Source organism: Polistes fuscatus, unplaced genomic scaffold (assembly GCF_010416935.1).
Source record: "Polistes fuscatus isolate 324 unplaced genomic scaffold, CU_Pfus_HIC Scaffold1, whole genome shotgun sequence".
Lineage (NCBI taxonomy): Eukaryota > Metazoa > Arthropoda > Insecta > Hymenoptera > Vespidae > Polistes > Polistes fuscatus.
The window spans coordinates 18896444-19040622 of NW_025112997.1; the positions used below are offsets into that span (position 1 = coordinate 18896444).

General features: G+C 33.9%; 1 protein-coding gene and 1 long non-coding RNA gene across 3 annotated transcripts in view; both read left to right on the forward strand.

The window, feature by feature from the left end:
• Positions 1-2990: 2990 nt before the first annotated feature.
• LOC122514635 lies at positions 2991-88602 on the forward strand. Of its 2 annotated transcripts, none has more exons than XR_006303096.1 (3): positions 2991-3598; positions 6491-6728; positions 88520-88602. It is a non-coding gene; the product is annotated as an uncharacterized LOC122514635 (long non-coding RNA). The 2 variants fall into 2 exon arrangements; XR_006303098.1 differs by having other exon boundaries at positions 88515-88529.
• A 37151-nt stretch (positions 88603-125753) lies between these two features.
• LOC122517578 (transcription factor AP-2-alpha-like) overlaps positions 125754-144179 on the forward strand; it is a 103440-nt gene continuing 85014 nt past the window's right edge. Inside the window, exon 1 of the mRNA XM_043636088.1 lies at positions 125754-126041. Coding sequence (XP_043492023.1) covers positions 125754-126041 — 288 coding nt within the window. The remainder of the gene's footprint in view (positions 126042-144179) is intronic.

Here is a 144179-nt window from a genome sequence, read left to right on the forward strand (position 1 = left end):
TATATGCAATTTAACTGGTAATTTCGAACTTACATCGGCTTAACTTTGGTGGTGGGGGATGAGGAGGGGAAGGGGGGAGGGGAGGGGTATCGGGGTTGCGGGGATGAAGGAAGGTAGGTAATGATGTAGTAGTTAAATTGCATCACACAAGCGAGTTACCGCGTTATAACGTGACGTGCCCTGGAACAAAGTAGATTACGATGGATTTCTTGGCTGGCAACTTCACTGTTAACCGAGTAAAGAGCTTAGCTTACGAACCGAGTAATAATATTTTTGAATAAGATGAGAGAGAGAGAGAGATTGAACGTTGGTTATCGGGAAGTATTTTAGCCCCTTGTACTTTATCACCTAAAAAATATCAATTATGATTGGTCTAATACACTTTATACGAATTGAATGAACGTTTAGAGGATTTATCAAGTTCATTAAAGAAATGGAATACCTTACAACAAATAATAGTTTCAATGTATATAGTTATTTAAGTTTTTAAATGATCGAAGAAAGAAGAAAAGTATCCTGACGATAATAAACGATAGAAAATAATTGACTGTAACTTTCTATTATTATCGTATAAGATCGAGATATTTCTCGATGGTAAATCAGAACACGAGTTAACCGTTGGATACTGAAATACATCGAGAATTATTCCCCGTTCCTATTTTGTACTCTTTTAGAATCGTTTTCTAAGGAGAATAAGGAGAAGAATAAGAAGAAGAATTGAAAAAAAAAGCAGATTGCGAGAGTCTATCCATTTTCGATGCACGTTGCAATCGCAGTTCAGGATATCGGATATTCTTGGTAGATCTTGTACCACGAGGAACGACGACGACGACTCGTTTATAGAACTCACCTACTCCTTCCTTCATTTCTCGACCCTAAGCCGACCCTAAGCGTATCGGCCCGCCTCGTTAATTGTGCAACGCGAGGGTGGGGTGGGGTTGGGTTGGGGTGAGGTGGGTGGGGATGAGGGAGGGATAAGGAGGGGGGGTTCGTCGTTTGTCCGTCTTCCCATTCTCGCTGTTTCTTACTCCTTCCATTTCTTACTCGTTGTCCTGATCAGTGATTCACGAAGCAACATGGATGATACCCCGAAGGATCGTTTTGGCTTTTTCTCGGGCGTTAATATAACACCGGTGCTTCCTGCTTCTCGATTGAGTCACGATTTAACATAGGCGTGGTACGTTGTATATTTTCTGCTAAGAAAATGGATGCTTCGATCTCTCTCTCTTTCTCTTTCTCATTCTCTCTTTCCCTTTCTCTTTCTCTTTTCCAGTCTCTTTTGCTTGAATACTTTCGATCGAAGAGGATGTTACAAGCGTGATGGCTGCCACAAGTCAATGTCGGCTATGAAAGTTTCTGGTAATGGTACGCGATCGATTCGATCGTCAACCGAAAGGGTTGCAGTTTCGGCATCGGGGATGATTAAAGCGAACGGGGGTTGGTTTGTTGACAAATTAGTCGATACAGCTTCACTCTGCTAGTCGATATATATATTAGTTGGTAGTAAAACTAGTTATTAAATTACAGTTTCTTTTAAAATATTCCAATAAAAGATCATCTTTAAGATTGTCAATAAATTTAATAAGATAATAAATCGAATAGATGATAAAGTAAAAACAAAAACAAAAGCAAAATAGAATTCGATAAATGACGACAAAGTTCGAACGAGAAGCAGCTTTTTTCGAAGATTGATGAGAAAACCTGAGATACTCCGATGAGTTCCCAAAAGAGTTTTGGAAGAAAATGAAAGCGTTCGAAGGAGAAGGATAATAAAGAAGATAAAAAGAAAGGGGGGGGGGATATAAAGCTGGCGCGAAAAGCGGGTGAAACGAGAACGGGTGTGGAAAACAGAAGCGTACTCGTGTCTTGGCACGTCCCTAACGGATGAATGCTGGTACTGGTGCTGGTGCTGGTTCTGGTGATGCCTTGCTCCACCCTTTGCCTTCTTCTTCTTCTTGTTAGTCTTCATCTTGGATCTTTCTTTGGGAAAGTGGAGAAGGGGCAAATAGAATGAAGGAATGGTGAAACGACGTCGACGTTGGACGAGGACGAGGACGAGGACGAGGACGAGGACATAGACGATGACGGGTGGTGGGTAGTTACCGTGGTGGCGCGTTTTACTCAACGTCCTCTCCTACGTTACCCCTACCTATGTCTCGATTGGATCGGTCGAGAAGAGAAGAGAGGAGAGGAGAGGAGAGAGGGGAACATCGATTGGTCATGCGCAGAGGATGTCGTTTCAGTGAGAGGGGTGAGGTGGGGTTTGGGGTGGGGTGCTTTCAAGAAGGGGAGCTAGCTATTCGCTCGCTCGTGTGTATAAGTTTATCTATGGGTATGTACAATGTAGATGTATGCGTAAGTTTCTATCTATATGTATACACCTGTGCATATATACACATATATGTACAGGTAAATATGTATCAGGGGTGTGTACTTATATACACATACTCGTACGTATGGTTCTATGCATGTCCCCTCTCGTACATATATATGTATATGTATATAACTATGCATATATGTGTGTATTCGTTGTAGCATGGTCGCATTAGGTTGGGTTTGGTCTCTCGTCTCCTCCTAGCGTTCACAGCACCTATCCCTTTCTAACGGTGGCAGGCAGGCGCTTGCTTGGCCAAGGCACGCAGAAAGGGCATGCAGAGGAACTACGGACGCGCAGGGTCGGTCGCGCTGCCGACTGGAGGCGGAGGCACCACACCCCCGACGGGGGGACGCGCATAGTCGCGCAGATGAGCCCGTTGCTGCTGCTGGTGGTGGTGGTGGTGGAGGTGGAGGTGGTGGTGGTCGTGGCGACGACGTCGACAACGACAACGCAACCCAACGACGACGACTACGACGGTGACTACTACTACTACTACTACTACTACTACCACTAGTTAGAAGACGAAGAAGAGAAGGAGGAGGAGGTAAAAGGGGGAGGAGGATGAGAGGGGAAAGCGTCGCGGCGCCTCTCTTGCCTCGAGCGCAGTGCGACGTCGCGACGCGCCACGTGCGGTGCTACATACACCAACGGGAAGAGATACGACCTATGAAATTCGTTTCTTCCTTCCTCTTCTTCTTCCTCTTCTTCTTCTTCTTCTTCTTGTCCTTCTTCTTCTTCTTCTTCTATTTCTACTACTCGTTCTTCCTTTTCTTTCTTATCCTATCGTTTGTCTTCTTCATCTTCATTTACGTCTCTCAGTTTTATGTACATTTTCTATCAGTTGTTTCCTATCCTAGTGTCCATCAGAGTCAATTTGTTATAATGACGAATTTTTGTTTACATTGACAGTGAATAAGACGTTTTCTTTTCGTTTCTCTCTTTCTCTCTTTCTTTCTCTCTTTCTCTCTCGTTGAAAACTAGAGTTTCTCGCGTCAAATTCATTCGTCGAGGGAAATAAAACAACAGAAGACGAGAGTGTGCTACTACTACTATCTAACCGTGTTAAAGGACGAGAAAATAACTTGAAGAAAAAACCAAAACAAAAACTATAACAAAAAGACGAGCCGAGGAATCGGGGGGACTGGTGGGTGGTGGGTGTTGGGTGGTGGTGTTGGGTGGCTTTCAAATCTACTCTATGAGAAGGGAAAGGCTTGAAGAGAGGTTCGTAAACAAAATAAAAAGAGTCAAAGATAAAAAGAGAGAGAGAGAGAACAGACAAACGGACAGATAAACAGGTATTGAAAACAAAAAGTAAGACGAACGATTGAATTTTGAATCAATCGGCAATGAAATTTGTCGAAGATATTGGGTTAAGAGGATACTCGCTTACGTTTCTCTCTCTCTCACTCTCTCTCACTCTCTCTCTCTCGCGTGCGCGCGCGCGCGCATTCTAGTGTGCACGTCTTCTTCTTTTTCTCTCACAATCAGCCACAGAACAGCCACCGCGCGTCGTGAATGTGCAAGCGCACGAACCAGCTAAACGCATCGCATTGCATCGGTTTCCCTGCATCTTTTTTGCTTCTTTTTTTTGTTGTTGTTACCTTTTACCACCTGGTCGAGAGAGCAAGAAAGTGAGAGAGAAAGAAGGTTTCTTGTTTTCACTTTGTTCTCATTTTGTCCGTCGGTCGAATAGGGTTTTAATTTCAACTAAACTTCATCGGAAACGCACACGTTCGTTGCACCTAAACGAAACCATACTCTCTCTCTCTCTCTCTCTCTCTCGTTGTTGTTCGATTCTTTCGACGATTTTTTTTCTTACCGATGGTGAAAACTTATACACGTTTTACACACGCTTGTACACTTATACGCGCGTGCATCGATTTATCGTTGTTTATTTGAAAATTGATTCTCGTGAATATTTTATTTTTCTTTTTTTTCTTTTTTTTTTTTTTACGAGAGAAGAAGAAAGAACACGAGTGTTGTTACGAAGGTGAGTCGAAATTAAATATCGCGTACGTGTTTTTAAATATCCAAATATCGAATACGTGAATATTCGAGACTCCATATTTATTTTTTCATACATTTTATGTGACTAGAGTGTGTCTGTGTGTGTGTGTGGGAGATAAGTGACAAACTAACGTGAGATTAACACATCTCATTTCTATAGTGAATTTATGAAAGTACTCGGTGCGAAGAAGTATTACGAAATTGTTTTCTTTTTCCATTCGTTTCTGCACGAGTTTATGTTTGCGCGTGTGTTTGTTTTGATTTATTTACATTTGTATTATTACAAGAGTAATGATACTTTACTACTTCATTGTTTAAAACGAAAATGATTTATAATGATAATGTAAATTCAGCGTCGTGTCAAATTTCATAGACTACGTTTAATTGTGTCGAGAATTTGTTTATGTGTGATAATAACAAGATGTAAAGAACAAAATCCTTCAAATTTGTATTAATCGGAGTAATAGTTGATAGTTAAATTGTTATTGTTTCTTTTTTTTTTCTTAATATATCATCGTAATTAAAAATGTTTGATAACAAGTATGAAAAGACAAAATTGAATTAAATTTCTTGTCAATTTTTGTTCAAATCTACAAGCGACGTATAGAACAGTTTCAAATATTAATCCTAATAAAAATGATTTTTACGACATCGGAAATCATAGTTTTCAATTGAATAATCTTTCTTCTTCGTATACTTATAAATCATAATAAATCACAAAGATTCGTGGTACTTCGAAAAACGCGTTCAAAGGAAGCACATTAATTAAAGCACCGCCATGTTGTCGTACAATTTCTTGATATAATCAAATCTTCACTTTACGAAACAACAATTTAAAACTAAAAAACTGATATAAAACAATTCTAAAAAATAAAACTACAAAATATGTTTCGATAACGAACAGCGAGGTTAGAAAAAATCGTAGAATATATTTTTCTTCCATTCGTCCCGCGTAATTGAAAAAGAAAAAAGAAAAAAAAAAGAAAAATGGCGCGCGATATAATCGAACGACGCTGGATGGTGGTGGTGGTGGTGGCGGAAGGGGGGGGTCTTGAAATTTTTAAAGAAGTTTTTTTCTTTTTATTTCAAATTTCTCGGATATAACGTTTAGAAAAATAATATTTATATTAATAAATATATATTTCGAATGAATATTTAAATAATTATATTTCGAAAAAAAAAAAAGAAAAAGAGTGAAATTGGTATGGAAACAAAAAAAAACAAGAAATAAATAAGAAAACGGTTATAATAATAATCGTGACGTATAGTTTAAGGGGTGTGGGTGTGTTCCATTTCTTCGTTCATCTCGTGGGTATCTTTTCGTTTTGTGAAAGTGTTTGGAATTAAAGAACGGGCCGCGTGTAGCACCTCTGGGAGCCGTATTTAACTTTGCTTAACTAAGTTCTGGATCCGTTGACGCGACGCCCGAGGGATTCGGGACGACGACGACGACGACGACGACGACGACGACGACGACGACGAAGATTCACCTTTTTTCTTTTTTCTCGTCTTCTTCTTTTCCCTCAGCTCTCCTCGTCATCGTTCATCAACGCTACCATCACTCATTCTTTTACTTTATTTTACTTTATTTTCCTTTAAAACGTCTTATCTCTTTCTTCATTTTTGGCGAATTTGTTCCTTCCCCCCCGCCCCGTCCCCCTTTCTCCTCCCACCCCCCGTCATTTTCTGTACCCATCCGTCGTTTACGGATCGCAAAATTTGTTCCTCCAAAAAAAGCTTTTCCCTCGAATTCAATTTCGTTTTCTATCACGATTGCGTTTCTTCATCTCTTTCTTTTGTCCACCTCATCGTACGACGTTATTTTTTCTTACTTTTTCAAAATTAAACACGTAAAACTTATAATATATTATCCGTACATCTACTTATGGTTTATTTTTGATAATTTAAAGGGAAACACGTTGACTCGTTTGTCATCGATCGAGAAATTCTCGATGTTTTTTTTTGTTTGTTTTAATTAAATTATTTATCCGAATAAATCTTCATATATAATTATTAAATATATTAAAATATATATATATATTATATTGTATTATTTGTGTTCAAATTAGAACAGATAATAAAAGATTGAATTTTCAAATGTTTCAGAACAATAAAGAACGATCGGAGAATACCGACGGAAAATGTCGCTAGTCGATGGTCTCAGGACGTGAGTGAGAAGTTGATTATTAAAATATAAAGTGTCGATAAGCCGGTTGATAAACCTTCCTCACCCCAAAAACCCAATAAAAAGAAGAAGAAGAACAACAACACGTCAACTATTAACAATACGGAGGAGGATTTCAACAATATGTCTTACCTGGCTTTGGACTCCAACGCATGGCAGGTAAGTTTTCAAAAAACATTCTCTCTCTCTCTCTCTCTCTCATCATAATTATTATATTATATTCGTTTAAGTGTGTATTGGACGATAAATTAAATCCATATATACCAAAGGTGGGATTAAAACAATAAGAAAAAAAAATCTAGTTAAAAGTTATAATATCGATCGAGAGCATAATCGATGATCGAAACTTTAATCGAATCGTCTAGAATAATCTTGGATCGAAAACTATAATCGTTCCCTTATTCGAGAGCATAGCCCGGAGACCCCTTAGCATCGGACTATAACTTATTTCTCAGCTTCAAGGATGGCAAGGTGAATCTCTCTCTCTCTCTCTCTCTCTCTTGCTTTCTTTCTTTCTCTCTCTTGGGTTAGAGCATTATTACACGGTTTTCACCGAGAAGATATTGAAGAGCCGACGCCACGTTAAACGTATTATCTCCCCGTGAATACATCCGGAACATCCAGATTCGCTTCTGTCGGATGTCGCATGAATATTTATACGATGAATATTGAGAGCAACTACTACTACTACTACTACTACTATTACTACTATTAAACGCGAGTCGTGAGAATTTCATTTTCCTTTGCGAGCCAGTTGCTACTATCATCTTACCCATTATGAGTATTCAAATATTTGAGCTTCATACGTTTTCCGATATGGCGCCCAGAATTGCATAAAGGAGAGGTTATGTTATAACACGAATCTCGTGTACGTTTATGATGAATTGATGTTATATCGTAAACGATTGATTATATAGTTTCGTGACAAATTTATTTAGTGATTATCAATCGTTTTAATTGATTTTAAAGATATTCTTTACAATTATACTATTGTAATAATAAGAAAAAAACTAAGCTGAATATTATTCGATATTAATTAATAAATGAAATAATTTTATACACTGGGTATAGGTTGGGTATATAAATTATTTTATATGATATTTTACAAGTACGTACAAGACATCATCCGACGTTTTCTTCTATATAAAACCGTTTCCTCTTCCGATGATCTTGAATCTTGTAAGAACACTCGGGGCGAAACACGTGATACCGTTAGACGGATAGAAACGGTTTATCTAGGAATTTTCTCTTTTTCTCGTAAATATATACATAAACATATATACACACTATATATATATATTTACTTATATATAATTAAATGTGAATCGTTATACGATTTATAAAGTATAGAAAATTAGATAAAAAAGATAAAAAGACCAGGCAAGAGCATTGAATAATATACACATTGAATATATATACTTATATGTGTAATTAAATGTGAGAATCGTTACAGAATTTATAAAATAAAGAAAATTAGATAAAAAGAAAAATAGGAAAGATCATTGGATACTATACATATTGAATATATATATTATAATAACTTATATATAATTAAATGTGAATCGTTATAGAATTTATAAAATAAAGAAAATTAGATAAAAAGAAAACTAGGCAAAAACATTGGATAATATACATATTAAATATATATATTTGCTTATATGTAATTAAATGTGAATCGTTATAGAATGTATAAAGAAAAGAAAATTAGATAAAAAAAGATAAAAAGATCAGGCAAGAGCATTGAATACTTTTATATATATATTTTTTTTGTCTTTTTCTTTCGATTATCATCACTTCTTTTAAACTATCTTCTTCCGCGATCGAAGGACGAACGAACGAACGAGGAGACTTCTTCTCCGCCTTCGTAAGACGAACGGACCAACCGCTTGTCCGATACGGATCAACCTTCTCTCCACCCATCTCCCTTCTTGTTTTTCATCCTTTTTTTTCTTTTTTCTTGTCCTTTTTCTTTTTTTTTTTCTTTTAGCTAATACGCCGCACCGAGGTTTGCAGTCATTATCGGGGCTAAATTAGTGACGGTCAATCCGCGTTCCAGCGTTCCGCATGCGAGAGAGATGCGAGGAACGAGTTTACGTGATTACGCGTGCGTAACATTGAAAAAGAGTCGAAGGGAAGGTTAGGTAATGCACGCACGCGATCACGAAAGCTTCTCTCACCAACCAACAACGTTGCTTCGTTTCTTTAAACCTTTCCATATTCTACTAACATTAGTCTTTGTTCTTATTTACATAGTTAACCCTTTGAGTTAGCGAACTTTACTTAATCATTTCAATCTTTAAGATACCAAATGATTTTTTTCTACTAATGCAAATTCATTTGAATAAAATAAAAGTTAGAAAAAACAGATGGAAAGAAGGAATTCTCAAACTAAAGGAAGGTAGAAAAAATTGATAGACGCATATATGCGTCCTGAAATCCAACCAACAACGTTGGTTCGTTTCTTTAAGCCTTTCCATATTCTACTAACATTAGTCTTTGTTCTTATTTACATAGTTAACCCTTTGAGTTAGCGAACTTTACTTAATCATTTCAATCTTTAAGATACCAAATGATTTTTTTCTACTAATGCAAATTCATTTGAATAAAATAAAAGTTAGAAAAAACAGATGGAAAGAAGGAATTCTCAAACTAAAGGAAAGGTAGAAAAAATTGATAGACGCATATATGCGTCCTGTAATCCAGTCAACAACGTTGGTTCGTTTCTTTAAGCCTTTCCATATTCTACTAACATTAGTCTTTGTTCTTATTTACATAGTTAACCCTTTGAGTTAGCGAACTTTACTTAATCATTTCAATCTTTAAGATACCAAATGATATTTTTCTACTAATGCAAATTCATTTGAATAAAATAAAAGTTAGAAAAAACAGATGGAAAGAAGGAATTCTCAAACTAAAGGAAGGTAGAAAAAATTGATAGACGCATATATGCGTCCTGAAATCCACACCGAATTGCTTTCGTTTGACTCATATATGAGTTCGTAATATTCAAAGGGATAAAAGATAATCCGGGTTAGGATTTTACACTTTTTGAGGTTATACTTCTTTTGGCGCGTTTGGGAAAATGTGATGGGAGAGATTTTTTTCCGAACAACACCATGAAGTTTGTTGGTATTTAACGACGCGCGGCAAAGTGATTTCAAATTTACGGCATGAAGTTGTCTTCTCTTCTTCTTCCTCTTTTTTTTTTCTCAAGCGGGTCACCCATCCAAGTACTAATCGTACTCAACGCTGCTTTACTTAAATGATCGAGCGGGAATTAGTGCTATCACAGCGCCATCTCCCTAATATTTAGCGGGGACTGATATCTATATTTTGATATTTTCTTTTTCTTCTTTTTTATTCTTTCTTATATATATGTAATTATTATTATTTTTTTCTTTTAAGTTATTTTTTTTCCTTGAAGTTTTTTTTTGAAGTTATTTTTGAGGTTATAGAGGTTATATTATATATTATGAGGTACATAAGTACGCACACCAGCTTTTTTTTTTATCAATTCTCATCTATCAAAGTTAGGATAGATGGAAACAGAAATAAAAAACGATCCCTTTAGAGAGTTTTATTACGATTTGCAGGATTTTTCTTGTTTTCTTTTCTTTTTCTTACAAAACGTTCGTTCCGAAGTATTAACGCAAACGTGGATGAAGATACGTATTTCTCGAGAAAGAAAAGAAAAAAAAATGCAAACTATCAAGAGAGAAATACTAGAAAGCTATTTTCTCCTCCTCAGCAGCAGCAGTAGAAGCAGCAGCAACAGCAGCATACCGTTCGATCAATTACTATGTCGTCTCAATGCGTAGCGAAGCGAACAGGAGAAACATTACTCTGTCAGTGAAACAAATTAACCGTGAGTCTTGTGTAAGGGAGAGAGGAGTGGGTGGGCGGGTTGGCTTGTCCGTTAAATCGTTGTAGAAACTACTAACCTAGCTTGCTCGTTGTTTTTGTTGGATAAAAAAAAAGAAAGCAAGAAAAAGGGAAACAAAACCAAAGAAAGAAAAATATAAGCAAAAAAAGAAGGCTAAAGTGGGCCAAGTAATCTGAGTTACGCGTTCGACACAGTATGTCGCAGTATCGAAAAAAAAAAGAAAAACTATATTTTCAGTCCCCCGTTAAAATACTCTCTCGGTGTGGTGTTGTTCAGTCCCGGAAATCACATAGGCACGGACAGGAAATGTAAAAGGTCGAGCACAACGTTGGGATAACGGAAACGAGTTTAGGTAGGCTCCTATTGGATTATGCCTGTTACCGAGTTCCTCTCTAGTTTTACCTATGCCGTTGCCAAAGGAAAACCGACTTACCCCTACCACTCTCATCTATCCTACGTTGGTAGTAACGTTCCAACGTGTACTTGCCTCGAATAACTTCGCCATGACTAAAACCTGATTTAACTAACTCGCTTCGCTACAACATTGTCTTTACCGAGTGACAACACGCGTGTCACTGGAATGAATTTCTTTCCTCGTTTGTTCTAAAATTTTACGAATAATACGCGAACGAACAAACAAAACAAAAAATAATATTATTTTTCTTACAATTGGTTCTCACGTTAAAATTGACTCAACGTTTTCATATTCATTAGAAAAAAAAATTCTATCAACGTACGATCCCCAATATTCTTCTAATATTATACATACTTTATATTTTTCCTATCCGAATGTTTTCGATTAATCGACAATTCCCGTAGAGAATCGTAATCGTTGAGAAAATCTTTTCGTGTATTATATTATCCAACACATATACAGTTTTTGTATTTGTATCATTTCTCAACGATCGAATCAGACCAGCCGCAAAAGGAATAAGCTTTAGTTTAGTAAAACGAAGTACGACGAAGAAGGGGGGTCGAGGGTAGGAACAGGGGGGAAGATTAAATGGAAAGGGATAAGAGAAAGAGAGAGAGAGAGAGAGAGTTATACAGGGTGTAACCGGATGAAATGGCAAAGTATTTGCACATTTTCCAATAAAGTATGATCTAGTCGCGTGGCAAAGCCGAGTAGCTGGTCGTGTCTCTTCTCGTTTGAAATAACAAAGGGGCTTTGGTTATACCACGAGTAGTAGTATATGCTCGAGAATTAATACTTTGCTCCCACGCGGCCAAAATTCTACGACGACGACGACGACGACGACGACGACGAGGAGGAGGAGGAGGAAGAGGAAAAAGAGAATCCTCTTCGTGTCACCGTGAATATACAAAGCTACGAGAAAACATCGAGGGGGGTAATGGTAGGGGGTTTGAGGTTGGTGGTTGGGGGTTGGGGGTTGGGGGGTTGGGGAGAGGGGTGTACGAACACAACGAGCTCGTTCGTCTATATTTCATCGGTGGTTGGTGTGCGCACGCGTGCACGCGTGTTGTGTGAACCCCCCCCCACCCCCCTCTTGACGTATCCAGCACAGCTTTCGTGTTCATTGCTTATTTGTCTTCTTCGAGAGTCTCTCGACTTTTTCCTTCTCTTTCTTTCTTTCTCTCTCTTTCTCTTTTTTCTTCTTCTTCTTTTTTATATAGTCTCGTATATGTATTATCGAAAAGAACATTTTTGAATGTTGGAGAGACAGTTCAAATATAAACTTCGATTCCGATAGTCGTTAAATTGTAAAAATGAATTTATTTGATCGTTTTTAGATTCAATTTTTTCTTTTGAATTTATTTTATACCACGCAACAGGGGGGAAGGAGGGAATTTTGATCGAATTTATTTATTTGTAAATAGAGTCATTTTCTATTTTATTTAAAAAAAAAAAAAATAAGGGGAAGTATTAAATTTTGATTAATTTAACGTAAGCGCGAATACGAGCTCGATTATTTTACACGAACGTTTTTAAATGTATAGAACGAGTTTGATTTTATCTGCACGATTAACATATTACATTTTATAGAAAACTTTAAAAAAAAAATTGAGTATAAAATATGTAATTTTCTATACCTATAAACACAAGACATTCGTGTTACTTGTCGTAACTTCATTTAATATACGATTTCATTTATTTTAATGACATTCGAAATACAAACGTAAAAAAATGATCATCGCACGACTGAGCAATCGTAATACAAAGTTGTATCCAACTGTAACAACCTAATTCGTATTTAAGAATAAAATTCAATCAAAAAATAATCAATTTATAATATATATCAAAGCAATAATACCATTATTATATATATAATTATTATTTATATTATATTATAAATTATTATAATATATATGTGCCCATAATTATAAAAGTTATCTAAGTAAGTCAAAATTTACAAAAAAAAATCAGTTTATCATTTATTTCACATCGCATTATTTTAAACTAAATTAATTCAATATTATTTTCACACTATATATTGTCAAAAAAGAATCGTTAGATAGTGTTTGTTATTTTAATATTATATAGAATTCATTTAATGTTCAAATGTAATTTTTTAAATATCTGGAAACAAGAGACATATGACTTAAACAAGTTTCATAATTATGAACACACACACACATATATATATATATAAACAATAATACAATTAATCATTTAACGTTTCTTTTTTCATTTTAATTGAAATAAAACTACACATTTGGTTGTGTTACATCCGACAACGACTACGGGATCGATTCGAAGTCAAAATATCAGGCCAGGCAGAGCGCATGCTGCAAACGCGGGTTTTAAATTGGGGAAAATATTTGCCGATTTTGTTTTTCTTTCTTTCTTTCTTTTTTTTTTTTTTTTATTGTCGCAACGATTAGTCGTCGAATTCGTAGGGAAAATATTTACAACGGCTAGTTTGACCAACGATAGAAACGAATGTTATTTTCACTCTCTTGTACGTTAACGTATCAGTCCGTCATCATTTTTAAACGGCGTGCTTAATGCATGATTCACTGTACGCTGTTTTGCATGGGTCGGCTCCGAACAGTTGGTGGCTACATCAAAAAAAGAAAACCCTATGTTCTACTTCAAAGTGTCCGCGGGTTTTTTCGATCTCTTCCTACGACAACGTGAATCGACAACGGGTTCGTTTGCACAGTATATAAAAGAGTAATGGGGAGGAAAAAAGATAGAAAGTTAGTGAGAGTGTAATAGAGAGAGAGAGTAAGAGTGAGAGAGAGAGAGAAACGAAAGTGAGGAAGGGTGAACGAAAAATAAATGATACCCGAATTAGCGTAATCGCGTGATGGTTTTTGCAAGAGGGAGATGTTACGATTACTGAACCACCATCAACAGAAAGAGAGAGAGAGAGAGAGAGTGGTACGTGAAGCAACGAGTAACGAAAGGAAAAGGAGACAGGAGGGAGTGAGGAAGGTGGTGCGGGAGACGGGGGACGAGGGGGTGAGGGGGTGTAAGCAGAGGGTAGCAGTCGTCGCATTGCCGGGGACGACAAATTGCATTTCGATTTCATTTTGGTTGGAAATGTTCCCGAGCCGGGATCAAGGAGTTCTCTGGCAGTGTTACGAACCTCCAAACGTTTCGAGCGTATAATCGAACTTTTTGTCTTTTTGCATCACTCGAACTGTTGTTTCGAATATAAATATAACCTCTGCGTATTTACAAAATTGTTTTTCTCCCCCGATGTGAAAGCAATTTTGTCGTTGTTGTTACCGTTGTTATTGTTGTTACTGTTGTTGTTGTTGTTAGTTATAATTTATTTTATTAACAATGTGTTCTATGTATTATATATTGTCATTGTTCAAAGAAATTAGATTAGATTTTAAGGTTATGATAGATTAATATTTTATATTATAAATAACTTTTTTGACAATTCATCGAAGTGAGATGATAACGATATTAGATAAAAATATATTGATGTGCTCGTAATTATGAAATTATAAGTCATCTTTCTTGTTTTGAGATATTTAAAGAATTATATTTGAACACTGAATTAATTCCATATAATATTGAAATAACAATCACAATTAATCGGTTTATTTTTGACAATATCGTGAAAATAACATCGAATTAATTTAATTGAAAATATGTTACTGTTGTTTGTTGTTGTTGTTAGTTATAATTATATTTATTAACAATGTGTTCTATGTATTATATATTGTCATTGTTCAGAGAGATTAGATTAGATTTTAAGGTTATGATAGATTAATATTTTATATATTATAAAATAACTTTTTTGACAATTCATCGAAGTGAGATGATAACGATATTAGATCAAAACATATTGATGTGCTCGTAATTATGAAAATGGTTATAAGTCATCTTTCTTGTTTTGAGATATTTAAAGAATTATATTTGAACACTGAATAAATTCCATATAATATTGAAATAACAATCACAATTAATCGGTTTATTTTTGACAATATCGTGAAAATAACATCGAATTAATTTAATTGAAAATATGTTGTTACTGTTGTTATTGTTGTTGTTGTTAGTTATAATTTATTTTATTAACAATGTGTTCTATGTATTATATATTGTCATTGTTCAGAGAGATTAGATTAGATTTTAAGGTTATGATAGATTAATATTTTATATATTATAAAATAACTTTTTTGACAATTCATCGAAGTGAGATGATAACGATATTAGATAAAAATATATTGACGTGCTCGTAATTATGAAAATGGTTTAATTGTTTCGAGATATTTATAAGTAATATTTGAACACAGAATAAATTCCATATAATATTGAAATAACAATCACAATTAATCGGTTTATTTTTGACAATATCGTGAAAATAACATCGAATTAATTTAATTGAAAATATGTTACTGTTGTTACTGTTGTTGTTGTTGTTAGTTATAATTATATTTTATTAACAATGTGTTCTATGTATTATATATTGTCATTGTTCAGAGAGATTAGATTAGATTTTAAGGTTATGATAGATTAATATTTATATATTATAAAATAACTTTTTTGACAATTCATCGAAGTGAGATGATAACGATATTAGATCAAAACATATTGATGTGCTCGTAATTATGAAATTATAAGTCATCTTTCTTGTTTCGAGATAATTAAAGAATTATATTTGAACACTGAATAAATTCCATATAATATTGAAATAACAATCACAATTAATCGGTTTATTTTTGACAATATCGTGAAAATAACATCGAATTAATTTAATTGAAAATAACGTGACATGAAATAACCTATAAACTCATAAATTTTGACTTAGACCAGTTATACGAATTAGAAAGAGGATTAAAAATAATAATAACAATAAAATAATAAAAATAATAAGAATAATGTTAAAGTCAGGTAAAATGAGAATAAAAAAGACTGAAGCAGCACTTCGTGCTTTAGAAAACACTGTTGATTCCAGACTCGCGTGACTAGTGGCCCTTTCCTTGCGTAAAGCCCGACGCGCGCGTGTTTGAGCAATTTGCGATATCCAGATTGGTTACATCGTGAGCGTGCGAGTTGAACGAGCAAGCGGTGGTTACGAGAGAGAAAGAGAGAGAGAAAGAGAAAGAGAAAGAGAGAGGAGAGTGGCTTTAAATAAAGTATAGATCGTTGATGTTTGGCCGAGCATGAGGATAGCGACGGAGTCTTTTACGATACACTATGAAAACGTTGGTTAATCCAGTGACAATGAGTAAAGAGAGAGAAAGAGAGAGAGAAAGAGGAAGGGAGAGGAAGGGTGGGAGGAAGAATGAGCAAGTTCTATTGTCACGCCCCTTTGGATACAAAGGGTGCCGAGTACTTTGTCCATACGAACGAGTAGTGAGCTTTGGTACCAACCGTGTCGAGCGACACATTCTTGCATAATGTAGAAGATAAATTCGAGTGGTTAGTACCACTACAGTCGTCGTTTTGTCATTCACGATGTTACTACTACCACCATCACACGCAACATTCACGCGTTAAGTATTATTTTTTTTTGACCAGAGACCAATTGCTGCTACCTATCCCCTCTTTATGGAATGATTAATATTCTTTATATTTAAAAGAGACAATTTAATCGAGTGTTTAAATAATTAATACGTTATTTGAAATTGTTATAGCTTTTTTTAAATGTCATATGTTATAGGAAAGTATTTAACTATTATTTTTTGACTAGAGAAATTGTTACTACCTACCCCCTTTTTGTTATGATTAATATTTTTTATATTTAAAAGATACAATTTAATCGAGTGATCAAATAATTAATACCTTGAAATTGCATAGCTTCTTTTAAATGTTATATGTTATTTATATATTATAGGAAAGGATTCAACTATTATTTTTTGACCAGAGAAATTGTTACAACCTACCCCCTTTTTGTAATGATTAATATTCTTTATATTTAAAAGATACAATTTAATCGAGTGATCAAATAATTAATACGTTGAAATTGCATAGCTTCTTTTAAATGTCATATATATATATATATCATAGGTGAAAGGATTCATAGGTATTTGAAAAAATCAATAAATTTCTATAACTCCCCTTTTTCTCCTTACGATATTATTTTTCTTCCGAAGCCTTTTACGAACATTTTGCAATGTGCAAAAAGCTCTTATTCGACGATAATAATTTTTTCTCTACCGTTTTCATTTGGCACGGCCGTCAGACGAGACGGTTCGTGATCAGTCAAGCAACGTTGGCTTATGTTTTAGTCTTTAACCCGTTCTGTGCTTTCAGTAATTAAGACTTGAGCATAAAAAAAAAAAAGAAAAAAGAAAAGAGATAGAAAGAGAGAGAGAGAGAGACAGCATGGCGGGATGGTGGAAGCAACGTAGTAGGAGGAAGAAGAAAAGAAGGAGGAGACTAAGGAGAGGGATGCAGACGGTTGGAACGGTGAAACGCGAGGAGTAGGAGGTGGGAGAGGGGTGGTGGCGGTGGGTTAGGAGAAGGGTAAGGGGTTGGTTGGTTGGAGTATACGATGACACGGTCCTTTGTTCTGCCCTTTTGCGGAAGACACCGTAGCGAGTAGCATTTGCGAGCACAAAGAGAAATAATGACTAGTCCAGTGTTCAACTAATATTTGCTTCCAACTTTTTCCGGAGATTTTTCTCTAGGAGCAAAATGTTTCCTTTTGTTAGCAACGAGAGTCGAGAGACACGACGCGGACACGACGTTGACGACTATGGCCCGGTTAGGTTTGTCAGAAAAGTGCTGCTTGCTTCGTTGCTGCTGCTGCTTCTGTTTCTGCTTCTGTTTCTGCTACTGTTGCTTCGTTTTTCTTCCCATGCTTGGCTCACAGTTTCAAAAACTACTTCGGTTCGTCTGCTTTTTTCTCTTTGAAAAGAACCAAGCCTACAAATTGTCGGCGTTGTTTTGTCATCTGTGTGTTACACGGACATTTCGTTTCGACGACTCACGTTGGCACCGACGCGTTGGTCTTTCGTTTGCTCAAATCTCCTACTTTTTTTCTTTTCTCTTTTTTTTGTTGTTTACTTTTCCCTACGAAGTTTGTCTTTTCACTCGTTCCTTTTTGCTTTTTCTTTTTTTCTTTTTTTCTTTTTTTCGTTTAATCGTTGGAAAATAGATATAAACTGGTAAACTCTCCTACGTATACGATTTCCCTTCTAATGGAAAAATTCGTGAACCGTGTTCCGGTAGAAAATAGAAGGGAGAGGGTGGTCATCGTGTTCACCCTATCTAACTCGATGCTCCAGCTTTTTTAAGAGTGGGTAAGACCCATGGTCGATTGCTTTACTAGTGGTAGTAAATAGTACTACTACTACTACTACTACTATTAGAACTAGTAGTAGTAGTAGTACTTGATCGCAACAGGGACGGTGGGTGATGGTGAAATCGAGTTAGTCAAATTAACCATGAAATAGACTCCCTCCGCCCTAGTGTCTGTCTATCTCGTCCGTCGGTGGTGTCGTTCGCATCGTTCCGTGACCACTAACCAAAGCTAACTAGTCCCGTAGGGCCGTTTAGTTTGCTCGTTCGAAGGGTGTGGGTGGAACGGCTCAAGGAATATTACAATAATAATAATAATAATAAAAAAAGAAAACATAAATTGTTTATACTTGCATTGACATTTTCCAATAATTTTTTTTCATTATTAGTTTCTTCATTACGAGATACAAGGAATATTAATAGTAATTTATAATAATAAGTTAAGTATAGCCTTAAAAGTACATTAAAATGATTGGAAAAGCAAAACATGGGATGTGGGGAGGGGGGGGGGCAGGTGAAATTACCCGATTAAAAATCGAGTGTCGTTGTTGGATAAAATTCTGCCTACGCGTTTTGCTTGGACCAAGATGAACGTCCGGTGCCCGGTGATTCATGGGTACGATGATCCCATTGACAAATAAGAAGGACGTGGGGCCCAGCCTTTTTCTCATTAGCGGCACTTTGAACTAACCCGCCCACGTTATGACAAACTAGATTAATTTTCTGTCCAAAAGGTACCGCCCTTCTCGATCGTTTATTACGAAATTTTAACTGTCAGAGACTGCTTTATCGTGTTCGTCCCGTGTTCTCTGTTACTACGAAGATTGCCATTTTATTCGACCGATGTAAAAAACTAAGCTGTATAATCAGCGAGCATAATCTCATTTTTTGTCAAGCCTTTTTTACCTCCACCTCCTCCTTCCCCCTCCCCGCCCCCCGATCTTGCCATCCCCGGTTGAAATTAACTTCGCGCGATCCCTTTTGTTTTAACGGAAAAAAGAAATAGAAGAAGAAGAAGAAGAAGAAGAAGAAAAAATAATAATAAATTTGACGATTCTCGTAGCCGCGGTGTCGTAAACTCACCGTTACTGTCGTCGAAATAAATGAAATAATATTCCGCGCGATTGATAAATATTCGTACGACGAAAAATCGAGATAAATCTATGTAAAAGATCGTTACACCTGGAATATAACGAATTGATTTGTATAATGCAAAATGAAGAATTACCGTAATCGATGTTTAAACGAGAAAACATCGAAAAAAAAAAAAAAAAGGGTAGGACAAATGGATCATCGCGTTTTCTAAGTAAAAATCGAGGATCGGTGGTTTTAAAAATATTCAAAGATGGGAGCGATGGTTGGTCTCCGCGTAGAAGGGGTTTATAACTCACGTCAGGCAGGTAATTAGCCGCTTTTGCCCAGCTGTAATGGACCAGCTAAGGCACTAAGCGAGACCCTTAACTTATTTAAATGAACTGGTAACCCATGTCCATGTCCAACGCGAGGCCAGACGCGAGGCAATATAGAAAAACCATTTATAAGGGCACTATTCCGGATGCCTAAACAACCTTTTTCTCTTCGTTTTGCTATACTTTGGACTCGGCACGACCGTCAGGCGAACTATTTTTTCGTGCGCCGACAGGTACGCGCCAACAGGTACGCGCCAACAGGTACGCGTTATATCGGACGGACCCCGGTCAGCTGTTGTTTCCTTTTGTTCCTATGCTATTTGAAATTTTTTTAATGACCTTACGACGCGACGCTACAAGCAATATAATATAACGTCCAAGATTTATCGAATAAATTGGGCAAAGAAGCCGCGTAACATCCTTCCTACCATTTGTTTTCCTCATCTTTCCGTTCATTACATTTTTACCTTATTTCTCATTTTCTCGCTTATCTTTTTTATTTATCCACCATGCATTCGCGTTTCCGACAATACGATCATCAGTGTACCAACCCTCTCCCCCTCCCCACATCCGCCCCCTCTTTTTTGCTTTCTTTTTTAGCGAATTGTTCTCAAATAATAATACCGGTTTTAAATCCGAGGAAGCAACCACCACCAACATTGATTTGTTTTTCGATGGAATTTAGGGACGACGCCGCGTCTACGAGAACGAATATTGATTTTATGCCCGGCTGTAAAAGTGTGATTTGAATTTTGATTGCGGCCTGGCAGAGATCGCGTAACAGGATAGTGCACGCTTTGCCAGACGCACAAGGGCACTTCAAGCGACGCTTAGTCGACTAGAAAATCGAAGGAATATACGTTTTAAAGTACCGTAACTCGGTAGGAGACCTCCTGACCGATTACTATGCGTACCAATCGAACGTGAACAAAAAATAATTTATATATGTGCCCATAATTATGAAAGTGGTCTAATTGTAAGTCAAATAAGTCAAAATTAAAAAAAAAATCGGTTTATCAGTTATTTCACACTACATTATTTGAAACTAAATTAATTCAATGTAATTTTCACAATATTGTCAAAAATGAACAGTTAGTGTTCATTTTTATCACAGAAACAAGAAATATATGACTTAGACCACTTTCTAATTATGGGCACATTACTATGCCTACCAATCGAACATGAACAAAAAATAATTTATATATATGTGCCCATAATTATGAAAGTGGTCTAATTGTAAGTCAAAATTAAAAAAAAAATCAGTTTATCAGTTATTTCACACCACATTATTTGAAACTAAATTAATTCAATATAATTTTCACAATATTGTCAAAAATGAACAGTTAGTGTTCATTTTCATCACAGAAACAAGAAATATATGACTTAGACCACTTTCTAATTATGGGCACATTACTATGCCTACCAATCGAACATGAACAAAACATAATTTATATATATGTGCCCATAATTATGAAACTGGTCTAATTGTAAGTCAAAATTAAAAAAAAAATCAGTTTATCAGTTATTTCACACCACATTATTTGAAACTAAATGAATTCAATGTAATTTTCACAATATTATCAAAAATGAACAGTTAGTGTTCATTTTCATCACAGAAACAAGAAATAAATGACTTAGACCAGTTTCATAATTATGGACACATGTGTTATTTAAAAAAAAAAACATTAATTAACTTCCTTTATTTATTTCCTACAATTGTCATCAAAATACGATTTATCTTTTTCTATTTACCGTTCCCCGTACTGTTCTTATGAGAAAGAGAGAGAAAGAAAGAAAAGAAAAAAGCAAGAAAAATATTTACGAAATCGTGGGCGTGCGCCGCCTAGACGAGAATCGTTTTCTAGTTCGATTAGAATCTTAAAAGGAGGAGAATAATTCGATAATGATACGAGAGACCAGTAGAGAGATTTCATCGTAGAAGCATGCTAATACCGCTTTTGTCGTAAGTCCCCTACCTTCCTTCCTCCCCCCCTTCTCCACTACTCCCCTCTTTGCCCCACCGAAATGACTATAATTTGCGAGCACTTAAAAATAGGTATTAAAATATTATCATAGACCGTTTCCACGTAATATACCCCGTCGCACAAAAGACCGTACGGCTTTTGTGTCAAGCTAGTCACTTTGTAGTAATAATAATAATAATAATAATAATATGAATATTAATAATAATAACACACTCCTTTTAGAAGTTTCAACTTTTAATAATCCGTCTCATATTTTTTCATTAGTATTAAATTGTTCTTTTTTTTTTCTAATCAAATAATATCCTAATTATTGTATTTATGAGTTAAAGATAATGAACTAACATTTATGATTTTTATCTTACGGAATGTTAATCACTTAAATTTACGGACTGAACTAATTTGACTTATTATACATGTTTTTTTTATCAAATTTAAATATTATTTTGTAAACATATAGGTATGTTGATTTTTAATACCGTAAATATTAATTCCTCCCACTTCATCATTCGAACAATGTTCATAAGTTTTTGAAAATGTGAAAAAATAAAATAACTATATAAATTTAATGTTAAATAAGATTAAATATAATTAATATATATCGTTGTGTGTGGAATATTGTCGTGAATCTAATATATGACGATTAAAAAAACTGTATTATATTATTAACACTAGATTTACCATACCAGTCAAAATGACTGGTCTTGCAATTTCAATTTAAAATTCTTACTGCACGTAACATTTTTTTTCCGTAATGATATCGTAACTTTCGTAGCTATAACTAAAGAATCAGTTTTATGAACTTTATACTATGTTATACATATATTCGTAAGAAATATATTTTTTGCTATTTTGCTATTTTTACCTCGCCAAGCACATTTTTTTAAAGACCAGTCATTTTAACTGGTTTTGGTAGAAATATTTTGTTCATTATTTTTCTAATGACTTACAAACATTGTTAAATGAAGGGATGATTGAATAAAGGGGTAGAAATTAATATTTACATATATTTAATTAAGTAATTAAAAACCAATATATATATTATTACAAAATAATATTTAAATTATATATATATATATATATATATATATATATATATGGTAAACAAATTTTTGTAATGAGTCAAATCAGCTCAGTCGGTAAATCTATTCTTAAAAACGTGATAATATTCGCGTTAACAATTTTCCTAAATAATTAAACGTAACGGAATTCGAGTAAAAATAAACGATGGAAACCATTGGAAGGAAAAAGTTATTAAAAAACAAAGCGAGAGGGGGAAAAAAAAGAGATACACATACAGATAACGTATCAACGTATTGGTAAGTAAATCGAACTCGTGTGTGACGCGTAAGGCGTCTCGATGCAATATCGTTAAGCAAACGAACGGCCGGTGAACGAAGCTCGGTCATTAATGTGGATATTCGTTCGTCCTCGTATATACGCGCATCCTTCTATCTTTATTTTGTTATTTTATTTTTCGTAAAAGGTCCACCAGGAACACCTATCTCTCTCTCTCTCTCTCTTATTCTCTTCTTCTTTCGTTCTCTTAACATCTCGTGGCTCCAATTAGTTCTGAACGTCGGGTTCATCCGACTTGTCCGTCCGTCCGTCCGTCCGTCCATCCGTCCACCGTGTCCGTGTCCGTCCGTCCGTCCGTTCCTTCGTTCCTCGAGCCGTCCACACACGATACTGTTTGCACCGTTCCTTCTTTCTTTCTTTCTTTCTTTCTTTCTGTTCGTTCGTTCGTTGGCTCAGCTTGTTCGTATCCCTCAGCTTCATTAAGAAACGGTAATGCGTTTTGTTTCTCTTCTATACGGTCTCTCTCTTTCTCTTCTTCTTCTTCTTCTTCTACAAACCCCCCAACCCCCACCCACCCTTTTTCAAACGTAGGGGGAGAGAGAGACTCTTTTAATAATCCCGCAGCACGTTCTGAGATTTATTATTTTCGGACTACGTTGCCCGGATAAGTCCATATGGCTGACGCTCTCTCTTCTCTCTCTCTCTCTCTCTCTCTCTCATCTTCTACGAGTCAGCAAAGATTTCTTCCCTTTTTTTTTCCTCTCAACTTCCTCCGACTTCCAACGCCGTCTCTCCTTCGGGCTGACTCTACCACCTTCCACTCGTTCCGCGAACTTCTGTACAGGGTGACCTAATAATGTAGAAAATTCTAACGTGCGACGTTTTCTTAACGTTTCGAATAATCCCCCGTGAAACCCAGGGGAAACGCAGTGTATTCTTCGTTCATTTCAACATTAGATTTATGGATATTCAGGATTTAAATGAGAGAAAGAAAACTGATTTGCGAGTGAGTTTTATAAATCTGTCTTATTATATATTTTCAAACACGATGGTAACCCATAATCTGGAATGTATTTACTAAGTTTGGGTAATGTTTGTTAAAATAATCACACCCCACGTGTTTTTCGAATATATTTAACAAATGTTAAATTACTGTTGGTTAAGTTCGTTAGTTGAGAGAAGAAATGGAAATAAATAGGTGAATAATTGCATCGATGGGGTTTAGTCGTCGTTGGTCTAGCAGCCAAGGGGGGTTTCGATCAAGGGGAAAAAAAAAAGAAAGTGAGATAGCATCCTACCTATAACTATCTCTATCTATCTCTCTCTCTCTCTCTTTTCCTTTGGTTATAATTCTTAGTGGGACGTATAGCTATAAGCATATTCCTCCAGTCTTTTGATTTAACGAGGTGTGGTGTCGGTTATACTATAAACGTTACATCGGGGCCCCTATAAACCAAACGGGCGAGTCGGTAAATTAGGAACCGAAAGCTCTCGCAGGAAGCCCCCTAAAAATACAATTAACGAGTCGTTTAACGGATATACCTGCGTGGCGCACTATTTTTCGTTAGGATGGCATCCGTACAAAACGAAATAAGTAAATGAACGAATGCGTTAGCCAATCTCCGCGAATAATTCTACATCGTGTCCCAGTTTATGTTTCATTTTATACGTAAAATTCCCGAGAGAATTCCCCCAACCCAGCCCCCGCCCCCTGTCCACATCCGTCGATGCGCGAATTTTCATCAATCTTTCTCTTAACGAGATTTCTATATATATATTTATTTATTATTTTAAGTATGTTAAATCGTTTGTAATCTATAAGATTAATCGTAATACGATTTCCGTTCGTTCGTTCTCGCATTTCCTACAATGTGGGGGAAAAAAAAAACACATAAACGCACCAAATACATCACGCGACTTATCTACAGTTATTTATCAAGCATTATTTTTTCTTAAAAACCATCCAAGAAGTTTACAGTAAATGCGTTTGATATGCGAAATAAAATTTGTATCGGTATGTGTGTGTGTGTGTGTGTGTTTACTTGTACGTATGTACGAGATGCTCTTACGCCAGGCATCGATATAACACGGTCATGCGTCAATGTTCAAGGTGCTGCTACATCGGTGCCTTTTCACCGAGAAAAACATTTATTAAAACAGCTATAAAATATTGTTGTATAGCAACCTGTGGTGATATATAACCAGAACCCAACGATACTTACCACCGCGTTGGTAAACGAGGATTTATCGCGTCGCTTGATGAAACAAAAACTTATGTATACTTCTTATATACTTATCTTATTTCTTTTTTTTTTTTGTTATTTTCATTTTGATTTTTCTTTTGTCACGAATACGTTTCAATTATAGGAAATGGTTGCTCTCCTACGAATTCGTATCAAATGATAATGTAATATCTGGGTTCTTTTTGTATCGTTTTTTAATTTTTCTTCTTTTTTTTTATATATATTCGTAGATCGCAACAGTCATAATTGTTCCGTTGAATTTCTCGAACCGTAACAATTGTTTTTCCAAACGAACGACATTCGGAGATAGAATAATTTATATCTCTCTCGACTCCGTGTTTAAAAATATTGTGTCTACAGTTTGCAGGTAGTGGTTTACTACGATAATCCATGATAAATAAATCATCCCGTTGAATCTTCAGCTTAATGAGTTTTTAGTGGCGAGTTTCAGCAACGTGATTCATTTGGTTTTTTAATCAATTCATTAACGCCCCGCGCGCGCGTATCTATCCGTAACCTTTTTCCATTTTATACGCTACCGCGGCCGCTATCGCTAAACCAGTTCCCGATATTCGTCTAAATTATGTTTCTATTTAAATATCTCCGGAAAAGAAAAACAAACGAAACAATAAGAAAATTTCAACAACCCTGTCCAGTGATTAAACATCCGATTTTGGTTTCATCGTCATCTACGAATTAGAAACAATAGCAAAATTTCATATATTCGTATAATAATATATTTCATATAATAATTTCATATATTCAATAAGAAAATTTCAAGCAACGTATATCCTGTCCAATGGTTAAACATCCGATTTTGGTTTCATCGTCATCTACGAATTAGAAACAATAGCAAAATTTCATATATTCGTATAATAATATATTTCATATAATAATTTCATATATTCAATAAGAAAATTTCAAGTCAACGTATATCCTGTCCAATGGTTAAACATCCGATTTTGGTTTCATCGTCATCTACGAATTAGAAACAATAGCAAAATTTCATATATTCAATAAGAAAATTTCAAGCAACGTATATCCTGTCCAATGGTTAAACATCCGATTTTGGTTTCATCGTCATCTACGAATTAGAAACAATAGCAAAATTTCATATATTCAATAAGAAATTTTCAAGCAACGTATATCCTGTTCAATGGTTAAACATTTGATTTTGGTTTCATCGTCATCTACGAATTAGAAACAAATTCACGTTAATTACCGTTAGAATATTTTTCATTCTTCGATATTAAATGTCATAGCAGCCAATTATACGAAATAAACGTATCGACATTCCTGAATGTGTTGGGTAGGGATAGGGGTTGGGGTAGGAGTAAAGGGGGGGGGATTATTCGTACAAAAGTATATTTGCGATTCGAAAGGATTTCTTTCTATTGAGTGAGAGCACATCCGTCATGCGTTAATAAAAAGGATAAAGAGAGAAAAAGAGAGAAAGGTAGAGATAAAATAAGAGAGAGAGAACGATAAAGAGGGGCAAAGGTGTCGGTGTTGAAGCCCTGCGGGATACGACCCCCGTGGCGAACACACGACTTCTGAAAGAGCCTCCGTTTGGGAATCGCGCTTCCTCCTTCGGCGAAGTCAACCAACCTGTCGGCCCTTAATTCGAGAAGGCTAGCGAAATTGATGAGGAACGCGTCCGTGTTAAACAGATACGACGCCATGTGACAAATCTTAAGAAGGGGGTTGGGTTAAAAGTTGGGTCTAACAAATCGGAATTATGTCAATATTAAATATATATTTTATTTTATAATTATAAATTTATAATTATAAAATATCAATTAAATTATATATAATAATTATATATATATATTATCAGATTTTTATTATTATTATTGTATAATATATTTACTTATTATATTTAATATATATTTATTTATATATTTTATTTATTATTATATTTTTTTTTATTATTATTCAGATTTTTATATAATACGAATAATAATTGTTTGTGCTACTGGTATATAAAACTATTAACTAATCAAATTTATACTAATACCTCTATTAAATGTTCCCCTGCGTACAAATAAAAAATATTATTAATTTATTTAAAATATATGATAATCGGTGTAAACACATGGAGTATCATTATCATTTTTATTGATAAAAGTTACGAATTAGGGGTATTAAAGTAGCGAAGAAAAGGCGCGAACTCGACGAAAGACGGATCTATTAAGGGTTCCAGGTTACATTTGGCCGCACGTTGGTTGGGCCTTACGTTGTTGGTTGGGCCGTACGCTGGGCGCTACGGTGCCGGCATTAGACCTGTAATTAACCGGTAGCTCTTTCACTCGCGAGAGCGTAACTCCGACCGTTTAACGATTTGTTTTTATTGGCCGCTTATTGGTTATTTTTGAAGGGGCCCACGGTAACCCTCAAGGCAAACAACGCCTTCAGTGGTTTTCTTCTACTGTAGAATAACCAACCGAAATCCGAAATCTCGGTCAAACGCGTGAGAACCATTATCCTCGTTAAATGTAACCTAACGATTCGAAAATAATCATCGACAACATTGTGGATAGGAAAATCTGATCGTTTGATCGAACCCGTGACCGATAATTAAACGATTCAACAACGTACTTTCACACAGTAGTAGCCCACGAATTAAACCAATCCTGACGATGTTTGTCGTCGAGTTAGCGCGAAAACGCAATAGTTTTGCTCTTTGTTTAATTTTCGGCTTGAATTTAAACCGATGAGAAGAGCCGGATGTCGCATCAGCCCGTCCCCACCCACCATTTTCACAGGGATAAATGCAATTAAACGTATATATATAACATACGTATATAGTCACACGTTTAGTATCTTGGTGCTAGACCGTTGAAATATAATAATGCATTTTATGATATAATGTAACAATTATTTTATTAATAATACGATACCCGATGAGAGAAAAAGGGGGAACGATAGGAACGAGAAACGGTATTTAATGGAAAATTTGTCAACATTTTCGATACGATATATTTTTGAAATACCATAGCATAAGTTTCCTACACAACAAGTATCCTAACATTTATATTTTCACCCTTATTCGATATATCGAGGGTTATATATCGTTAATGAAATCATCCCTAAGTAAACGCGCGTGCAATGTAATATCAAATGAAATGTAAAATGTTATAGTTTTGGAAAATACGTCCCTTCGTAAGTGTCAGGTTCGTTAGGACGCTTAACGCTTTTCAACCGGAACCTCCTCGAGCACTTTCTTCGAGTAACAAAAGTTTTTGGGGGCTTACAGTATCATGATTTTAGCTTTGCACGTGCCCGAGGAGTGTGTTTTGTTTGTTAAGCGAACGAAGCAAGGGAAAAGGGTAGCATAGTTGTTTATCGAACGGTGCTATTAAACGAGCTTCACCACTCGTACCAAACTGGAGTACTTCTTCTAGAGAGTTAGAGTACTTCTCGTTGAATCAAGACTATACAAGTGGTCTCTCGATTACGTATCGTTTCCTCTTTTGATAGCACGAGTAGTTTTACTTCTTGTTTTTGCTTCTTTTTTTATTAATTAATCGAGCATATTATTTCTATCAACTTGTTACTTGTATTATTTTTTTTGTTTAACATTTTTATTAATATTCCCATATATTATCTAAAATTGTATATTTAATATCACAAATTTGATCACATATTATGAAACATATATATAATATCATATACATTTTTAATTTCTTAACACTTTTTTATTTTATTTCCAACACTTTACTATACTTTATATTTGATTATTACGAATATTAATTTCTATCTTATCTCATAATAAATTCTATGGTTATTAACGTTAACCATATCAAATTCAGTTCTTAATAATCGCATGAGATTTCCTTCGAGCGATTCATTCAAAAGTACTTTTAGTAGTGACTACGTTAAAAGAAAAAAAAGTGAATAAGAATAAGAATAAGAAGAAGAACGAAGAGGAAGGGAGGAGGGAGGTGGAAGAGGTGGATCTGCTGGAAGCGTCAAAATCGGACTTTTAAAGAGCGAAAAGTATGTTCTTGCGAGCGCCAACACCGCATTGACGCACTATAGCTTTCGGGGTTTAAGATTATACGCAATTAGCACTCTAACTACCGCCCAGCCCAAATTGGATTATTTTTTTCAGAGAATGTTTCAATCAACCCGTCAACGTCCCCCTGAGCGATATCGAAAGATTCGACCCTGCAATTACTTTGCTAATTAAATCAAGATCGTCTTCTGAGCCACACAGCTGTCCCGTCGTCATCGTCGTCTTCTACGTAGAACGATGAGTATCGAGAAGCTTGTTTACAAGCATCAAAAACAAAAAGGGGGATATCTAACTAGCCGATAATTTGCGTTCCACTTTCATGAAAATCAGGCATCGTTCGATCACTTCAATGTTTTCTTCTTTTCTTTCTTCGTATCATTTGGAAAGAAATATTGAAAATTTCTGAACCGTTTCAATCATCGTTCCGTCAAAATCATCATTAATATTAACCTCCTTTTTTCTATTCATAGAAAACAAACTGTTAATCGTATTTCTCGTTTTTCCACACCGCATATGGTATCTGTGCTCCGATACTCGGACGAGACTCGTATTTCTCTTCTATTTGGTTTTTTTTTTTTATGCGAACCAAACCGATTTGCGAAATGTATTCCGCCCTTTTTCTTTTTTTTCCTAGGTCCTTCGCGTCCCTCACGAGCCAAAGTTTCTATTTTACTACGGTTGTCGTGTCTCTCGTTCTATTTGATCTCGTTCCAACCAACCAACCAGCAACACGTAGGATCGTTGAGAATTCCTTCTACGAAGAAACCCAAAACTGATGGTTAATTATATTCGACCAGCAACTGAACTTGGCTGGGAGAATGAAAGAAAAAGAGAGAGAGAGAGAAGCACGAAGGGTCTTTTTTAGTTTGCGGCACGCGCTGCCACGTGGCATTGTTGCGGACCACGTGAAAAGGAAACGAGCAACCAGCGGCTCGTGTTGAATCAGTGTGTTACCGATACAGATATACATTTTCTCTCTCTCTCTCTCTTTTTACTTCAGTATAACAGTACACATACGTATACACATATAAAGCACATAGGTCTTTGGTGTTACGTGCAGGGAGATCCTTTTTATGGTTGGAGAAGGCAACCATTATCGCCTCCCGAGAGATTGAATAATAAAATAGTTCTTTCCATTAACGTTTTGTATAAAGAAAATCATTTTTATTTTACTTTCTTCCTACCGGCAACAAATGACCAACTAGTTGTTGTTGTTTTTTTTCTTTCTTACTCTCGACGCACCCCATCCCCCCCCATCCCCATTAGAATTTTAGTAGACGCAAAGCGGGATTTTCTTTTGAGCCCGAAATCCAACGCGCGAAAAAGTGCTTTTCTACGAATGCAAAATGCAATCAAAACGCGTGGGATTTAGGACAGGTGTAAGCGTGCTGTGGACAATTAACATGAATTATGGTAAATGCTCGTGGTTCGTTCGTAAAAGGATTCACGGGAGCGTACTACTAGTGACGCTCGAGTGTTAGAGATATATGTGTGTGTATGTGTGTGTGTGTATGCACGTACGAAAGCACACTAGATTGCCTCGCGGCACGAATATTTTGGTCCGTGTTTTTGCTCATGATCTCTCCTCGCGTGCCCGCAGGTGCACCTCTAACTCCGCCGGCGGAGAGAGAGATATTCGATCGACTCGTAAATTTGGTTTCAACTTGATAGTAAACCACCACCACCACCACCACCACCAACCCCCCTCCGCCACCCCATTCTTGTCCGATCGCGGAGACAGTTTTCGAGTAGGGGTCGTTTCCTTTTGTCACTTTAATCGTCCCTCCGTTCATTTGTTAAAATAATTATATTATTCTTTCTCGACGATGATTGGTCATAGATAATATTATGCAATTTTACGTAATTGCCTTTCCAAAAAGAAAAATAAAAGAGATTAACTATCGGCATACTAAAATTCACGAACGTTTCATTTTCATTCGTTCGTTCGTTTCGTTGTTAAAAGATGTTTCGGATTATCGTCCAAGTGGTGGGGGTGGGGGGGAGGTGGGGAAAAATACAAAACAAAACAAGAAATAAAAGGAAAACGATTCGATAAATGCGAGTTAGGTTAAATTACGAGAAGTCAGTCACGAAGCAAGCAACCAAGCAAGCAACCAAGCAACCAAGCACCCAGCAGCACCAGCAGCAAGGAGGAGAAGTAGTCGGAGTAATTTACTCTCTGAATAACGCTCTTTCGAACTTGATTGGCCGCAGGTGTCAAGTGCAATCGCTTCGAGGAAGTACTACTGTATATCTCTTCCGATCTGATAAACCGGCCCTGTCACTCCCTTGATATTCATGCTACGACTTCTCTATAGTTGAAACGATAATTAAAGCTCGTAGTCGTTGTTGCTCTTCAACCGTCGACCATCCACGTTGCTGCATCTACCCAACCCAACCCCCCACCCAACCCCCCACTCAACCCCCCACCCCACCCCACACTTTCGCGAATATTTCTTCATCTAGTTTCTGCATTAAAAACTGTGAGCCAAGATGCACGAAACTCGTTCTTATATTTATTTTTGTATTTTTTTTCATCGCCCACCTACCTTTCCCCCCACCTTTCCACCCACACTTTTCGTCTATCTTTCTCTCGGTAAACGCATAACAACAACGGATCGGGAATAAAAGTGATTGAAATTCTACGTAGGAGCGAATCGAACTGCAACGTTCACTGCAATGCACTATTTTTCGAAACGTTGTTGCATCGTGGAATTTTAATTATTATTATTATTATTATTATTATTCGGTTATATCTTCTTAATTAAAATTGAGATTTATCTCGTATATTTCTAATCGACGCGAGCTTTTTCTTTTTTTTTTTAATCGTAGAAGAAAAATAAGGGAAAATAAGTTTTCACGATGAGAATGGAAAAGCAATGGTTACGTGGAAAAGGCAAAAGAAAAAAAAAAGAAAAAAAAAAGAACAAACTCTTCGTTTTCACGCTTAAAATCGTAAAGTCACGCTCGTACGCACATAGGAAAAAAAGCAGCTACGTAAAATGCTGTACTTTCTCTACCCTATCCTGGTCGATAGATTTTATTTGAAATGGTACTACCATGGAATATACTCTTTTTATTTCAGCCGTGCCAACCGCACGAGATAAACCAATATCAAAGTACGCGAAAAGTGAAGTTTTCGTCAAACGAAGAATCAATGTTTTGAGCCTTTGAGGGACAGAACGTTTGACGGATGAAAAATCACTCGGAACGTTCACCTGTCGAAGTTTCGGCCATTGAGTTGGCAAAATGCAGCTGACAAAATAATTAGTTTCCTGGATTCGTTTCTACCGAAAGAGGAGAAGAAGGATATTCGTTTGACCGAATTGCGTGTCCGCGGTATTACGAAACAAAATTGATCTCTCGGTTTTTAAAATGAAAATAATAACGAACTTCGTCACTTTTTCTTTTTCTTTGAAGTTTTTTTTTGAGGTTTTTTTTTTTGTCAATCCAAAGACGATAACGGAAAAATTCTATTCGCCGGATAATAATCGTCGATAATTTTGTTATACAAATTTGAATATGATATAAGTACATACGCGTGTCAATGATTTTTCTTAACGTTCGAAATACAAGCAACACGTAAGATACGATTACCAACGTATTACACGCGATTGTGACAACTCGTGACACATTACCAATCTTCGGCATACCTTTCAAACACTTTTATGACATATTTCTGACAACGTATCCGATATTAAATATCCTATAACGTGCCTGTTACAGGTTTTTCAGACGATTTACAAAATTCCAAAGATTTTCTTCCCTTCGTAATGATGTAATAGGTATGTTCGTATTAATAAAAAGAAAAAAAACAAACAATTCAAGCTGATAATTCACTTATTAAATTGCTCGCAATTGATAAATTCAATTTCTTTTATGAAACACACACACACATACACACATATACGAAAAGAATTGAACGGTCGGATCAAGGAAGAGAATAAAACACGAACGGAGGATTAATAAATATCGAGGATGAAAGTAGAGCCCAGTAATTTTTTTGTTGTTCCCTTTTATATAAAAGGTATTATGTATGCACTCGAGAAATTCTCCGAATCTTATCGGGGCCGATCACTTATGCCCATAAAAAGATAGAAAATGGTGTTTACGTCGTTGACTCGAGGGTGGTTTCTCGAGGTTGGATACAGAGCTGATAGCTCCGGGCTGATAGATGTTGGCTAATTATGTGCTCGAGAAGTCCTGGGCTTCGTTGCTTCGTTCGGAGGAAAAAGGAACCCTCACGAGGAGTTATCTTCTTCGTTGGGCTCGTTGTGTTCTATCTTTCGCGACCACCCATTGACAATCAAATTTCTTCCTGACCCCACGCACCAAGAGACAATAACACACCATAATCCTTGATTATTATTACTTTTCTACAATTTCACTAGTCAGAGTGTTAATACAATAATTAATATTATTACGAAACTTGTCCTGCCATTGTTCCAACAAATTCCACGTTTTGATTTTATAATTTTACACGTGTTACGATCATATCAATTTTTATCCTAATACGCATTGTTATGGGTATTGGGATACGCATTAATGGATAATAATAAATATAAACGATTCATTTCTACGAGATGTATTTTACTATAATATAACAAATTTCGGTAGATCATTGAATACAACGTATCACGAAGGGTACCAATATGTATACGCGTGTATAGAATGTGATCACGATACTCGAAAGTCTCGACGGTGGTGGAGGCGTATGTTTCTTCTTTCTTTCGTCCATCCGTCCGTCCGTCCGTCCAACCGTCCGTCCAACCGTCCGTCCAACCATCCGTCCGTTCGTTCTTTCGTTCTTTCGTTCGTTCGTTCGTTCGTTCGTTCCTGCGTTCGTTCGTTCGTTCGGTGGTACTGGCCCTGTAATTGGGCCCAAACTCTTAGCTCCGCTCGACCGACCAAAGATTATACACCCGCATGTCCCGAGGGCCCGGAGCCAAACGTTCTTGTGTGATATATTATGCTGCAGATACCTGTATCTGATTCAGGAGGTGAAGCCGGCGTAAACGGAGTAAACATTTTTTGTCGATAGCAAGTTCAAAGTATATGTGTTTCACGGGACCCCGTTGAATTCGCGCCGATCCATCCTAGATCGATCGATCGATCGAACGAACACGATCGAACGATCGAGAAATAACACAGTTTGCTGCTCGTGATCTATACCGGAATGATTTATTTATTCTTTTCTATTTTTCTTTTTTTTACATTTTAAAGGATTAAGATCATTGTTCGTTTATACAAAATTGTTTTAGCGAGCAAGTATGAGGAAAAAATGCATGCCTCTTGTTGAATTCCGTTTCCTTTGTCCCCCCCCTTCCTCGCTTCAGTCTCTTTTTCGGCATAGCAAAATAATTCAAGGATGATGACGATGACGACGATGAAAAAGAAAAAGAAGCTTTCTTTCGTGCCGCGTTTACTTTCAATCGACCCGACTATCGGCGATCGGTAAGTTGCTGCTATCGCTTCAACTTCATCGAAAAGAGAAAAAGAGAAATAGAGAGAGAGAGAGAGAGAGAGAGTGGAAAAAAAACATAAAAGATCGCAAAACCGTTTCGTCCCCACGCACACACACACACACACACACACACACGTTCGAACGTCAGCTAAGAGCGATTCGTGACTCCGACATCTGCGCGCGCGGACCCCAATTACGTTCCTGGATCTTTTGTATTCGTGTTAACCCGACGCAATTATAAATTCCTTTGTTCTTGCGTAAAGTATTCTCTCCACCTCCTCCACCTCCTCCTCCTTTTCCTCCTTCTCCTCCTCGGGTCGTGTCTCGCGAGTGGTATAAAGAAAGGGCCACCGTCGGCACCTACCGTTTAACTTTTGCGATGACACCCTTTGTGCCTTATAAAACACACGCGCATGTACCTATAATTAATGTGATCTTGCATTATACTATTTTCTTTTTTTTTCTCCCTTTTTTATGGTTTTCAACGAGACGAGACCAGACGAGACGTTCGTTTATACGTCGAACGAATACACGCGTCTGCATTGCAATTGCAATGAAACTTTATCGGAAAGATTATCGACGATTGGTGAACGAGTAACACGTATGTATTTTATTCGCCATTTTAAAGATGTAGATACTTTTTCTTTCTCTCTCTCTCTCTCTTTTTCTCTCGAGTACATACTTTGTCTTTTCGTGCCTGATACATCGATGCTCGTAAAACAGCCTTAAATTTGTATTCCCTTCGATCAAAGAGTATATCTCTCTCGGTGGTTACACCACCATCATGAATTCTATAGAGTTACACAAAAGTGTACAGGGAGTTGCATAAAAGATTTGTGTTTTTCGAAATAATATTTCAATTTTTTCATCATCACCGTCAATCTCATAACATAAATAAATATTATAAATACAACAGTCCCCTATCTTTTTTTTTTGTATCCCCCATATCTTCTTATAACAAATAGAATTCTCGGTGTGGTAAGTTTATTTTTGTAAAGGAAAACAAAACATACGACTCCAAAGAACATTTCGAGAATAAAAATCCTGAAATCGATATATAAATAAAGTGCGTTCATAGTAAAGATTTGATACCGTGCAATGTCAAAAAGGATTCGAAAAATAGCCGAGAGGTTAGAAATCAGCAAGAACATTTAGAGGTTAGAAACCAGCAAGAACATTTAGAGGTTAGAAGCAAGAACATTTCCAGATACCCGTCGTCCAGTCGTCGGTAAACGTTCTCCATTGTCTCACATGACCCTGTCATTAGGAGCACGGGTTCATGAAAGAAGCGGTATACTACGTATATCTGGCTGGAAGGTGCGTTCGCATAGGCACAACGTCGGTCTTTCATTACGTTCGGGGTCTTTCAATGCCAGGGTGTTATATATCTGTTGCAAGCTGCTATATCTATGGTCCAGAGAATGTAACAGAGAGAGAGAGAAAGAGATAGAAAGAGAGAGAGATACCAAAGTACACCACCATCTCTCGCGTCGGCACGAAACGCGGGCTCTCGGAAGAGCAGAGAAAACAAAAAAATATCGGCCGAGCGGGGTGGTGGTGGGCGGGGGCGGTGGTTCGGGGGCAGGGGGTACAGAAGAAGAAGAAGAAGAAGAAGCAGCTTTGCTCTCGCGCGCGCAATCGTTGGGATGTAGCCACGCCCGTGGCGGATTCCTCATACGTAACTCGTGCGGTGGCTCGACCTACCAGACCCCGTTCTCCTTCTCCTACGCTGCATCGCCGTCTAAGATTACTGGCACGATGCTTTTATTGCAATTGAATCCCCAGCCCTTCTCCTCCTCCTCCTCCTCCTTTTTCTCCTCTTTTTCTTCTTCTTCTTCTTCTCCTCCCTCTTTCTTTTACCATTTTGTACCACCTTTCGTTTATTCCTCCTACACCACCACCATCACCATCACTACCACCACCACCACCACCATCATCATCATCATCATCATCATCATCATCATCATCATCACACCACCACTCTTCTTCTTCTTCTTCTTCTTCTTCTTTTCCACCACTGTGTCCCCGTAACTCTTCTTATGAAATATTTTAACCGACCATATACATATACCACCTTTTGCTCTTCTTCTTCTTCTTCCTCTTCCTCTTCCTCCCCCCGCGTCCCTAGTTGACTATGTGGCTTTTATATTACGAGTTTCGTTTTCTTTCCCCCTCTCTCTCTTTCCCCCTCCACCTTTTTCTTATATATCACTCGCGCGCAAGGAGCGGACCCGCGGCTCATTAAAACGATGCCTTCTTCTTGATCCCCTAATTACAAGATGGCGGGTGCGGCTACATGGCGTCCGAGCGGATCTTACGCAGCTCCACCAGAGGGGGGCTCTTCTGCACACGCATATTTCTCTCTCTCTCTCTCTCACTCTCTCTGTTTAAAACCGATCTCTCTCAGTCAACTCTTCGCAAAACACTCGCTATCATCCTTTTCACCATTCTTTTTTTTCTTTTTTCTTTTCTTCTTACCGGTATCGGCCGGTGTGTGCAACAACACGGCATCGAAGTGCATCTACCTAGTCATTATTTCTCGCGAGAGAAAGAGAGAGAGAGAGAGAGAGGGAGAGAGATGGATAAAACACCGTCGTGCCGATGCAATGGCGTTCGATCGTTGCGTGGAAACGCGTTCGCGAAAGCTTTTTGAGAAAGAGAGAGAGAAAAGGGAAGAGAGAGAGGGAGAGAGAGAGAATCCTCCTATTTATCGAAGTTTATGGCGTGTAAAGAGATGCCACGATTTTCTTGTAATTTGATCTCTTCTTTTACCAAGACCAAGATTTACGTATCTTTTTACGAGACTTCTTCCAACAATCGATCTCTCTCTCTCTTTCTCTTTCTCTTTCTCATTCGGTTACGTTTTATTTCTTTAGCTCTCTTATCGTTAGAATATTTTTTAAAAAAGAATAATTCGTTACTCTCCTTTCGCTAATGGCGTCGTTTCGTAAAGAAACAAACGACGATTTTCTTTCCTCCTCTCTCTCTCCGTTTTTTTTCGTCAGTTCGCGATTTTATTTGTCAGTTCATTCAGAAAAATTGACGCAGGGGTAGGGGAACTTTGAAAACTCGGAATAAAGTGTTACAAACGTTTTGTTACCTAATTGAGTTGGATTGCTTTTGAAACTAATCGGCCAAGGCAAGTAATATGGTTCAAACGTTGCATCCTTTTTCTATCTGACATTTGAACTTTCGCGAACTGTGTTGAGTGAAAGTATTACTTTGGTATACCGGACGCCCAATAGTCTTTAACTAAGATCAAAGATATTATTGTTTTTTTCTTCTTCTTTGTGGTTCGGTAAATTTACATCCCTTGTCCCCCCCTCCCCCGCCCCAACCCCTTGTCACGAAAATTCTCTTTAATTTCTCACGATTATCCTACGAAGGATAGACGAAATTTTTTTAATAGCATCGAGAGAAAGAAAAACAAAAATATCTATATTTATATCGTTTAAACGTTTATATATTGAGAGAAATATATATCTGAATCTAGTTTATTTATATATAACGATATAAAAGTTGAATAGTTGTTGTTCTCGATAGAAAATCAGGAATGAGGGATATTGCTAAAAGGGTTTCGCGTGTGTTGGGTATGCAGGCTATCCGTGTTTTCCTAGCGGAAGAGTGAAATGAATAATGATGAGACAAGAGTGCTCTAATATGTATACGCAGAGGCATACATATGTATGAATGCATGAATGCATATTTAACGGATTTTCGGGCGCATAACGGGACGGGAATTATACTGCGTTGCGTTCTATAGTAGATATGTTATGCAAGTAATTTATATATAAACAGGGTGCGCGCGCGTACCTTTTTTTCATAGTTAATAATCAAATATATTATATTTATTTCGAATAAAATAATGTCGATCGGACAAAACAAAAATAAAAAATAAAAAAGTAACATTCATTGATAATCGATCAAGAACAAATTTGTAATGGGGGATACCGCGAAAGTAAAAAAAGGGGACAAGAAAAGTAAACGATCTCGGGAAAAAATTTTGTTACGTGCAAAAAAACAGTCGATTACAAGTTGACGATTATTAATTTGACAAGGAAACGTTGACAGTTTCCAACGACTGTCAGTTGTCAGTCGTCGCGACTTCAGTTGTCCTATTGGTTTCTAACTCGACTGTTGACCCACCTCCCACAACCCTGTCTCTCGGACAATGGTAAAAGAGAGGTGGCCCCGTTAAGGGAGAGAAGGCGGTCCGGTCCGCAGGTCCCGCAGGTTGTGAGCATTGTTTCCAAGCGAGTTCGCCCGAAGGGCGCGGGCTTCTTCAGGTTGCTGGCGTCCTACCGAGCGGCCCACGCCAAGACTGCCGCTCATCGACGTTCCGACAGCCCCGGGACTCGCAAGAACTCTCCTCTTCAGAGAGATCCTCCCTGTATCTTACCTCCCTCCCTCTTCCTCCTTCTTCTTCTCCACTTCTTCTTCATCTTCATCCTCTTCTTCTTCATCATCATCTTCGCGAATCCTCCCTCTACTCGTTCGTCTCACCTTCACCTCCGAAGAGAGGGTCCAGCATCCATCCCTCTGGCGAACCGAGAACAAGAAGAACAAGAAGAAGAAGAAGAAGAGTCTGCTTCACCGATCTTCTCCCTTTCTTTCCGTTTGCGTGGCGTGGGTGTGCGTGCCTTCACTTTGCCCGGTAATCGTATGTAAATCGTATAGCAGATCTCTCCCGTCGTGGTCGCGCGACCGCCTGGATGAAGAAGGAGTCCCTCACCCTTTCTCTCTCTCTCTCTCTCTCTCTACATCTATCTCTATCTCTCTCTCTCACTCACTCTGTATAGAATCTGCCGCGAAATGGACCGTGCAGCTCCTTACCCCGCGGCAGATACGGAGGATAGCCGCGTGCGTTGCTCATAAACAAATTATCCGGACCCAAGGGTCGAAGGTCTATTGAACCGAGGCGATCCGTTCTCCGTTCTCATTTACATAGTTAGCCCTGAAGCTGCAGATGCCCTCTCTCTCTCTCTCTCTTCATCCTTCTCCTCCTCTACCTCCACCACCTTCTCTTCTCTTCTCTTCTCCTCTTTCTTCTCATCTTCCTTCGGCTCTTCTTACTCCTCACGTAGCGTAACCTTCTAACCATCCATCCGAAGACATCAAGCAAGCAACCCTTGCAACTTCCTAGAGCTACTACCACTACTACCATTACCTCATCCTATTCTATTTAATCAACCATCCACCTTGATAAAATTTCACCATCGATCGCGCAGAAAGCAGCCCATTCTCGCGCAATAATTCGGGCCCCGATAGACTGAAAAAGGAATCCCTCCCTTTCATCCTGAAAGATTTCTCTCTAAGGAAAAAGAGTAAGTACGGGAGGGTTGGGGATGAGGAGGGGGATACTGGACGAAAGTTACCGTTTGTTTCGTTTTGTCGGGTTGCCTTGCTCCGAATAATCTCGGTGCCCCATAGCGTTACTCTCGAGTTGAGAATGAGAGAGAAAGAAAATGAAGGATCGTAGTACGAGCAATCGCGAGAGGGTTGCTTCGAGGAAGGAGAAGTAAGGGGGCCTATTTTTTCTCGAAACACTGGAAAAAGAAAGAGATAGAAGAAGAAGAAGAAGAGGCGTTGGCTGGCAGGTTGAATCGTCGAGAGAGAGAGAGAGAGAGAGAGATAGGTGGTTGGAGGGACTTCGACGAAGGCGAGGAAGGCAGAGGGTGGGGGCACGGAAGCGGCGGTGGGGCTGTCAAGGCATCGCGTCGGTGGGAAGGGGGGGCCGGTGAAGAGAAAGGAGAGAGGGAGGGGGAGTCTTGAGGCCCCCTCTCGCAAGCCGCCCCCGCCACCCGCCGCATGATTGCTTCCCCGAGGCAGGCATCGCGTGTCAGGCCCCTCTTACACACCACCTCTCTCCCCTCCCCTCCGCTCCCGCTTCTTCTCCGCTGCTTACCTGCTTGCTTGCTTGCCTTCTTGCTTGCTTTCTTGCTTTTGCTTTTGCTTGCTTGCTTGCTTGCTTGCTTGGGTTCCCTCTCCCTTTACTCGTTCATGACTCGACGGGCCCAACACGTATCCGCCGCCCGCACAGTTCAAGTCCCGTCGACACAGCCGACTCTGCCCGCCTAAGACTTCGTCGATGCACCTTTTGCCATCGTTTTGCTTTGCACAGAAGAAGAATCAAGTACTTGGCGACCTGGTGAAGAATAAAGGAGGATCTATCTTCTCTCTCTCTCTCTTTGGTGAAATATACTTTTAAACGATATTTCCATTTAGTTTTTTGGAAATGATTTTTCATAATTAATCGTATTATTCGTATATTCCTTTTTATATCTTTGATATGTTATAATATAACCTATGATTTATATAAATAATATATATTTATTACACAAATCGAAAGGTGATAATTGCTAAGCGTAACATTTGATTCCTAAGGCAATGCAAATTACTGATATCCCTCCCTGTAGGTAATTATAACGAAGGTGTATCTACCTATGTATAATACATCTTACATCCGAGAGAAAAGAAAGATAAATAAAAGAAATGCTGAACCTCGGGGAGATGGGCACGGGGGATAGATATATTATCGAATCATATGTGTAAGAATTCTTTTTAGTAACCGGAAGTTAAGAGAATGATGGGATTAAATACAATAAATATACTTTTTTTTTTTTTTGCGATAAACAAAATAACGTTTATTTATTCTCGAAATAAATGTCTTTGAGTAGTTCGATTAGATATTTCTTAGCTTATTCCTCGAAATCGGGCACCAATTGGAGAACGACGAGGCATCTCTAGTACTATTTTTGGGGTCGTAGGAAGTTAATAGTCCAGAGGCATATAATTGGGCCTAGACGAACGAACCCACCTGTTACCGTGAGTTAGTCACGGCACTGAAATCGTGGCTTTCGTATCTTTCTCCTAGCTTCGTGGTTATTACGAAACTTCGTCGTCCCAGACGTCGTCCGAGGAAATAATTTTCCACTAGGTTTCGCGTTGCCTGTAATTTTCCAATTTCGCTTTTGTCGATAATTCTCTAATAGTCCACCCTCGATCTTCCGTCGTCAAGCTGGCACCGAGGATAATAATCGTCAAATTTGTCCACATTACTCGCTCAATTCTGATTGTCGTCTTTGTCGTCGTCGTCGTTAATATTTCATGGAATTTGGTCCTTGGATTCCTGACAAACACACGTACGAATATTCGGACGGTGTCAAGTTTAATAACAAAAAACTGTCCCCCTCGTTTTAACAGACAGTTTGCTAGCAAAAGTAGAACCACTTTTCTAATTTCTTGAATATCACCTTTGGCAAAGTTATTTCAACGATTTCGGAATAACCGGTTACATGGGATATATCCTATGTCATTTGCGGTTGGATCCTCATAAACGACTCTTTTATTTGATAATAATTGCAAAGAAAATCATCATAAACAGTGATTTTCAAAATCCCAAGCCTAATGCTAGCTATTTCGAGGTATCCCTCCCACTCCAATTCCCTCGTTTTATTATTTTACATTCCTACCCTATTTGATATCACGATTTACTCATACCTATAACCAAAACTAACACATTCGACGATAAATAAAACTATATTTCGAATTGACCGCATATATAAACAAGAAAGAAAAAGAAAAAGAGAGAGAGCTACTACCTAGCGAGCACGATTTGATTTGGTGAACGGGAAAGAAAGCTCGTAAAACCAATCGGCTTTTTATCTCGCAAATCGGTAGTTGTAGGGTTGTCATAAATTCGCGTTTGCGGATGGAGGGAGGAGGAGAAGGAGGAAGAGTAGGAGGGTTAGGAGGGGAAGGGGGAGGGGAGGAGGCATGCAGCGGATTTCGCGCGAGCATAAAGCACGGTGAACACCACGGAAGAAGTTTATGGAAAATATAATTAACAGGTCATATAAAGCTGCTCCAGTGCGGCTCCAACAACTTACGTACATATATACATATATATATATATGTATGTATATATATATATATATGTATATATATATATACAGATAGCCGCTGGAAAGAAAAGATGGTCCTTTTGTTCTCACAGGCTTCTCGGTAGTAACGACTCTCCTCGTAGCTCGGACTCGTCTCGTAGGGTGGTAAGGGCTCCGCCCGCGACTCCTATCTCTCTTTCTTTCCTTCTCTTTCTTTCTTTCTGTCCCTTTTTCTTTCCGTTTCTCCCCACCCCTTTCATTCTTCTTTCCTCTTTATCCGTCCCTTTATCCTCCTCCCCACCAGCACCAGCACCAGCACCAGCACCAGCGGGTTACATTCTGCGCTTCATCTCTTTCCCTTTCCCTTTTCCCCTTTGCAAAACTCGATACGAGTAAGACGAAAAGAGAGGAGGAAGAAGAAGAAGAGTCGAAACCACAAATCTATAATTTGCCCTTTGCGATGCGTATAATCATCGAATACCAGAAACTATACTATTCATTATTTCATTCGGCGCATTTGCTACCACCAGCGCGCCCTTTTTCGCGAAGACGCGCGATATAAATCCCCCGGTCATTATGCTAATCCTGCAAATGATATAGTCTCCACCCCTACGAGTGAGAGAAAGAAAGGAGGATACGGATTCAAATATCCGAAAGTCGAGGGGCCCTTACGAACTTTCGAGTAGGGTCATTTCGAATAGGCATCATCTTTTACAACTCCTTTCCCATTTGCTTTCGTTTTAATCTTAAGAAACATGTATATATAATATTTTAAATGTGTAGCTTTCATAATATACTCATTTGCCATTTACTTTAATTTTAATCTTAAGAAACATGTATATATAATATTTTTTTTAAATGTATATCTTTCTCATAATAGTTAAATTATTTCTTAATAATATTTTAGTATAAGACTATATACAATCTTTGTGTTAAAAATAAAACAACATATAGAAGTAACCCATAAGTAACGTTAACCAATGAAACTAATAAATTTTGCATAGATATTTATCCGGAATACTTCCGTTATCGATCACTCTAACAACAAAGTAATTAGTCTAGTGTAAAAATCAACGAGGCCAGGATCTTCGTAATTCTTTTTGAAAGTATAAACGTAGTATGTAACTACGCGACGTATGGTAGTTTCTAACGTTACAACAAATCAAAACCGATAGATAGTTCGATGTAAATCCCGTCGTGGTACCTCGGAGCGTGCTTTTCTAATCGATGCATTTGCATATAGCACCACGAACCTCGTCAACTAGAAGAAGAGAAGAAGAAACGTGTGGCTGATGCCGGCAGGTTCGTTCATTCGTTCATTCGTTCGTTTATTCGTTCGGTACTCTTTAACTCTACGAGGAACTTCTTGTTTCATCGTTTGGACACAACAGGTAAACCACCCACCCACGCGTCAGGTTGCCTGAGTTACGGCCAAATGTGCGCGCACCTGATCCACGATAATCGCCTCTAATCTTCCACTTTGCCCTTTTGTTGGGTATTACCTCTTCTTTACTTCCCTAACCCCTTCCTTCAATCCTCGACTGCCATATAAATCATTCGCGATGGTAAATCACTCAAAGCGAAAGCGCGGAAAGTTAGCCCTCCTCCTCCTCCTCCTCCTCCTCCTTCTCCCCCCGTACGTCCCCCCCAACTTCCCCCAACGAAAAAGAAGCACTTTGAAAACCGAGAGGATACATCGGAACCTCTCATTCGATGCCATTACTTCCGCTAAAATTAACTCAGGCGCCTTGCGTCTTAGATAAGTATGCATTTTATTCGTAATTGCGTGACTAAACCCATTCGCTTTAGTAAATATCTTAGATATAACATATATCTTCGATTAGACGATTTAATATAAAAACAAAAAACAAGCAATGAGTGATAGGAGTTTAATAAATAATATACTTATTTATTTAATATGGACAACATTTTAAAGAAATTTGATTTCTATGCGATTATTAGGATGAATCATAAGTTCGATGTGTTATAAATTGTGTTGTAAACTGCATACCTAATGGATTGTACTTTTGTAAAATTGATTTTGGAAATATTAATAGAAAAATAATGCACTCTAATATCAAACGAAATGAACAAAAATAATATTATATGGTATAAACATATGAATTATCATCGATGCAACGTGAATGAATATAAAAAAAGATATTTTAACGAAGGATGGAAGTATCAAGTTGCGCATCAGAAGGGAAGAAGGATACTGCTCTTGTAATACTGAAGATCCTTCCCAACGAAGGAACGTGCAACAGGCTAATCCGCAAAAGGTTTATTCTCGTCGGTGTGTGCACCTTCTTCTTTGCCGTCGAAGTTCCCTTGCTGAAACTGGCGTAAAACGAAAAGTTCCACCCACGCACGCGCATTCCATTCGTTCGTTCGTTCGTTCGGTTCGGTTCGTTCGGTTCGGTTCGTTCGTCCGTTTGTTCCTTCGTTCATTCCATCGTTCCATCCGCGTCCATCTATCCGTTCGTCGGATCTTCGGCGGTGCTACTTTCCTTTTGCGAAAAACCCTAGAAGAACGTGTACGTCCTAAGGGCAAAGAAAAGATAAAGGATCCGACGGTGTATGCTGATAGACGGATACTTGCCTCGTGAAAACGATACTATGATACACCGGTAAATGATTCTACCAACATATAAATAAAATACTAATGAAAAACAACAACAACAACAACGACGAAAAAAGGAATTCTTTATTTTTAACGCGATTCAGACGATTTCTTCTTATATTTTTGAGGTTATACTTCTTTTGGCGCGTTTGGGAAAATGTGATGGGAGTGTGAGATTTTTTTCCGAGCGACACCATGAAGTTTGTCGGGTATTTACGATACGCGGCAAAACGATTTCAAATTTACGGCATGAAGTCGTCTTTTCTATTCTTCTTCCTCTTTTTTTTTCTCAATCGGGTCACCCATCCAAGTACTAATTGTACTCAGCGCTGCTTTACTTAAATGATCGAAGCGGGAACTAATGCTGTAACCGCGCCATGACAGTTGACGTATAAATTTTATTTAGTGTGGACTGATATCCATATTTTGATATTTTTTTATTCTTTCTTGTATATATATATATATAATATATCGATCGATTGAAAATATGTTTCCTTTCTTTTTTCTTTTGTTAAATAAATAAATAATAATAATTAGTTGTTTATCTTCTCATACTTCCAATCCAATATTTTGTTGAAGTTATTTTTGAGGTTATATTCGTTCGCTAAAGAAGTATAACTTCTTACGTGCGCACATAAGTACGCACATCAGTTTTTGTTTCTTTTTTTACCCCTATAAAAATACACTAGAAAGAGGAAGTGGGGTGTAGGAGTGCGATAGTATCGATCAAATTTCAATAAAACAACGGTGATACAGCGAATAAATAGAAAATACTCGTATTACCTTCGAGCTAATGTTAGAATAATCCTTTTTTTTTCCTTCTTCTATTTTTACTCTACCTTCTTTTTATCCTTTTATTAATTATACTCATTTGCGTTGGGGGAAGTAATTTGAATAAACGCAAGAATAAACACATGTATGTACGTACTTTTTTCTTTCGTTTTTTTTATCTCTTGCATAATCGTGAAAAGTATTTCAATTAAATCGTAAAATGAGACATTACATTACACATCCGTGATATTACAAAATGACAGTCGATAATCGCCAATCGTAGGATGTAAACGATATACTTAATGACACGTATTATCTAGTCGTCACACCATATTTTGCGAGTCATAAAAATGATACAGTTGAGAAGAGTTATGTATAAACCGATAATTACAATACGCTTATAACCACATCGGACAAGGGTAAGCACGAAACGTGAAATGACATCAACAACCAGATTACGATGGCTGCAAATTAATGGGCGTTTTGTACGATCTGTATAACCGAGTATCGATAAACGTATCGAGATATTTTCAGAATATCGAATGATGGGGCTGGGGGGGGACTTGGATTCGTTGATTCGGCGTTCGACTTTAAAGGATAAAATATCGGATACGGAACACCAAAAAAAACAAAACGAAACAAAATAAGAAATGAGGAATAGAGGGGGCTGTGGTTGGGGTGAAGGGGGGAGAGAAAGGGTTGATGCGTGGGCGGATACGGAGATAGGATCGAGGTAAAAAAAAAAAAACAGAAATAAAAAATAAAATAAAAAAAACTTAGAGATAGATCTAAGAACCGATGCTCGTTCATCCGATGCGGATGATAATTATCGTTCGCGTGTCTCCAAACGGGCAAGCAAGCAAGCAAGCAAGCAAGCAAGCAAGCAAGCGGTTAGAATTTCATGGCGCCACCAAATTATTAGGCTTATCTTCTCGGCACGCTTGGTAATTATACACTCCTCCCCCGACCGATGTTTCTTCACCCATGTGGTTTCTTGCTGGGACCCTTTTACATAGGGTGTTTCTTGGAGTCCCGGTATATAAAGAATATCTTTCTTACCGGTACGGTGCTAAACGCATCGATGCGTTTAGAAATTTCTTCTAGGGCACAACTGAACTGACTTAAACGCCAATGTTACCTAATGAAAAGGTTAGTTGACCCCAACAGAACGCCCTGGCGCCTCCTTCTCTACTCCCCTTTTTTCTTTTTTTTCTTCTTCTTCTTCTTCTTCTTGGAACCTCGAGGAATCCCTTTCTCCCTTTTCTCCCCTTTATCATACGTTCCGCACTGTGTGTTTCCGAGTGAAATACTAGACACATTTGTGGAATCTTTAATTGGGTTGAAATTCTGAGATTTTGGTTGGTAGATGAAAATTACTTTTATGTATTATAGTTTGTTGTTTGTTAATTGTTTCCTAGAAAATCTTCTTCTTCTTCTTATTCTTATTCTTCTATTTCTACTTCTACTCGATCGAGGAAATGACGGTTTCCCCTGACAACTCTCACGTAGATTACAAGAAATTTCTAATCCTAGTCGAAGTTTCACCGGAACCAATATACCAAGAAGTACTTCAACTCGACAACCCAATAGGATTCTACAATTGTACATACCTAGGTATATATTCTCTTGATATTGTCTCGAGTCATTGTTTTTTATTTTCTCTCGTTTTGGTGAAATTCTTTATCCAATTGGGAAATACTTACTTGACTCTTTATTTCGCTCCAGTTTATTTTTCTTTTTTCTTTTTTCTTTTTTCTTTCGAGAAGACGAAAGATTTCTAATGTTATCTAACCAATGATTTTTATAAACGATCGACCCCTGTCATTCAAGATTATCCCATCTTTATAGCAGGTATCGGTAGGTATCATAGTTCTCAATTCCCTGTTTGTAAACCTCTTTTCATCCGAAGAATGAGAATTCTTACGGTCTTGTAATTGTACTTTTCGTAAACTTTTCTTTTCATAAAAAATCAAAATACTTTCCGTTAAAAAATTATTTTAGAAAAGTATCGCAAACAATAATAAACGCGATTCCAGTTAGGATAACGATTAATATCTGACTCTGTCTTAAAATGTAGAGAAAAATTACTCGAGTCTTATTCGATTCGCCGATTATCTTGTGCATTAGAAAAAATAAGCAGATGAATAATATAAATCTGATAGATAAACAACCATATTTATATTGCAAACATTATCATTGTACTACTGATTTTTAATAGTTTGAAACAGAACTATCATATCATCCGAAAATATAAAAAAAAAAAAAAAATAAAAATGTCACAAAAAAGTGAGTTTTGTGCATAATACATTTGATATTAATTTATCCGATTATCTTGGAAACTAATTTAAATATCTAACTATACCGTCGGATAGGTAACAGTTCTAGATTCAAGTTAACAAATTTCTTTTAGTCGAGAGAAAAAGCGCGCGTAAATGGGATTCGAAAAAAAAGAAAAAATAACCCCAAATGAGGAACTGTAAAAAATCTTCGGATTTACTCAGGAACGAACATAGGACGCATAGTACGTTAAGAACGATTACATGAAAAATCCCTTAATGGAAATTACAGTGGTCTCTAAGTGGCGTGAGGATATACTTTAGCATGCCTCGTGAACTCTGTTTAGAGCTTTTTAGCCGAGTTTGACTTGTTCTCTCTGACTGTTTGGGAGACTGTGTGGGAAGAAGCGTTTCGGTAATCAATGGTTCCCTGGCAGGTAGGCGCCCTTTTAGTGGCTCTTCAAGAACATAACCACAGTTTTTGGTTCCACCGTCTAGGCAACCGTTGTTGGTCGGTTGCTTGTGTTGCGTTGCGTTGCGTTGTGTTCTGTTGTGTGTTGTTCCCTTATTCCGTGCCATATTTTTCCCTCCCTCGCTATTTCTCGAGCAACTCCGATTTCTCTTGGAAATTTACCTTGGTGTACTATCTTTCGTGTCTGTTTACTGGGAATAGAACGACCGTGACCATGGTAGAACAAGTTCAGACAAGAGGGGGTAGAAAGAAAAGAGACTGGCGAGAGGGGTGGCTGGGGAGGGGGGAGGGTGTAGGGGGCAGAACAAAATGGATTTCATCGAAGGAACCTTACGAGTTTTTTTAACTCCTTTTCTTTTCTTTTCTTTTTTTTTCCAATTCGTCTCTCCTCATTCTCTTTCCTTTTCCTTTTCCTATTCTTTTTCTAACTTTATCTTTATCTCTTCCCCCCCCACCCCCTCCAGAGTTCCTATTGAAACTGTTAAAGCTGAGAAGAATAGATCGATGCTGACAAGAACGGACTAAAGCAAACAAACGCGACAAAGCCGGCACTCGATATTGAACCTTCGCACAGTTTCGTCGCGCGACTGTGTTTGCTTGCTTATGCTACAAGCCTCTAGGTTTAGTATACATATATATATCTATATATGAGTAAAAAGAAGGAGCAAAGCAAAGTTTCTAGAAAAGCAGTTCGTAGTAGACTCCCTAGTATAGCCCCCCCCCATACCATGCGATCATTTCTATACGTTTAGGTGAGTCAGAGTGAGTGAGATCTTACGAAAACACACAACACACAACACACAAATCCAATTCGTATACGCGCCGAACCATTTTCAGGATACAAATTCATCCGAAGTTTCTTCTATCGAAAAAACATTAAACAAACAAATTTAAGGATCTTCATCTTCATTCGAGTCTCGATTATTTCGATTAAATTTCAAAAGATTCTGTAGTACACTCGATAAATGAACAAAATAATAATAATAATAATAATAATAATTATAATCGAGTTTGAAATAATTATATCGGACGAATAATATTTTCAAAGCAAAAAAAGCAAAGTTTCTAGAAAAGCAGTTCGTAGTAGACTCCCTAGTATAGCCCCCCCCCCATACCATGCGATCATTTCTATACGTTTAGGTGAGTCAGAGTGAGTGAGTTCTTACGAAAACACACAACACACAACACACAAATCCAATTCGTATACGCGCCGAACCATTTTCAGGATACAAATTCATCCGAAGTTTCTTCTATCGAAAAAACATTAAACAAACAAATTTAAGGATCTTCATCTTCATTCGAGTCTCGATTATTTCGATTAAATTTCAAAAGATTCTGTAGTGCACTCGATAAATGAACAAAATAATAATAATAATAATAATTATTATAATCGAGTTTGAAATAATTATATCGGACGAATAATATTTTCGTTTGTTACATTTGTGTACCCTTAATTTTAGGGAAAAAGAAAAACAAAGGAAAAATAAAATGAGAAGAAATGAGGATAGTAATAAGAAAAAAAAAGAAGAAGAAAAAACAAAAAAAATTGTTCTTTTAGGAATATTAACCGAACAATAGGGCCCACGCGAGTCGGCCTCTTTCTTTTCAACCGCCTGTATCCCACTTCGGCTTCGTCAGATCGACCTTCGACCCTTCAAACCCTTCCATCTCTCTCTCTCTCTCTTTCTTGTTCTCTTTCTCTTTCTCTTTCTCTGTTTCTGCTTTTCGGAACGGAGCAAAAAAGGTAGAAGAAAAGTTCGGAGGGGGCGTACTGTGCGCCACGTCGTAAACATATTTTTATTAAATAATTAGAGATTAGGGCTCCCTTTAATGGCTGGTTAGCTCACTCGTGCCCTCCATTCCGCGCATTCCACCAAGCCGTACGTGAGATTCCCACAACCGTCTATAATATCTCTTTAACTTCACGAAGAAAGATGCATCTTCTCGATCTGTACGTATTTCTTTCTTTTATTTCACTTTTCATTTTTATTTAAAAAAAAAAATATATATATATATAAGAAAAAACTGGTGTGTGTACTTATGTACGCACGTAAGAAGTTATACTTCTTTGCCGTACCAAAACGAACATAACCTCAATAACCTCAAAAAAAACTTCAAAGAAAAAAATAACTTAAAAGAAAAAAATAATAATTATTATTATATATATAAGAAAGAATAAAAAAAAAAGAAAAAGAAAATTTCAAAATATAGATATCAGTCCACACTAAATATAAGAGAGATATATCGAATAACTTCACGCGTCAACAGCCATGGCGCGGTTACAGCATTAGTTCTCGCTTCGATCATTTAAGTAAAGCAGCGCTGAGTTCGATTAGTATTTGGATGGGTGACCCGATTGAGAAAAAAGGGGGGAAGAAGAATAGAAGACAACTTCATGCCGTATACTTGAAATCGGCTTTGCCGCGCGTCGTAAATACCGACAAATTTCATGGTGTCGTTTTTCCAGACGCTCGGAACAAAATCACTCCCCATTACATTTTTCCCAACGCGCCAAAAGAAGTATAACTTCAAAAAGAGAAAAAATGAGTGAATTTTTTATTGTCTTCTCGTCAGACGATAATTAAAAATAAAAGAGCAGAAGGGGTGGGGGTGGGGGGGGGTGTCGTATCATAGTCAAGCGACTGATTGATCTCTTCGCAAAAAAAAAGAGAGCGAGAGAGAGATAGAGAGAGATGAAAAAAATGAGGTTGCTCGTTAAAAAAGAAACGCGAAGAAACGACGAAGACGAAGAAACGAAACGAACCGTAGACGACACTTGGTCATGCGTCAGCGTATATCAAAAGTTTTTAAAGCTACCTAAAAATAGAATCGCTTCTAAGATTGTAGGTCACGTAGGTGCATCAAAGAAACTGTCTTTGATGCAGAAAAACAGAGAGAGTGAGAGTGAGAGAGAAGAAAGATGCGAAACGCGAGCGGGTGAGATGCCCGTTTGCGAAAGAATTTGCCCGTTTGCTCGGCCGCACGAGGTCGAGCTCGTAAAACGTAGAAAAACCTTCGCGGATACCCCGGAATGACCCTTTTTTCTTTTTTTTTATTATTTTTCTTAACGACCACCAACGAATTGAAAAGTTTCCATTGAATTCGGGCTCACTCGCTTCTGCGACAACACGAATTCCGCTAAATACAAATTTACGATGTGCAAAATGTATTATGTTTGCTAAGTACTATTTCGTGTTCGTCAACTTTTCTATCCATAGCAAGTAAAAGCGTTGCAATTTAAAATACTACGATCGATAAAGACGAAGGATTTTTATAGAAAATTTTAAATATAGTTACCTTTTTTTTTTTTTAAATATACAAGGGTAATAATAATAGTAGTATCAAAATGGAACATCATTTATGAAACATGAAAGAATATTAATGTGACACTTTACGCTAGGTTAATCTTTAATTAATTATTATTATTATTATGTAAATCTTTAAAAAAGATTATATAAAATCTCTGAAGAAATTATTACTTACGAAAAAATTGTCAAATATTATTTGATTTAATTTAGCGACACAAAAGTTCACGAAAATATCCTATTACGTTTCGTGTAATAGAAAACACGTTTCCATACTCGAGATTCGAAGTATCGATGCGTGCCGACTCTAAGACCATAATCACCGAACCGTGCAAGCCTAATAAGGGACGGTTTACTTGAAACATAGGTTTTGGCTATCTCTCAATCTCAAGCGCCGACATGAGTACTAATGGTTAATATACAACAATGTGAATTACTAATATTATTATTTAACACTGTTTAAAGAACTTCAGTATTTTTACTTTTTTTCTTAAACTATACCATACATTATAAACATACCAAAACATCGTGATTTCAGTCTACGAAATTGTCCCGACCGAATGAACGATAAATCCTTTTCCTTCCCCTTCAGAAAAAAAAACAACAAAAAAAAGTAACCATAATTAAGCACGTACGAAAGTATATTTGACGTCGATGATGCTAGCACACGTTCAAGGTCGATCGTCTTCCACTCGCTTGTTTTTCTTCCCCCCCCTCCTCCCTTTTTTTTATTACACATCCTTCTCGTTCCAGGTGTTCCTTGGTAATTAATCGAAGGTTTAGGGTTCGAGGTCCCAGGCCGCGTCCCCGCAAGCAACAAAATTAAGAGCGAGGACAGCGGCGGCTTCGGCGGCGGTCACTCTGACCGAGCCTCGACACACAGCTACGAGCTACTCATTCAATTATGTTCCTGACACCGGCAACATCAATCTTGTTGCTGGTACGGCGCTAAAAGACACGTATATTTCGATGGATGCTGCATAGCAGTACCTACCCTGTAACCTATGTTGCAATTTCTTCTGTTCTTTAGTGCAACCGAACTAAGTAAACTCAAGCAACGATTTGAGAATTATCTTTTGACACGTGGATTCTAATTTACACCTGTATACGTTCATACACATACATACGTAATATGGTATTGTACTTTTGTTGAAAATCAAGCAACGATTTGAGAATTACCTTTTGATACGTGGTTTCTAATTTACACCTGTATACGTTCATACACACACTTACATAATAATATAGTATATTTATATATATTATATATATAATATATAATATATATAATATAGTAATATATAATATAGTAATATAGTAATATTTTATATAAATATATAATATATAATATAGTAATAGTATATTTATATATAATATATAGTAATATATATAATATTATATATAAATATATTAATATAATATATAATTAAAAAAATATATAAATTATAAAATATAAATTAAAATACTATTAAATATAAAAACTACTAACTACTAAATATTAAATTAAAAAATATAAATTAAAAAAATATTAATATAATATATAAATATATAATATATAGTAACATAGTAATAGTATATTTATATATATTATATGTAAATATACTATAATATAGTAATTATATATAATATAGTAATATATAATATAGTAATATAGTAATATTTTATATAAATATATAATATATAGTAATATAGTAATAGTATATTTATATATATTATATATAAATATATATTATATAATTATAGTATTTTTTTTTATATATAATATTATCGTATTATTATAGTATATAATATATAATATAATAAATATAAAAATATATATATACATAATATAGTACTTTTATAGAAAACCAAGCAACGCGAGATTTGAGAATTACCTTTTGACACGTGGTTTATAATTTACACGTGTATACGCTCATATATACGCAAACGTACACCACATACTATTATGGTTTTTTAGAAACGAGCAATTTGTTCGAGTAAAGTGTGTTTGCTTATTGTTTTTAACGAATAATTTCATTGGACGAACCCATCCGAGGATACCGACACATTCCACTCAACCTTTTACCAACCTCGACGAGAACGTTTTTATGGTTTAAACGATTTCCACGTGGCGTCGTTCGTTACATTTCCATCCTTGTTCTTTTCCCCCGTTTAGCTAGCGCGTTCCGTAAAATGCAATAAACTTTACGCGTTTTCTCGACTGACTTTGATTACGTCAAAATTATGTACGCGTATATTGATGCGTTTAAATACCGTTGAAATTTCTTTTCTTTTCTTTTCTTTTTTGTGATAGTATTACAAAAATAAAAAAAAAAATAAAAAATTACATAAAGCCATCGAACACAAAACGTTTTACGATTGAATAATATTATCTTTAACAAATTATCGTACAATTTGCTCTTGTCGATCGGAAAAAAATATTCTAACAGAAAATAGGATAACGAGCCGATTGTTTATACAGTATCGAAATAAATTGTATAAACATTCTCGTAATGTCAATTTTAATAAAGGCCGAAAGTATACACACCGAACGATTACAAGATTATGAAATGTAAAATGTGTGTATAGGTTATCTACGTTAAAGAATTATCGATGCGTTTCAACCGTTTCGATTAAACGTTTTACCGGCAACCAAATGCGATTAATTCGGGCAAATTTGTTAACATACACGATTCATTAGTAAAATTATCCTTGAATGAAAAAAAAAAAAAAAGATAAAATATAGGAAAGGGGAAAAATAAGAGGAAAAGAGTAAAAATATGTTGTTGTTGCTCTTTGATCGTTAAAAGCACACCGAACTTGCGCCCCGTCAATTGATACATACATTTATATACTAATACATAAATAAGTATTTATATGTGTACTTTATATCACAACGTGTAATTATTTTGGTAAGTTCGATAACATCGGTACGCTTTGTGTCGGTTGCTTTATGATCATTTTGATTATAATCATTTTCGCTTTTCCAAATTATCATCCATTTGTTTCGCGCAAATAGAAATCCGAATATTCATAAAGTTTTCTTTTTCTCTTTCTCGTATCCTCCCGTGCTCGTTAGATTTCCATTTATTTCGCGTAAACGATTTTCCTAAAAGTAAATCAAAAGAACAAGAAAAATAAAGTACAGCATCTTCAACTAAAAGATATTCTCGATTGAAATCGTTATTCGAATAAACGAACGTGACCCAAAAAAAATTGGTGTGTGTACTTATGTACGCACGTAAGAAGTTATACTTCTTTGGCGTACCGAAACGAATATAACCTCAAAAATAACTTCAAAAAAATATTGGATTGGAAGTATGAGAACATAAGCAACTAATTATTATTATTTATTTATTTAACAAAAAAAAGAAAGGAAACATATTTTCAATCGGTCTACACTAAATATAAGGGAGATATATCGAAATATTTTATGCGTCAACTGTCATGGCGCGGTTACAGCATTAGTTCCCGCTTCGATCATTTAAGTCAAGCAGCGCTGAGTACGATTAGTACTTAGATGGGTGACCCGCTTGAGAAAAAAAGGGGGGAAGAAGAAAAGAAGACAACTTCATGCCGTATACTTAAAATCGCTTTACCGCGCGTCGTAAATACCGACAAACTTCATGGTGTCGTTTTTCCAGACGCTCGGAACAAAATCACTCCCCATTACATTTTCCCCAACGCGCCAAAAGATGTATAACTTCAAAAATTCGTGCGTTTTGATCGTGTCGAAACTTTGTAACTTTAAAACTGTACAATAAATTGTATTTGTAAATATTTACTTTAGAAATATTAATAATAACAAACAAACGTATGAACTTTTCACCCTGATACCACGATCGATTAAATATTAATAAATAATAAAAATATATTTCTTATCTACGAAGACATAGAGATAAAAAAAAGAAATTGTACAGTTAGGTATACATCAATACACCATATATATCAATACCATACATACACCATATATATATACATACTTATATATTATTACCATATTATATACACTATATATATATATATATATCAATACACCACATCAGAATCGGTAAAAGCAATAGTAGTAGTAGTAGTAGTAGTATTAATATTACTAGTAATAGTAATAGTAGTAGTAGTAGTAGTCATAGTAGTCGTAGTCGTAGTAGTATTAATATTACTAGTAATAGTAGTAGTAGTAGTAGTAGTAGTAGTAGTTGGCTAACGGTGAGTAAAATAAAAAAAAGGGTTCGGAGGGTGAAAAGGGGGAGGGAAAAGAGGAAGAGGAAACGTAACGATCGGCGGTGGCGGACAGGCACGAGCGAGAATTTCAATAACCCGCGGGACACAAAGCGGAATGTAGTCACATCTGGCCCGGCTCTCATGCGGCGGCAGTTCTCGGTTTACGTTGGACGTTCGCGGGGGGACGGAAAATCACGATTGCTAGGGGGGGAAGGTGGGGGGGGGTGAGGAGGTGGGTTGGAGGACCGACAGAGAGAGAGTGAGAGAGAGGCAAGAGGCATAGCAGGAATATTTGTGTACGTGAATGTGTATGCGTTCCCCGACGTGCGCAGGAAAGAGATCGCGAGAGACACGAGGGTACTCTCTCTCTCTCTCGCAAGAGTGAGTGAAAGAGAGAGAGAGAGAGGTGGTTGATACGTGGAAATGGGAGAGAGGGGAGTAGATAATGATCCAACCGGCAGTGCTGCTAGTAACCATTCTCGTGGAGCACGCGTACGACAAGTGTGACGAAGATAAAGAAAGAAAGAGAGAGAGAGAAGTATGGTAAGAGAAAGATACAAAAGTATAAGAATAGAGAGAAAGAGAGAGAGAGAAAGATTACACTCTCTTGTATGCAACACACACACACACATAGATACATATAGTAGGAAAGAAAAGAGAAATACATAAATAGAAAATGGTAGAGACAGGCAGGAAGAAAAAGATAGATAGATAGATGCAAAACACATGCAAATAAAGAAAGAGAGAGAGAGAGAGAGACTAACGGATGCTGTGGGCAGCGAAACGAAAGGGTGAGAGAACGGCGTACCGCATGCATATTGAAGCGTCATTTCATGGTCACCGCAGACTGAAACTTCGTACAGTACACCCCCGGTAACAACGGAAACGCTGCTCGATCGACGCCAATTGCACCGACGAGCTCGTTGCATCTCATGGATATTTATACGTCGTGCAAATAACTCGGTGCAGGTGCATAATATGCGAACGGTAAATACACTCGACGCGTCTCTCTCTCTCTCTCTCTTTCTCTCTGTCTCTCTCTCTCTTTTGCATGCAAGCTTTCTCTCTTGTCTCTTGCCCCCTCCGATGGGCTCCCCCCCAACCCTCCCACTCTCAGGTAAAAGGGATCGTTTCCGGACGAATCGATAACGTTCTTGCGTGGGAGCCAAACCGTATGATGATTTTCTGATTACTCTCCGTTAAAGGATAGAATTATTTTATTTCAAATTTTCTTTTTGTTATTTACTCGTTTTTTTTGTTGTAACAATTTTAAAAAATATCTAATTCGACGGGATATTTAATTATAAAGATTACAAGTTGGTTTGTTTTATTCGTATTCTCGTTCGATTGTTCGTAATAAGATTTTAATAGTGTTATTAATGATTTCAACTTTTTGGTATTGTTTTTTTTATAATGATTATTTACTCGATATCAGTATTATTACATTTGCTATTATATTATCTATCCTTTTCTCTTTTTGGATCAGGTATTGGGATGATAAAACTCGTACTCTTGGATTCCCCTCCCCCATTCATCCTATGGGTCTCTGTTATCCATTAGTATTTTTCCATGTCAACTTTTGTTATACGGAAAAAATGTATTCGGCCGTATCGGCTGATGGATTAACCATGTGAACCATTACGTTCATGTTTCTTGTCCTAGTCGAGAGTATTATACGAATATATGTATAGTAACAGAATGTCCGTCTGTGTACTGTCACTTTCATGACATTGCAAATGCAGTCATCTATGTGTGTGTATATATGTGTGTGTGTGTGCATGTGTATTACGCGAAATAGACATATTTGTTCGCGTGGAAAGCTTGATATGCATGAAGCGATTATCGCTTACGGGATTAAACTCTCGTACTAAGCATTTCGAGTACACGCTGTCCGACCGATACGCCATTTTCGATAAAAGAATTATTCTGTCCTATCCAACGTAGTAGATATACGTGTTTCATTTCGTGTATTATATAATAACGTCATTGCTTCGATTGCTATATATGTATAGGTATATATATCGAAATATCATTTCTATCATTTACAGAGATTCTCGGTAGAACTTTCATGAACGTAAAACAATACGTTGGAAACGAGAGTTGTTAAAAAAAAAAATAAAAGAGAGAGAAAAAAGTAAAACCGTGGCATTCGCGATTCATTATTTAAGATCGTTTACTTTCGTAATTATTTTGCAAATTTGTTTTACGTTTTTTATTTACAACGAGATTTGGATAAAAGTGTAAATCTATCGCGAAGAATTTTTTCTTTAAATCGTGAATATAATCGTCATTATAGATGATATATTAGTGATTTATAATTAATCGATTTTATTTAATCATATTATTGATCACGAGATAACGAGATTATTTGAACTAACGCGAGAAATATTTCATTGATCCATTTATATATATTGATTTTCATTTTCACCTTATGAAAAATTTGCATTAAACTGTTAAGAAACGAGTACAATGTTTCGAACCTTTTGATAGGGCGGATTACGCATACCACTGAAAAAAATGAATGTTTTATGATTGCGTAATATATAATTGAATAGAAATTTTGGACAGGGTGGGGAAAAAATGCATTAAATATTTTTCTATGATCAATCGTATTATAATAATGATTCATGATATTTCAACTTATAACTCACGTTCATTACCGTATACAGTGCAATATTTAAACGTCCAATTATATTCTTCGATATATAATAGTACACGTGACTTTATGATAAGCCCAGCCGCTCGAGGACGAGGCGTATCCCGATGCACACGATATTATCGATCATTTTATTTTAATCGGCGACCGTGTTTATAGCATTTGTTGCTGTCTATACAGCCTTAAGGGCCTAAACGGCAACGGAACGATCGTACCGGCGGCTACGGCATTTTGCTAAAAGCAAAACGTTCCTCCTACTCGGATATCAACTTTTTTTTCTCCTCCTCCTCCTCCTCCTCCTCCTACTCTTCCCAGTCATTACAGCAATTTACCTGGTGCGAGAAAACTTACTTAGTTTTCGTTCAATCGCTTTAATGTTCCGAGATATCGGCGCCAATGTATACACGATAAGGATATCGAGAAAATAACATAGTTTCAATAATAAAAACAAAAAAACGTCTCCCCGTTTAGATAACGTTTAGATTTAATGATCGAGATAATATAGAAAACGTTTCAAATCTATTTCCCTGTAAACTTAGGAAAATATATCTACCCGTTTATGGTATAGGTAAGAGATAAATAATGAAAATCACGTAACAGCCGGTGTCTCATTCTTGTCTGCTAACTAACGAGCTATATTATACATTGAAAACTCGTGTCGTTCATTTTTGGGGGTGAAGTGGGGGAGTGGGGTGGGGGTGGGGGAGTAGGGGGTTTGGTTCGCAGGGAAACAAACTCATTCCGGTTGGCGAAGGTAGCAACCTTATTAACTGTTACTATCCGATAAAGCGTTACGTAGGCGGCTGCGGTATCGGATTAAGATTCACTTTAGGCAGAGTCAGTTTATCTTTAGGGTGTTGCACCTTCCAGCTCGGTTGATAATTTAATTTCTTCCGCTTTGGCAACTCTCCTTCTTCGTTCAGCATCCATCGAAGCGCGTTGGCAAACGGGAAAGAGCACCTTCAGCCACCAACCACCAACCAACCAACCACCAACCAACCAGCCGGTTCAGACTCTCTCTCTTAGCGAGCTTACACGAGAAAGCATAGAACGAAGCTGGTTCTACTCTCTCTTTCTCTCGGTTGGTGGTAGTGCTGATGGTGGTGCTGGTGGTGGTGGTGGTGGTGGTTCTTCTCTAAGGTGCATCGATTTTCTCATACCCAACCCCCCACCCCCTCGTGACGGCAGCCGCCCATATTCGCATATACCTCAGACAAAGAGACCTAGATAGACGGAAGCCTACCACCCCGTACGAATAGCAAGGAAGGAATGGAACGCCGGCGGCCATTTTGTAAGCTCTTCCCGGAGGAATCAATGTGACGTCGCCCGAGGGGCGCTTGCGCTGCGGGCAACCAACCCTCCGTTCGTCCCTCCAATCCTTCTTCCTCCTCCGATCAATTCCAACTTCGGTATCTCTGCGGCTCTTTTCCGTTCCTTTTCTCTCTCTCTCTCTTCTCTCTCTCTATCTCTCTCTTCGTCTATTTTTCGTTCTGTCATTCTAACCTTTTCCCCCACCCCCAGCCCCTTTTTCTCATTCTCGGAGCAACCAGTCCTCCTTTAAATTCTCTCTACTATCTTTTCCAACCGTGAAAGAGTACTCCTACGTTCGAATGCTCGCACGGTAGGTAGGTAGATAGCTAGCTACCTATCTAACTCTATATTTCCAGTAGTTTCACGTAGAAATCTCTCTTCACTTCTTCGTCGTTGCATTTAGCGAGAGAGGGAAAGAGAGAGAGAGGTTATGTTAGTCGTCAAAAGTGAATAAATATTGATTTTTATAGTCAAATCAAAGCGAACGATTACTTGACCAATAGTATTTTTTTTAAATTATAAATAAATAATTCCGCTATTTTCGCACGTGTCGATTAAGAGTATGAAAGAGAGAGAGAGAGAGGTTATGTTAGTCGTCAAAAGTGAATAAATATTGATTTTTATAGTCAAATCAAAGCGGACGATTACTTGACCAATAGTATTTTTTTTTAAATTATAAATAAATAATTCCGTTATTTTCGCACGTGTCGATTAAGCGTATGAAAGAGAGAGAGGTTATGTTAATCGTCAAAAGTGAATAAATATTGATTTTTATAGTCAAATCAAATCGAACGATTACTTGACCAATAGTATTTTTTTTCAAATTATAAATAAATAATTCCGTTATTTTCGCACGTGTCGATTAAGAGTATGAGAGAGAGAGAGAGGTTATGTTAGTCGTCAAAAGTGAATAAATATTGATTTTTATAGTCAAATCAAAGCGAACGATTACTTGACCAATAGTATTTTTTTTTAAATTATAAATAAATAATTCCGTTATTTTCGCACGTGTCGATTAAGAGTATGAGAGAGAGAGAGAGAGAGAGAGAGGGAAAATAAAACGAAATTTCGATGATAACAGTCATTCGTTGTAGTATCGAAAACGATCATTTTAAAATTGAAGATTTTTTTTACTTTATCATAGACATTTCGTCGAACGAATTTAGTTTAATTTTTGATCGTGAACAACAGTATCATAATCCGCCCCCCCTTCCCCCACGTAGCAGACCCATAACGAACGCTCGGAGAACACCATCGGTGGTGGATGTTTTTTAAAAAGAAAATCGTAGAGTAGTAGTAGTAGTAGTAGAGAACAGCGTGGTGTATTCGGTAGGGTACGAAAACTTCGAATGCTTTTAGTTCATTCTCCGAACTATATTTTTGTACGATAAAAAAAAAAATAACTACAAAAAAAAAATTAAAAAAAAAAAAGAGAGAAAAAAACACGAAAGAAATAGAGGACCAGAATACAGGATGTCCAGATACGTGAGATCGAGTAAGGACCGAGATAAAAAGAGAGAGAGGAAGATAGATAGATATACGAGAAGAATGAGAGAGAAAGAGAAAGAGAGAGAGAGAGAGAGAGGTAAATAGAAAGAAGAAAGAGGAGCACACAGGACACGAAGAACGAATGTGCGTTCTTCGGGCAACTGAAATTTATAATGTCGGGTAATCGTGGCAGGGCGTGCACGCACCTGGGTACTAGGGGTACCGGCACGTTATTATGATTAGCTACTTTCGGTCCAGTCCTGAGGAGTGCTGGAGATTCCGATCGGATACGCGATACGCGGACGCACACCTCGGATTACGGGCGTAGAAGATGATCTTCCTTTGGCCGCCCGGGGCCGTCGTCAGGTACCTACACCGTACCCACCTCCTACCAAGACATACTTCATTTATTATGACTGTGATCATCGATTATGCACCGACGTATTTTCCCTTCTTCTCTCCCAACTCTCTCGCCCTCTCATCTTCCGTTTTCATCCTCCTTTCTACTTCTTCTTCTTCTTCTTCTTCTTCTTCTTCTACTCCTTTTTTACTCCTTCCTTCCTTCCTTCCTTTCTTTCCTCTTCTTCTTCTGCTGGACCATACACTTCTCTCGTGATCGTATGCTGTATTATACTCTCGGCCTAAAAGATACGCGAGGTGGATTACGCCAAAGGGGGAGCACAGCAACGATGAACGTCGGTTCTCTTCCTTTCTTTCTTTCTTTCTTTCTTTCCTTCCCTTCTTTTCTCCTCTACTCCCCCTCCTCACCCGGCTCTCATCTTTCTTGCTTTATTTTCAAACTCGTTACTTACCAAAATCAAAGCGAGTGTCAGCCGACAAAAAAATTGGTATATTACCTGTACAAAGTTTTAAGATTAAAATTGAACGTTCTTTGTGTTACTACTACTACTACTACTACTACTATTATTATTCTGGTAATTTCTTTTGGTGGTTGAAATGATATCGATTTTATAGCACGTCGGTCGTAACTATACTCGTCTTACTATAAACCAGAATGTTCCACTTCTCGTCATCTGACATTTCGAAAAGCACATCTCTCTCTCCCCCTCTCTCTCTCTATGTATGTATGTATGTATGTATGTATGTATGTATGTATGTATATATATATATGTATCCTATGTACTTTATATCTATCTACCTACCTTTTCTTTCCTTCATGTTACGACGTTTCTCGAGAACGTTCTCTTCGAGTTATTCGACGACGACGATGACGACAACGACGACGACGACTATTCTCCTGGTCTCTGACTATCGTCCAAACGATAAACCGTTCTCGATTTATCGGTGCACGATAACGATCGTCCGAGCGGATAGTTCCTAATGCTTCTGGCAAAATTCTTCGTCTCTTACTCTTTCTATTTCTCGAAGTATGTACGTACATATGTATGTATGCATGTATGTATGTACGTACGTATGTATGTATGTATGTATGCATGTATGTATGCATGTATGTATGCATGTATTTATGTACATATGTATGTACGTACGTACGTATGTATGTATGTATGTATGTATGTATGTATGTATGTAGAAGTACTTTACAAATGTATACGTGATTCCGCGTCACCGTTCACATTTTTTTTTATAAATCGAATATTCCGATTTTCCTATTGTACAAGTTTCCATTATTATCTTTGTAATCTAATAAAACAAAGAAATATTTTCCTCAACGGTTAAACATCGAATACTATAATTATAGTTCGTTACGATCGTAGATCATTTCCAATTAGAATTGAATCGTTTCTTAACCCTTCGAGGCATGGAATTCTAGAAAACAAATTGATCCATGTTGTGTACAGAAATTGTGTAATATTTATATTTATAAATAATACAAAATTCGTTGATTTTTATTAATAAAAAAATAAGATTTTATAAACAACATAAAGATATAATAATTGAATTAAGTATTTTGACTCGAATAGTCCCAAAGTGCAAATTCACGTATCAAAAATGTGAGACACTTTTAATATCACCATACATTAAAAGAATTAAAGTAAAACGTTAGATCGTAAAACACACTCCTTGCAAGTTTATTTTATTCTTTTACATTTGACAAGTATAAGAAGATCACAGACGAGTGGAATCGATGATTTACGATCAAGTTTTCAGGGTTTCGTTTAGATAATTTCTTTTAAAGAAAATAAGTCAAATAAAAGCAAACACGTACCTACTTATACACCAATACTTACACACATACACACACACATATAGATATATACATATAAGATAGTTAAATAAGTGAAAGAGCTCGTTAAATATCGAGTCATGAATGCATCCTCCATCTTCTTATCCTTGGTCATGCTCGTTGACGCTGTTACTCTCGTAGAAGATGTTTCTCATGTCATCTATTAGCTCGTAACTTCGTCCTATACTAACGCGTTGTATCGTGCACGCGTGCGCTTTCGCGACCTAACTAAGGGGTCGAACTTGTCGACCTTCTCTGCTTAGTGACGACTCCTTGGAAACGACGTTCCTAGGACTGTCTGATGAAACGACGACGATCCACTACGTCTCCTACGATATAACGTATGGTTACGTAAACGAGCTACGTGCAAAAAGGATCATCGGGGTCAAAACTCGTATTGTCAATTTTATTAAACCTTTTATTGCGAACAAGAATTATATACTTCTTCAGGTTTCTCAAGTATTTCAGTTATTGCAAATATTTTTTTTGTTAACTCTAAGAGAGTGGAAAGGTTATTATTATATTATTATTATATTATATTATTATAATTGATTTTGTTTTTATCTTGTCCAGAAAATATTTTAATAATAGGTATAATAGGGAATTTTGGACTGTTATTCATTCTTTTTGAAATTTATTTTGAAAAGTTGAACGTTTCGTCCCTTAATTGGGACTTCAAATATTTTTTGTTAACTCTAAGAGAGGGGAAAGGTTATTATTATATTATTTATTATATATATTAATAATATATTAATAATATATATATTATTATTATATTATATTATTATAATTGATTTTTTTTTATCTTGTCCAGAAAATATTTTAATAATAGGTATAATAGGGAATTTTGGACTGTTTTAAGTGAGAACAAAATTGTTATATTTTTATTAATTAAAGTAGTAGTAATTACATTTGTAGTTTTAATTATATTTGTAAGATTTGTTAATATTTTTTTTTAACTTTAAGAGAGGGGTAAGGTTATTATTATAATTGATTTTTTTTATCTTGTCCAGAAAATATTTTTAATAATAAATAGATATAATAGGGAATTTTGGACTGTTATTCATTCTTTTTGAACTTTGTTTTGAATAGTTGAACGTTTCGTCCCTTAATTGGGACTTCTTCAGCAACCGTAATTTATTATGATTTTTTTTTTAATATATATGCAAGAAAGTTTTATACAATAAGTTAGAAGATGTTATTTTTACCTTGTTCGTTATCGTTCGTAAGTTATACACATTTTTTATTTTTCAAGACATAAATTATTGTAATATTTGATTTTTTTATCTTGTCCATGTAAGAAATTAAAATATTAAAATAGGTATCACAGGATATTTATATTTTTATAGTTATTATTATATATTCGTTTCAATATCTATATGGAAATTGTTTATTAAGATTAATTTATTTGCGGTATTATTTACAGGATTTGGAATAGTAGAATATTTATATTCCGTTTTAAATGAAACAAAATTATTATATTTTTATTAATTAGAGTGTAGTAATTACATTTGTAGTTTTAATTACATTTGTAAGATTTGTTTAAGATATTTAAAATTGTTTTATGTAAATAAGACGAAATATAAACGTATGCGCATGCAGTTATTGCAATATTTCGAGACGGGATTAAAAATGTTTCACCGGATTGCATTAAAACGGTGCATTAAATAGGTGGAATACTCCACCGTTAAGGAATTAAATAATAAATATAGTACTTATCGCGTTAATTAATAAAAATTTGTGATGATTTATTATTTAATCTATAAGTTGAACGATATATATCGTATAAAAACTTGGTTACGGGGTATCACAAGATTTTAAATCGGTCAAGTACACAGTTAAAGTATACTTCTTGTAATGTGTGTAATTCTTTATACTCTCGTAAGAAACATAAGTGGTACTGAATATACGATCGTGCGCCACTTAACATCTATGCCGTATTCTTAAGTAAAAGTCCTTTAAGATTAGACTATGAGACGAGTGAATGGAAATTTGTAAAATGGTAGTTTTAAACGTAAAACGGGAGATAAAGATAAAACCGCAGGGGAAAAATATCACGATGTGGAAAATGCGCGGCTCGTGAAAGGAAGTGATGCATAAATCTTCAGATAATCACAAACCAACATAACAAGAATTCTAACCGAAGTGAGAGAATGTGATATTTCCAATTTTTTTCTTTTTTCTTTTTCTATTTCTTTCTATTGTCTCGAGATTCTAGAACGTAAGTGCCAATTGTACGTCGTAAAAACATATTCATTGGATATCTCTTGTCATTGATTAGACGCAATAAATTCATACGAGTTTACGACGATCGTGAATAATCAAATCCTTTTCACCACGGCCTTTAGAAAACTTTCGCATTATTATCAGAAGTACCGTCTAAAGATTTAGATTATATAAAAAGAAAAAAAAGAAAAACAATTTAACCATTTAACCACTCACTCACTCACTCACTCACTCACTCAGACGATTAATTTTATTCTCCCCGTAATAACGTAATAATTTACCCTCGAGCAGCAGATGTAATCGGGGGGAGGCGGTGGGGGAGGGTGGATAGGGAAAGAGGGAGGGAGGGGTGGGCGAGGTAGGTAGAAACAATTGTCAAACTTTTTATCATATTCTAGAACATTAATTAAACGTTAACGTGTGTCGAAATATATTCTCGAATATACGAAAATAGCACCTCGTAATACGTAATTAAAACGATACGTCAGATAAATTAATATCATCGACGAAAAATTAGAAAGAGAAAGAGAGAGAAAGAGAGATAAGGATCCTATCGAAGAAATTCAGAGGAGAAAAGAAAAAAAGGGAAAAGAAGAAAGAGAACTGATCGTTATCCGTTAAAGTGTCCTCGAAGTGAAGGTCGAGAGAGATGGTCCCTCGAGGGGCCACCACTTGTCGTCGTTTCCTATCTTTTTCGGCTGGATTATGTCAGCGAACTAAGTAACGAGTCAGAGACATCGAAGAAAGTGTGAGACTGAAACTAAGAGAGAGAAAGAGAGAGTGAACGAGATTGAGAAAGAAAGAAAGAGAAAAATGAAGATCCTTTTTTAGGAAAAAAAAAAAAAAAAAAAGAAAGAAAAAAAAAGAAAAAGGGCAGAACTTAGATCCGAATGGATGTGTGTAGAGACACATCTCTATATCTACCCCGGTTTTAATACTTTGTCTTACCCTAGAAGAGAGGGAAGTTCTTGGGCGAATTCCCCCCCAGCCCCCACCCCGTCGGCTAAAAGAGTTTCTAGCTTCTGGTGATTGGTGTAAGTTAGCCCTCTGGGCAGAGAATACGTTCGGATAGGCGCATGCGCCGACACAAGCACGAGAATCCCCCTTTTGCTTTAGGGTTAGCCGCGGTCCTCCCTGCGGCCAACAGCCCAGGATGACACGCCCCGGGCTACCAGATCAATAAGATCCCTTATACCTACCTACCTCTTTGGTTACGCCCTGAGATACTCTCTCTCTCACTCTCTCTCTCTCTCTCTCACTCACTCACTCTCTTTCTCTTTCTCTCTCTCTAGCACGTATTCGATCTGTCTATGGTATGTAACCACATACGCTTTTCCAACGATCGATCACGTCAATAAAGTTTTATCGGTACTATGATTTTATAAATATATGATATATACTCTCTCTTTCTAATATATATATAAGATTATTATATAGGTACCGTTATTAACAGGATTTATTAATTAATTAATAATAATACCTATTATTATATAGGAATTGATGTGATATATATATTAAGGGAATTTATATATAAAAAGGAATATGAATATATTATTTTTATATATTAAAAAGTAATATATATATATTAGAGAGTATCTATTATTATATAAGTATTGATGTATAATATAATATATTATATATATTAGGGGAATTTGTATATATATAAAAAAAGGAATATGAATATATTATTTTTATATATTAAAAAGTAATATATATATATTAGAGAGTATCTATTATTATATAGGTCCTATTATTAACAGGATTTATTAATTAATTAATAATAATACCTATTATTATATAGGAATTGATGTGTTATATATATTAAGGGAATTTATATATAAAAAGGAATATGAATATATTATTTTTATATATTATAAAGTAATATATATATATTAGAGAGTATCTATTATTATATAGGTCCTATTATTAACAGGATTTATTAATTAATTAATAATAATACCTATTATTATATAGGTATTGATGTGTTATATATATTAGGGGAATTTATATATATATATAAAAACAGGAATATGAATATATTATTTTTATATTATAAAAAGTAATATATATATATATATTAGAGAAGATCTATTATTATACAGGTCCTATTATTAACAGGATTTATTAATTAATTAATAGATATTGATATTTAGAAAGTAATATCATTTTTAAATACATCAAATTCAAACACGTGTTTAAATTAAATAATGAGCTGATAAATGATAATCAAATATTGACATGGCCAAAAATTACTTTCATTACTTTCATTACTTTCTGTGGGGTTTATCTAATATATTTATATATATTTTTATGTATTACCATATTTTTTGGTACTCGTAATATTATTTCGTATATTATTAACATTTTATATCATCGTCGACGTATTCTTTCGTTACACATTCTTCCTACATTGTTTCGTTACTATATTCCATTTGAGTATTATACTCGTTATTATAATACTATTACTTTTCCGTACGTTTATCTAAAAACACATTGTTCCGTAGAGTTTTTATATTACTTTGTGAAACCATCGTATTCTCTTCAACAAAAATTGTGCACTTTCTAAACCGAGTTAGTGCGGCAGCAGCGGCGGCGGCTACTACTACTATGAAAATAAAGCGACGAGAGACACGTGTTTCAATCCTTTAAAATAAAAAAAAATAAAAAAAAAAGCTTAGCTTCGTGTGCCAGATGTTTCGTAACATACGACGTAACGTACCGACTCGCTACGTGAAATATAAAAAGTAGAATGGTGGGCAAGAAATAATGTCTAATTTCGCGATTGTGCTAGGTGAAAATTTGGATGTTTCATTTTGATGATACGCTTTTAACCCGAGTTATTAAACAATTTTTATCGTTACTAATCTATCTTTTTAGAAGAAGAAGAAAAAGAAAAAGAGAAGAAAATGAGAAGAGTTAAAGAGTTCTTTGGTTGAAAAAAAGAAAAGAGAAAAAAAAAATCGCATAAATCGCGTGTTTAACCCGACCGCGTTCGTTTGACGTCGTTGATTAACTTCACGTTAAATAGATCAATTACAGAAACGGGGATTTCGTGGAATAAAAAAGAAAAAAAAAATATAAAAAAGAAAAACCAAAACGAAAAGAAACGTTCTCTTTCCTGCGATACGATTTAAACTCTTATCTTTATTAAAATATTACAATAATTAATCAGATAAAAAGAATCATCGTCAGAGAATACATAAGAATCTAAATTATCTTTTCAAATGCAAATGAATGAATAAATGAATGAATGAATGAATGAATGAATGAACGAATGAATGGGTTATGATTTGTGTCTTTTCTTTTTTTTTTATAAAACAAAAAGAAACCAAAGACGAATTAGTTGTTTACAGATGACAGCGATAGATATTTCAGAAGAAATGGAAAGCAAACCAAAAAAGAAAATAAAAACAAAAATTAAAAAAAAACTAAAAAATTGGTATAGGAAGCGTAAAGAAGATGACCGGTGGTGCCCCGTTCGTTCGTTCGTTGGTTCGTTCGAACCAACTTCTTCAACAACCAACGATGACCGCATCTCGTTAAAAGACCTCCTCCTCCCCCCCCCTCATTCTTCCTTCCTTCCTTCCAATTTCGCCAGGTCGATCTGAAATTTTTCTTGTAAGTCTCGCGTGTACGCCCAGGGCTGTCACGATTCTGAGCTAACTGCCGCGTTCGTACAACCGATTCAGGAATTCCTCGTAACGTAATTTCATCGTTGGAATTCTTCTTCTCCTCTTCTTGCATCTCTTACGCATATAAAGAGAAACACATTCGTAAAGGTTTACTACTATATTTCTTCTTGGTTCAACATGAATTTTGATTAAACCTTTTTTTTTCTATTCGCACACATTTCAAATTATTATTATTTATTATTAACGATCTGCATTCTTAATTTACGAGCCGATCTCGATTTACTAACACCGTTAGTATTTCATTTGCACGATTCCGGTAGCAGTTGTGCGTGCGTGTGTGTGTGTTATGTTTTTCCTATCCAATTTTCTCGACGATATTTGATATTTCTTATTTTATTGTTTTTTTTTAACTTTCTAAATACAATATATGATACAACCGGTTACTTCTTATCTGCAAATATTTGACCAAGATAATCGTATAGTAGTAATACAGTGACATTAAGATATCGAATATCTTGCAATATCAAGCATCAGATATTTAAATTCCAAATTGAAATTGTATACCAAAAAGAAAACGAACGAACAGAACAGTACAGAACTTACTCATAATAATCGGAGAAATGATCGTCACGCGCAGAGGTATCCAACGCTATATTGCGTACTCGAATGGACCGCGTGTCGGATGATGATGATCCGACGGCCGGGTGTAAGACGGATAAAGAGTATCGAGGAGGAGAGGTAGAAAGAACTGAAAACGGGGTATTAGAACGCTCGAGAAGCCAATGGAAGGAGGTATGAGTCGGGTGGGTTCATCCTTTATTTCAAAAAAATAAAATCGCAACGACGTTTTATCCGTTGGGGGGTTTGCTGAGATAGTATGAGAGAAAGAGTGAGAGAGAGAGAGAAACGAGATAGCTCGTAGGTAGGATCGAACCAATGAGAAATTTGCTGGGCGTATCGGTAAACAGTACGGGAGAACGTAAAGGAGGAAACGATTGGATCGTAGTTGGGACCGGTCGACCAATCGGAGCGCGACTCTCGTCGATCCTGGCCTTAAGGCCCGTCCCAGTACCCCCACCACTCGACCCCTTGGATTCTCTCGCGTCTATCTGGTAGCTAAGGCCCCGCGGGCGCCCGCGGGCTTAGTAACCCTCGAGTCTTCTTGCGTGTACGACGGTTTAAGGGGAATACCTATACAAAGGTCTCGAGATATCAGGAAACAATATCCAGCGTGCACCGGTAACTCAATACGTCTATGGTGGTTCTTCTTCTTCTACATCATCCTACTATACTACTCTCTCTTTAACGGCGTCCTTATCTAACTCACGAGTTACTCGTGTACCACCTTTTGCCCACGCGTCGTTATACTTCGCTAGGCTCCTTTACCCATCCTCGAGGCTCTGAGTCAAGGCAAAGAGGAAAAGTGTGTGGCATTTTACTTTTATGGATTGATGGATGGATGGATGGATTGATGGATGGATGGATTGATCGACGAGATCTACGAATTTGCATACCACGCAAATTGATTAGAGATTATTATCAAGGATAATTTCATTACGGTTACGACAAATTGTCCAATCATTATCCATCGTTGTCGTCGTTGTTCAGTGCTCGAAGGTTATTTTCTTTTTGATCTACTATTAAAAGGGAAACAAAAAATATAATAAATAATTGTTTCCTTATTCTCTTTTCTCGATCTTTCAATTATCGATCCAATCGATATATAAAGTGGAACTCGTAATAATATCATTCGAGGTTTTTCTTTTCTTCTTTCGAAAGTAGTGCGTGCACAGTGTAAAAAAATCCATCAGAGTGTTAACAACCAGCGATTATTATTTAAACGTCGATAAAGTTTACTATTAGACTTAGTTTACGTTCGAACTATGTATCAACGAAGTGATTGACTAAGTTAAAAATAAATTATTTGTTTGTAATCGTTGATAAATATCCGTGTGATTGGTGTCGTTCAAATAAATATATCAATTTTGAGGACAAACGTGTAACTTACGAGGAAACCGAATGCCGAACCTTGACTACTACAACACCGCGAGAATGCATCAAATGGTAAACTCTTTTCAAGATACAGATATTATTCTAATCTTAAATTATTATTCTTTAACACATCGTAAAAAAGATCTTTATAATCAAATTAAATTATAACCGTTAATTGAAACGAAATAATTTTACACGAAATATAAATATTTATCGTTCTACATAAAATCACAGATGATGGGGTTGATGATGATGATGATAATGGTTGGTAATAGTGATCAACTTACTTAGAAAAGTTGTTCATAGCAAATGATATCTAGTGTGTATTACAATTCGTATCTACATTCAACAACAACCAACACCACATTTATCACGAAAACCTACGCGGCGGTGGTGGCGGCGGCGGCGGCGGCGGCAATTGCTTGCATGCAACGAATTGAATAGCTTCTAGCAGTCTCTCTTGATTTAATATCGCCATTAATTAATTACTACGAAACCAGAAGTGTTTAATTAACGTCACGCTAATTACTACTTTATCTAATATACCGCAGCCGGATCGTGCACGAGAAGTGATCGCGCGCGCGTGCGCACACTGCTGGTTATGGTGGTGGTGGTGGTGGTGATGGCCATAGAGAAAAGAGGGAGGAAGGTAGAAGAAGAAGAAGAAGAAGAAGAGGAAGAAAAGGATAAAGAAGAAGAAGAAGAAGAACGAAACGATACGTCACGCACCCCCGGGACGCGTTTAAGTGAAATAGATATGTCAGTCTTATGGAATATAAGTTCATAAAATTGAGCGGTAAATCATTCAAGTTGGAATAAGAAAGAAAGAAAGAAAGTAATGAAAGAAAGAAAGAGAAAGATATAGGAAAAGAGAGGGCACATTTTCTTTGTAAAAGGGTTATGCATGCTAGCGGGGGCAACTTGCCAGACAGACGCCGTAATGACAGGCTTTAAAGAGGAACTCGTAAAATCTTGCCACAATGGAATAATTCTTGCGTGTACATACGTTTATATGTATATATATATATATACTCTAGTTCACAGAACGTTTTCGATGATGCTGATGTTGTGTACGTTAACGTATACACAAACACATGTCGCGTGAATTGGCCATCACGAAACAACAATCACTATCAAACTTTGAAGGTTTCATTATTTCCATGATTGTCCTTAACAATTTGATAATTACGTTTTAACGTGTTGCTGATAAAAGTGTGATATCGATATATATATATGAATGATTTTTAATTTAATACGAGTAATGTCAATGTTTAAACGTAAGATGTTCGCAAATTTGAGGTTAGTTGATATCGTTAAGATAAATTATGTCATTCGTAATAGAAGAATTATTTGAAAATTGAATATAAAATGAATAAATTAATATGGATATCTATTATCATAATGTGATTATCATAAATTTACTTATAAGTAAACAATCATAATATAAAGTATCGATATTTTAACGAATTACAACAATATTACATGTATTACAATTTACGTGTATTATGAGAGAAAGAAAGATCATTAGGTTGTCAATCGATCTTCAAATTCACGCAAAATAATACTGAAATGAGATAGAGGAAACGATTTCGTTCTTACTGTTGGCGCCTTCGATGCTTTACGATCGCCAATTACTTCTTTCGTCTTGCATATCCATGGCCACACGTTTCATCGTGTACATGTTAACACACATACAAACACATACACACACACATAGAGATGTACTCGTTTAGCCCTACGTGCACGCGATCAACAAACAACCTTCCTTTCCGTATATCTTTACTTGCTTACTTTTAGACATCCTCGTCATCTACAATGTATCATCCATAGATCATCGATCATTTTTCCACTTAATGACGTATATAAATATCTACAATATACATATATCTACATAGTTAAAACGTGTTTAAATGTTAAATGAAATATTACATTACATTTTTAATAACCCATCATTATTATCATCATCATCATCATCATCATTGCTTGTTCATTTGCATGAGATTAACAAATGTTACGTTTATACATCCGATAATAATGAATTAGTATAAAAATATATTGCTACTCGAGTAATAAGAAAATAATTCTTCACTTAAAAATGAAGCTTTCGATTTTGTTCTGTTTTTTTTTTCTTCTTTTTCTTTGCAAGACAAGATAGCTTCTCGAAGTTCAGCTATCAATTTTCGAAACACCCAAATGTTACGTTTATAGCTCGGATAATAATGAATTAGTATAAAAATATATTGCTACTCGAGTAATAAGAAAATAATTCTTCATTTAAAAATGAAGCTTTCGATTTTGTTCTGTTTTTTTTTTCTTCTTTTTCTTTGCAAGACAAGATAGCTTCTCGAAGTTCAGCTATCAATTTTCCAAACACCCAAATGTTACGTTTATACCTCGGATAATAATGAATTAGTATAAAAATATATTGCTACCCGAATAATAACAGAATAATTCTTCAACTTAAAAATGAATTTCGATTTTGTTCTGTTATTTTTTCTTTTTTTTCTTTGTAAGACAAGATAGCTTCTCGAAGTTCAGCTATCAATTTTCGAAACACCCAAATGTTACGTTTATAACTCGGATAATAATGAATTAGTATAAAAATATATTGCTACCCGAATAATAACAGAATAATTCTTCACTTAAAAATGAATTTCGATTTTTCGATTTTGTTCTGTTGTTTTTTTTTTCTTCTGTTTCTTTGTAAGACAAGATAGCTTCTCGAAGTTCAGCTATCAATTTTCGAAACACCCAATACGCGTCGATGTAGAAAAAGAGAGAGAGAGAGAGAGAGATGTGGAGAAAAGGTTCTACTGAGGGTAGAATACGGGTTCGAACCTAGCGTCGGAACATAACTCCTGAGTTCTGACGTTTCAATCAGCAGCACCTTACCTTTTACGTCTCCTCGACTACTTTTGTCTGGACGCAGAAGGACTTTTCTACTCGCGTACGACGTTTTTCATGCTTGACACGTTGACACACGACGGGGTTTGAATCGATCGTTTTCTCATCGCGACTGACCTAACCTTTCGATAAACTATGAACATCGTGTCGAGAAAAACGAACGTTCGCGTGTAACATTGTTGCCATTGGTATTGTTTTAGGTTAGTTTTGAAACGATACGCACGAATTCGTATTTGTTTCGAAGAAAAGAAAACTATCACATGTTAGACGATTTTCTATCACGTTTTGTCAATTATTTCTAATAGCGAATGTCTATAGGAAAATATTAAGTGGCTATTTCTTCGTACCATTAAAGAAACATAAATCAGGCTCAGGTAGCTGTTACACGGGCCGACTTTATGGAGAACGATTGTAAAGCTCGTTAACACCTGTATTAATGACAATACCTTGAAGGTTCTAACAAGCGGTTTGTAAGTCGATAGGCGGATAAGTTGTCAACGCTTTCAGAGTTTCTATGTTTATCATGAAACTTAGATAATGTTAATTCGTTTAAATAACATTAACAATTATTACATAATAACGTCGACGAAAAATAAACGATATTTCGATGAGTTGGTTAATTAATTAGTTGTTGTTGAATAAATCGCAAGAAACTAATTGCAAGTTTGTTCATTTTAAAAAATCATCATCGTTTCCGAGTAAATAGTTCTATTTGAATATCAAAAAAGAATAAAAAAAGAAAGAGAGATAAATGAAGATTATACTAAAAGTTATAATGAAATAGAAACCAAAGATGGGATACCGGAAAAGGAAATAATAAAAAGTAAGGAAGAAAGAAAGGAGAATAAAGAAAGAAAAAAAAAAAGAGTAAAAGACGAAGAGGCCCGTTTCTTTCACCTGTGCCACCGCGAGCAATAAATAACCGCCAGCTTAGCTGATTTTACTGCCTTGGTGTTTGGGTGATCCCAATAACGCCGACTCGAAGAAGGAACCAATAATGCGAAGAAAACCAATCTTCGCGCTAACTAGCCATTCAAGGCGGCCGAAGTGCCAGACACAAGTACTTCGAAGGACCCTGGTTAACCTCTGAACGAAACCGTTTCGAAGTTATTTCGAAGTATTCAAGAATTCGCGATTTAATGTCACTGCGTGCCACGTGATTTCCCTAATTTCACGCTTACCGATATTATTAGAATATTTCATTACGAATACTTCAAACGATATTTTCAATTGCTAACAATAACCCGTCTTGCGTGATCATTTAATTATTTGTTGTAATCTGTCAAAAAAAGAAAAGAAACATTTATTATGTAGAAAAAAATTAAGTATAGGTATTAGGATAATTAACAATATATTTCCTTTTATTAATAATAATTAATTTAATACCTTTTCATTTGATTTGTTCTTTCTTACTTATAAATTTGTTGTTTCCAACGTTAAATATTATATAGAACGAACAAAATTTCGTTAGAATTAATTTGAAATAATTTCAACACTTACACCATGCACCAGATCGATTGTTTTATTCCTTCTCTCGTTAATAAATTTATCGATGTAATGTATTCTATCAAAAGAAAAAACATTTATGATATAGAAAAAGATCAAGTATAGGTATTAGGATAATTAACAATATATTTCCTTTTATTAATAATAATTAATTTAATACGTTTTCATTGGATTTTTTCTTTTTTACTTATAAATTTGTTGTTTCCAACGTTAAATTATATAGGACGAACAAAATTTCGTTAGAATTAATTTGAAATAATTTCAACACTTACACCATGCACCAGATCGATTGTTTTATTTCTAATCTTTCATTTCTGTTTATTTCCTTCATCTTTTCTTATTCGTCTTTTCTCTCGTTAATAAATTTATCGATGTAATGTATTCTATCAAAAAAAGAAAAAAAACATTTATGATATAGAAAAAGATTAAGTATAGGTATTAGAATAATTAACAATATATTTCTTTTTATTAATAATAATTAATTTAATACGTTTTCATTGGATTTGTTCTTTCTTACTTATAAATTTGTTGTTTCCAACGTTAAATATTATATAGGACGAACAAAATTTCGTTAGAATTAATTTGAAATAATTTCAACACTTACACCAAGCACCAGATCGATTGTTTTATTCCTTCTCTCGTTAATAATTTTATCGATGTAATGTATTCTATCAAAAAAAAGAAAAAAACATTTATGATATAGAAAAAGATTAAGTATAGGTATATAATAATTAACAATATATTTCCTTTTATTAATAATAATTAATTTAATACATTTTCATTGGATTTGTTCTTTCTTACTTATAAATTTGTTGTTTCCAACGTTAAATATTATATAAGACGAACAAAATTTCGTTAGAATTAATTTGAAATAATTTCAACACTTACACCATGCACCAAATCGATTGATTTTATTCCTAATCTTCCACTTCTGTTTATTTCCTTCATTTCTTATTCGTCTTTTCTCTCGTTAATAAATTTATCGATCCGTAACGGAGGCGGGGGATGATACGGTAAGGGGAGGAGGGTGGCAACGCTCGGGAAAGATGAAAAAAAAAAAAAAGAAGAAGAACTAATTTCGTGGATCACGTTTTTACTCTGACGCGTACACGAATCTTGTATCTCTCTATATAATAACTGTTTAAATTCCGGTAGTGGTCATCCTCACGAACGGTAGCCTCTAATCAATCTAATTTCAGGTTCCTCCGCCTCTCAATGTGGGCCAACACTGGTATTATTTGGTAATTGTAATGGATCGGAATGTTGCGCGTTCGCTCTTTAAAACAGAATTCTTCTTCTCCCTCAACTACTCGCAGCAACGTTCATTCGTCTTTCTATCGAGAAGAAATAATTATTTATTTCCTTTTTTTTTTCTTTTGGTCCTACGCCTTTGCCATTTCTTTCTTTCTTTCTTTGTTTTATATATTTTTTAATTTTTTTTATTATGGCTACCCCTTTCTTTTGAACGCCACCCGCTATTATCCGAAGCAACGCGTGATTACGGAACCTTGTGTGTTCCTTGCATTCCCATTTGTATTTCTTACTTCTTTTTCTATTTCTTGTTTTGTTGTTTCTACTTCTTCTTCTTCTTCTTGTTCTTCTTCTTGTTGATCGTACGTGAACCGTTTTCTAAATTCGATCGAGAAAAAGTTTACAAACGTATTTTAGAATACGATTGATCTTTCACTTTCTATCCTTTTATTTAATTCTACTTTTTTATAAATAATTCCTAGACGATAATTTATATTTTCGAATATTCGCGATTTAACCGATGGGTTGTTGTTTTCTTTTTTCCATCTCATCGGTTACTTCCAATTTTATTTTCGTTAAAAAGATAACAAATTCGATCGAGAAAAAGTTTACAAACGTATTTTAGAATACGATTGATCTTTCACGTTCTATCCTTTTTATTTAATTCTTCTTTTTTATAAATAATTCCTAGACGATAATTTATATTTTCGAATATTCGCGATTTAACCGATGGGTTGTTGTTTTCTTGTTTCCATCTCATCGTTTACTTCCAATTTTATTTTCGTTAAAAAAGATAACAAATTCGATCGAGAAAATGTTTACAGACGTATTTTAGAATACGATTGATCTTTCACGTTCTATCCTTTTTATTTAATTCTTCTTTTTTATAAATAATTCCTAGACGATAATTTATATTTTCAAATATTCGCGATTTAACCGATGGGTCGTTGTTTTCCTTTTTCCATCTCATCGTTTACTTCAAATTTTATTTTCGTTAAAAAAAATAACAAATTCGATCGAGAAAATGTTTACAAACGTATTTTAGAATACGATTGATCTTTCACGTTCTATCCCTTTTATTATATTTAATTCTTATTCTTCTTTTTTATAATAAATAATTCCTAGACGATAATTTATATTACAAATATATTTAACCGATGGTTTTATTTTTTCCATCTCGTTATCGTTTATTTCAAATTTTATTTTCGTTAAAAAAAAAAAAACACGCTAAACGCGCGATTAAATTATTACGACGAAATGTTTAATTCGATTAAACGAAACGATATTTACATCTCCGAAAAAAGAAGAACACAAAAAAATATAGAAAAAAAAAAAAAGAAGAGAATCGTCATTAAACGTATCGTACTATTTGACAAGCAATGAAACTTTTACCCGTTGTAAATACAACTCCGGTGTGGGGAGATAATTGAACGATTAATTAACATTGATTTCATCCGGAATCGAATTTATTTCACACCGTGCAAAACACCGTCGGCTGTCGTAACAAAATTTCTATCGAGGGTGATGGGAGGTTGAGGGGTTTGGGAAGGGGGGGGGTACAAAAACGATTTCTCGCGTTTAAATCGTTGGTCTCGATTTTTATGAGAGAAAATGAACTGTCGTAAAATATAACGAAAGACAGATCAAGAAAGAAAGAGAACAAAAAATATTCTATAAAGAGATAGAAAGATATAATAATAATAATAATAATAATAATAATAAAAGAAAAAAAAAATAACTCGACGCAACGTTATTTTCCTCGAGACTCACGCACGTCAGTTTGTTCACGTTGTGTAGAGTTTAAAAAAATATTGGAAAAAAGAAAAAAAAAGAAAAAAAAAAAATGAAAACGTTGTCCGACAAAATAGGCGACGTGCGTTCAATATGAAAATGTTTTTCGATTTAAATGGAAATCGTGGCCGAGTTTTAACGTTTTATAATAAAACACAGAGATAAAGCTTTGTAACCATAGTAAAATTGTCAGTTTTACGTGAACGTTTGCGTCTCTTCATTTGGCCAGTGCAACAACAGCAGCAACTGCAGTTGCAGCAGCTGCAGCAGCAGCAGCAGCAGCACGGTCGTTCGACCATCCAGAAAAGAGCAATTAACTCATTGTCGCACGATAATTAAATCGTTCACGGTGGAAAAGTGGTTAAATACTGGTCAGCGAATAAATCATTGGAACTTATTAACTGTTATCGCCTTTAACCATACGGTAGAAAACTCCTCTCGTATAGAATATTATACCTGCCTATAAAGTTGCTATTTTTAAAAAGGAGAGAGAGAGAGAGAGAGAAAAAATGAATATGTCGAGTTAGTAAGAGGCATTTAGTTTTACATCGATCTCGACAACGAAACAATAATTCCTACGAATGAGTTAATTTAAACATAATTTTGGAAACAATTTCGATGATACTCTCATTGACTTCTTCTAGTTTCAACATCATCATAGAATATTATACCTGCCTATAAAGTTGCTATTTTTGAAAAAGAGAGAGAGAAAAAATGAATATGTTGAGTTAGTAAAAGGTATTTTGTTTTACATCGATCTCAACAACGCAACAATAATTCTTAAATGAATTAATTTAAACATAATTTTGGAAACAATTTCGATGATACTCTCATTGACTTCTTCTAGTTTCAACATCATCATAGAATATTATACCTGCCTATAAAGTTGCTATTTTTGAAAGAGAGAGAGAGAGAAAAAAATGAATATGTTGAGTTAGTAAGAGGCATTTAGTTTTACATCGATCTTGAAAACGCACAATAATTCCTACGAATGAATTAATTTAAACGTAAATTTCGAAAAATTTCGATGATTCATTGACTTCTTCTAATTTCAACATCATCATAGCATATTATACCTGCCTATAAAGTTGCTATTTTTGAAATGAGAGAGAGAGAAAATGAATATGTCATGTTAGTAAGAGGCATTTAGTTTTACATCGAGTCTTAACAACGCACAATAATTCCTAAATGAATTAATTAAATATAATTTCGGAAACAATTTCGATGATTCATTGACTTCTTCTAATTTCAACATCATCATAGAATATTAGACCTGCCTATAAAGTTGCTATTTTGAAAAAGGAGAGAGAGAGAGAGAGAGAGAAAATGAATATGTTGAGTTAGTAAAAGGTATTTAGTTTTACAACGATCTCAACAACGCAACAATAATTCCTACGAATGAATTAATTAACATAATTCGGAAACAATTTCAATGATACTCTCATTGACTTCTTCTAGTTTCAACATCATCATAGAATATTATACTGCCTATAAGTTGCTATTTTTAAAAAGGAGAGAGAGAGAGAGGAAAAAATGAATATGTTGAGTTAGTAAGAGGTATTTAGTTTTACATCGATCTCGACAACGAAACAATAATTCCTAAATGAGTTAATTTAAACATAATTTCGAAAACAATTTCGATGATACTCTCATTGACTTCTTCTAGTTTCAACATCATCATTTTATTTCATATAGTAATATAATATTAAAAAATAGAAATCTGTAGGAAACATCTTAATCTTGTTTAATCTTTCTTTTTACAAACAGTAGAAAATTATTCTCAATTCGTTATCATTAGACATTTCAACATAATTATTTTGTCATATTATAATATTAATAAAATGAACATCTTACTCTTTTTTTTTTTTTACAAACACTAGAAAATTATTCTCGATTAGTTGTCATTAGACGTTTCAACATAATTATTTTGTCATATTATATTGATAAAAACAAATCTGTATAAAACATCTTATCCTTTTTTAAATTTTTCTTTTTACAAACAGTTGAAAATTATTCTCGATTAGTTGTCATTAGACGTTTCTATATAATCATTTTATCATATTATAATATTGATAAAACAAGTCTGTAAAAACATCTTAACCTTTTTTAAATCTTTCTTTTTACAAACAGTGAAAATTATTCTAAATTCGTTGTCATTAGACGTTTCAACATAATCATTTTATCATATTATAATATAATAAAATAAACATCTTACTCTTTTTTTATTTTTACAAACAGTAGAAAATTATTCTCGATTCGTTGTCATTAGACGTTTCAACATAATCATTTTATCATATTAAATATTGATAAAAACAAATCTGTATAAACATCTTATCCTTTTTTAAATCTTTCTTTTTACAAACACTAGAAAATTATTCTCGATTCATTATCATTAGACATTTCAACATAATTATTTTGTCATATTATAATATTGATAAAAAACATCTTATTCTTTTTTTATATTTACAAATACTAACAAATTATTCTCGATTCGTTATCATTAGAAGTTTGTCATTAGAGAAGAAAGTAATCCAAGCGTGTTTCGGAAAAAATATATTATTACCGATCATTAAAGTAGAAAATGAGATCACAGATCATGATGTTTGTCTTTAAAGAGGGTGGTGGTGGTGGTGGTGGTGGTGGTGAAGAGAGGGTAAGAGGGAAAAGAGAATTGAGGAGGATTATCTCGTTCGAGAGTAAATAGGTACAATCAGTGTGCATCGAAAAGAGAACTTGGGGGTTACTGGTTACTTGGAGAGTTAAAAAAATAAAACAAAATAAAAAAAAGGGACAGAAAGAGATAAAACGAGAGAGAAAGAAAGAGAGAAAAAGAGAGAAAGAGAGAAAGTAAAGAATCGTAGCAAAAGTGTCCACAGAAATGTTCGCGTTTCCGTGAAAGGCACCGACCACCGTTTGTGGTTTACCGATGGTCAGAGGCGAAACGATCGTCGAAGCTAGAGGAAACAGCTCGGTAAATAGCACTGTTCCCCCTCGTTAACTCGATTTAATGGCGCATCGTTAGCAGTCGTATACTCTCGATGCGATGGTGACCATAAAAAAACGAGTGCAACACGGAATTTGGGATCCTTGGAATCGTTAACGCTCTACACACAATTCGAACTTACCACCAGAATTCTGCGTTATGGTTAACCCTTTTACCTGTTTCATTCTCATCCGGTTTCCAATCTCTCTCTCTCTCTCTCTCTTTCTCTCATTTTATTCTATGACAGCAATAACTATAAAAAGAAAAACAGATTGTAGATATTAATGAAGCTATTTATTCGAAAATAATAATCGTGTGTGTGTGTTGGTGTTTTGTGGTTGCATGGTAACGTTTAGACTAATCTAGGAATTCAAGAAATTGTCTCTACTATATGTGCCCATAATTATGAAAGTGTTCTAAGTCATATATTTCTTGTTCGAGATATTTAATGAATTGCATTTGAACGAATTGAAAAATATTTTTACATCAAACGACATTTTAATTTATAATTTTTTTAGATTTTTTAGAATTTTGTCAGAATTTCATACGAAAATGTTGTTTTTAAAGCTTCAATTGACTTAGACCACTTTCATTATTATGGGCACATGTTAAATTATTTTCATGATTTATATATATATATGTATATATACAGGGTGGTTTAGTAATTATTGGTATTTAAATATTTCTATTATTTTATGTTATAATAGAGAAAAATGTTATATATAAAATTGATATGGCACTAATGGGGAACGTAAGGTAGTGTAAATATTTTTTACGTGGGTGGTACATACATATATATATTCAACTTTAATCGTAAAGTATCTCTCTTGATTCTATTAATCCAATTAAAAATATATTTGCGCGTAATATATTTTCAATGTGAAAACATTTCGCAGTGTGGTTGGTAGCGGTAACGTTGAAAAACGTTAGATTTCAAACAAACGAAAAAGTATTCAAACAAAATGATTATTATTAAAAGAGAATAATATATTCTAACACATAATAATCTTTATCGTCATCCAAATAAAATAGATAAAAATAATAATAAGAAGAAGAATAAAAAAACTGGTGTGTGTACTTATGTACGCACGTAAGAAGTTATACTTCTTTGGCGTACCGAAACGAATATAACCTCAAAAATAACTTCAACAATATATTGGATTGGAAGTATGAGAAGATAAACAACTAATTATTATTATTTATTTATTTAACAAAAGAAAAAAGAAAGGAAACATATTTTCAATCGATCGATATATTATATATATATACAAGAAAGAATAAAAAAATATCAAAATATGGATATCAGTCCACACTAAATATAATTTATACGTCAACTGTCATGGCGCGGTGATAGAACTACTTCCCGCTTCGATCATTTAAGTCAAGCAGCACTGAGTACGATTAGTACTTGGATGGGTGACCCGCTTGAGAAAAAAAAAGAGGAAGAAGAATAAAAAAAGAGACGACTTCATGCCGTAAATTTGAAATTGCTTTGCCGCGTATCGTAAATACAACAAAATCACTCCCCATTACATTTTCCTCAACGCGCCAAAAGAAGTATAACTTCAAAAATATTTCAAAAAATACTTATATATAAAAATGTCAAAAGAGAAAAAAATACAGATCAAATTTGTAGAAACAGAAGAAGAGATTGGATGAAGTGGTAGTGGGAGTGAAGGGGGGAGGTGGGGATTAGTTTGGGAAGGGGTTTATTACGTTTCTCAAAGGATACACAAGCAGGTGTCTGGTTTAGTAGTCGTCCTCTTCTCGACTAGATGATCTCTTCTGGACTACAAACGCGGATGCTGTGCCGTTCCTCGACTCGGTGGCGGTCCACCACTCAACACACACGCACGACACACATACACATAAACATACACATACCACGCGCGCGCGGGCGCAGAAACACGAAGCGTGTGCACGCGCACGCGAAAGAATTCGTGCGCGTGCGCGTAAAAACTGGCAGCAAGCAAGCAAGCAAGCAAGCAACCAGACATACCAGAGAGAGGAGTTTCTCTCGGCACCCGAATATCGCCGTCATATGTGTGTGTGTGTGTATGTGTGTGTGTGTGTAGCATCCGTGCGCATAGAAGCGCATTATGAATATTCAACCGAGTGCCCCGGCATGGCTGCGTTCGGATCCCATTATTCATTCCTGCAGCACCGTTTCTGCGTTTTCCGCCAGCGTGGAACGCATCAGGACGAACTATGTGTGTGTGAGAGAGAGAGAGAGATTAAGAGAGAGAGAGAGAGAGAGAGAGAGAGAAAGAATGATCTTTCTTCTTCCCTTCTCACTTCTCATTTTGTTTTCTTCTCCGTCCCTTTCCCCTTTTGTTTCTTCTTTCCTATTTATTTTTTTTTTCTTTCCATATCCTACTCTTGAAAAAGAGAAATAGAAGAAGAAGAGGAAGAAAGAAAAAAAAAAGAAGAAAGAATGAACTTTCGTCTTTTCTCACTTCTTCTTCTTCTTCTTCTTCTTCTTATTCTACCCTTTTTTTCTCTCTCTCTCTCTCTCTTTTTCTTTAACTTATCTTTCAGAGAGAGAGAGAGAGAGAGGGAAAGTAAGAAAGTGATCTTTCTTCTTTTCTCACTTCTCTTTCTATTTCCTTCTTCTTCTTTTTCTTCTTCTTCTTGTTTCTCTTCTTCTTCTTCTTCTTCTTCTTCATCATCATCATGTTCTTCTTCTTCGTATTCTTATTCTACTTTTTCCACTTCATCCTATCCCGAGCCCCCATTTCTATTTCGTTTTATTCGTCCGTCGGAAGAATGCGCTCTCCGTTCAGGCTAATAATCGTTTCCAGACGACGAGGTGAGGAAAGAGGGGTAAGAGGAGTGTTAGGACGCTTATGCAACGGTTTCCGTAAAAAATCTTTCGGATTCCATCGTGAAACGAACAAGCTTTCTCTCTCTTTCTTTCTCTTTCTCTTTCTTTCTTTCTTTCTTTCTCATCGAAACCAGACGAAAAACGGATAGATAGGATTCGACAAACCTGAAATTATTTATCGAACCCGATCTATGATTTCGCCAATTTCAATCCAGTCTTTATACCATTCCCTAACATTCTTAGGATTCGGTATAAGTGAGAAGGAAGATTTTGGAGTACGCTAGGAGTTTGGAATAACTGTTTAAAACAGTTTTGTAGGACGATTTCGTGATGCCGTGATGGGATGCTGACTACGCCGAATCTTAGATGGAGTAGATTAGACGCAGAACACAGTAGTAGTAGGGTTAGTAATAGTAGAAAGAAAATAAAAAAAATTGAATAAAAGATTGCGAGTACAGGGGTGGTGACATTGCATTTATAAAAATTATCTTTTTAAGCTTTGAAAATGTCTCCTTTAAAAGCTGAGGCTTGATCTAACATACGTTGAAATCAAAACAATTGTAATTAAGAAACAAATGTTTGAATGGTAGGTAATATTTACAGTTAAAATAACCGTGTCTTGTAATTTTTTCATAATGCGATGAAAACACATCGAATATACACGTTTTTTTTTTTAAATAATCATTTGACCATTCACTGTAGGAATAGATAAAGTTTTGTTAGGTTTAATGACGATCAATATATGCTTATTCATTAATAAATATAATATAATATTATAAATATAAATATAATGTATAATATAATAAATATAATAATATAATAAATATAATATAATAAATATAAGATAATAAATATTATTATATTAAATATTATATTATTATAATAAATATTAAATATTATAATAAATATTATAACAAATATTATTATATTTATTATATTATATTTATTATATTATTATATTTATTTTTAATATTATAAAATATATGCTTAATCATTAATAAAATTTTGTAATATATTAATTCATGAAACCTCTGCAAGTATATAATTATACATATATATAGATCAAATCTTCATTGACATCGAATAAGGAACAATATGATCTTAATTGGAACGATAAACTTTAATGACAAGAACTAATCTTAATTTACTACGATACGATTATCAAACGACACGTGCGTTTCTACGTTAGTGCGTTCTACGAGTATCCTTGTGACCCTACTCTCTCTCTCTCTCTCTCTCTCTCACACACACACACACTCTCTCTTTCTATGACTAGCTTTATCGTCAAATCTACTGATATCTGCAAATATAATCGCTCTATGGTGCTTAAAGTCCTTTATACGTATAATCTATGCCACGTCTTTCCCCCATAACACCACCATATATACGCCATCTCCAATTCCGTGTTATTAGTTTCTGAGAATGCGTATAAGTATCGGAAAGCATCTGTACGACGATACGTATGCAGATTTGTACGGAACGTAATAAACGTTTAGAGATAACGTGCAATCGATTTTCATCTCTGATCCTCCCCCCCCGTACCCCGTTTTTCACGGTTCGAATCTTACAATTAGATGATAATATATATTTTTATACAGATTTTTCTTATTCGTTTCTTTTTTTTAAATATGTTACACGCTTAACATTAAATCGTTATTTCACGATAAGATGTAGGATACAAATGTTCAAATGAAAATGATGAATCTTAATTATTTCACTGTATCGAAAGTAATTATAAACCTTTGTTACGTGTTTAATCGAATAATTTAAGTAATAATGATATTTGTCATATATTAGGGTGAACCAAAAGTTTTCGTGCGTTTTTTTTATTTATATTAATTTATTTTTTTTTTAATATTAATTATTTTTTTTATTTATATTAATAAGTATTATTATATAATAATTAGTTTTTATTATTTATATTAATATTTCACTTGTATATTAAGTAATTTTATTGATTTTCCACAAAATTGAATTATCCGTGAAACAACACAATAAACTTACGAACTTTTTGATTAATACAAACTAAACTTATTGTGTTAGCAATTTTGTTTTCACTGTTGACATAAATTCTAAATATCGTGTATCACTCTTGCAGATAATTAATTAATTAAAAAAAGAAACATTATTATATTATATGTTTGTTTATTCGAAAAATAATAGTACATTATTGATAATGGTAAGAAAAAATCAATTCATCATATAACTCGTCAATTTTTCCTTTTACTTTAAAGTATCTAAAACACGGTATGGAAAGGAATAGTTCAAGAAATCGTGTAAGAAAACGATTAAAAAATGAGGAATTATTGAAGTTATACTTCTTTTGGCGCGTTGGAGAAAATCTAATGGGGAGTGATTTTATTTTGTTCCGAGCGTCTGGAAAAACGACACCATGAAGTTTGTCGGTATTTACGACGCGCGGCAAAGCCGATTTCAAGTATACGGCATGAAGTTGTCTTCTCTTCTTCTTCCCCCCTTTTTTCTCAAGCGGGTCACCCATCCAAATACTAATCGTACTCAGCGCTGCTTTACTTAAATGATCGAAGCGAGAACTAATGCTGTAACCGCGCCATGGCTGTTGACGCGTCAATTAATTCGATATATCTCTCTTATATTTAGCGTGGACTGATATCTATATTATGATATTTTATTATTCTTTCTAATATATATAATATATCGATAATAAATTTAAATTAATAATAATAATAATAAATTTTTTTTGTTAAGTTATTTTTGAGGTTATTGAGGTTATGTTCGTTTTGGTACGGCAAAGAAGTATAACATCTTACGTGCGTACATAAGTACACACACCAATTTTTTATATTAGTTATTTTATTTATATTATATTAGTATTTATTATATTAGTATTTTATTATATTATATTAGTCAATATATCAGTTGATTTTTCTTTTCACTGCAGGATTCCAGTTCGAAATCATTTTCGAGTAATAATGCGATAGAGTAGCTTGTCGCAAAGGTGACGTTTAAGTCGTTTTCTCGATCTAACGTTAAAAATGCATCGTAAATTTTTCGCGTTGGATAAATCATACTTTAATATAATCGCATTTAAATGAACATTACATTAATATTATTCAACATCATCAGTTATCAGCTGCAATTGAGAATTAATTAAAGAAAAACAAAACACAAAAAAAAATGTGACAATTTTTCCAATAACATTTCATTCATTCAAATTGTACACGATGATAATATAGATAAGTTACAACGAGTCAAAAGTTAAAAAGAAGAAAGAAAAGAAAAACTGGTAGAAATTCGAAGTACGTATTCGTTTGAAAAGCCGACGGATAAGTTTGGAATTGGTAATGAGAAAAGAGATGAAGTTTAAAATAGCAGGATTGGGATGGGGAGGGTGGGAGGGAGGGAGGGAGGGGGCGGGCACATTTAGTTTAAATTCTCTCATCCGCCACGAATTATGATAATAATATCGTTCAACAATGACGACCGACGGTTAAACCCCCTCCTAATATTTTCGTTTGATCTTTCAACGTATTTAGAAAATGTGTCGAAAACTATAACATGAGAGAGAAAATAATAAAAAAAAAGTAGTCTCAAGTAATCTCTTCTTTAATAAATATAACGTAAAATATAAAATAAAATAAAATAAGTAAAAAAAAAAAACGAAATTTCATTAGATTGCTAACTAAGTGTTTGGTTTTGTTCTAGGTAAGTTGTGACCGAAGAACGGTGCTCGACCTTTGGATGATAATATTTCGGCGGTAAAGTTCAAAATGACGTTCAGATGCATGCCGGCCTTTCAGACACTCGGAGCTGGAGACTGCGGCGCGTCTTGGGTGAGTTAGAAATCGATTTAACCCTTTGATTGTGCTGCTAAACTTTTTACAATTGAAAAGTGTTTCTTATACTACATGGAATCATTTATTATTAATACGAATGTTTTTTTTTTTTTCGTTCATTGATATTATTAAATAAATTAAAAATAAAAAGAATTATATATATAATTATTATTATATTAATAATATTAATATTAATATATATATATTATAATATTATAATAAATAATAATATATTATTATATTAATATTATTATATTAATAACGTAATTAATAAATAAAATAATATATAATTAATAATTATTATATTAATAATTATTAATATTTTATATTAATATTATTATATTAATAACGAAATTAATAAATAAAATAATATATAATTAATAATTATTATATTAATAATTATTAATATTAATATATATAATATTATATATTAAAGTATGTTTATCTTTCTTAATATCATTTTTACGTGATTAAAATTCAAAGTAATAATCAATAAGCAAAAACCAACACATTACATTATTTTCAATTAATATTGACAAACACGTATAATCCACTCTGGTAACTTTTACCAAACGCATATATGCGTTAATAGCAGTCAAAGGGTTAACGTAAACGATCGATTGGTTTAGTTTAATTGCGTATCTCGTTTATCGCGATAATAATATAATTCTCTTATATACGATTTTTGTTCACAACATTATTGAGATCGAATTTATTTTTTTTTTTACTAATTATAAAGAAAATCTACGTTAAATAGTTGCAATTTATTTCGAAATATTATATAACACATAATATAAACGTTCACATTATTATATTTTTTTATACTTACATATAAACCATAAAAGGATTTGTTTAATTAATTATAAAGAAAATCTACGTTAAATAATTGCAATTTATTTCAAAATATTATGTAACACATAATATAAACGTTCACATTATTATATTTTTTTTTTTACATATAAACCATAAAAGGACGTATAGTTTCGTCCCATATCGACTAACGCTTCTTAAAAGAATAATTAATGTGATTGGCAGCGAAGATAATGACGTTGGCTGACCTTTACTCCACGTTAGACCACCCATAGCGTCCAGCAGCTATGCATTCGAGAACTCACGTTCGACACTTACATTAAAACCGGATTCTCTGTGTACTACAATATAATCGTCGCGATTTATTTTCTATATATATATTTTTCTTCTGTTAACTTTTTTTCTAAGAGAGAAAGAAACAAAAATCGTTCTCTTTATCGATAACGTTCGGTAATTCTTTTCTAAACGAAAAGAAAAAACAAAAAAAAAAAAAGAAAAGAAAAATTGTACGAGAGGAAACGAAAGGTGTTCGTTCCTTTCCCCCACCCCACCCCGCTCCTCCCCTTCCCCCGCCCACACCTGTTAATAAGATTATTTTCTATCCTGACTACCGAGGATAGGAGGAATAAAACTTAATAAAAAAAATATAATAAAAAAGCGTAGAAGATTACTTATCCGACAAAAATACGATCCGTTTTAAAAGAAAGAAAGAATAAAATTAAAAAGAAAATAAATCAAATGAATACTTTTAGCCGAAATTATTTTGTAGGAAGGGTATAAATTATTATTAAATTCGACTGTGTCCGTTGATCGATATTATCAATCAAATTTCAATAAATAAATTATATTTAATAATAATTAAAGTTATTTCGCGTGTTTCTTACGTAATTTTGACGTGACACGAAATATTCGAATAAACAATTACAATAATCAATATAATATAAACAACATTAAATTATTATATTAATTAATTAATTAATAATCAATAAACACACACAGACACAAAACAAACGTGAAATTATTCGCAATAGTTATAATCAACGTTTGAAAACTTGTATCAAACGCATGTATGCGTCAATAGCAATCAAAAGTCTTTCAAATAAATTTATAAAACAATTTCGATTATAACATTATGATATTAAATAATATTACATATACAAAATATTATTATATATAATAATTATAAAAGAGTATTAATTAAATTAAATAATATTAATATAAATAATAATTAATATAATAAATATAAATATAAATAAAAATTAAGAGTATTAATTAAACATATATAAGAACAAAATCGATTATAAACATCAAACATTGTTATTATTATTATTATATATAATTTGTAAATTATAATTAAATATATAATTAATAAATTAAATATATAATTAAATATATATATTTTTATATATAATTTGTTATAATTATTATATATAATAATTATAAAAGAGTATTCAAATATAAACATATATATATAAGAACAAAATCGATTATAAACATCAAACATTGGTATAATAAATTAAAACGATGGATCATTTAGATTTCAGTTTGTAAACTCGGTTTGTAAGACAGTGTCAAATCTCTAATAGTTGATCACAAACAGTCGTTCCTTACCTGAACTAATAAGAATAAGAAGAAGAAAATAGAATAAGAAAAAGAAGAAGAAGAAGAAGAACGGCGTGGTGGGGATCGGTGGGGGTAGGGGTGGGGGAGGGGGCTGGGGGGGAAAGCATGTTGGAAGAAGCCATTTGCTCAAGGGATAATAATAATAATGCTCGTTGCGCAAAGAAGAAGAAGAAGAAGAAGAAGAAGAAGAATTCAAGAAGGATGATGGTTGTGTGGTGGTCATGGTGGTGATGGTGGTGGTGGTAGTGATGGTGGTGGCGTCTTGTTGCGTCGTTCGACTTAAAACTTCTTCTTCTTCTTCTTCTCCTAGGTGTACCTTAGCGGAATTTCAAGCCTTCCTTCTTATTCTCATTCTCGTTGTTATTACTTTGTTCCCTTTTCTCTTTCCTTTCAACCCCTTGCTCCCCCCCACCCTCCTCTCACTCAGTCTCTCCCTCTCTGTCTCTCTCTCTCTCTCTGTCTCTGTCTCTGTCTCTGTCTCTGTCTCTCGGTTTCTTTCTTTCTCTGTCATCTTTCGTCCCTATTTCCAAGGCAAGTAAATAACTCCTCATCGTTTACTTACCCTACCCCCAAGTTTATAATGGAGATTATCTTATTTGTGTCGAGAGACTCGTTTTCTTATTCTTCTTATTCTTCTTTTTCTTTTCTCTTCCAAGTAAAGTCGTCGCGTTACGTGGGTGGAGAGGCAAAACAGTTGCACGCCGAGACGAAAAAGGATAAACCAGGGGGAGGGGTGGCAAGGGATGGCAAAAGGAAAAGTATTATAAAAAAAAAAAAAAATGAGGAAAATCGCGAGCGGGGAGAAAGAAGGTCACCTGAAAGCTTCTTTTTTTTTCTTTTTTTCTTTTTTTTTTCTTCTGCTTCTTTGAAGGGAAAGCCAATGGAGAAACATTATTAAAAAAAAAAAAAAAAAAAGAGAGAGAAGTAAAGAAACACGAGAGCGAAGTTTTTAATTCTCTCTACGTTTCTCTTAGTCTTTCTTTCTTTCTTTCTTTCTTTCTTACGACGAAATTGGTTCGTGTCCTGAAACGGGAATGGATATGGAAATTACTGGTCGATTAACGCGTCCTTCGTCGTGACGATTTATCCTTGATACAATTTTTTGTTTGTTTTGTTTTGTTTTGTTTTGTTTTTTTTAAATTATTCTACATTCTTTACGTTCTTCTCTTAACGATTTTGTTTGTGAAATATTGAAGATTATTTTTAGATTTGTTTCGAATTTCGATTAATTCGTTGTTGAAAAAATAATTGAAAAATAATTGAAAAATTAAAAGAAAAAATAATTGAAATTATTGAAATTGAATAAAAATAATTGAAAATATATAAAATACATAAAATATGAAAATATATAAATTATATATTTTATATATATATATAAATAATTGAAAATATAAAAAATAATTGAAATTATATAAAAAAAAAAATTAGATCGTAAAAAAAATATTTTTAGATTTACAGTTTACCTATTTATACGAAAAGATGAGCAACGTTTAGTTCAAATCGGCATTTAAAAGATGAATCTTCGTGTAATCGAGTACTAACCATGCCGATGTTTTTAACACCGTAAAAAAAGAGAGAAAAAGAAAAAAGAAAAAAAAGAAAAAGAAAAAGAAGAACTCTCGATACAAATGATCGTTATTACATTAGTTTGACTGACTCAGCGAGGGGGCCAACGGCAATATACCCCCCGTATATAAGCCACTTATTAAGAACCCCATAGAACGAACGAGAACCGATATCAATGATTCCAACTAACATAAGGAGGAACGAACAACGAGTATTTTCCCTTGTACAAAAAAAATGTCGAACTGGGTATCGTTTCCTCGTCTAAAGGTGGCCAACCTTTGTATAAACAAAACGCGAAAAACACGTTTTTTATCTCTCTCTCTCTCTCTCTCTTCTCTCTCAATTTCTTTTTCTCTCTTACACCCACACACACACACACATATACATATATATGTTATTTTCGAACCGACAGACATTTTTCATTTCCGTTTTATACTATATTTTCTAACGTAAGAGAGAATATCATCGATTTGAACAATCAACCAACGCACAGATTAAAAATAATATTTAGAAATTCTCCAGGGAGAATACTACTACTACTATTACTACTACTACTACTACTACTACAATTACAACTATGCGCATTGTTTATGTGGTCAATCTTTCCTACCGTGCTCGACCTTTATGAGTGGTTTTAATTAAACGCTATATTTCATCTCTTTTATCTCTCTCTCTCTCTCTCACTCTCTCTCGTATTCTCGTTCGTTCGTTCTCTCATTTTCACCGATGATTCGATGCAACGCGTATTTCATTTTCCCTACTCTATAAACATTTTTCATCGGGTTGAGTTTGGGATAATAAACAACAAAATCAGAGAAAAAGAGAAAGAGAGAGAGAGAAAAAACATAAAATTCCCCATAGCTTTTTCCCGGAGTAGTGGAAAGGACTCGGAATCAGTGCCGTCACCACCGCCGCCATTCGAGAATTCGAGCGAATCGCACGTAGTTGCACCAGCTAGTTCTCTGCACCTTGCAATTATACGAAGTAAAGAGATCCACCCACCACTATTTCCCATCTCTCTCTCTCTCTCTTTTATGTGATTCTACGTTATCGACGAGTCTTGGGGCGGCTAATAGGAAACCTTCTCTTCACTGTTTCTCTCTCTCTCTCACTCATTCACTCATTCACTCACTCACTCTCATTCTCTTTTCCTTCTTCTTCTTCTTCTTGTTCTTATCCTTTTCTACCGAGTTTCATTATTAATTATCAGTTCAGTACTATGTTATTAGTGCACACTAGAAAGAAACCAGTCAAAAGAGTATAAAACCCAATGCGAAAGTCTGCTGCCCTCTTAAGTCACTCGTGATAAATACCAACGTTCCTTTCGTGTTCTTCTCTGCGTTATTCGTCTCTCGTTTACACCCTCTTTCTCTTTCTGTTTCTGTTTCTGTTTCTATCTCTTTCGGTCTGTGTCTTTCTCGTTTCCTCATTCGTTCCATCTGTATATCTGTCTATAGTAATATGTACATATGTACATATCTCTACGCATATGTACGATCTGCCAGAGGGCTTTTATACGTTTCAGAATGACACGTAGATGTAATTACTGTTATCAGATAATGGATAGCGTACCTGTTGCACATCGCGATCGTCCATCCGATATTACCGATTCCGAACGCCATAATCTATGATAAAAGTATCACTAATACGCGATATAGTTATTCCAATAACTCCAAAAAGAGATGTATATATATATATGAGATGGGGTAGTGTAAGGTTTGATGAAATGTTTATCGAATAATGAACAAGAATATACGATTTATTTAAACGACGAGTAATTAGTTGGACAATAAACGAACATAATGTAAGAAATTATTTGATCAACGTAACGTTGAAATTTTACGAATAATCATCGATACCTAAAAATATAGTTATTTCTAAAAATATAGTTATATAGTAAGGTTTAATGAAATGTTTATCGAATAATGAACAAGAATATATGATTTATTTAAACGACGAGTAATTAGTTGGAAAATAAACGAACATAATGTAAGAAATTATTTGATCAACGTAACGTTGAAATTTTACGAATAATCATCAATACCTAAGAATATTTATTCTAATAACTTGAACAAGAGATATATATGTATATATGATGAGGTAGTGTAAGGTTTAATGAAATTTTTATATCGAATAATGAACAAGAATGTACGATTTATTTAAACGACGAGTAATTAGTTGGAAAATAAACGAACGTAATGTAAGAAATTGTTTGATCAAAGTGATCGTCGAAATCTTACGAATAATCATCGATACCTAAAAATATAGTTATTCCAATAACTCAAACAAGAAATATATATATGATGGGGTAGTGTAAGGTTTGACGAAATGTTTATCGAATAATAAATAAGAATGTATATAATTATTCCAATAACTCGAACAAGAGATATATATATGTATATGATGGGGTAGTGTAAGGTTTAATGAAATTTTTATATCGAATAATGAACAAGAATGTATGATTCATTTAAACGACAAGTAATTAGTTGGAAAATAAACGAACATGATGTAAGAAATTGCTTGATCAACGTTTCGTCGAAATCTTACGAATAATCATCGATACCTAAGAATATTTATTCTAATAACTTGAACAAGAGATATATATATGTATATATGATGGAGTAGTGTAAGGTTTAATGAAATGTTTATCGAATAATGAACAAGAATGTACGATTTATTTAAACGACGAGTAATTAGTTGGAAAATAAACGAACATAATGTAAACAATTATTTTATCAACGTGATCGTCGAAATTTTACGAATAATCATCGATACCTAAGAAGGCTGATGGGATTTATTTAAAACACGTTTCGTGTATCACGAATATATAATTTCTCATACGTATATTGTTAATAACCAAGACAAAAGGTTTCAATCAAATTCTCAATTTTTTCAATTTTCAATTCAAATTTTTCTAACGAAAAATTCGTTTGACCAACAACAAGAAGAACTTAGCAGTTCGACGAGTAAAAATAAATTTGAGAATAAGAAGACATTAAAAAGAAAGGGAAAGGGAGGAAGGTAGGAAGAAAGAAAAAGAAACTCTCGGCAAATATTTAGACGCAAATAAGTTGAGTTGGGGGCTGGTAGAGAACTAATCCGTTATCTCTCGTCTAAATACAGTCTCTCTCTCTCTCTCTCTTTCTCTCTCTCTCTCACCTTTCTAACAACAACGGCTTGGAATAGTCCCTTCTTCGGGCGCGAAACGCAAAACAAAGCTTCGCTTACTACTCGCACGTATAAAAGACATATGGTAGATATGTATAAAAACAAAAAAAAAGGAAGAAAAGAAAATAGAAAAAAGAAAAAACAATAAGGACACAGAGAGAGAGTGAGAGAGAGTGAGTGAGAGTGAGAGAGAGAGAGAGAGAAAGAAAAAGAGTCATCCCTCGAGAGAGCCCCAGGGCTGGCGAGTATTTCGCTAGAATTTACGTAGCGTTTCACGCTGGCTAATACCGCCGTAGTATAATTATAATTAGCGGGCTACGCCTTTCACACCGCCCCTTTCGAAACTTTAGCCGGCGGATACCCCAGCCACGGCATACATACATATATCCTTCACCTTGATACTCGACGAGACTTACGCTATTCTACTTCATCTCTAAATTTCGTTCGGGTATCGATAAATCGGTTAAATCATCAAATCTTTGGTTACTTCATTTTTATGATTTCATTTGTTTTTTCTTATTCAATTTTGAAGCGGATGGTTTGATAAGTTGATATTGTATATAGGGGTGGGGGTTGTTTCAGGATTACTCGACGAGATTTACATACTAAATCTTTTGTATCAAACTTGTGTATGAAGAAATTAGAAAAATTATCAAATCTTTGGTTACTTCATTTTTATGATTTCATTTGTTTCTTCTTATTCAATTTTGAAGCGGATGGTTTGATAAGTTGATATTATATATAGGGGTGGGGGTTGTTTCAGGATTACTCGACGAGATTTACATACTAAATCTTTTGTATCAAATTTATGTATCAAGAAATTAGAAAAATTATCAAATCTTTGGATACTTCATTTATGATTTTATGATTTGTTTCTTCTTATTACATTTTGAAGCGGATGGTTTAATAAATTTATATTATATAATATATAGGGGTGGGGATTGTTTCAGAAATACTCGACGAGAGTTACGCTATTCTACTTCATCTCTAAATTTCGTTTGGGTATCGAGAAATCGGTAAAATCATCAAATCTTTGGTTACTTCATTTATGATTTCATGATTGGTTTCTTCTTATTACATTTTGAAGCGGATGGTTTAATAAATGTATATTATATAATATATAGGGGTGAGGGTTGTTTCAGGAATACTCGACGAGATTTACGTACTAAATCTTTGTATCAAGAAATTAGAAAAATTATCAAATTTTAGGTTACTTCATTTATGATTTCATTTGTTTCTTCTTACTCATTTTTTAATCGAATGGTTCGATAAATTCATATAGTTCATATTGAATACTAGATCGGAACTATTGGGGGTTGTTTGAGGAATACTTGACGAGACTTACGTACTAAATCTTTGTACCAAGAAATCAGAAAAATTATCAAATTTTAGGTTACTTCATTTATGATTTCATGATTTGTTTCTTCTTACTACATTTTAATAAACATCCATACAAAATATATCATCAACAAAAAATAGTCAAACTCACAATATGGAAAGTAAGTTGAGTAAAAGAGAGAAGAGAGGGAGAGTACCGATAGCCTACCAGAAGAAGACCCTCTTCCAGGGTCTCCCATTCAGCGTCGAGGATACGAGCGTATAGAATGCAGCACGCCATGACACACTGGCCAATCGCGTAGAAATACGTGGACAGAAAAAAAAAGAAAGAAGAAACAAGAGAAAGAGAGAGAGAGAGAGAGAGAAAAGCAAGTATTAAAAAAAAGGGATAAAAGAAAGAGAGAAAGAGAGAAGGAACGAATGTCAGAACGACGAGACAAGACGAGACGAGAAAGAAAGAAAGAAAGAAGAAGAAGAAGAAGAAGAGAAGATGGGAAAAGGAGGAGGAAAAGGGGTGGGGTAGAAAGAGGAGAAGAAGGAGAGAAAGAGTATGAGGATGAGGATGAGGATGAGGAGGGGGGAGACGAAGGGGGAGGATCCTGCGCGTGCCTCGCGGGCAAAGTCTTGGGCCTCGCGTGCCCAAGCATGGCCTCGTCTCACTATTCGGTTCTTCACGGTCAGAGGTCATCATCGAGCACGAGCCACCTTAGGGTTCTCAACCTCTATCGCGTTACCGAGTTTACCAGGGCAAGACTTTAGAACCGTCTCATTAACAGCGTTTACGCGTTCCACTCCTGCAAAGAAACTACTCTCTCCGAATCGTGCCTATCCTTCCAGAGAGTCGTCCGATCCTTCCTCCTCCTCTTCTTTTTCTTATTCTTATTCTTCTTATTCCTCTTCTTCTTTCGTGACTGGATCTCTATAAGAAGACCACTCTTCGAACCGATTTCTCGGACCCTAACACGCCCTTTTCCTACTCGCGAACAATCTTAATACCGAATTAGTTTGCTTTTAAAAAGACGTGGTACTATTTTCTTTTCTTTTTGTTTATTCTTTTCTTTTTTTTCTCTTTGCTTTTCTTTTTCGTTTGTTTTATTTGACTCTACTTAAGTAGAATTAGTGTGTTGGCCTTTTTATTGGATAAGAGTCCATGAGTTTGGTAGATTATTATATAAGCGTTTGTATTATCGATTTTGATTAAGTGACTTGTTTATAATCTAGGTCATAATATTTTCGTATATATATATATATATGTGTGTGTTCTTTTTTTTTTATTTGATTTTTATTCTCCTTAAGTAGAATTAATTGATTTTTTTGTCTTTTTCGATAAGATTCATAAATCTTTTTAAGATTATCATATAAGCTTGTGTGTATTATCGATTTTGATTAATTGACTTGTTTACAATCTATAATATAATACATACATATATATATATACTTCATTTTTTGTATTTTTTTTAATTTTTCGGTTACATCTCCGAGAGTCAGTTGAAGTTTATTTTTCGAAGAGGAATAATATCACCGCACTACATCGTTTAAATTTTTGTCTCCTTTTACCTTTTCTTTTCTTTTTTCTTCCTCCTTCGGAAAATTATATGTCACAACACGGTTCAACATCGTCCGATAATTGAATTAATCGAACGAATATCGCACGCGTGTGTTACAACAAGGAGTTACACGAGTACATTAATATTCATTCGTATACGTGTTATTCTAATTACGTATTTATGCATTGAAAATGATTTTCAGACTCGTGTATATAACCCGACCGACATTTTGTTTAATTATAATATCGTATAAAAGCCCGTCAAAGTGAGAAATGAAACAGACAAGGAACGAAACGATTAGATGGAAGAATACAGAAGATAAATCGTGTAGGAAAACTATAAAATATATAGTTTACATATTACAGTTGGCCTGTTTTACTCGCGTGATCATCATCATTCAACCCACCTTCTCTTCGGTCGCCATTGCTGTTTTTACCGTCGCACTACGCCTTCACTTCCTTCACTATACTGACGGATTAATGATCGTTCTTCTCTCTTATCCTGGAATTCTTTTTTACCTTTCCCCACGTGAGAAACGGAAAACCTTTAACGTCTTTGTCGCGTATCTTCTATTTTCTTGGAATATAACGCTAACAAAAAACAATACTGACAAATTATTCATTCATTTTTCGTTTCTTAATTGATAAGAGAAACACTGACACCCTAGATTTACCGACTGAGTCAATTTCATTTCATTTATTTATTTATTTAATCATTATTTTATTGACCCTAGAGACTAAGCTCCCTAAAGGGCCATTAATTACAGTGTAATACAATATAATTATTAAAATTATTTAATTATTATTAAACTTATCATTATAATAGTAGTAGATAAAAGTATAATGTTTCTATAATAGTAGTATAGTAGTATACATATATGTAAAACTTAAATATTATTTTTTATTAAAACATACGTTGGGGTTTTTAATTACTTCATGAAAATATACGTAAATATAAATTCCATTATTTATTACTCAATACTTCATTCAAACAATGTTTATGAATCATTACAAAATAATGAACACATCTATCAGTCTAATGTTAACGAATAATATAAGAAGAAAAATCATATGCCAATGGGGAATAATATTTTTCTACGATAGGAAAAGTTCATTTCTGAAAAGTCTTTTGACAAATTTAAAAGTATATTTTCCCCATTTACAATCGCGTAAACATTTTTAAACAAAATATCAAGAAATGACAGTAATTATAGACGAGCTTGGGATAATCCACTGACTCTGACTCTCCCCCATCCACCCCCCCATCTCTCTCTCTCTCTCTTTCCCTTGAAAGCAACGCATTAAATCGTTTCGAAAGAACGTGTATAACGATCATTAACAAAAGTCTTATAACAGGCCGTTCACAGGATCGAACGCTCGTTCATTTTGCTTAATAACTACAAATTATAGGTTATTGCGACTTCATGGCCTACAACTTCTGTGAATCGGCGTGAGGTAATATCATCGTATCCGAAGTAACCTTGATAGTATCTAATACGCGTGTCGACGAGATGTTAGATCCCAATCGGTGTTTTATCGAAGGACAGAAACATTTTTTTTTTTCCTCATCTAGTGACCAATTGTATGTATTGTATAAGCGATGAAATCTTCTTTCAGTCATTATCATTTTTAGATTTAATGATATTATCAAAATACATTTTAATTATATATATGTATATGTAATATTTTTTATCTTGGTATTTTTTATATAGATTATATATTAAAATTATAAGATACGAAAAATTCTTTTGATCGTCACAGTGATATCGGTATAACGTTGTGAAGCATCCTTACGCATGGTAATTTTTAATCGTATGTTTAAAGTAGCTGTGTTGTAAAACCGGTTTACACTCGTCAGGTACAACCGGCTTTCCTTCCAAAATTGATGTCCTCTCATAGGTCTCGAGTAACGTTGAAAAATGGCTACAAAGAAATATTAAAAACTTAATCAATATATTAAATGAGGTATATTAGATATTAAGTATCTAAAGAATTACGTTTTCTTTAGACGTGAAACTTAAACGGATATATTTCGTTGAATGTTATAAATCTTACTCTTAGGATAATATAGATTTCGAGAGGTAAAAGTAGAAATCTATACTACGAACTAAGTTTAGTAAACTCGTATGATAAAAAGTCAATGTCGGTAATACGGTCGGTAAGGAAGATTCCTAGATATCTGACAGTATACTGAAACAGCAGCAACGAGGGTAACGAGAAATTTTGAACTTTCTTTAGTCAACAGATGGTTCTACCGTCCTCCTAGATTTGAATTAAAATGTCATTTGTGTAAATTAATTATATTATAACCTTGAACATTAAAATTTACTCTGATGTCGTAATATTTAAGAAATATTTTTCCATTTATTTCCTTTTTTTTTCCTATTTTTTCCTCATTTATTTCGTCGACGTTGAAATAAATCTGAATGATGTTTTACCAATATAACATCTGTATTGTTAATTAATTAAAATGAAAATAATTTGAAAAGAGAATAATAATTAACGAACGTTACTTCTCTTTACTTTTATCGTTCACTTGCGATTTCTTGGAACGATTGCAATGGTTTAATCAGAGATCGAGTAAAATAAGACATGAAGATGTTTCGTTAAAACTTCATCCGACATTTGATCAAAAAAAAAAAAAGATTCCCCCTGCAGGTTTTACCGTACCTTAAACGCAAATGGACATGCTTAATGAGGCAATTCAACAGTAGTACATCCTGCGAAGGAATAAACGAAGCCGATAGGAGTAATTTCCCTCGCGCCGATCTAACATCTTATCCCTTTTAGTGTTCATCAGTGTTCGTTCGTGCAAAATTTACGATCGAACGAACCACCTCCTCCCTTGCCTATCTTCGACAACAAAATACAACTTACGTTTTAAATCCGACAGATAATTTAATAGAATTTAACACCACACAATACTAGATAATCTATACGAAAATCGATATATTAATATACACAAGTTAATAACTTTATTATAAGCTTGTACGTCAGATTGGGTAACTTAATATCAAATATAATAGGTATTTGTGAAGAAGTTGATTACGGGTCTTGGATAATTCAATGATTATAGAAAAGATCCTGGATTCCGAGAGTCCTGGGTTCGATCAGTCGTGTGGTTTAATTTTTTTTCTTTTTTTTTTTTAATAAATCTTACATAAATATTTGTTCATAGGTAATCGATTAAAATTGAATTCTTTCTTTATTAAAATAAAATTATTAGTTTGCTAGATTATTCATTTATATAATCTTCTTCTACGTTTTTTCTTTAATACATTATTATTATGTTTACTTTATTATTTTCTCCGTGTAATATTTTCAGGGTGCTCAATCCTTTGACGCATTTATTATTATTATTATTTCTTTTTTATATCTACGTAGAGTTTGTAGGGTTTTTATTATAAAACTCAGCGCAAGTAATATAAAAAGTGAACGTAATATGTAATAAAAGAGAATTTTTCAACGGTAAAGTAAATAAATAAAAGAATTATATTTATTCTTTATATAGGTTGTTGTTACATTTAACAATTATTCAAAATTAATTATATATCTTTTCTATTATTTACTTATTATTATTATTATTATTATAATATGAGATACGTATACATATACATTTGAAAATTATATTAATAAAAGAGAATTTTTCAACGGTAAAGTAAATAAATAAAAAAATTATATTTATTCTTTATAGGTTGTTGTTACATTTAACAATTATTCAAAATTAATTATATATCTTTTCTATTATTTACTTATTATTATTATTATTATATGAGATACGTATACATATACATTTGAAAATTATATTAATAAAAGAAAATTTTTCAACGTTAAACTAAATAAATAAAAGAATTATATTTATTATCTATAGATAGTTGTTACATTTAACAATTATTCAAAATTAATTATATATCTTTTCTATTATTTACTTATTATTATTATTATTATAATATGAGATACGTATATATACATTTGAAAATTATCTTTGATTATAATTTTTAATATCTAACGAAAAAAATAAAGAGGTCAAATATATTTATACCGTTATATACTATAGATATTATCTTATTTTCGATAGAGGCACACACGCATTGAAGAATTTTTAATTAGTTCGAAGCAGATCGATTAAATCTTGCCAAGTAATTATGTTCGATATAGTAAATACGATGGACGGTTACGCAGCGAAACACGTTCGCAAGGTAACGTGTATATATATATATATTATCCTCATACACATACCATTCATCTCTACGTAGAAACAACAATCTAAAATAACGTTCAATGAAAATCTTGAAAGTGTTTCATTGGTAAAATAATTTTATTAAGAAAAAAAATTTAACAAAATACTTATAATAATTATTCAACAATAGGATGAACAAAAAGTTCGTGTACATTTTTTTTTAAATTAATATTACACTAACATGTCAAATAATTTTATTGCATTCCACAAAATTGCACTGTATCTGTGAAACAATACAACGAACTTTTTTCATTGGTAAAATAATTTTGTTAATGAAAAAAAATTTAACAAAATACTTATTATAATTATTCAACAATAGGATGAACGAAATTGTTTTTAAATTAATATTACACTAACATGTCAAAAATAATTTTATTGCATTCAACAAAATTGCACTGTATCTGTGAAACAATACAACGAACTTTTTTCATTGGTAAAATAATTGTTTTAAAGAAAAAAAATTTAACAAAATACTTATTATAATTATTCAACAATAGGATGAACGAAATTGTTTTTAAATTAATATTACACTAACATGTCAAAAATAATTTTATTGCATTCGACAAATTGCACTGCATCTGTGAAACAATACAACGAACTTTTTCATTGGTAAAATAATTTTGTTAATGAAAAAAAATTTAACAAAATACTTATTATAATTATTCAACAATAGGGTGAACAAAAAGTTCGTGTACTTTTTTTAAATTAATATTTCACTAACGTCAAGTAATTTTATTGCATTCGACAAAATTGCACTGTATCTGTGAAACAATACAACGAACTTTTTTCATTGGTAAAATAATTGTTTTAAGAAAAAAGATTTAACAAAATACTTATTATAATTATTCAACAATAGGATGAACGAAATTGTTTTTAAATTAATATTACACTAACATGTCAAAAATAATTTTATTGCATTCAACAAAATTGCACTGTATCTGTGAAACAATACAACGAACTTTTTTCATTGGTAAAATAATTGTTTTAAGAAAAAAAATTTAACAAAATAATTATTATAATTATTCAACAATAGGATGAACGAAAAGTTCGTGTACATTTTTTTTTAAATTAATATTACACTAACATGTCAAGAATAATTTTATTGCATTCAACAAAATTGCACTGTATCTGTGAAACAATACAACGAACTTTTTTCATTGGTAAAATAATTTTGTTAAGAAAAAAAATTTAACAAAATACTTGTTATAATTATTCAACAATAGGATGAACGAAATTGTTTTTAAATTAATATTACACTAACATGTCAAAAATAATTTTATTGCATTCGACAAAATTGCACTGTATCTGTGAAACAATACAACGAACTTTTTTCATTGGTAAAATAATTTTGTTAAGAAAAAAAATTTAACAAAATACTTATTATAATTATTCAACAATAGGATGAACGAAATATTTTTTAAATTAATATCACACTAACATGTCAAAAATAATTTTATTGCATTCGACAAAATTGCATTGTATCTGTGAAACAATAAAACGAACTTTTTTCGTTCGATAAAAATATTATTCGATATTTATTTTTTCGATCACGTATAAATAATATACATCAAGTGGAACATATGGAAATGATACGATTAGAATTCGTTTCGATCGAATTATTTTAACATATCATCGTCAATTTCAAAATGTCTCTTCTTATTTTTTGTCTTCCTAAGGATCATCAAATAAAAACGATTAATGAAATAAGAATTCTTGACAGTCGACAAGAACCTAAAGGGTTATATGGATAGATAAATTAGCGATATGTCGTTCTACGTGCTATCAAAATTCTCCATTCCCCCTTATTACGAATTCAACTTGATGTGTCACCTATGTCGTCGATCAATGATCTCAAAAAAGAAGAAAAAAAAAAGGTATAAAAAAGGAACGAGTTCGATATAATCAAATATTTCACGTTGTCAGCCGATTAGAAAGTTACGGCACGTATCTATCTATCTCCGATTTGCTGGTAGTAGTTCAATTCGCTCTTCAAAAATGTTTCTCATGCATTAATCATAATTTGCTCGTGCGATTCCCTCTGACCACACGTCAGATTTTCAATAACTATTACTGCGTGTTATTAGCAAAGCGAGTTTATACTCGGAACAGAAAGAAAAAGGAAAGACAATGTGTGTCTACATCTATGTGTGTGTTATATATGTGTGTGTGTGTGTACGAGATAAAAGCTCATTGAGCTATCTTTCACATTTAATCGGCGTGCAAACGCGATTGTAAAACTTCGTCGTCAAAGCAGCAACAGCAACAGCAGCAACAGCAGCAGCAACAAAGTAAATTTCACAATCAATAGAACTGGGATGGAATAACTTGAACAGTCGGTTATTATAAACCTGGTTAGAATTGTGAACGTCCTGCAAAGACGAAGAAGAAAGAGAAGAAAGAAAAAAAAAAAAAAAAGTCAGATAAAAACACCTTCGGAACGAACGCGGTACGCGTCTTTCAATTTATTTCGATTAATCGACGACAGAACGAGCATATATATAAATTACCGTAAAAAAAAAAAAGAAAAAAAGAAACATTGATCAGACATACGAAATAATTCAAATAAATTCCGTTAAGAGAGATTAAAAAGAAAAAGAAAAGGACAAGCAAACGCGGATAATTTATGAGCGGTAAACAAGAGGAAGGAATAACAAAAAAGAAAAAAAATAATTGAAATTAAACCAACAAACAGGATGTTTTTTATTGTCTTGTAAAAAATCAAACATAATATTGTATAATATAATATTAATAATTTATTATAATATTAAATTAAATTATTATTTCAAAATTTATAAATCTAGTAAAATAGTTTTACTTATATAATTATTAATATAATAATTAATTGTTTATTATATATATATATATTATATTCATATTTTTTCGATTGTAAAAATAAAATCTAATTGGAGAAAGAAAAAAAATAAAAGGAGCGGCATACCGTTTAAATTAAAAGCTTGAATGGAAGGGGATTCGCATGGGCACGAAGACGACGTAATTCGCGTCCCCCTTCGTGTCCTGTGTCATTGACTATAAGAGGAAGAGGGGAAAGGGAGGAGGAGGAGGATGAGGAGGTGGAGACGCCTTCTTCAACGTAGTAGGATAATACACGGTAAAACCTGCAGATTATCTACGTGCCAGAGCAACACGCTCGGAATCGTCTGATGTACGAGGAATCTTCGACCACCCTGTGTCTAGTTCCTTTTCACAGTGGCGTAGAACCAACATAACCACCCCCACCCCTTCTTATCGATCCTTTAGAAAAATTTCCTATCATCGCGATTTATCTCATATTTATTAATTTATTATATTTTATGTATATATTAATTTTATGTATATATAAAATATATATATATATTATTATATTTATATTTATTATTATATATTATCTCATATTTCTAATTATTCCATATAACGTTGGATTGTTATATTTAAAATATTGAAAACAAACATTTTTCTCTCAACACACACACGAACGATTAATCTCGACACGAATTTTATCAATACTTTCTCGTATTTCTAATTATTAAATATAAATTATCATATTTTTATATAATATAACCTAAAAACGATTAATCTAGATACGAAATTTCGATCACGAATCGTAAACACGATGATTCTTCATTCGTTTTTCCATTAACATTTCTATCGTTCGTTCAAGCCCCCGGACAATTTTACGCGACTGTATTTCTTTACCACTCCTTTGTCACCTTGCGACACAGTTCTTCTTTTTTTTCCCCCTCCTCCGCCCCTCCATCCCCCCTTCGTTCGAGAATTCGCGAGTAGAGTGAATTATCGTTGACGTTGAGGAAAAATAAGTAATCGGTAATCGTATCTAAACTCGTGCGAAACGATCACGACCGGCTAGTACTACGTACCCCCTTCCTCCCTCCCGCCCTCCCCGTGCCCCACCCCATGGTTGCTTATTGTCGTCACAATCCTGCGTTACCCGATCGTTATATATCCAATGTGTTCTTATTCTACGGAAACTTATTTAGAAATATATTTTTTATCGATTATTAATAATAATCTATTTACAATTTATATCATATATTACGAATTATAATATTTTTGTAGGGAACGCACATACGCGTATTATTAATAATTAATTTTAAATATACATTCGACACACATCAATATATGTAATATTAAAATTTATATATAATATATATATATATATATATTGTGTTAATATATATAAGATGGTTTTTCTTATAATATATAAATATATATAATATAATTAATTATATATTAATTATATATTAATATATAATTTATATATATTATTATATATTAATATAATATTATATATATATATATCGAATATATTTAATATTTATATATCATCGAAAGACACGTAGAGATAATTACACGTAATTCATAATTAACGTTATATCAATGCAAATATATTCAAATAAAAATAGCAAACGTCGCCAATGCATTTAAGAATAGAAAGAGAAATTGAGATAGAGAGAGAGACGGATAGATCGGTGGTACTCGTTAAATTCATGGAACGCCCCCGCATAACGTGGTTTCGATAACAACGTAGTAGTAGTAGTAGTAGTAGTATCTACGCCATTGCCCTTTTTCCTAGAGCGAACATTGCGGTTTTGCGATTACGTTCTCTCTCGCGCAGATCGCTTTTCTTTTCATAGCTAAAAGCGAATCTAACATAAGGATAATTCTTTCTATATACATTAGTTTTACCAGTGTGTATTGATGTATTCAATACACCACTACTACTACCACTACCATCATCATATCACCACTACTACTACCACCATTATGAGATATAAGTTCTTTCTATTTCTTATTCTCTTATTATTATTTATTCTTTTTCCATGATTATTTTCTCGCGAATATGAGTTTCTCTCGATCACGATCCTGTTCCACGTTGGGGATTCTCCTACTACCCGCTGACAAAAGGAACAAGTCGGGCGTATAATGCGAACGTTCCTTTGCTTTACTCGTTGCATCCAAGCGGAAGACAAGTGCACCAGCTCGAGATCTCACACACACACACGCACATACACGTGTATATATATATAGTAGATATACCAACGTATACACCAGTCTACTTGCTACTCGTCAGATCCGTTTCTGAAATTTTCGCGACGTCTTCAATCGAGATTACTTCTCGATAGGACTAAGTGCATATACAAGGTGAGTCACTTAACATATCACGAGTCAAAATACGAGTTTTGTTTCTACAAAATTGACTGTCATATTATAATTAACGATAATACAATGTTTCTTACTCGATATATTACTTTTATCGTTCGACTAATTCATTTCTCTTTATTTTACGTGATCAAAAGAAAATTGGATAATGTATAGTATTCGCATGATTGATTGTCAACGTATATCAAATAATTTAGGTTTATTATTATACATTAATATTTCTGATCACGTGAATCTTATTATCCAATCACGATAATTCCCGGTAAAATGTATCATTTCTTGGCGTACCGAAACGAATATAACCTCAAAAATAACTTCAACAAAATATTGGATTGGAAGTATGAGAAGATATATATATAAGCAACTAATTATTATTATTTATTTATTTAACAAAGAAAAAGAAAGGAAACATATTTTCAATCGATCGATATATATATATATACAAAAAAGAATAAAAAAATATCAAAATATGGATATCAGTCCACGCTAAATATAATTTATACGTCAACGACCATGGCGCGGTGATAGAACTACTTCCCGCTTCAATCATTTAAGTCAAGCAGCGCTGAATACGATTAGTACTTGGATGGGTGACCCGCTTGAGAAAAAAAAAAAGGAAGAAGAAGAGAAAAAGACGACTTCATGCCGTAAATTTGAAATCGTTTTGCCGCGCATCGTTAAACCCGACAAACTTCGTGGTGTCGTTCGGAAAAAAATCAGACACACTCCCATCACATTTTCCCAAACGCGCCAAAAGAAGGTATAACTTCGAAAAGGTATAATGATTTCTTCTCTCATCGACAATCTCAGGAAAGTGTCACGATTTCAATTTGACGTAGCTGGTAACTCGTAAAAGTATAGTTTTTCCTAACTATCTCGATGGGGCGTTTTCCTCCTTCTTTTTTCTCTCCCCCCTTTCCCTCCCTTCTCCCCCCTCCTGCTCCTTCAGTAAGGATCTCGCTCGATCTTGGCTAGCATAAACGGATGATAAAAAGTCGTACTCTCCAACGCGGGCTTCGTTGCCCCAGATCGAGCACGCGTTTGTGAACGTGCCCCGCACGTACCTACACACACACACATATATAAATAAATATATATATATCTTTTTATACGAAGATAGGTGCGCGCGCTCGCGTGTGCGCACACGGTCATCAAGCAAGGAATATCGGAAGAGCAAAGAGTAGTAGCTATCTAGCCTAGGTAACCTAGGTTACTCGTATGATCTCAGAGATACTTTACGCAGGATCTACTCATCTTCGTACACGTACAAAGTAGAAGTAAAAGTAAAAGAAAAAGAAGAAGAAGAAAATATACACACGTACGTGCAAAGACAAACCATCTATCCATCTATCTATCCATACACGTACACCATCTCACCATCACTAACGTTACTATCACCACCACCATTACCAGTAAACTTAAGCGGACGAAGGCAATCACACGTACGGCTTATGAACGAACGGACGAGCCGGAGGAACAAGGTGCGTTGGTCACTGGGGCATTGACCTCTCTGATGTGTTGGGCTGGACCAAACGAGCTGAGTCGGAATCTTGGCTCGAGCGAGCGAGTGAACGAGCGAGGAAGAAGATGAAGAAGAAGATGAAGAAGGGCTGCTGGATGAGTGGCCGGTGGAAAGAAAAAAAAACCCAACGAGAGAGAGAGAGAGAGGGGAAAGAAGAAGTAGAAAACGAAGTAATGCGTTCAGAGAGCCGTCTACGGAAATTTCTTCTCGACAACGTCTTCGTCGGTGCTTCAGATTCTGATACGAAATCTCGAATCACACAGGAGGGGGGGGGCTGCGGTAGAAGAACAGGAGGGGAATAAAGGGGAGTGGGGGAGACACGAAGAATCTCACTAATTCGATTGATCGATGAGATTATCGGCAAGATTGTATTATACTTTTCCTACCTCTTTTTTTTCTTTTCTTTTCTTTTTTTTTAATCCACCCCCCGAACGCCCACCCTCCTCCATCAATTCGTTTTCCAATTTGTTTTTTTTTTTTTATTTAATTTTATTCTCTTCGAGGAATATAAATGTAAAACGACTCGCGTTATTTCTTATCGATTTGTTTTATATATTTTTGTTTTGTTTTGTTTTTGTTATACTTGACTCGTTACAAAGACACGCTTTAGCAAATGAGACCTCCTCGATTGCTATACGGGCAGTTTAATAGTTCAACATTTTGAATTTACTAGGAGCGGTATATAGTTTTCTACTAACGACTTCCCATAATATAATATGATGGTTTTGCTCTTTCTTATTAGAGCTTACTTACAATTAGCTACGGAATATTGGACAAAAACAACCCTCCTCCTCCTCCTCCCCCGCCCCCACCCCGCCCCCACCCCGATGCGTTCCGGTTTTCGTTGTTTTATCTTTGGTTTTTTGAACTTTTTTTTCTTTTTTCCTCGCTGTAAATGCCAGGAATAATATATACGAGAACGTATATACACACACACACATATATATGTATCTGTGCTATTATACTGACTTTAGAACGATCACGATCTTCCAGATGATTTTTATTTGTATTTTTATTGATTTTATTTTCGTCTTTTTTTTCTTTATCCCGAGTTTCCCGTTCGACTTGAATATATCTTCTGACGATAAAAATAATAATCATCATGAAAATAATCCGTTTGGCGATTTCCACGCATTACGACGGAGTCGTCCTATAAAGTCGTATGGTTTTTTCTTTTCTTTTTTTTTTATATGTTTTTTTTATCATCCATACGATAAACGAAAAGCAACAGAAGTTTATTTTTTCTCGCGTATAAAATAATCGAGAGAGAGGGTCTAATTTATTTTTTAAATAAACAAATTATTTGTTTATTTGTGGACAAGCGTAGTATTCATGAACAAAATAGATATAAACGTTTAATAAAAATTCATTATAATTAAATATAATATATATTATATATATATATATAAAATGAAGAAAAATATTACAAAAAAATGATTTAATATTACACGTTATGAAAAAAGTAGGCACGTGAAATTTATAATACAATTTTTTCGCGTATCTTTCCCCTTCCGATGGTGTTCGTCATCATTTCTTAAGATCTTTCAGGTCGATGTCGCAAACATCCATCCTCCCTCCTCCTCCTCCTCCCACCTGCCTCCCCCCCTTCTTCGCGGCTTCTCATCCGCTTCTCAACCGCATCGAACAAAATTATTCTTATTACTTTTATATTATAACCATTATATCTCGGTGGTCGTTACAACTGCTCCTTTATGTTCATGCACTTTCTTTTACTTTGTTTAACGGCCGAAACCATGATCGTAATACAGCGAATACGGGATACAGACCTAACGGTATAATACTACAAAGTTGTTGTTGCTGTAAAACCCATTTGGCATGTAAAATCACATTAGCACGTAACCGGACACGAGGCACATTCATTGCACGTCGTTAATATTTGTCCGATCTTTATTATTTCCATTCTCTCTCTCTCTCTCTCTCTCTCTCTCTCTCTTTCTCTCTCTTTCTCTGAGTACTCTCACGGATACACGATAGCGTAACTCAATAGAGTTAGTAGCCTGTTTATTTAGTTATATTTGTGTGTGTGTATGTGTATACACTACCAACCAAAAGTTCAGAATTACTGCATAAATTCGAGGACAACCAAAAAATGGAGAATATTTTAAATATAATAAATAATTAATAATTTAATAATTAATATATTAAATATAATAAATGAATTCCTAGTAATTTCTCTCAAGATTAGATTTTAGGCAAATCAAACTTACGAGTACTTGGTGTGTTTTTTTGTATTATCTTTGTTTTTTCAAATCAAGGAATAATGAATCAGCCTGATATATTTTGATCATTCTGAAAATTACTTTATCAAATATTTCTCATTTATTATTATATTTATTATAGAAATAAATCATTTCGTGCGTTGTCGTAAAAATATTATGGATATAAGAAAATATTAAAATTTTTGAAAACATAATTTTCAATGAATTAATATTTGATATAATAACGTTGGATTATTTCCCAAATTTATCGATAAACTTATGAAATTTTGATGAAAATTATTAAACAATCTAAAACTTTTGGCTGATAGTGTATAAGTAAATAAATATATAATATTCACGTTTATATACAAATCCCATAACATTAAGTTAGTTTTTCGTATTACATTCTTTATTCATATCATTCTTCACTTTGAAACGATATTTTCTTCGTGTATCATTAACATTTGAAATGAGGAGAACGGGATCATCTCGAGGTATATATCTTTTTATACGTTCGTTATACGCTTGTTATATACGTGTCCACGTATTAGATACATAAATTTATCTCTTATGTTAGATCTAATCATAATTGGCAATAATACACGAATGAAAAATATATCTCGTTGTGTAGAATGTTTTTAACGAGTAATCTCAAGATTTTTTCGATTACAACGAGACGTTTCTAAAGGAATCTCGTACACGGGATTCCTCCTCCTCCTCCCCTCTTGTGTTTCTATCGAATCATTTTCTCGCAACTATCGAAGATAAATATCAGGAATCTATTACGCAAAAGTAAAACCAACTCGCGTTACATTACGATACACGCATACTTATTTACTTACCTATCTTCATTCTTCGATACTTTCGATTATTAAAAAGGAAATCTTAGGTAATATCAAAAACTACATATAAAAAATACATTTGACCTTTTCGAATCGATCGATATTTCCCCCACTCCTCTTCCTTCCTTCCTTCCTTCCTACCCTTCCTTCCTTTTCAATTTGAAAACGTTCGGCAAAAGTAAATTTGCCAAAGGCGATCTCTTTTACATTTATCGGTGAGCTTTCTTGAATAACTGCTTCGTCATCTCTCTCTCTCACTCTCTCTCACACACACACACACACATATATATACATGCGTCACGAGTCATAGTTATTCGTCAAAAGTTTTTCTCGAGAATCGTGATCCATCGAACTGTTAAACTTTAAGACGTGATATACAATCTAGTAAGATCGAAAGAAAAAAGAATAAGAATAATAGAAAGAGAAAGAAATAGAATTGAGAAAGGAAACGAAACGAAACGCTATTACATTGAAATGCAAAGAGAGTAAAGTTATAATAATGAGAGCGGGAGCGTGGATACGTTACCAGTCGAACACGATATCGCATCTCTCGTGCAATTCTCGTGATCTCAAGCGGTATTCACATCTACCTTGCAAAGCAACCACCTCTTCATCGTAAAACCGCAGGCAGGCAAGCAAGCAAGCAAGCAAGCAGGCAGGCAGGCAGGCAGCCTTCGTCGAAAAACCTTACGTACATCCGAAGGATGTTGCATGCCCTAATGGCCGAGTGTTGTCTACACCCTTCCCTTCCCTTCCCTTTCCTTTCCTTTCCTTTCTTTCGTATCTTTGATAGAGTAACATCTTCTATATATTTTCTTATCCTACCAACTAAACCGATTGAAAATTCTATATTTTATTTTCCTCGAAATGTTTTCAAATTCAATATTCATTTCATTTCATTTTATTTCTTTTTTTTTTTATATATTTATTTAATAATATTGTATATATATGTTTATATATTTATATATTTATTATATAAATATATTATTATATATTATATTATATTTATATATAATATATAGATATATATAATATTTTATATTAATTATTTTATTTTTTTATTATAATTTTATATTAATATATATTTAATATTAATATTTTATATATACTTTTATATATATTTTTCAATATATATATATTATATATATATTATATTATATTATATTTATATTATATATATATATTTTTTTTTATAAATATTTTATATATTTATTTAATAATATTATATATATATATATATGTTTATATTTATATATATATATATATATATATATATATATATATATATATATTTTTTTTTATAAATATATTTTATTTATTTATTTAATAATATTTCATTAACCCTACAGCCTAGGGGCTCCCTAAAGGGGTCATTAATTACAGTGTAGTACAATATAATGTATAGGTTAAACAAAACGGAAATTAAAATTATGTAATTATTATTAAACTTATCATTATATCAGTAGTAACGCACAGTAAGTAGATAAAAGTAAAAAAAAAAATAGTAAATAAAAATATAATGGTTCTATAATAGTAGTATAGTAGTATTGGTTCAAAGCAATAAACATATGGTTAAAAAATTAATATATATATATAATATAATAATATTAATTAATTTATTTTTTATTTTTATAATTTAATTAATTTATTTATTAATTAATATTAATTGATTAATTAATATTAATTAATCGAATAAGTTATTCGATTGTGTTTCTGTGTAATTTTTCTTTTTAATATCGATATCAATTTATTTGACTCGTAAAATAGAAGAAGTTTTTTTTGTTGTTTGAAATAAATAATAAAACTATAATTGATCGATCCACCCCTTTTCTACCACCACATATATATATACTTTTTCTTCATAATTTATATTCGTAATAAAATAATCATATTAATGAGACAACTTTATATCCAAACATAACCTTAATTGAAATAACATTTCTTCAAGGATAATTTTAAAGAAAAAAAATAAAAAAGATCAACGTAATATAAATAACGAAGGTGAAAACGATATATTGGCAAAGTTTACTAAAAGATTTTTATTAATCTAATCGCGTTCCCCTCCCAACTGCTATCAAGAACGTGATTGTAATAACAAATCTAAAAAGAAAGAGAGAAAGAGAGAGAGAGAGAGAGAGACCACGCCTATCTGCCATTATCATTGGCCAGAGAGTACCGGAATAAACTAAGCAAAATGGGAATGGACGAACGGGGTGAGGGGGGGAGGGGCACTCGACGCGATCGTGATTGCTATCGTAACGAGACACTCATGTCAGACGAGAATAGGAAAGCAGCATTGGTTTATAGCAACATTGGTAGAACACCACCACCATTGGCAAAAGTATAACATTGGCATAACAGCATTGGCAGTGATTGGTTACGGCGACACGCGCGTTCAATATCAATCCCATAGCGATCCCATAGCGTTTTTTTTTTCAACTCTCATGATCATCGATCGAATCCTAAGATTTATCGACCCGTTTTCTAATTCTCATCCAATCGCATCCACCTCTTCTTCTTATTCGTGCGAATCTTTGTTCCAATCACGTTTTATCGATTAATGCGGGGGTGGGGGAGGGAGGGGGGAGCAAGGGAAACGTCATCGTCGTCGTCATCTTTATCTTTGTTTTTGTATTTTCCTTCTTTTCTTTCCTCTTTTTTTTTTTGTTCTTTTGTTTTTGTTTTCCTTCTTTTTTAATATCATTAAATCGTAATTAATTTCTTTTTACTTCACTTTTTGTCTTATAAGTAATATAATAAACAAACAAAAACAAAAACAAAAAGATTCTAATCACGAAATTATAAGTGATTTGTGTCGAATGAATTGTTTTTTGATAGAAAACTAAATACGATTCGTCACTTTAAACGCACACGTTAACTTTCTATCATAATATCTACACAATTTCTGATTACGACACTTCGTTTGATTATTAATATGAAAAAAAAAGGTTATCACTCCTATGGTTTTATTTATTCGTCAATAAAATTGTGATATCCTTTAAAAATCACTTTAGATATCATTAACATTAGGATTAATTTCAAATAGAATTATCTTGAGTACTATCGAAATTGTGAATACCATCTCCATCGATATTTTTTATTGTCGACCTATAAAGATACACAGAAGAAAGAAAGAAAGAAAGAAAATCCGTGAAAAGAGTCATCGATTTTCACGAGATTGCATTGCAATGGATATTGAAAACCGGGACACATCGTGAATATGCCTTTCAGCATGAAAATCAAACGAGAGAAGAACGAGCTCCTTTTTTCTCGCGTGTGAAGGGAAAGGAAAGGGGGGAAGGGAGTGGGAATAAAAAAAAATTCCGAGAGGTCTGAGATAAGTCTCGGGGGCGGGAAGGGGGCTGGAAAGGAGGGGTAGGGGGACGGGACATGAGTAGGGGGTAGGGGGCAGGGGGCAGGGGGGATGTTCTTCTATTGGGATCGAAAGTTGAAGGAGACGAGACGGGACCACACCATCTGTAAAGCAATATATTATGCAAGGGAATACATAGTCCTATCGTACACTTTGGATGGCCTTTACCATCAAGGGAATATTGTATAGTCACCCACCACAACTACCACCACCATCACCACCCCCATACGTGGCCACATATTGTACATAACGGACGTTGCTATCTGCATCCGGCAGAGACGCCCTCGCAACTTCTCTTCTCTCCCCCCAACCACCCCCCCCTCTTGCTGCTCTTCTTCTTCTTCTTCTTCTTCTTCTTCTTCTAGTTTTTCTTCTTTCGTTGACAAACTCGTGTGTGAGAGAGAGAAAGAGAGAGAGAGAGAGAGAGACGTGAAAATATGTTTAAAGATTTCTCTCGGGAATCGATCCTAAAGAGAAGCTGTGAAAGGTGAGAAAGGATGACAAGGACTAGGTTTTCTTACTATATCCTCCTCTTCCTGATACTATCACTCTTTTCCCACAACATTATTGCATTATCGAACGCGACTAACTTGTAACGAGTGAAGAAAAGGAAACTTATCATTTTACTTCTTATCCTTCTCTCTCTCTATCTCTCTTTCTCTATCTCTCTCTCTCTTTCTCTCACGTCGTTTGAAATATCGTGTATATCTCTTCTTTTTTTTCTTTTTAGATTAATGATGTTATTAGTTGTATACGTATATGTGAATCACGCGAGTGATGTAAAGTTTGTCACGTAACAAGTTTCTTCTTCTATCCGTATATCGATTAACGATTGATTTTCATCGAACAATATCTAATAGGAATTTTCTTCTAATCAATGTTTATCAGATATACGAATATATGTCACATGGAATCACATGGAATTTAATTTTTTCTTTTTCTTTTAAAGGTTTATTCTTTAACGCGACAATAGGAAAATGATACGAGTGATACAATGTTGATGATTTTAGTTGGATGATTTTGATCGAACGATATCTAATAGAATTTTCTTCTAATCAATGTTTATCAGATATTACGAATATATGTCACATCGGAATCCAAATATGGAATTTAATTGTTTCTTTTTTTTTAAAGGTTTATTCTTTAACGCGAAAATAGGAAAATGATACGAGTGATGAAATGTTGATGATTTTTAGTTGGATGATTTTGATCGAACAATATCTAATAGGAATTTTCTTCTAATCAATGTTTATGAGATATACGAATATATGTCACATGGAATTCCAGTATGGAATTTAATCATTTTTCTTTTGTTTTTTTAAAGTTTTATTATTTAACGCGAAAATAGGAAAATGATACGAGTGATACAATGTTGATGATTTTTAGTTGGATGATTTTGATCGAACAATATCTAATAGGAATTTTCTTCTAATCAATGTTTATCAGATATACGAATATATGTCACATCGGAATCCGAGTATGGAATTTAATTGTTTCTTTTTTTTTAAAGGTTTATTCTTTAACGCGAAAATAGGAAAATGATACGAGTGATACAATGTTGTTGATTTATAATTGGATAATTTTGATCGAACAATATCTAATAGAATTTTCTTCTAATCAATGTTTATCAGATATACGAATATATGTCACATGGAATTTAATTTTTCTATTTATTTTAAAGGTTTATTATTTAACGAGACATAGGAAAATGATACGAGTGATACAATGTTGATGATTTTTAGTTGGATGATTTTGATCGAACAATATCTAATAGGAATTTTCTTCTAATCAATGTTTATTAGATATACGAATATATGTCACATCAAAATCCGAGTATGGAATTAAATTTTTTCTATTTTTTCTTTTAAAGGTTTATTCTTTAACGAGACAATAAAAAAATGATACGAATGATACAATGTTGATGATTTTTAGTTGGATGATTTGATCGAACGATATCTAATAGGAATTTTCTTCTAATCAATGTTTATCAGATATACGAATATATCTCACATGGAATTTAATTTTTTTCTATTTTTTTTAAAGGTTTATTCTTTAACGAGACAATAGGAAAATGATACGAGTGATACAATGTTGATGATTTTTAGTTGGATGATTTTGATCGAACAATATCTAATAGAATTTTCTTCTAATCAATGTTTATCAGATATTACGAATATATGTCACATCAGAATCCGAGTATGGAATTTAATTTTTTCTATTTTTTTTAAAGGTTTATTATTTAACGAGACAATAGGAAAATGATACGAGTGATACAATGTTGATGATTTTTAGTTGGATGATTTTGATCGAACAATATCTAATAGAATTTTTTTCTAATCAATGTTTATCAGATATACGAATATATGTCACATGGAATTTAATTTTTTCTATTTTTTCTTTTAAAGGTTTATTCTTTAACGAGACAATAAAAAAATGATACGAGTGATACAATGTTGATGATTTTTAGTTGGATGATTTTGATCGAACAATATCTAATAGGAATTTTCTTCTAATCAATGTTTATCAGATATACGAATATATGTCACATGGAATTTAATTTTTTCTATTTTTTCTTTTAAAGGTTTATTATTTAACGAGACAATAGAAAAATGATACGAGTGATACAATGTTGGTGATTTTGATCGAACAATATCTAATAGGAATTTTCTTCTAATCAATGTTTATCAGATATACGAATATATGTCACATGGAATTTAATTTTTTCTATTTTTTCTTTTAAAGGTTTATTATTTAACGCGACAATAGGAAAATGATACGAGTGATACAATGTTGATGATTTTTAGTTGGATGATTTTGATCGAATATCTAGTAGGAATTTTCTTCTAATCAATGTTTATCAGATATACGAATATATGTCACATGGAATCCCAGTATGGAATTTAATCATTTTTCTTTTGTTTTTTTAAAGGTTTATTATTTAACGAGACAATAGGAAAATGATACGAGTGATACAATGTTGATGACGGTTTTTAGTTGGATGATACAATTTTGCGGTTTTTAGAAGCCTATCTACGCTGTATATAAAAAGAAAAAAAAGAAGAGAAAAGAGAGTGGAAAGAGGGGAAGGGGGTGGGAAGGGGGAGGGGAAGGAAGGGATAAAAAGAAAAAGATAGAGAAGTCGAGCCACACGCAGGGAGTAGAGTGATCAGAATACCGTCCATCCTGGCTGGACAGGTGCGCGTAAGACCGAGGGAGGAAAGGGATGGGGAGGAGAGGAGGGAGGGAGGGAAGGGAAGTAAAAAAAGAGGTGATCTGTCTTGGTATGCCGAAGGGAGCAGCCTCTGTCTCGGAAGCCACCGATCCACCAAGGTCCACTGTTGCCAGTTGCCGGTTCGCATGACCCGAATATTTTTATTCGACAAAACGTTCCAGACACTCCAACTAATTCGTCCCCAACGATCGACAGACATATTTTTCTAATTAATATAAGAAACAAATTCCGCGGAAATAACTAACCCGAATCAATCGGACGACGAAAACGACGATGACGACGATGATACGAAATTTGAAGAGAAGAGAAACGTTTCGTAAAAATTGGAATGGAAGATGAACGTGATTTTGTTTTAAATAAAAAGTACTCGAAAGATTGTTTTCTTTTTCTTCTTTTTTTGTGATTTAACGATTCGTTAAAATCTGCCACGGGACGATCGTTTCAGTTTTTGCGTTTCTATTTTTTTCTCAGCTCTCCCGCCCCCTCCCACCCTTCCTCCACCCAAGCCCAGCCCTAGTTGGGGGGGGAACGTTTTAAACTCGCAAAGTATTTTACGTACGCAACGTCTCGGTCGTGACGAACGAGTTTATTGCTGTTTTAAATTATATAGCCTCACCACCGCAGATTGGCAAAGGAAAAAAGAAAAAAGAAAAAAGGAAAAGAGAGATAAATTCTTTCTTAATGAGCGACTCATTACTCTTTCGTTCTTGCTCATATTTGGGTTAACGTATGGAGGAATTTCTTCGGTCATAGGTATATATATATATGTATATATATATGTATATATGTATATGTATATGTGCGTACATACTAGAATCGGATTGTCTCTGTTATCCCGATGCCGACGTATCAGCGACAACCTAATCATACATAGGAGACGTACGTCTCGCTTCGTTAAGTTCGCATTCGTTCGAATAAAGGTTCGAACATGGTAAAAAGAAAAGAAGAAAAAATGGTAAGGTATAGAAAGATGATAGATAAGGATAGATAGAGACGGAAGAAATAAGGAAGAAATGAAAAAAAAAAACTTACGTAGTTACACTTCTTTGGCGTACCAAAACGAATATAACCTCAATAACCTCAAAATAACTTCCAAAAATAACTTCAAAGAAAAAATATAACTTAAAAAAAAATAATAATAATAATTATATATATATGTATAAAAAAATAAAAAAAATAAAAAAAACTGGTGTGTGTACTTATGTACGCACGTAAGAAGTTATACTTCTTTTGCGTACCAAAACAAATATAACCTCAATAACCTCAAAAATAACTTCAAAAAATAACTTAAAAAATAATAATAATAATAATAATTATATATATATAAAAATAAAAAAAATAAAAAAAAACTGGTGTGCGTACTTATGTACGCACTTAAAAAGTTATACTTCTTTTGCGTACCAAAACGAACATAACCTCAATAATCTCAAAAATAACTTTAAAAAAAAGAAAGGAAACATATTTTCAATCGATCGATATATTACATATATAAGAAAGAATACAAAACAAAAGAAAACAAAAATATCAAAATATAGATATCAGTCCATACTAAATATTAGGGAGATATATCGAATAACTTCACGCGTCAACAGCCATGGCGCAGTTACATCATTAGTTCTCGCTTCGATCATTTAAGTAAAGCAGCGCTGAGTACGAATTAGTACTTGGATGGGTGACCCGCTTGAGAAAAAAAGGGGAAGAAGAAAAGAAGACAACTTCATGCCGTAAATTTGAAATGTTTGCTTTGCCGCGCTTCGTAAATATCGACAAACTTCATGGTGTCGTTTTTCCAGACGCTCGGAACAAAATCACTCCCCATTACATTTTCCCAAACGCACCAAAAGATGTATAACTTCAAAAAAAAAGGATTTTAATGTTCGCGTAACCTTCGTTCATCGTTTTGGTATTTAGACGAGTGTTGTGTACGATCTTTTAACGAGTTTATCGATAGTATTACGTGATAGTATTGCACAGTGGGCAAATGAATGAACATACTTGAAAAAACTTGACGAGTTTCGAAATTTGAGATATTTTGATTAATACGTAATCGTAGAGTACAACAGGTTGTTTCTTTCTTTTTCTTTTCTTTCGACGTTAAAAACTGATCTCGCGTTTATTTATATTGATTCTATCGGTTCGGTCGAATACATTCATGGCAAATTCTAAAGTTTCTTAAAGGATCGTAGAGCAAACGGAGATAACCCGAGAAGAAATCTCTACTCCTTTTTAGATCGCTCAGTTAGAAGCCACGCGACCCAGTATGCTATAGTCGTTCAATGGCGTAGGATCTTGATTTGTTCGGGGGGAAAAAAAAAGAAAATAGAAAAAGAAAAAAAAGTTTTTTAATAAGAGATATATTAAAATAACGTATAAATAAATTATGGGATTATTCAAATTCATTTCTAGCACGATAGTATTTATCGTTCTAGTATATTGAAATTAATAATGATCGAATAATTTATTGATTTATTTTACGAAATAAATCAATTAAAATTAGATAAACGAGATTTTGATTTATATGAACATAAAGTAAAGATAATTATATATAATTGAGACAATATTTTTTATAAATGATACATAAATATTGATCAAATATATTTAAGTTACCGAGATGACAAGAATTTACATTTAGAAACGTTAATTATTAATACAATTAAAAATATCTTTAAAGATAGGAAGTTTATTATCAAATAAATTAAAAATACCCCAAAACACTATATATATATATATAATAAGTGTAATATAAATAAATATAAATATAATAAATAAATATAATATAAAAAAAAATAAATAAAATAAATAATAAAAAAATAAATATAATAAATAAATAAATAAATAAATAAACATTATAAATATAAATAAATAATAAGTGTAACGAAAATCACGATACGGTAGTAAAAAATTTGTCTGTATTAATACAATGAAAAATACTTCTAAAATTAGGAATCAAAATCAAATTAAAAATACCCCAAAACTAAAAAATAGTAAATGTAACAAAAATCACGATACAGTAGTAAAAAATTTGTCTGTATTAATACAATGAAAAATACTTCTAAAATTAGGAATTTTATTATTAAATCAATTAAAAATACCCCCAAAACTAAAAAATAATAAGTGTAACAAAAATCACGATACAGTACTACAAATTTGTGTGTATCTAACTATAAGAAGAAAAGAAAGAAAGAAAGAAAGGGAAAAAGCTAGGGTTAAAGTTACGCCAATGGTATTCGATGGTAGAGTAGGTAGCACCATCGGGGGCGCGAAAGGGAGACTACTCGCGTACTTACGGTGGACGGAGAGAAGACTAATTGGGAGAACAGCCGAGGAAAACGAAGGTAACGAGGAGAGACCGGTCTCCGAAAGAGATCTAGTATTAGATCGGATCGTTGCGCAGCTCGCGAGAGGAGCGACACGTCGTACGTTGTCGTCGTCGTGTTTGCCGGTCAAAACGGCGCACGCAACTGAACGCAAATAAAGAAGACAAAAAAAAAAAACGAACGAATGAACGAACTGGAAACAGCAACGCAATGCAATGCAACGCAACGCAACAACACAACCCAACTCTTGTCGATACCTGTCCCCCCTCCCCCGTTCATGCGTAGGCGCGTTGCTGCTCATCCGTGTGCCAAACACAGGGGTGGGGGGAAAAGAAAATTACGGGAGAACATTTTTCTTTTTTAAACATGAATTTGTAAAACGATACGAAAGAAAATCATTTGTCGAGAAAATATTGGAAATAAATTGGAAATGATAGAGAATCGTTAATTATTATTCAATTATCGAAGATAATATTATAGGATATTTAAATAATAAATAATAGATTAAATCGATTTGTATCAATAACAAAAAGAGAATAGGTTGAGAAAAATAAAAAGAGAGAAGAATAAGAATGAATAATAAGAGAAGAAAATATGAGGAAGAAATGAAAATGTGCGAGTAGAAGTAAAAGGGTGCATTCGACGAAGTGACCGAGTCTCTTCCGTTGGCTGCTGCTATTGCTGTTGCTGCTGCTGCTGCTGTAGCAGGTATCGCATAAAGATATAGGGAAGAAGAAGAAGATAAAGAAAAGACTACTCTATCTTGTGTGGAAGGAGGAAGGAAGATGAAAAGAGAATGACCGGGGTCCAGTCCGGGGACCGGCCGGAGAACAGAGACACTGTGTGTACGCGTTGGAAGTAAGAAAGAAAGAAAGAAATAGAGAGAGAGGGAAAAAGATGCAATATGTCGGAGGATGCTGAGAAAAGAAAGAGAAGGAAGGAAAGAGGAAGAAGACAGCTGGACGGTTCTTGAACAGTGTAGTGTGTTGGTGATATCAATACGAAAGTATTAGTAGTAGTAGTAGTAATGGTGTGGGTAGCCAACAGCAGCGGCAACGGCGGCAAAGATGGTGGTGGTGGTGGTGGTGATGGCGATGATGGTGGTGGTGGTAGAACAGCATATCCAACACAACACTTGGTGCACTTAGAGTGAAAGAGAGACGGAAGGAGTGCCCCCTCCTGCCGCGGGCGGCGCCACTCGATGAGATCCTTTCCTCTTTTCGCCTTTAGGCCATTCTCGAGAGGCGCGCGCGCCAACGCGGTGTCGCCCGATCGCTTCTCGCCGACCTTCGACCAATACGCGCGCGCGTTTATACTATACTCGTTTACGTGCGTGTGTGCCCAACGCACAACTTTCCCGGTAGAGACTTTTCCGAAACTCGCCTCACCGTTCCCCTTCTCCTCTTCCTCCTCCTCCTCCCCCTCTTCCTCTTCCTCTTCCTCTTCCTCTTCCTCTTCCTCTTACACCAATCCTACCACTTTCTTCTTCCTATTCTCTTTTTTTTATCGCGACACCCACCTGTGCATTCTCATCCGACTACGCCAACTCTGATTCCTTCAAAACACCCCCCTCGGCTAAATTTCATTCCTTTCTCCTCTTCTCTCTCTCTTTCTCTTTCTTTCTTTCTTTCTCTCCCTCTCCCTCAACTATCGCGTGACAGCCAGGAACACGACGACCACGTGACTATTATTCCTCTTCGCGTACGTCAACGTCCGTTCGAGTCCAACGATTTTTCCTATCGATTTTCTTTTGTTTTTATCAACCCTCTATCTAACCCCTTCCCCTCCGACCCAAGTGATTCACATTCCTTGTTTGTTGTTAGTTGTTATTGTTGTTTGTTGTTGTTGTTATTGTTGTTGTTGTTGTTGTTGGTTGTTTCGATATTGCTGTTGCGCCGTTTTTCGTAATTCCTCTTTTGATCTTTCCCTCTGGCTTCTTCACACCAGTGCACGAATCATCGTCAACAGCGATTACATAACTACCCACGCGCGCCGGAGGCAGTTCTTCAACGATCTCTTCAACGATATATACCGATCGGAGAGTGAATCGTTCACCTTGAACTTCGTACGGACTTTAAAACCGAAAGAAGAAGAAGAAGAAAAATAATAATAATAATAATCGAACCAGGATTGATATTCTCTTCTCGCTAGAGGCATGTCGAGAACTGAATTAAATTTTACAGTGAATTTCTTAAAATCGTCGCCAATAATCTTTAACGGCGCTGCCGGCGGCGTCTTCGAAAAAATAAAAAAAAAATAAAAGAGAGAAACCGGAAAACGTAATCGACCGAACGAAGGAATGAACGAACGAACGAACGAACGAACCACGGCCATGGCAAAATACGACGAACAAAGTTCTCCGCGAGTTGGGAACAGTGAAGAGTACGTAAGAAACGTAGGATTAACCTTAGGCAACGTTACGATTTTTAAGTGAAATCAAATATCGTTGATGTAAACGACGATTAGAGTGATCATCGGGTTGATTAAAAAAACCTAATTCGAACAACTATATACATCAAATATTGCAATATAGAAAGAAACGGAAAGTTACGACGTAAGAAATGTGTTGTTAAACGGTAGAAACTGTAACGTGAGTTTGACTCGTACAACAGGTAATACACCTGTTCTAATCGAAGGATTCTCCCTGGGGTTCGTGTGTTCGATAGTGCCAAAGGCACACGAATGATTCGTGAAAGAAAGCGAAAGCGAGTTTAGGTTGAACGTAAGTTCCGTAAGCGGAGACTTCGATGCCTGGAGGGAAAGATTTGTACAAGGAGAAGAAAAGGATAGAGAAAAAGATCGGAGACGTTAAGTCTCCGGGTTATCGGCGGCGCGTGCCGTCGGAGACTTTAACGCCTAGCAAAAGCGAACAAGAAATGTCGTCGTCGTCTTTGTCGTCGTCGTCAATGTTGTCATCAATGTTGTCATCGTTGGCTTCGTTAAATTAAGTGAATACTTATAAATGTTCATTTAATTTTCACCGTGTCGAGATAAATGATTGATGGTTTGCAACGATAAAAAAAAAGAAAGGAGAAGTAAGGAGGTAAGAAAATAAAAAGAAAAAAAGAAGGAGTAGGAGGAGGAGGAGTTAGTTTTTCACTGAGAGAACGGAAACGTTTGGTTCCTCGTCCATCATGTCAATTCTCGAGGGCAACGAAGCCGACAAGACAACAATGTCACCACTCGACGAAGTCGTGTCCCCGACGAGCGTCGAGTCGGAACTGATGGTGACCGACATGTTGGAAGAGCACGAGGCTAACACCACGTTGGCGGAGCAGAGGGATGGCAAACGTAAGAGAGGAGACACCGATGGCGAAGAACTAACGCCGAGAAAGCTACCTTCTTTAACGAGGAACAATAACGACGTGGCCTTCGTACTCGAGGATAGCGCGGACGACGAGTTACAGGACGAACGTGACGATGTAAGTGTCCCTTTTAACGGAGCTTGGATACTTCGGCAGAAATTATTTCCCACCTCCCCCCCCCACAGTTTCTTCCTTGAATTTTTTCAACTTATACGCTTCTTTTGCCGCGTTCCTTTTTTTACGATGCGCGCGCACAAATTAACTGGATGAAGTTAGTCGGGGTATTTACGATGCGCGCGCACACCGACGCGAAATTAACAGCATGAAGTTGGTAGATAAATCTACCTTGAATTTAGTATGTGGATTGATATCTATTTATATATTCGAGATATTTATTCTAATATTTCTATATACGTAACACGTGTTTTATATCGATACAAATAAAAATTAGTTTGTTTGTTTTATTTGTTCTTATATAACAAAGATTGGAATATATCTGGAGAAACGATATTACGCTTTTATTTCATATATTATTCTCGAAATAATAATCCTTCAACTCGTTGAAACGTCAGTGGAATTATTGTTCGGATGTTTTTCTTCGCGACGATAGTAGAAAAGGAAATTCTCACGTGGTAAGAGAAATAAAAATAGAAAAATAATGAAACTGAACGTAGCTCGACTAGTCTCGGTGGTGTCCGAGTGTGTCCGCCTACGCATGCCACTCTCATACCTGTTCTCCGATGTCTTTCCGTACGAAGATAACTCTCAGCCAAAGCTGACACGCGGCAACAAATCAGGTGGATAGATCGAGGGACTGGAACAAATCGAGGCTACTAATGTAGAAGGGGGGGTCCTCTCTTAAAATGAGACGAGCAGAGATTTCTCTCATCCGTGCAAAATTATTCTTCTTACATTTTCATTTCTTATTTATTTAACAACGCGCACAACCTTATTTGCTTAAATACGTTATAACCAGGATTAACTTTCGAATACCAAGTGAATGCGCATGCGGGAAATGTTAATATCGTTTTATCGATCTTACGAATTCTCGATGATTCTCGATCCCTGTTAAATGAATTTTCCTTAATCCAATAACGGGTTGTTCAAAAGTTAAATACAGGTAATATATACAGGTAATCCTTCCTATGACACGGTAGATAGATTCCTAAAAAATACCGTCTTACATCAGACCCAAAGTTCATTATTTTAAAATAATTTCATTTTGAAATACATTAAGCAACCATATTGTGTTATCCAGTGCCGTATCAAGATTTTCACAAATTTTTTTATCCTGTTAGTACAAAATTGTGATACGTAGGATTCCGTGTCGTAGGTGGGTTAGCTGTAATTGTTGTCGTATAAAAACTAATCTCCTTCCTTTTATTTCCATTTCTTGATTTTATTCCGATCGATAATACATACGTTCCTTTTTCTTTTTCCTTCGTCGATATCATTCGACTTTTACGATCAATTTCTAAGGAACGTAAACGACCATCTCGAAAACGAGGACGTACGTACGGTGGCTTGCACCGGTAAGTCTTTACCCTACTATATAGATCTAACTATAGTAGTTTAGCAGCTATCGTATTCGCGTAGGCAGGACCGTCTATGTCTACGTCTATGTCTATGTCTATGTCTATGTCTGTGCCTGTGTCTGTGTCTATGTCTCGTAGGATTCCAATGTAAGTTGCGATGACGAGGTCACAAAACGGGTTTCGAGAAAAATCAAGACTCTATACGCGACGGATGCGCTATTTTATATACCTAGTGGATAACTCGACCATTAAAACGTTGTCGAGAAAAACCAACAACAACAACAACAACAAGAAAGAAAAAAGAAACAAGAACCGAAAAAAAAATTGCTTTAATTTTACCGATCATCCAATCTCGTCGTTAACGATCACGATCAGTAGATTATTCATTGACTAGTTAAAACGATATTTAAAACACATAACAACAACAACAACAATAAAATCAACAAGAAAATATCTAATACCTATTATCGATATGTCGCGAATAAATTGAACTTTTATAGGTAGGTAAGAAAGGCAATTAATTTTCTTTTATCTTTAATCGTAAATTATTTGCAAAAGATGGTTATACCTGAGTGTATGTGCGTATAACTTTTTTACTCGACAACTTTATTCTGGTTTTATTCGACAAACAAAATTAGAGAATGATAAACTTAGGGAATTCATAGTCGAAGGAATCCCAAAGTGATAGTTTTAACGCGCGTAGGTCATTGCCTGGTTTCAAAGTAATATGTACGAACGATCAAAAGGTTAGGTTAGATCGCCTTTCACGAAGTCCTCCATATATATATGTATATATATGTATATGTAATATATGTAATATCCATGTTTTAAACGCGCGTGTAAAAGCTATATACTAAATACTACCTTTTCAATTTTCATTCCTCAACTATCCCACGAACCACGAGTCGATCTTCACGAGTAAAATACTTGATCTTTGCGTGCAGCAGTTATCCTTTTGTTCGTTGATCGATTAATTGCTACTTTACCTACACTACGACTCCTATAGGAAGTCTCATTTTATTCGCACACAACTTTTATTCTTATTCTTATTCTTCCTATTTCATTACTTACGACATTCATTAATGATATCGAGAATAATCTTGCCAAGGATAAGCCTGCTTTTTTTTTACAATTTTTCTTCTTTTTTTTTTAGATATGTAATCTTTTTTTTTTTATCAAAGACAAATATATTAAGCAGAATTAAATATATATTAATATATTTTATTATTTATTTAATATTTATATTTTAATATATATAATTATATTAAATAAATTGTATATATTTTATATATATTATATATAATATAATATATAATATATAATAATAATAAGATTTAATAAATAACTTAATAATTTGTATTATTATATTATAATAATTAAATTATAATAATTATATTATTATATTAATTATAAATAAATTATTATAAATAATAATTATATTAATATATATTAATATATTAAATATATAATTTGTAATATATATTTATTTTTAATTAATATTATATATATTATATTTTAATATTATTTATTATATTTTTATTATAATATTTTATTTAATATTATATATAATTATATATATTAATTTATTAGGTAGCATCAAATAATACATTTACAGATAACAAAAATGTAAAAAGTAATTAAGCTTACAAGCTGTAAGTCTCAATTAAATCGAGGCTGCTATCACGGCAAGAATAAAAATAATGAAAGATTGCTTTTTCGGATAAATAATCATCTCGCGATTGATCGATGGATCAATAACGAATAATAATTGAAGATCAAAGCCGATACGCGATCGAATATTTATTTATTTTTTTTTCTTCAACAGCAACATTCAACAACTTTATTCAACCACGTTTATCCATAACCAGAAACGTTCTCGCCTTTCTCATATACTTATACAGTTGCGTACTTTAATGGTTTACTTCGTATCGCGAGAAAAAAAAACAAGAAAAAAAAAAGATTAACATTTGAAATTATTTTCTCTGCTAAAACGTGTTCAGGTGGTCAGTGACGTAAGTTCTTGACTACCGAACTAAAATAAACACCTGTGCTGTAAAATTGATGCTTTCTTTATATTCAAAAACCGTACGATGTTCGATCATAAATAAAATATATATATATAATATTTTTTATTATATTTATTTATTATATATATTAATTTTATTATAAAAAATATATTACAATATTTTCAATTTTATATAAAAGTAGAATTTTAAGAGTGTCAGCTATTTATTCGTACTCGTCACGATAAAATCTAAAGAATGATTACTTCCTTCCAATCCGTGATGCTTTAATAATTTGCTTTCCATAAAAGAACGTTGTACTTATAAATCAATTAAGGTGAATCATATTTTATTTGCAAAAATTGTAACACGCTGGAGGAATAATGGAAAAGAAAGAGGAAAAAAAGAAAAAGAAAAACCAACGATGATTTTCACGTACGTATGTAAATACATATGTATTTACGTGCATACTTATATAGTGTGCGAATATACACATAGTAAACGTAATAAACCACTGTAATTCTACCGTCCACACACACAAACACATACACACACATATTTTATGACATTTTTATAACTCGTACGATGGCCTAGAGTGGGAGGGCAAAGATCGACCCGCAAGATCATAAATGTTTATTCGCACACACGAGAGAGAGAGAGAGAGAGAGAGTGTCGCAAGGTTTCGCGGGTTCGTAGGTACTAATTTTACACCGAGAAGAAAATTTAACCACGATTCAGCGGTAGTCTAAAGGCCAGGTATAAATCACTTTTGTGGGGGTCTTAGATAATGATAGGTATGCTCACGATGTTTGTGCGTGGCACACAACTTTTTTGATATATCGTTTCTGAACTTTCGGACAACAAAAATTAACCGTTCCAAAATTTTGACCTATCACATTAATGATCAATTCAATACCTGTTCCGTTGACATTCGTTTAGATTCGCGATTTCGTATGATTCCAATCGAATAACGATTCGAATGTGTTTCAAAAATATCATTCATTTAATCGATATTCAAATTTGTTACGAAAGAAATTAAATAACGTGACAATTATTAATCTTATTAAGAACGACAAAAAAGAATCGATAATTAAATGACAATTGATAAACGTTTACAAACAAAATTTTGTTATTTTTTCTTTTAATTTAATTTCATATTATTAATTAATTTATTTTACTTTTAATTTTAATTTCTTGTTATTGAAAAAGAAAATTAAGGAATAACTAATAAACGTTTAAATGATTTTGTTTTTTCTTTTTTAATTTAATTTCATATTATTAATTTATTTATTTTACTTTTAATTTTAATTTCTCGTTATATTGTAAAAAACAAAATTAAGTAATAACTAATAAACATTTAAATGATTTTGTTTGTATGCAAAAAAAAAGTTCAATTAAATAAAATTTATATCTCTTCAAAAATAATCTCGACATTATTACTTTGTATCTTCGAACGTTTTCGAAGTAAAAAGAAAAAGAAAAAAAAAGAACAAATGTCGTTTCGTGTTCCTATTAAACACGTTGACGCCCACGCGACATTTTTCGAATCGTTCCTGTAACGGGAATCTACGAGTACTTTAAGAGAAAGAGAAAGAGACAGACAGAAAGAGAAAGAAAGAGAGAGAGAGAGAGAGATAGAACACTCGCGGGATAACTTCAAACAACGTTTAAGAAGAAATATCTACCAAGGATCGTCGTTCGTACTTACCACGAGTAAAAAAAAAAAAAAGAAGAAGAAAAAAAAGGAGAAGACAAGACGAGATAGAAGAAAATCTGAAGATAAACGTACGGACAATATCGTTAAACAATTCTTATGAAGTATCTCGTCTCGTTTCGACTCGCGCAAATTATCCTACAAGCTCAAGCACAAGATCTTTCCAGTACGGTGCCAACGCGAAGATTGCCGAACGATTATCAAAATTACTATCCTTCGTAAACGTGATTTTCACGCGAGCCATAAGTACATTAGACGACGGCAACAATTTTTACTTTAGATACGAAGATATGCGTAGGTAGCACGTGAGAAAGCGACGAAGTATAAATGAATGAATACGAGAGAGAGCAAAAGAAAGATTAAGATAGACAGGTAAAAAGAAAAAGAAAAAGAAAAAGAAAAATAAAAGATAGAAAGAAGATTGTGTCCGAGTAAGTAATTACTATATTAACCTTACTTATAAAACGTGCATGCATAAATATGTATGTATGTATGTATGTATGTATGTATGAGTATAAATAATGCACCGACCACTTCAATTCGTGACTTTATTAAAATCATTCTTTCAAGAATGATCTCAAAAAAAAAAAACTGTACTTATGTACGCACGTAAGAAGTTATACTTCTTTGCCGTACCAAAACGAACATAACCTCAATAACCTCAAAAATAACTTAACAAAAAAAAATTTATTATTATTATCATTAATTTAAATTTATTATCGATATATTATATATATTAGAAAGAATAATAAAATATCATAATATAGATATCAGTCCACGCTAAATATAAGAGAGATATATCGAATAACTTCACGCGTCAACAGCCATGGCGCGGTTACAGCATTAGTTCGCGCTTCGATCATTTAAGTAAAGCAGCGCTGAGTTCGATTAGTATTTGGATGGGTGACCCGCTTGAGAAAAAAGGGGGGAAGAAGAAGAGAAGACAACTTCATGCCGTATACTTGAAATCGGCTTTGCCGCGCGTCGTAAATACCGACAAACTTCATGGTGTCGTTTTCACTCCCCATTACATTTTCCCCAACGCGCCAAAAGAAGTATAACTTCAACAAAAATAAAATAAAATAAAATAAAATAAAATAAAAGATAGAAATAAAACTGTGTCCGAGTAAGTAATTACTATATTAACCTTGAAACGTGTTGTATGCATATATATATGTATGTATGTGTGCGTATAAATAATGCACCGACCACTTCAATTCGTGACTTTATTAAAATCATTCTTTCAAGAATGATCTCAAAAAAAATAAAATAAAAGATAGAAAGAAAACTGTGTCCGAGTAAGTAATTACTATATTAACCTTACTTATGAAACGTGTATGCATATATATATGTGCGTATAAATAATGCACCGACCATTTTAATTCGTGGCTTCATTAAAATCATTCTTTCAAGAATGATCTCAAAAAAAAGAAAGAAAACAAAATTTAAATCACAAGAACAACGCAGATAATCCGAGATACTGTCGCACACCGAGCTACGTCCGCGTAAATTTATCAAGGCAAAAGGTAAAGAGAAAGTAATTTAAAGTTCTTCCGAATAAAAGACTCCCTTTCTTTCTTTCTTTCTTTCTTTCTTTCTTATTCTATAGACATTGTAATTTAAAGATACCAACCTGCGTCGATAACTTTAGCTATATTTATACGGGATTCCATAGAAGGTTCCGTGCTTATCCACCCCTTTCGTATAAATAGTGTAAATATAATTTGTATACACGTACAATACATATATAATCGTACAGAAATTCATATATATATACAGAAACTAATGTATATTCGTATGTATAACGCATATATCGGAATAAAAAAAAGAAAAAAAGCAAGAAAAAAAAAAGAAAGAAATTCATCCCCCACCCCCAGTTCTACGTGTAAATTTCGACAAATCCTACATTTAGCGCAATAGGTAGTAAATAAAATATATTCCAAAGAGAAATAAAGAATAAAAGAAAGAAAGAAAAAGAATAAAAATGTATATACACAAAACCCCGCGCGTTTGTTCGTTGAAAAGAGAGGAAAAGGGAAGGAGAATAAAGGAGAGGAAAAAGGAGAGAATAAACGAGAGGACAAAGGAGACGTTACTCGGATCTTAACGATGTCCTCCGACATCTTCTTCTTCTTCTTCTTCTTCTTCTTCCTCCTCTTCCTCCTCCTCCTCGTGCACGAACAACCGTGTGCTCCTTTTTCCCGCGAGAGAAACCTTTGCCTTTGAGATAGCCAATAAAGATCTGGATTAAATCCCATTCGCGCGGTTGGTTCGCGCCGCAAAACGTATAAACATAACCAAAGCACGTAGGAAGCAAGAAACTTCTCTCTTTCTCTCTCTTTCTCTCTCTCTCTTTCTCTCTTACCTTTTCCTTTACGTGCAAATACAACAGGAACTCAATAAACGGCAGGGCCTTAAAGGTAACGCAAATTTATCCGTGTAACAGCCGTTTTATCCCCCTAGCACAATATATTATTATATACACTTTCTGCTTTATCTTCAAACGGGAGCGGGTACGGGTACGGGTACGGCTACGGGTGCGGGTGCAGTAGCAAAAAAGCCTTTAAATAAAACGTCGAAGCTAAGCATATTTGCTAGCACGGCTTTATTCGATCATTTGCATATTTCGGATTTATTGTTAAGTACTTACATAAAAAAGAAAAAGAAAAAGAAAATAACTTGGAAATGTCGTAGATCAGATTAACATTTTTGTTGTTGTTATTGTTGTTGTTGTTGTTGTTGTTGGTTTATTCGCAACACTTGTCGCGTATTCGTTTATTTTATCGTAGAAAACAAATATAAATCGTTCGTCTATTCTATTGGACAAATTGACTCGTTACTCGACGACCCCCCCCACTCACCCCCTCCTCCTCCCCCTTCCCCTCAGATGATATCGATGCAAATGAAGTTTCTTCTTTGCGTTCAGGCTCGCGGAAACGGCTTTTTATTCGACAAAAGATATTTCTTACCACGTTGCTTTGAGATTACAGTGTTGGTAACTGTAAATAAAATACACTTTACAAGGTAATACAAGTGAGAACAAATTGATAGAGTTAAAAAGAGAGAGAGAGAGATTGCAAATAAATCGGCAAAGAATCGTTAAATTCTCGCATGGTTGGCAAGCGTTCAACCATTATACCAACATCGGCACCAATGATGATACAAATAACCCTAACCTGTGAACAAACCAAGCCAAGCATGGCAGCCTCCTCTTGCTTACCATTAGTTGCTCGATAAGAAGAAGAAGAAGAAGAAGAAGAAAAAAATAAGATGAGTATAGCAACCGCGATAGGATCGTTCGATTTCTTACTTGTGATTATATTTTATTAGGAAACTTTTTTATTTTAAAATATTTGCCGACTTTCGATAACGTTATTAGAATTTGTTACGACGTAAAAATCGGAAAATTTCTCGTGGAAGTTCGTTCGAATAGAAAAAGAAGGAATCAGATAGATAGAGATAGAGAAATGGGAAAGGGATATAAAGATTCGTAGATTTTTTGTTGTTTCTTTTTAAGAAGAAATATATTAGTGCGTGTTACTCGATGCTAATAATCGTAATCGTGAAATAGCGAAGTGTAATAACGAGAAACGTGTAAAGTTAAAAGCGAGTTAAAACTAATCCAACGAAAATAATAAGACTAACCACGTGAAAACTTTCTTTAGTTTTTTATTTTCGTATATTTTTTTCTTTTATTTTTCTTTTAATTTTCCTCCCCCCTCCCCCCTTTGTTAAATCTTTCTATTTATGTTATCATTAATAACTTAACATTTATTATTATCTGCTGCTTATCCTGATTGACGTTTCTTAACATTAAATTTACGGATGTTTTGTTCATTTTTTTTAATAACTTACAAACATTGTTCGAATGAAAAATTAAATAGAAGGGGAATAATTAATATTTTCTTATATATTATCTAATTAGTTATATTATTATTATTATTATCTAATTAGATATATTATCTAATTAAAAATCAATATATATTTTTAAAAAATAATTTTTAAATTTAATTAGCAATGAAATTTCGAATGAGTCAAATTGGTTCAGTCGTGTAAAGTTAAAAGCGAGTTAAAACTAATCCAACGAAATAATAAGACTAACCACACGTGAAAACTTTCTTTAGTTTTTTATTTTCGTATATTTTTTCTTTTATTTTTCTTTTAATTTTCCTCCCCCCTCCCCACTTCGTTAAATCTTTCTATTTATGTTATCATTAATAACTTAACATTTATTATTATCTGCTGCTTATCCTGATTGACGTTTCTTAACATTAGATTTACGGATGTTTTGTTCATTTTTTTAATAACTTACAAATATTGTTCGAATGAAAAATTAAATAGAGGGGGAATAATTAATATTTTCTTACATATATCTAATTAGTTATATTATTATTATTATTATATCTAATTAGATATATTATCTAATTAAAAATCAATATATGTTTTTAAAAAATAATTTTTAAATTTAATTATTAATCAAATTTCGAATGAGTCAAATTGGTTCAGTCGTGTAAAGTTAAAAGCGAGTTAAAACTAATCCAACGAAAATAATAAGACTAACCACGTGAAAACTTTCTTTAGTTTTTTCTTATTCGTATATTTTTTCTTTTATTTTTCTTTTAATTTTCCCCCCTCCCTCCCCCACTTCGTTAAATCTTTCTATTTATGTTATCATTAATAACATTTATTATTATCTGCTGCTTATCCTGATTGACGTTTCTTAACATTAAATTTACGGATGTTTTGTTCATTTTTTTAATAACTTACAAACATTGTTCGAATGAAAAATTAAATAGAGGGGGAATAATTAATATTTTCTTATATATTATCTAATTAGTTATATTATTATTATTATTATCTAATAAAATATATTATCTAATTAAAAATCAATATATATTTTTAAAAAATAATTTTTAAATTTAATTAGCAATGAAATTTCGAATGAGTCAAATTGGTTCAGTCGTGTAAAGTTAAAAGCGAGTTAAAACTAATCCAACGAAAATAATAAGACTAACCACGTGAAAACTTTCTTTAGTTTTTTATTCGTATATTTTTTCTTTTATTTTTCTTTTCTTTTTCCTCCCACCCCACTTTGTTAAATCTTTCTATTTATGTTATCATTAATAACTTAACATTTATTATTATCTGCTGCTTATCCTGATTGACGTTTCTTAACATTAAATTTACGGATGTTTTGTTCATTTTTTTTAATAACTTTCAAACATTGTTCGAATGAAAAATTAAATAGAAGGGGGAATAATTAATATTTTCTTACATATTATCTAATTAGTTATATTATTATTATTATCTAATTAGATATATTATCTAATTAAAAATCAATATATTTTTAAAAAATAATTTTTAAATTTAATTAGCAATGAAATTTCGAATGAGTCAAATTGGTTCAGTCGTGTAAAGTTAAAAGCGAGTTAAAACTAATCCAACGAAAATAATAAGACTAACCACGTGAAAACTTTCTTTAGTTTTTATTTTCGTATATTTTTTTCTTTTATTTTTCTTTTAATTTTCCCCCCTCCCCACTTTGTTAAATCTTTCTATTTATGTTATCATTAATAACATTTATTATTATCTGCTGCTTACCCTGATTGACGTTTCTTAACATTAGATTTACGGATGTTTTGTTCATTTTTTTTAATAACTTACAAACATTGTTCGAATGAAAAATTAAATAGTGGGGGAATAATTAATATTTTCTTACATATTATCTAATTAGTTATATTATTATTATTATTATTATCTAATTAGATATATTATCTAATTAAAAATCAATATATATTTTTAAAAAATAATTTTTAAATTTAATTACTAATCAAATTTCGAATGAGTCAAATTGGTTCAGTCGGTAAACCTAGCGTTAACGAATTTAACGAATCTTTTCAATGTAATAATCGCAATTTCACCTCGTTTCATTCGGCAACCACAATGGTTGTTGGCTTATCCCCTTACGTCATTTAAAAAAAAAAAAACCATAAGCTTGCCTTATCGTCGACCAAACACCATTCATGGAAGATAATAAACGTAGGTTAGCCTAAGTGTCATAAAATGTTCTTGCATACTAAATTCTTTGGTTTCTTTTCCATTCTACGATGACTTATTAGCAGCGTAGACTTCGGGTACCCGCGGTTTGACGTTTTATTGCACTCATTTACATGCACTCCATCTTTGTCAAAATGCAGTTTGCTCGTATTTTTTTTTTTTAAATATCTACGTACGAGAATAGACGTACATATATGTATGTATGTATGTATGTATGTATGTATTTATAATATATACGTGAGAGAATAGTTTGACGAAACGAACGGTCAAGCAAGCATTCGGTAACGGCAACTTTTACGACATAAAAGATATTTATATCTCCCGTGGAATTCGTATAAAAGATTATGAACAAGTTTTCTTCCAAAGAGAGAGAGAGAGAGAGAGAGAGAGAGAGACATTTCGATAATATATTCGTTACGTGAATAAAACATTAGAAATATATTCATTTGTTACCTCTCTTTTTCTTGGTTTTTATTTTCATTTTGTTTTGTATAATTTTATTGTTGTCGTTGTTTATAATTAAAATACGAGATCCCGAGAGGAAAATCTAATGAGACACTTCTGCATATTTTTTGAAATATCAATCGACGAACAATTATATCGTTAATTTATTTACGAGAATATTAATAAAAAAAACATTACAAACTATTATAAATTAACAGTAAAAGTCGTAAATGTGTCGGTAATTAAACGTCGTTACCTGCCCGGCTCCCCCTCCCCACCCCACCCCATCGAAGGATTGAAATCTAACGATGACGTATAAAACGATCAAATTATTTATGAAGTGTTTTTCCTATCCTCTTATGACGCGTGGAACACGCCTCGTACACTTTCTAATAACGAAAAAGAATCAAATAAACGAGAATAACAAGAAGAAAAAGAAAAAGAAGAAAAAGAAGAAGAAGAAGAAGAAGACGTTCGTCGAGCATTTCGATTTCACCTTTTCGACTTCTCATTATTATTAGCCTATTGTACTCGTTGGTAAAGAAGGCGAGATCAAGCTGATTCGTCGGAGTTCATTTTACTTTTGTTTCATACATACGTACATACACACACACATTTATATATATATAAATTTATACACATACGTATATTCTATCTTCCAAGGAGAAGAGATTAGCCTTGAACGGCAAGCATTGTCTCTTATGATCATGGTGGTTCTTCCATCGTCGATTTCTTGTATCGATGTTCGAACTTACGCACGCGGATACAACCGTTAACCTTTTGCTCGTCCTACTTCCAAAGAGAGAAAGAGAGAGAGAGAGAATGAGAAAGAGAGAGAGAGAGAGAATGAGAGAAACACTAGCAATAATGTTCTGTAGAAACGACGCGTACATCTGAATATGAATCATAAGATTCTCTCTACCAACTAATATGACTTATAAATCGTATATGTCTTGTCAAAAACGACCGACGAAATATTACCACTGGTTCTTGTTTAGAAATAATGATAGAGAGAGAGAGAGTGAGTGGGAGAAAGGGTAACAAAAATTGATTAACAAACTCTGACACGAATTTAATCTCTATTACTACCTTGACGATATTTTTATATGTTCGAGAAACACCCCTTCTATTTACCTTTTTTTTAAAATTATTATTATTATTATTGTTTGTTTTAATCGATTTTTATATCGGCAATATATATTTTTCTTTGATTTATTGATATTTTTTCTTTGAAGTTAGTTTTGGAAGTTATTTTTGAGGTTATTGAGGTTATGTTCGTTTTGGTACGCCAAAGAAGTATAACTTCTTACGTGCGTACATAAGTACACACACCAGCTTTTTTTAAATAATAATAATAATAATAATAATATTAATAATTATAATAATAATAATAATAATAATAAATTTTTCTTTTTGTTAAGTTATTTTTTCAATTTATTTTTGAGGTTATTGAGGTTAGATTCGTTTTGGTACGCCAAAGAAGTATAACTTCTTACGTGCGTACATAAGTACACACATCAGTTTTTTTTTTTTATTAAGATCGTTATAACGATGATTGAAATGAATTATATGATATATTTTAAGATAAAAATATTAACAAAGGAAAATTGTTTTAACGAGAGATCATTTTGTACGATTATTTTGAGGTTATAATTGAATTGAAAATGAAATGACGTTTATAAAAGACGCTACCTCCTATTCGATATGCGAAAATATTATAATAACGTAATGTTAAAAATGTGATGGGAAACGATTGATTATTAAACGAAAATTATTTAACGAGTTGATGTAAGATTTACGAAGCATCGATCATCGGTTAAAATCGTTAATGGGATGGTCGTTGTTCACTCGGTTCGTTACGAAAAACTTCGGTAAAAGTTTAATGTATAATAACGAGCCGACACACGAAATTAGCTTGAGAAAAAAAATTACATTCTCCTTAAAGAGAGAAGAAAAAGAAGAATAAGAAGAATAAGAATAAGAAGAAGAAGAAGAAGAAGAAGAAGAGACGATTAACTCTTCTCTCTTTTTCTTTTCACGTCACCGTACAGAAGCCTGGGTAGGTGTGTCGCTTATCTTGAAAGGGTTTCAGAACAAAGTACCTTTTCAGCTTCGGGGGTGTGTTGTTTCACCGTTAAATTTGATGCATTGCTAGAAGAGAGGAGAGAACCTTAAAGACACCTGCGCGTGTCGGTCGACCTATACCCTTCGGCAGATTACGTTCTAACCTATCTGCCTATACTTACTTCTCCTATATGGATTTAAACACGAGAGGAGGCCTATCTACGCCACTCTGAGAAATCCACGTGCACACCTTCGGCAGGGAAAGATAGAAAAGAAAAAAAAGAAAAAAAAAAAAGAAAGAAAGAGATAGAAATACAAGCGTGCATGCGCACACGCGACTACCTACGGAAGCAGACCTAACCGGTAAACGTGAATGTTTAAATATTGCCGCCACGGTGTGTGGAACCTGTTATCGGTTCAAGTAGGCGGTTCGGTTTGAACTCCATCGGTCCATGAACTAAACAGATTGCTACAGCTCTCTCTTTCTCTAAGATTCTTCTTAAACTTTATTTTTTTTCTTGCCAACACATTTTTTTATATATATAATTTATTATATTATATTATTATTATATTAATATTTCGAACATATATTTAAACGATCATGCATATATATCTATATATATATAGATATATTATGTTATAGAAATTATATATATATAATTATAATAATATAATTTAAATTATTATTAATATTAATTAATAAATAAATTATTATTAATATTAATTAATTAAAATTATTATTAATATATATATATTTATTATATTTTAATATAATATTAATTATAATTTTATATTATATTTTTATACATATATATATATTGCATGGAATTATATAATATATATACATTGCATGGAATTTACTTGAAAAATGTAATAAGATTGCAAAAGTAACGGAAACGTTAATGAACTACTAGTATTAGGTATACTTATCTTATTTACAAATCGTATGCTCTACTTATTTCTTATTTTATTCTATATTAATTCAATATAAATACTTACGTAACTTGTACAACAACAAGTTACCACTCGTTAAATTACATTCCGGATTAATGATATTTCATCGAAGTATTCAATATTTTGTATCTCTCTTATTTGATTCTACAAAAAAGTCATTCTAATCTTTGTCGAAGTATATTGACACGTCGTAAGTCGTGAAAGATATAGAAGTGTTTAAAGTGCGCTCGAACGGAACGCAAAATAAAGTTGTCGTATAATGTACTTAACAAATCATATGAGAATATATATATGCGAGTTATCTTTATGGGTTTACCATAGGGATAAAGAAATAGCTTAGTATAGTAACACGTTAACCTATCAATAATATAACAATTAAAATTGATCGATTTATCGTTCATAATTAACGTGACTTTTAAATAACTCAAACGAAACCCATGATCGACATGGTAAAAAAAAAAATCAATTGTATTATATTATTTCAATTAAATTATTTTTAATTTAATAATAATTAAAAATAAAAATATCTTTATCTCGTGGAAAATAAACAAAATACAAAATGAGTCCTAATAATCTTCTCAATTAAATATTCTATTTCAATACGAAAGGAAAAGTCGGAAAGTATTCGAAACTTTACAGAGGATCGACGACGGATATCGATATCGATTACGTATCGATATCGTATCACACTATATCGGTATCGACTAGTCGTTCGGAACATTCAGGTACCAGTAAACGAACAAGTGGATCGGGTTACTCATAGTGTTGAATATTATTAATAACTATGAGAGATGCTAAATTTATTTTGCTTAGGCACGCGAAACTTTGCTAGTCTGTGTATAGAAGTATGTGTATATAGAAGTATATACACATACATATATATATACATATACATATACATATACATATACATATACATATACATAATACATATACATACACATATACATATACATATATATCTGTCTGTATGTAGATACAGCAAATACATAAGCGTATCCTTATTAGCATTATGCAAGTAAAATTATACAAGTATAAAGACGGACGTTATCAGAATAAATAAATAAAAAAAATAAAAAGAAGAAGAAGAAAAATAGTAGAAAAAAAAAACGCGTAACCATGAACTTTTGCTGACTCCTCCCCCACTCCACCTTCGATATGCATCTTGCTTGACGTTCGCAAATAACGTTTCTCCGATTGATTCCAATAAGATAGGTTACCGTTTGATGCCAGCAAGTTACAGCTAAAAGATCGATGACTATAAAGGTTTACCTCTATCGCGTTTAAAGGATAAAACTCGGCATTGTCTTCTCGTGGAAGACATTCGCTTGCTTATCTACCACCGACTGTCTTTAACGTTCCTTCCTCTCTAAGGACTTCAACGTTTATTCATGAATTCCACCTTTCAGAGATCAATCTATCCTGTCCGTATTTAACCATCTTGAAATAGAGTATCAAATCGGATACGATCTGGAAACAATGATAGATGATATTCTCATTGTGTTTCGTTTCATTTCTATTACGATAATTAATATCAAATTATTTTATTTATTATTAATTAAAATTATCAATTTTATATATATATTGTCAACACACATACACCAATACACAATACCAAATAAGTTGGTGAAAAACTAAATATTTGGGTTCATTCTTATACATTAATATTTCTATCACATTAATTCTTTGGTTTAGTTAAATTTGATAACTCGATATTATGATTATTATAATATTATTTATTTATAATTAATTAAAATTATTAATTTTATGTATATATTGTCAACACATACATCAATACACAATACCAAATACGTTGATGAAAAACTAAATATTTGGGTTCATTCTTATACATTAATATTTCTATCACATTAATTCTTTGGTTTCGTTAAATTTGATAAATCGATATTATGATTATTAATATAATATTATTTTATTTATAATTAATTAAAATTATTAATTTTATATATATATTGTCAACACATACATCAATACACAATACCAAATAAGTTGGTGGAAGACTAAATATTTGGGTTCATTCTTATACATTAATATTTTTATTACATTAATACTTTTGTTTCGTTAAATTTGATAAATCGAGATATTATGATTATTAATATAATATTATTTTATTTATAATTAAAATTATTAATTTTATATATATATTGTCAACACATACATCAATACACAATACCAAATAAGTTGGTGAAAAACTAAATATTTGGGTTCATTCTTATACATTAATATTCTTATCACATTAATACTTTTGTTTCGTTAAATTTGATAAATCGAGATATTATGATTATTAATATAATATTATTTTATTTATAATTAATTAAAATTATTAATTTTATATATATATTGTCAACATATACCAAATACGTCGATGAAAGACTAAATATTTGGATTTATTCTTATATAATACATTAATATTTCTATTTGGTCGATTAATATATATATAATTAATAAATAACTATTATATGTATAATAATAAATTATAATAATAAATAATATAAATAATATAATATATATAAATTTCTATTTTATCGATTAATATATATAATTAGTAACAATATTGGTTACTATATACTATATATAATATAATAAATATATATATATATATATAAAATTCCACTAATAATTGAGAAATAATTCGGTTAATAAATTAAACAAATTAGTATCCAAACAAAAATGTTAATATCTCAATCAACAGATTTACAAATTCAAACGAGAGATTTTATATTTCCTCATTAAAAGTTTAACGTTCTAACGAAAAGACACCAATGATTACTTTCAATTGTAACAACGAAATCATCTTAAAAAACATTTTTACAAGTCACGAAGCCCGGAAACGCGAGATACGGTCGTTCTTCCTCACCGTAAAAAAAATGTCAATTTCCTGGTCTTCCCCTGGTCGGGTCTCACGAAGGTAAAAAAGAAAAAAAAAAAAGAAAAAAAAGAAATAAATTCACCTACCACACCGACAATGAGAAAGAAAGCAAGAAAAAAAAGAAAGAAAGGTTCCGTGCACCTGCCACCTGCCTGGGTAACGTAACCTTATGTCCAACGAACAGATTATAGTTGTCAAGCCGCCTACGATCCACTAACGTGCAACGAGAGAGATGATTGGCTTCCAAGGAAAGTAGCGAGAGCGAATAGCTTATGCGAGTTTCGAATTAGCATAACACGATCTAATTGATGCGATTCCGTTCATGCTGAAAACTGATCACCGTGTTTTATAGGTGTGATCTATGTTATACTTGTATTGTGTTTCGTGATTTGAGAATTGAAGATTTGAAATGAGTGAACGTAAAGTACGAGAATGAAAAGAGATGAAAGACAAAAGGGGGAACAGGGGGACAGGGGGGAGATAAAGAGAGAGAGAGAGATAGAGAAAGTAAGAAGATAATTAAATAAGAAATAATATTAATATATATATATATATTAATATTATTTATATATATATAATATTATATATATAATATTA